Source organism: Macrosteles quadrilineatus, unplaced genomic scaffold (assembly GCF_028750875.1).
Source record: "Macrosteles quadrilineatus isolate MER2022 unplaced genomic scaffold, UCM_ALF_1.0 Scaffold_2__2_contigs__length_208266976, whole genome shotgun sequence".
Lineage (NCBI taxonomy): Eukaryota > Metazoa > Arthropoda > Insecta > Hemiptera > Cicadellidae > Macrosteles > Macrosteles quadrilineatus.
The window spans coordinates 179,653,151-179,759,363 of NW_026542595.1; the positions used below are offsets into that span (position 1 = coordinate 179,653,151).

A 106,213-nucleotide genomic window follows, 5' to 3' on the forward strand; every position below is an offset into this window, starting at 1 on the left:
GCAAAATGTGACGGAAATTGTCGTCTGACATCCTCAAATAATTCTTGTAATCCTGAGGATTATCATCTCGCAAAGTTCGTAGAAGTGCCATGTGGCCACATTGGCTGTAACTGTGTCTGCGTTGAAGCCACTCTTTAGCCCAAAATCTTTTGAACAATGTCTTGCTTCTTCTATGGTTACTGCAATTAATTAGAATTATAACTGCGGCAGCAATCTCTTCTTCGTAGGTGGGCATGTTGTCACAACACACAGGTCAGTGCAACTAGAGCTCGAACCAGATTCCAGAACCAAACACAGTCCATCCCCGCCAAATTTTGATTTCCTGCTCGGTTGAAAGTGCTAGGTATCTTAGTGTGTACCCCCCAGCAATAAAACGTTCAATCATCAACTTAGTCGCTCGTCAACCAGGTCGCCGGTTGATAAGCGACCGGGTGTCCTAGTGAGTACTAGCCTTAACGTGAAGTTGTGCAGGAAACTTTCTTTTTAGGGAAATAATTAGAGAGTGAGGCCCTGTGGCCCTTTAAAGTTTCGTATTTCTCCATAAGATTAACATGGGAATCGAATTGTTATGAAACTCCAGCTGTTGACAGAAGTTAATAGTGAGAAGAAGAACATATGTTAATTCTAAACATATTCATTTTAGAAGGCAAAGATTGTGTCAACCAAACAAACGGTTGTTATCAACCATTGTTTAAAAGTGTTATGTTTTTGGATGTACATATTACCTTATCGTTTAATAAAGCACTTACTCATTTCATTTCATTTCATTAATTCTAAACATTCAATAAGTTTGCTAATACAGTTTGCTACAAACATTTACTGACTTGGTTGAAATGGAATATTTACTATTTGAATTTGGGTTAGTGTAAATATTACAATAGAAAAAAGCGAGAGAGCCTGGATAAATTGATATAATACTGTTATGTACATCTTAAGTATTTCCATAATCTTTTGGTCGAATCTTGGTCATCAGAAATTATGACCGTTAATGCTTTTAAAATAACGCCTCTAATACACAATTGCTCAAATTCGAGCAACAGGGACACTAGTCTATCTATCTATCTATATATTAATAGGCAAGCATGTTTCTTTAAAACCTTTTTTCTCAGCTCGTGTGCATCGCAGGGAAAATCTACGCATACTGTTAGAAAGATATTTGCCTGTAGATGTGCAGAATCCCTTTATAAATTAAAATAGGCTAAAAAATAAGCACAAAAAACGAATTTGAAAACTTCAAAAAATTAACATGGACCAACTGGGTTGCCATGATGGTGACGAAATAACAACAAAATGTAAACAGAAAATCAAAACAATTGGAGGAAATCCCAATCACATGTTTTATTTACAGTGTGGGGAGAAAATATAGTAGTCTGTACATTAATTATTTTTGGTCGAGTTTCGACCACAGGACGACCACTAGTACTTATTTAATACGCAAGCAGATTTTTTGTGACAATTACTCCTCCGAAACTACTGAACCGATTGTCATGTTTTTGGTGTCATTGGAAAGAGCGTAGCGTGAAGTTGTGCAGGAAACTTTCTTTTTAGGGAAATAATGAGAGAGTGAGGCCCTGAAGTCCTTTATAATTTCGTATTTCCCCATAAGGATAACATAGGAGATAATTTTTATTTACAGAAACATATGTTTGTTACTTGAACATAGTCAAAGTATACTACATAATAATTTCTGTGTATTATGACTGTTGATGTATACTACATTTCAATTTAAGTATTGTATACCTTAATGCTTATTCATAATGGATCTTACTACTTTATTTTAATTCTGGGAATAGTAAAAATTAGTTGAGATTAAGTAACCATGATTTAGAAAACTTTGCTATAATAATCTATGTATTTAAAATCACAAATCTTTGACATTATTTATTCATTTGAAACAAAACAGCTGATCGACAAATCAAACAAATCATCTACTTCAAGTGAATAATGTTGTTACACAAAAATAGGTTATACAACCAATAACTTGATTCTTTTATACTTGTGGGTGTATTTTGAGTTTGCAGTTATGAAAGCACCAAGCCAAGTAACTTAAGCACTTTAATTAAAGATCAGCACTGTTCTTACCCAGACCAATTGTGTTTTCTTCAAGCAACATCTTTATGACCCTCAAAATATGCCACATAGCAGGTTCTACATAGGCCTATTGGTTTGAAATGATAAAAAGTTTTGTTACGTGTATTTTTAAAAATCTTTAAAAATAGGTAACTACCCTATAACATACTTGAACACTTATTAATTTACTAAATAAAATACACATACAGCTAGAAAATGGTTGGACTGCTTCTCTTCTAAGGATTTATTATTACTGTTTTTAATTTTTGACGTTGAGCCAATATATAAGTAACACGATGAATTTGTTTTCTAAATTCATATGTAATTTTGCGGGGCATTGAGCCGCACAGGTTCACTAGTACTTATTTAATACGCAAGCAGGAATTTTGTGACAATTACTCCTCCGAAACTACTGAACCGATTGACATGTTTTTGGTGTCATTGGAAAGAGCGTAACGTGAAGTTGTGCAGGAAACTTTCTTTTTAGGGAAATAATTAGAGAGTGAGGCCCTGGGGCCCTTTAAAGTTTTGTATTTCTCCATAAGATTAACGTGGGAAACAAAAATTGTTTTGAAACTCCAGCTGTTGTCAGAAATTAAATATTAATAATTGGTCTCCATGGAAGCATGAGAAAATCCACAATGTTTACATTTGCTTTGACATTTAAATGTAAACAACCAGAACTGTCAAATGCCTATTTCACGATTTTAGACAGCTGATAAAAAAAATAAAACAACTATGTGGTAGGTTTATTTAATCCTTAAACTTTATGATAGATTATTATAAATCTATTTCAATAATTATGAAACAAATTTTTTCCGTTGCGAAGCAAAAATTAAGTCAAAAATAATAAAATTAACAGTCAATGTGTAAATTATCGAAGTTGTATTAAAAATGTGTATAGTTTTGGATGTTGGTTTGTGTTTAATGATATAAGTTAGTTATTACATTTTTATTTTAAGGATTTGGCATATGACTAAGACTATGATAAATGCTGACAGCCTTTTTACGTTGACCTTAAATTGTAAGCTTACCTTTTCCCGTCCATGGGCAGTTTGATTGTTAAAAATTCACCCTTTAAAATAGAAAAGGACTGTTATGTAAATTGTAAGTATTTCCATTGGTTGATAATCTTTTAGTTGGCTCGTTTGCTCTTTTAAAATCATTGGAAATTATGACTGTTATAAGTTTTCAACCAAGTAATTTGTTTGTAAATAACTCCTGTACTTCTTTGCAATTGCTTGATTTCGAGCAACATGTACACTAGTAACATTTAACACATGTACACCAAAAGTGTGTCAATTGGCTTTAAACAAGTCCAAACAGTGTAAGTTGAATAAAATGCACACAGTTGAGAACCACACTTGTATTTACAGATTCACACATAAACCTACCACACCAAAACAATCAATAATCAACCAATAACAACCAAATAGTAGACTAAGATATTTAGAGAAACGCTTAATAAAGACATTTTTATTTATTTATTTAATTGTTTTTGTGTTCAGTATGAATTATTTTATTGTAAAAGGTTTTATAAACTGTCTATGGCATGTATAAGACAGACAATTGGATTTGGAAACAGGAAACTAGTCCTAAACTAAAATTTAGTTAGTCAAAAGACAATTTTTATAAGATGGTCTAAACATAAAGCTAAACCTAAACGTGTGATTGAGTCATAACTCTTTGCTATCAAATACTGTCAATTACTTGGACAGTTTGCAGCACTCTTCCTTTAATGCAAGGACAGCCATCCTTATCCACTACTTTTTTAATTGGCTCATAATATCAAAGAAGATACACAACTAACTGTGTTTAATATTTTGAAAAATGTAATTTTTTATCACAATTGTTTAGCTTTTTGAACAGTATGAGAACAATTAATAAAAGACACTAGTTAGTCTTTATCCATCGACACACCTAACTTAAAAAATGTTGAAGGAAAACAAACAGTAATGAAATTATTCAAACAAAGCATGAGCTAATGTCTAAAACTTGAGATGTAGCTGTACAATTTTTGTTTTAGTCTGATTTTGTTGTTAATCCGGAAGATTTAAATTCAAAACGTTTTTTAATTCAAACTATTGTAATAATAGGCAATGGAGTAAAATATTCTACAGTAGTATTAATTTTGTTTTTATTTTTATATCCTCAGCTGGTAACAAGGCTTAGATTGGAGGAACTTCAACAGTTTTGGCTTGTTTTGAAATCACCTGGCAGCACAACAACTACTCTGGGGCTGTCACTGGTGATCGCATCTGGTGGATGCCGATGTTTGGTGACTTTGCGGCACAAGTTATAGTTTGTTTGACATCCTAATGATTTTGTTATGGAAGAACATTAGGAAGGCTTCCTTAAAAGTAACAGTTTGAAAATACCACAATAGCTATGCTTTGAGGAAGTTGTCAGTAGAAAACAGGAAAACTGACCTAGACATGTTACAATCAGAGCAATCTACAGCGTTGCAAGGGCAGCTGGTGATAGGGTAAAGCTATCAGAAGGGATACTAACCTCACACGTGTGACCAACGTACACGAGGGTCTTATCGTCAAATTTAAATTGAACAAAACTGACAACGTGTTGTTAGTGTTCTTATCAGCTGTACACTACAACAAACCAAGTACTTTACACATAGAAAATTATTGAACAACTCACTGAGCAAAAAATTATCATGGATATGTAATGGAAATATGGAGTCACCATGTATTATTGTTGCTAGTTGAATTCAGGGAAAATTTTGCTGTGGATGATAGTAGTTTGAAACTGTTCCTTCTGTCGTTTAATTGAGGTTTTGAGTGTTTTGACTCATGAGAGGTAACTTCACAAAGTTTTCCTCTGGATGCATTTATGCTCTGGTTAGAGAATATGCATTTTTTGCCTGTTGTTAGTTGTAAAGGTCACAGTACCCTACGCTCGTTTTTTCTATGAACCAACTTGACCTCGTTTCCCTCTAAAAAATCCTTTTAGCGAATTTCCCATATAGGGAATAAGCTATTACCGTAGGTCTCATGGTAAGACCTAGACCCGGGACCGATTTACTTTTTCATTTTGAGGTCCCCAGAGGCCAAAAACACCATCCGTTCAAATTCATATATATATATATATATATATATATATATATATTTATATATGTGTCCGTTAGCGCGATAACTCGAGCAAAATTGATCCGATTTTGATGAAATTTGGTACAAACGTGTAAACCTACATTTATTTGAACGAGTTCGCGAACCAGCATAATCGGACCATGGGATCAGGGGTTTATGGGGGGTTTTATGGGGTAAAAATGGGTTTTTCTCATTTTTGACCCTAAAAACTTTAAATTTCTAAATTTCTCTCTAGACCATTTTGAAGAGCTTAAAAAAACAAATAATTTAGTATATTGAAGTGTTTTTGAATGTTCATTGACTACGGAGAAAATTAAAAAAATTGTAAATTAAAAATTCCCATGTTATTCTTATGGAGAATAAATAAACTGTTCTAGTTTGCTTGTTTATGGATATATTTTAATCAAATTTGGCAATTTGGTTTATTTCATACTAAGCTATCAATATTTCAATTGAAAAAACACACCTCAACATCTTCCCCGTAGCAGCAAACCTAACTACTCACTAAAATTAATCCTATACTCTAATACGAGCAAAGTTTGCTTGTATGTATGTATGTATGTATGTATGTATGTATGTATGTATGCTTGCACCAGGATCTCGAAAACGGCTCCGACGATTTTCTTCAAATGTTGTATATAGTTTATTTCTGGCCTAAAAACGAGTTTACTGCAAATAGAACTGCCAACAAAAATCTAATTACGTAGAAAAATGAAACTGAAAATCACATTTTTTTAACATTAGTCTTATGGGTTGCTAGGTAACCATGTTGGCTGAATTAAATAACAAGGAAAAAGTAAACAAAAGACTTGTAATTATTTGTCCATCCACAGTATACTAGCAAAACAAAATACAGTACAAAAGGAAAAACATCAGTTGTTACTATTGAGCAAAGATTATACTGAAGATTACTCGATTCTATAGTCAAGGGTAGCAGTGTGGAGAGTGGGATTTGTTTATGACAATTAGATTACGGTATCTGCAATCCTTAAATGCTATGGAAAGGGAGGAAATAGGTCCACGACATAGGAAGTGGTGAAGGAAGTAGTAAAGGCGAGCAGTCTGGAGTGTGGGAACTGTTTTTAAGGTAATCTGCAAGTAAAATGTAATGGGAAAGGAGGAAAACAGGTCCATGACGTAGGAAATGAGGAAGGAAGTTGTAAGGCTAGCAGTGCAGAGTGTGGGAACGGTCTGCGGCATTTATGTATCTGCAATTCTAAAATAGTATAAGGAAGGAGGGCAAACAGGTCTACGACATTGGGAGTGGTGAAGGAAGTAGTAAGGGTGAGCAGTTCGGAATGTGGGAATTGTTAATAACGATTAGATCAAGTTATCTACAATCCTAAAATGCTATGGGAAGGGAGGGAAACAGGTCCGCGACGTAGGAAGTGGTGAAGGAAGTAGTAAAGGCGAGCAGTCTGGAGTGTGAAAACTGTTTATGACGATTAGATTAAGGAATCTGCAATCCTAAAATGCTATGGGAAGGGAGGGAAACAGGTTCACGACGTAGGAAGTGGTGAAGGAAGTAGTAAAGGTAAGCAGTCCGGAGTGTGGGAACTGTTAATAACGATTAGATCAAGTTATCTACAATCCTAAAATGCCATTGGAAGGGAGAGAAACAGGTCCGCGACGTAGGAAGTGGTGAAGGAATTAGTAAAGGTGAGCAGTCTGGAGTCTGGGAACTGTTTATGGGAATTACATTAAGGTATCTACAATCCTAAAATGCTACGAGAAGGGAGGAAAACAGCTTCATGACGTAGGTAATGGTGTAGGAAGTAGTAATGCTAGCAGTGCAGAGTGTGGGAACTGTCTGTGGCATTTATGTATCTGCAATTCTAAAATGGTATAGGGAAGGAGGGAAAACAGGTCCACGACGTAGGGAGTGGTGAAGTAAGTAGTGAAGGTGAGCAGTGTGGAGATTAGGAGTGGATTAATGTATCTGCAATACTTTTCAGAGTATACTAATAATTTTCCCCGAGCAAAGCTCGGTCCCCAGGTACTGTTATTTAAATAGGAAATAAATCTGAAAATTTATAGGGAATATTTTAGTAGAAATCAAGCCGGGTAAATGGAAATTCGCTTAGTATGCAGGTTTGCTGCGACGGGGTTTTTTTTATTTCCTTCAGTCAGTGGCCACTGTATTCCAGCTCTTGCGTCACTAAGCCACTGGGAAAAAATAACGTGTCTCTCATCTTCAAATCAATGTTGCCTGTAAAGGGTTCTTTAATTGCCCTGATAAAAGAGGTTGGACTCTATAGCCTGGCGCTTTGTACTACTACACTATATTATACAGTCAAAGCCACCGCAACATTCACTGCAAACTGCAATACTTCTCTTGGAGCAATTGGTTGCTCTATCAACATTTTACAATGGCACACATAATTGCAAATTTACTGCATTGATATGAACTACAAACACTAGAAAAACAGGCCATGCTGCAGCGCAGGCAACACTACGTCACAGTGGTGGATAGTTGTACTAAATTCTTACCATTAAAATTTGACAGCCAGTTTATTTACCTAAATAAAACATATGGGATTTGGCAGTGAATCTATCCACCACTGTGACGTAGTGTTGCGTTGCAGCATGGCCTGTTTTTCTAGTGGGGCCTTGCCAGAATACCCTTCCACTTAGTACTGCACTGCATACATTGGACATTAGCTTACTGTAGGAAGTGATACCTAAAAATATATACTAAACAAGCTTAATAAACATATCAATAAAAACCCAAAATTTACAGAGTGAGATAAGACAAAGTTTATGCATTCTTTTGCGATCATCTCTTGATATGCTATGTAAAACCGCACTAACTCGACAATTTGTGGACCCAAAAAGATGTCGAGTTTGCTGGCCCGCTTTTATAAACAGGCAGACTGGGCATATGCCCAGGGGCGCTGATGTTCGGGGGCGCCCGCTGGGTATCCCCCAACCACCGCCCCCGCCCGCACTAGGTAAAAGGGGGCGTTGCTTTTGGGGTTTGCCCAGGGCTCCACTGACTCTTAACGCGGCCCTGAGTTTGGGGGTTGTCGAGTTATCCAGAACATTGACATTTTTAATGGGTTGTAATAAACTAGGTGGTGTTTGCAGAAGCGTCCACAAAATTGAGTGGAGTTATCAGGGTATTATTTTATTTTGTCATTGACCATTCACCATCAAGCTTCAATATTATTTTTACCTACAATTTTAAATTGAGACAATATTTGATCAGAGATAATTATTATTATAGTGATTAAAATAGCTACATATTGCTTCGATCCAGTTAAGGGGGGTAAAAAAAAACACAGGTCTCTATTATAAGTGTCATTTCAGAGACCTACTAAAATTTAAGCTTGACACTCTTGGGGTGTTCTGATTACAAGTCTACTTGCAATATCCAAATTCATTGGTTAAACAGAGACTTATTGTGCAGCTCATCATTAGAATGACTAATGTAGTATTGGCAGACTTACAGATAATAAGGAAATGGAGTCAGTTACTGCATGATGCTCCTTAATAGAATGATTGTTTCAGATAGGCTCATTCAGCTTACTGTTCTGTACAGTCTTAGCATGTGCATTGTTCAGCAAATCAAGGGCAGATTTTCAAAATAGGTAGTAAACCATTTTTGATCAAGTGTATTTTGATAATCAGATTTTGAGAGTCTTCAAAATTAACAGCTAAATGATATTTAACCATAGCCTATATTAAATAAATATTTTCAAATATGGCCAAAGGCAGAAGGACGATGAGAGGATTTAACCAAGTAAATAAACTAGGTGTTTGGTCTCCAGTCTGCCAATTGAGAGGACCTAAAAAAAATAGCAAACAAATAATTGTTTTTTCTAGATAATTGAACCAAAAATATAGCATAAAGAATAGGTTCAACAGCTGTTGTACAAAGTGGGTCCAATCAAGGCCCCACTAGAAAAAGGCCTGTTTTTCTAGTGGGGCCTTGGTCCAATGCATTTTTCAAATTGCACTAAAAATGTAAATAAGAAGATCTGCAGCAAGGCAATTTTACTGTCGGCAACCTATGCTCTATGCTACCATTACATATGCCTGCAGAGTCCAAAGATCTTGTACTGAAAGTAACTATTTTCAGTAATTTAGTAAAACAACGTTTTTCTAATGCCTGTAGCTTTTGCATAAACATTGGCTTGACAGTTTCCTAGGGAGTTAAAATAGCTTATTTAATTTATTTGGTGTTTTTTTTCTATCTGTATATTGGCTATATTAGGACAATATGTTGGATTGTGAAAAGTAATCTATATTTAACTATTGAAGGTTATTGCAGCTAAAGGTTTTGAGCTCATTATGTTTGAAATGTTAACGATAGGAAATTGAGCTTTTCTGGCCTCCAGTCAGATTGTAGTGTATAATGAGGTATGAAATTGTACTTATTTTCGTTATATTATATACTAGTGATTTTTTCCTAGTGAACAGTAGTAACAATACCCCCGCCGCAGCAAACCTGCCGACTAAGCGAATTTCCATTTGTCTGAATTGATTTTCAGTTAAATATATTTTAATAACATTAGGTTTAACGAGTACCTAGGTTTGCTGCTACAAGGAAACTAATAAAGTGTGTTTTTGAGTAAAATATTGATAGCTTAGTAGAAAATAAATAAATTTGCGAAGTTTGATCAAAATATATTCATAAACAAGCAAACTACAACATTTGACAATATTCTCCATAAGAATAACATGGGAATTTTAAATTTACAATTTTTTTCTCCGTTACTAATAATCGAACAAAAATATATACTTTCATATACTAAATTATTTGTTTTTTTAAGCTCTTTAAAAAGGTCTAAAGAGAAATTGGGAAATTTTGTGTTTTGAGGGTCAAAAGTGAGAAAAACCAATTTTTACCCCATAAAACCCCCCGTAAAGCCCCGTTCCCATGGTCCGATCATGCTGGTTCGCGAACTCATTCAAGTTTATCCCGCTTTACACCTTTAAACCAAATTTCATCAAAATCGGACAAAAATTACTCAAGTTATCGCGTTCACGGACGTATATATATATATATATATATATATGTCTATATATATATACATATATAAAAATTTGAACGAATAGTGTTTTTGGCCTCTGGGGACATCAAAATGGAAAATTAAATCGGTCCCGGGTCTAGGTCTTACCGTGCCACCTACGGTAATAGCTACTTCCCTATAGGGAAATTCGCTAAAAGGGGTTTTTATTTAGTTTCTGTATTGTAACGTCTCAATGACTTAACTCTGAATTTCATTTAATTGTATTTATTTTATTTTGTATTTTTATCAAAGTTTCTCAGGGATGGGTTCTTTGCCACGTGACTGATTTTATCCTAACTGCAGAATGTGTGAAATGTGAGATATAATGTTAAGTTATACAGAGCCACTATGTGTAAGTATTATTTGGTCGCAGCACTCTTAAAATAAGGTGCCAGACAACTACCAAATATGCGTGCTTGTTTAGTGTTAAGCCGCAGCACCAGCGGTCAGCCGGGGCCTGACAAATGCTTTGTATGGAGTTAAATTGTTTAGTGCCACTACTTGTTAGTGTTATTTCGGTCGCAGCACTCTTTAAAAAGGTGCCAGACAACTACCGAATGTGCGTGAGTGTTGAGTGTTAAAGCCGCAGCACCAGCGGTCTGCCGGGGCCTGACAAATGCTTTGTGTGTAGGCCTATTCTAATTTCTATCCTACTTACTTGTCTAATTCAAATTCCCTTATTAATATTTCAAATGAGTACACAATTGGGACTGACCTTATTCTTTGTTTTTATTTTCTTTCACAAATACAAATTTGATTACTATTAATTATTATTGTTTTATTTGCGCCTGGCAAATGGTTTACACCCGCAGCGCTGACTGTCAACTCGTGAAGTGAAGACTGACCCGTGGACTGCTGTATTTATACCCGATTTGGTTGCTATGGAGACCATGGAATGTTCTAGAACTTTAAACCCAGATGTTTCCACCAAAAGTTATCTTCCTTTTCCGGCAGCCTGACGTCATCGCTGCCCGCTTGATCGTCGTTGATCCAACAGCTGCTGTCGGCTGGAGCTCGAGCTGTCAGAGTCAGAGAAGCTATTGTAAACTAGTAAACAAACATTCACACAAATGTAATAAATAAATATGTTTTAACTATTTAGTTTGTTGTGTTATATTTACATGTGTATCCCTTTGTTTGTGAAATAAAATAGTAATGTACATTTATAACTGTTATTGTGTTGCTGAAATATTTACAATGGATAACCTAACCTAAATACGGTAAGTGGGTAAGCTAACCTAGGTACGGTAATTGGGTAGAAATATTATTGGTTACACCTATTTACAAAACAAACTATTAGAAACATTATTACATTAGTAATTTAATAAACATTAAGAAATATTTAAACTATGAAAAATGCGAGATAGGCATACTTTTATTACAATTGATCTAACAAAAACCTAACCTGGCCTAGGCATAACATAGCCTAAAACGGTTACCGGTAAGTTAAATTGAAACATTACAGTATGATTATTGCTTACAATATAGTTACGTATTTTGATCAAGTTAATCTCTACTTTCTTTTTCGCCAATCCAAGCTATGAGAATTAAGCAAATATTTAACAAAATACAGGGTGTTTGTGAACTCTCTCGAAAAAATTCACAGGATTATTCCTTGGGTTAATACATGAATATTTTACATTATAAACATGGGTCGCCGGAGCCTCGTTTTCCGTCTGTCTGTCTGTATGTGTTTTTTATAAATAGCCTTATAACTCGAGTTTGAATCAAGGTACAAACTTTAAATTTGACACACTTGTGTATTTTAACGTGGTACACAAACATGCAAAATTTCATTTCGATGACTATAGCCGTTTCAAAATGGCGGTCATATAAAATCTTTGACCTCAAATTACATGAAAACTACTAGAGTTACAAAAAAAAACACAAGCCTGTGAATTTTTTCGAGAGAGTTCACAAACACCCTGTATTTGAGACAAGCAAAACAATGATTTATTATATCACTTTTTCAACGTATCAAAGGATTTCATTTTAAGACAAGAGTAATTTCTTTGTCTAGATTTCTTTCTTCTCTCATGGCTGCATAAACGTAAACAAAGGATATGGACATTAGAGCATTTAATTAAGAGAAATAGAATATGTTTAATGCTCATATAGTTTCACTTCTGAAAAGGAGTTAGTATTGTTGTTCTTTCTATACAAGTGTTAGACAACGTACCGTAACGTTGTAGCTGCTGTTTTTTAGACTAGAAACCAGAAAAAGTTACATTTGTTATCCATTGAAATGAACATCACACAATGTAGAAATGTAGAACAATTGACTATGAAACAGTTAGAATGCATAGTATTCAGAACTCTTTAAAAACTACCATTCATTTTCTCACCAATTTTCCTCTTGAAACTTAAATTGAAAGGCAGGGATGTGACAATCTCCACTTTAGCTCAAAATTTGCATATTTCCTAAAGAAGTTTACTTTTATATACCAACGTATGAGTAATACTTTTTCCTAAATCTCCTCTAGTTCCCTCTAGTCTTACCGAACATATAACACATGGTTTTCTTTAGATTTTACACAGTATAAGAGGTTTACTTGCAGAATCAAATTAAATAGCCTACTTTTTCTAATTGTGAGTTTTTTCCCCCCTAGGACGCTAGGCATGAGCCCGAAATTGTTTTTCACAATACTTCAGGCTAGACCTTAGGGGTTACGGCATTATCATTTGGATAAAATCCATCAGTGAATTGGCGGGATTTGAACCCGGGACCCCAGGAACCGAAGTCCCGCGCTCTAACCACTAGACCAGCAGCTCGCGCCCCAAATCCAATTGTGAGTGGAAATTCAAAATAAATTTCGAAGACTACAAATCTAGAGTGTTGTAGCTGGTGTATTTATGTTCTATAACGTACAGTGCTATACCCTAAGGAGATGGTTGACCCTCAACCCAAGGGCTTCATAAGACAACAGTCAGGACCATTCCTTGACATGCAGCTTTGTTCCTCGAAAATAATCTTACAAATTAAATGGATCAAAAACTTAACCTTGATGTGACCGAGTACCGTTACAATGGTCGGACCTTGCCAACACGTAAACAATGCCAGGGCCGGTCCGAAGATGTATGGAGATCATAGAGTAATTATACTCCAAAATATGGGGAACAGTTTGTGAACATTCATGCGAGTATTGAATTTGGTTTCAAACACAATATCGATATTCTATTACCATTTTTATTACAACAAATAAACAGCCAAATATCAAAAAACGTCTTTAGTAATAACATTGAGTATAAACCTAACCCAATGGTAGGTTAGGTTCATACTCAATGGTAATAATTACGGAAGCGCTGCCGTTCGGGTGCTAGAGATCGCATGAAAATAATTCATTGGTTGCAATGTTGTCGAATGTTAAGTAGTGAGCTACATCATTCTTACAATTTCCATCAGAGTTTTTGTTCAGTAGCTTAAACGTAAATTTCAATTTATTATACTTTTGTAATTTATTAATTACTTGACAAATTTCAATTACTGAAAACTTCCGTTGCACCGTTTTTGACATCAGTTACATATATCTATATAATGTTCTTGAAGATGCAAATAAACTCTCTTTCATTTTCTCTCGTTTGTGTTTACTATAAAAACACAGATAAGATGCGTTTACTGTTTTGCGTGCAAACAGATTACGTAGTTTTTTCAGTGTGTTTCGTACGGCTTTTGGTTGATAGATACTCGCAATGGTTTACAACAATATTCAATTTTAGGTCTTTCTAGAACAACTGAAATAACTATAAAAACTGGCTTTTAAATTTGAAATTAACTTGTTTTAACGTACCGTATCGTAATGGGAAATCACCTAATTGTATTCATTGTCATTTATTTCATTAATAAGTAACTTGATGTAACCAAGATTAAACGAAAAACAAATAGGTAAGTAATTAATTTCATAGTTCCGTAGAAAAGCGAGGTCATGAGTCGTATAGATGTCATGCGTTAATATATTTGAGTCGATTTATCTACAAACTTGAAATGTAAAAAACCTATGCAGTAATAATTAACTAGTTGTTCTGAACTTCTGCCCATGCGAGCAACAGGAAGAGAACGCAGAGAAGATTTGGGGATTCTTCACAGCCTTTTTGTCCAATGCAAACTGCTGGTTGATTAAGCGCTTGTTTTTTATGTAAATTAATTTTATCAATGTCAATGTCACTACTCTTCAGATGAGTTTTTCCCAGTTAGAACACATAAGGCTCCGTCCAAACTCATTCGTTCATGGCTCTTCTGTCACTTAAGTTTGTTTTTAAAATATACTGAACTAAGTAAACAACTGAAACATAATTCAAAGTTTTGAACACTCCCACATTATAAGAAAAACGTACTGTCACTTCTCTAAAAGCAATAGAAATCTACGTTAGAATCAAAAGGTTAACTAATATTAGCAGGGCCATTTTAAATACCCACCCCAATACACACAGATTTGGGTTGGAATATACCCGTTTTGTCCCCATAAAATCTGTATATTGATACAAATTTTAATCGGTCAACCCACTCTAGATATTGAAGGAAAAGGTAACGAATGCATTCAAAATCAATAATATCAATTATTTAAGACAGTGGACGCCACTATGTGCGTATTTTAAGTCAAATATTAGTGAAGGATGAGTGGCGCGATCTTGCAGTCTTGTTAGTGACTAAGGCCGACATGTTCCTTAGACACAGCTGTTAATTAATAGTCCATACAGCCAATGTCAACAAAGGGACCTACAGTTTAAGTGGAACCCGAACCACATTTTTCCCTTGTAATTCGGTAATTGGTTTAGTTACCACGATATTACTGCGGGGCGGAAGTTAAATCCACACCAACTCCTACGTTTCCACTCAACTAATCATAGCCAATGTTTCTCGGCAAGCTTTTTCACAGGTTCTAGATCATTACCCGACGTAGGTTCTTCACTCCGTTAGTCAGATCGATCCAGAGGGACGATGTAGTCCATGAGCATGTCGTCTGCTAGGAAGTATTGGAGTGTGATCGTTGGAGCGAGAAGGGCCTTGACTCATTGCAGGATATTGTCTCAAGTTCATGATACAAACATAACGACCTATGATAGCTGACTGTTACGTATAGCCACTCATTATGTTAGTTGGCTGGGTAAAATATAAGGAATCGACCACATACAAGTTGCGATTGCAGTTTTGGTTTACTAAAAATACTTATCGGTACGGATTGGTAAGCGTTTTAAAAGTCATCGTTAAGTAACTGATTTTATTTAGGCATCTTATTAACATATTTATCACATAACCCGTCTATTGCACGTTTACTAAGTGATTATTGCTACTTTGAAAAGTGTGACTGGGACTGGGACGGTGGCGTTGTCCCAGCGGTGTTTTGTAATCCAGCTACTAGGAGGTCACGAATTGTAGATATTTATAGACATGCACTGTGGATGCGATGCTCCCTGGTGTGGATTAACGTCCGCACTAGTGAGTACTACGACTATCCGTAGTAATATTCTGATAATTAGACCAATTCGTTAAATACAAGGAAAAAAATGTGGTTCGGATTTACTAAAAACTGTAGGTCCCTTAGTTGCCATTGGCTGTAAGGGCTAAATAGCTGTGTCTAAGGAACATGTCAGCCTTTAGCATAGACAAAAAGAATTCCTTTAGTCACTAACAAGATTACAATAATTGATCGAACCACTCATCCTTCTCTTCTGTACAATACACTAATTTGGGTTAAAATACGCACATAGTGGCGTCCCCATCTTAAATAATTGATTGATCGATTCGTTCTCACAGATTAAACACATTCTTTAAAAACCTATTTATAATCCTTATGGATGACTTGAGGACAATTTCAATTTTAAGGTTAGCTAGGTACATGTAGTATCAGGTACTACATGATACTAGTTATTCAGTAATAACCTAATAATAAATCACAAAAATGCACCCATAAGAAACATTTTGTTGACACACCCGTCTTCAAAAGTCAACAACATGCAACCTGCAACAAGCATTAAGACAGGCTTTAGATAACAATAGGACGAAAGGTTTGCTTATCAGGTTCAAAGTCGCCAATTAGTGTTCATACGTCGATGTTGTCAACACAGAATTAGTACTTGTTCATTGGGTGGTCTAAATGATGCAACAATAAAAAAACCATTTAGTTTCATAAGGTCCCACTACTCGTCATATTATGACGCTGAACGAGTCTGAAGATTATTACAAAGTAAAAACCATTAAGCTAGTAACTAAACGGAATGTTAGAGACATATTTTTGTACAATACTGTATATCAGCATCAAATAATTCCCTTTTACGAAACCACCAGAATTAGAATAAGAACATGAAACAGATTTCGAGTCAAACAAATTTTGGGTGAATTTGATTGACAAACTCAGCTTATATTATTCTTGGTAAGTGACCAAAACTTAGACATTTCTTTGTTAGACTCCTTTTGATCCTAATACGAGATACATATTACATTTATACCCCTTCAATAAAAATACTCGTTGTCTTGAGGAAAGCTTTTGTGTATTCATTACGAGGAAAACCAACGAGGAACTATTGTTTGTGTATGTTGTTACAGATAGATGCTATACAGTACATGCCAAAGAAGTTACTAACGTGATAATTATGCATTTGAGCTATTATTAAATCTTTATATTTTTTAATTTCTCCCCCTAACCCATAGTATATGGAGAAAGTATTGTTTTAGTCAAGAGTTTGAGTTTTGAGTAGATATATCCGTTTTGGGTACCCCTGAACCCAAAAAAGTCATTTTCGAAGTGAAGTCTGTCCGTATGTGTGTCTGTCTGTCTGTATGTGTGGATGTAGACAAATCTACAGACTACACCTATTGTTTGATTTCGATTAAATTTGGTATATAGGCACTAACCCATGGTATCTCCAGGTGTTTTTAATGGCGATTTCCCCGTAAAAAGCCATAAAATAACGGAAAAATAAGATTTTCTAATAAAATGGCCCGAACAATTTTGATTAAAATTTGTATGCTATGGCCCTTTAAATTTTGATCAAAATGGTACAATTAACATTTCCGTAAAAATTACGATTCAAAAATTATTGTGGCATGTTATTTTCTCATAAAACCCCATAAAATAACAACAAATCGAATTTTAGGAAAAAACCAGTTTTAATTAAAATGTATTGCACGTATTGTACTTAATTGTAAACAAAATAGTGCAACCCCGCCCCATCGCTGAAACAATTGCGGTTCAAAAATGATTGCAACTGTTGTGATTTTCCCCATAAAATGCCATAGTTACTCCCACTGCTTACGCATGATTTGACAAGCCAATGTGAGAAAAAGTATGGGTCAGATTGCTGACACCGTTTATTTTATAATTTGAGTAAGCTTTGCCCACTTTTTACGTACATAAGTTTGTATAGCTATCAGAATTATGGCAAGCAAACCATATTTTTTATCGCTAAAGAACTCCTTTCGTACCGTGTAAGTGCGCACTGTATTTTATAATGATGAACCAGAGAAGGTCTTTCGTGTTCTACCGCATTCACGAGGTCATCGTTATCGTCACCCATCGCAACAAAATCATCATCTTCTCCTCTCCCGATAAACCAGCTACATATCGTCATCGTCACCCGCGATCGCGAAAAATCGTCATCCTCTCCTCTCCCGATATACCGGCTACATATCGTCATCGTCACCCGCGATCGCGAAAAATCGTCATCCTCTCCTAGCTCTCCCGATATACCGGCTACATATCGTCACCCACGATGATGGCGAAATCGTGTGAACATTACTTTCGATTACGGGAACGTCATTATTTTACTGTGCAAACGTTACAAAATATTAATTTGACAAAATTTAAATTTTGTAAAAAAGGTTTTTTTGTACAAAACGCGGCCTATGGGTAAATCCTGCACAGACTAGTTTACATTAACCTGTCCTTTGATCCAGTAACCGGTGTCAGTTTTAATCTGGGAATGGGATGTCTTGAAAAACCTTTCATAACAAATAACGATCAGGTGATTAAGACTTTTTTTAAACAAATAATTTCCTCCAACGCAAGTTTTACTATCTTCAAAGTGTTTTAAGTGATAGACATTCTCATGACACATATTTCCTGCGGCCCTTTCCTCACAAGGGTTTCCTGTGTTCCAACTCTGCAAGTTCAAGGTCGCGTTTCCTTGGTCGGCCGTGAGTTGTAGTTGATAAGGCAGGCGGGCCGCGCGGTCTGCCAGTCTGTCATGCTGCTAGGCTGGTGGCAGCTGCTGTTGCTGGTAGCAGGCATGTCTAGCTAGCGTACTATCTGTGTCAGTCATGAGGTCGTGTGTGTGTTTTGTGCTGCTGTCAGTGGGTCTAAGTCTAGGAAGCTGCTACCAGAGGACTTCCTGCAAAGTCACGCCTGAGTATGGATGCGTTCTTGAGACTGAGGTGGGTTTGTGATAGGCTAAATAATCTACAAAGAAACGTGTACCTACTAAATATTAACTATATTTTAATATTATATTATAATATAGGCTATTATAATATACATATGTTATTATTATCCTTATATATAATACGTGAAGGCGATTTCTACGAAACACTACTCCTCCGTTAATAATGGACGGATTTTTACAAACGACGTGTCAAAATAAAGTATTTTTTATGTAGACGCCCCCTTCCACCAATTCCTGTAATAAAAATCCTCAGGCTTTGTCCCACAGGCCATCAAAGTTGGAGTTTCTCCCATAAGATTAACATGTGGGAATCTAAATATTTAATTGGAAACTTTGTCCCCACTAATTTGAGAGGACGGCAGGGCGTAGAAACTTGGTAGAGGTGCCCAAAGAAAGGTCTTGGTCTGTAGATGAGTTATCAAAAGAAAAACTAAGCAAAATCCCTTAGGACTCTGCCCCAAACCTTTAAAGATCCCTCCACAGAGTTGTTTACATTTTGGTAATGTAAATAATACTTTGTAATGAAACAGCTGTTCATTTTTAAATTGTATTTCAAACCACACACATTTATTAGTCCAGTCAATGAATGCTCAAAAGGGGAGTGTAGAGGACATGGAGAGGGGGAAATTTTTTTCTGCGGGAATGTGTTCGGGGTGGTTAGAAGATAAAAATACCAAAAGTCCCCGCCCCTGCTGCTTCAGCGGTGGGAGGGGGGGAAGGACCCCATTTTTTAGTTTTTTACTTCTATACTGAAAACCGTGCATCGTACGGAAAAAATGTAAATGATAAAAAGAAAGATGATGAAATTCTCTACAAGAATGGTCATATTCATTTCTTCCGTATTTACATTGGTTTAAAAGATATTCTCAAAATAATATAAAAACTCTTAAATAAATTGATTTTTCATGCGTTTTTTGTCAAATAAGTTTATATAATCCATTAGCCTGTTGTTGTTTCACATCAATCAGGATAGAAAACAGGGTTTTTAACACTAACCTATGTAATATAATATATCAATCATATATATTGTGTTAAAAATCCTACTAATATTATAAATGAGAAAGTTTGGATGTATGGATGTATGTTTGTGACAAGTAAACGCAAAAAATACTGGTCGGATTGGGCTGAAATTTGGTGTGATGATAGCTCACATTCCCGATTAACATATAGAAGCATTCTTATCTCAAAAGTCCTTTCGGGCTCCGCCCCAGGGGCTCTGGAGTTTCCCATGTTAACCTTATGAGTAATCATATTTAAAAGGAATAAAATAATTTCGTCAGTAGTTGCAAATACTCAAGTTGGTTCTATGATATTAAATAGCATTAACAAGTTATAAGGTTTACCAACAGGGCACAGTAGACTACTATTAATTTTAGTATAAAACTTCAGTATAGAATATTTTTTAAAGATCAAAATGTTTCCATTTTGCGTCATCTTCCCGTTGCAAAGCACGGGTACAACAGCTAGTAGTTTATATAAATTTAAATATGTATGTTTGTCATGGAAACAAGTAATTTTGGCAAAATTATTACACTAAAAATTAAAAAGATTATGTTTGTAGCTATATTTGTCCAGGTTTATTTATATCAATAACCCAAACCAAGACTTAATATTATTGTTCATGGTCTGGCTCACTTGGGACGAGAGGGTCCGACTTCTGTCCCAAAAACTGGTGCCATCTGGAACTGAAAACCACCATCTAGGACATCTCCATCATTCAATTCTTGTTGATTAGACTCAATATTGGCTATCGAAGTGAGAATTCGGTGTAGGCCTATATATTCTTCATCTTTCTCATTCATCAGAATGGGCATTTCATGTAAAAAGTTCACTTAGCAGTTCTGGCATAACGGAGAACAATTATTGGACATTTTCTTTCATGCACAAATTGCACATCTGGCACTGTTATAATCTTTAGTACATTTGCAAAATACTTGGTTAAGGTATTAACTGTTCCTGGTTACTATAATTTCGGTGTCTATGTTCAAATGAATAACCAGTGGCGGTCCCTTAGGGGGGGGGGGAGGTATATATCCTCTCCGAAATAATTGATTAGCTAACATAAATACTATTAGCTTGAAGATATTTTAGAGCTCAAATGCATATCAAAATACGTAATTGTGCTTTAAATTCCACATTTTTTCCGGGGGGGGGGAAATGTGGAATTATTTATATAATTTCCCCCGGAAATTAAATCCTGGGACCGCCACTGCTACTGATTTTTTCAATCTGTAGCGTCTTCTTGGTCTGCCATCTTCGTGCTGTTTTCTGAATTGCTATATCCGTCAAAAACAACAATGCATTACCTTACAAGGTAATAGGTATCCACGTACCTCACGTACCCATCACATATCACAGAAACTGAACTTTGCCATATAACCTTATGCGTGAGAAATAGCCCATCGATAACCAAATTAAAAGTCGTTAAAACTGTTGTTGGTTGGTTCCAAAGAACTTGAACAGTGCAGGCATTTTTGGTCTTTACTCATACCACTCTCATTAAATAAAGGGAAATGGAGCAAGTTCAAATCGTTAACAATCCTTTAAATCTTGATAACTTTTTTAACTTATACAAATCGTATACGTAACAAAACGTATACAAAACTTTGAAACAGAATTAATGGTTTTGCTGCAACGTTTTAATCATTGATATCGATGGTTGAACTCACAGAGGACAAAGGGAGAGCCATATTTTCCCGTGACAGCTTGTTGTCTGCAAATGATTACAATCTGGTTAATTACTCGCAGACTACGTATTACAGCATCGTAACAGTTAACGGATTTATCTCCTACAACTCCAGATGCTATTGACAGTTTGAGTTTCAGGGAAGAGTGGGTGATTTTCAAACATTGCTGTCAGTTTAGAAATATTTGATATTTCATCATTTGTATAATTTAATCAAGGACAACTCTGTTTGGAAAACCAACTACCCTCAGAAATGTGAGATTGGGAGCGCAAAAAAGGTAATCTATTCCCAGTTTTAACCAATGAACCACCTAACCCACGAGAAATATTGGGCTTGTTTTTTGCAAATATAGGTACTAAAGATTGTAGCAATGAAAGATGTACATGCAATGAAATGTCCATTAAATGTTCCTCATTGGCCGTTATGCCAGAACTGCTAAGGAGGCCGTTTAAATAGAATGCCAATTCTGATAAATGAGGATGATGAAGAATATATACACTGCACTCTCACATCGACAGCAGTCTAATGAACTAGAATTGGATTATGGAGAGACCACGAACGATAGTATTAAGTCTTGGTTTCGGTAATTATTGATGTAAATAAACCTGGACAAATAAAGCTACAAACATAATCTTTTTTAATTTTTAGTGTAATAATTATGCCAAAATTACTTGTTTCCATGACAAATATACATACCTTATTTACATTTATATAAACTATTTTTAACACAATATATACGATTGATATATTATATTATATAGGTTAGTGTTAAAAACCTGTTTTCTATCCTGATTGATGTGAAACAACAACAGGCTAATGGATTATATAAACTTATTTGACAAAAAACGCATGAAAAATCAATTTATTTAAGAGTTTTTATATTATTTTGAGAATATCTTTTAAACCAATGCATATACGGAAGAAATGAATACGACTATTCTTGTAGAGAATTTTATCATCTCTCTTTTTATAATTTACATTTTTTCCGTACGATGCACGGTTTTCAGTGTGGAAGTAAAAAACTAAAAAAATGGGGTCTTTCCCCCCTCCCCCCCGCTGAAGCAGCATGGCCAGGAGCGGGGACTTTTGGTATATTTATATTCTAAAGGCCGGGGCCACACTTGTAATTTTCAACCAGCTAGACTGTTTATTTCCGTTTTCACGTGCGACGCACGTGAAACAGTTTGCCCGTGGCCACACTCGTCTTACGAGATAAGTTTTTCGGGCAAACCAGCGAGACTGATAGAGCATGCCACACTGACTGGCAATAAAAATCGTCCGTGTCGATGATACGCACTCCCCCCCCCCTTCCACGCTCTCTGTACAGGTTAAAACTAGAAACGTCCGTGGAAAAAGTTCAGCTAGATAAGATGAGTGTGTTCACTCCCATAAGCCGCAATGCCCCGCGACTAGTTTTACGTGCAACGCCCGTGGAATGTTAGTAGAGAATACACGTGCAATTCCGTTTGTCAGTCTCGCTGGTAAAACCAGCGAGACTGACAAACGCGTTCACGGACGTTTTTACTCTAGTGTGGCCTGCCCCATATACCGTAATGTATCTCTCAAACCCACGGGTAACGCCCGTGGAAAAAATTCAGCGAGATAAGATGAGTGTGGCCCCGGCCTAACTACCCCGAACACATTCTCGCAGAAAAAAAAATTCCCCCTCTCCATGTCCTCTACAATCCCTTTATTGACTGGACTATATTGGAAGTTACTGAATTCTATTCACTCTATTTGTCTATGACTCTACCAAATAAGTATTTGCAATGTTATTTTCTGATTTTAAAATTGATTTTCTTCTTTATCATGTCATGTGTTGCAATATAAAGTTCCATTACGAAATCAGTGGAAAATCCTTTTATCACAATAACTCTTACAATTATTTCTTACGGGTTGATGTATGCCTTTTTCACCACTTTTGAATACATTTTATCATTTTATTCTACACATATCAAATATTTATGTAGACATATCTGCTCTTATCGTGTCTAATAAAATCCAAACATAGAAACCTTGCCTAATATGGAACCCATGTTGACAAATTATTTGCACCTGCCTATATTACGGACTTTGGCGCAGAGGTTTGGTAACATTATTGAAAATAACACGACATTTTGGATGTAAAATATTGTACAAACAGAAAATACTATTTAAGCGGTATGGGGAATATTTTATTCATTGAATGATCAACCAAATTTGGCAACTAACGCAATTAATATCATTATTCTTTTTACACTTATTACTCTTTAAACAATGCTAAATGCTCAAAATATGTATATTTCACCCAATTTATCGCAGTTGGATGAATTAGAACGTAAACCTTGAAACGTCGATTTCGACGGGTTTCACCTAGTTATAATATAATACCGTAACTAAAAATTGTATTTAAATGGATTTATCCTTAGTAATACCAATTAGTAGATATAGCATGTCAATTCATAAGCAAATTTTAATTTACCATTCATAAAACCCTTTCCCTATCAATAAGTGTTACCTTTAAAAACGGTCAATTTGTTGAAAGATATATTGACGTTGAATCTTAGTAATAGCATAGCATCTTTAACATTACATAATAAATTATTATGTATTTAAGGTATCGATGAAAAAATACAATATCATGCACTACTTTTACTACACTAAATTATAGCACAAACCTCTAATATTAAAAAAATATCTCATAGTTAATTTGGTATGAAAAGAATAAAAACACACACTGGGGTCATTGTAAATACAATGTACAGTATGTCCTAAATATTATATCAAACATATTTAAATTTTGTTCATGAATAATTTAATAGAATCATATATTTCCTTACAACCTATGAAACGCTGAGTCCACTGAACAAATAATGAACTGTATATATTCTGATAGTGTTTTGCACACGTGTTGCTGTATAAATTATTTTGTGACTGAGAGCTGATAATTTTATCAAAAAAAGCTTTACATTTTTGAGGTAGACTGAGTTACGAAATGTATTAACCTATACATTAACCTATACCTTTTGCATATGCCTAGTTTATTTAACCTAGTGCTTACCCATTATAAAAGGGTTGTTGACAAGCTAACGGGAGAAAGTACGTGTCAGTTTGCTGATATAGTTTATTTTTGTATGCTGCCGTATTTATTGAATTTAGTTTTTTATTAATTGAAAAGTCTAAAGAAATATTTTTTTGGCCTGTCCTTTTATTATTTAGATGAGTTAACCCTTACCACTCACTTGTCGGCCGATTCGCAATCGTATGACATACCAGCTTTCAGAAAAAAGGGGGAAAATTATAAAAATTTGTTTTCTTTTATTTTATTTATTTTTTTCATTATTAGTGTAATTTGAAGTTAAAATACAGGTAGGCTTGACCTGCATAAAAATTAAACCTAGGGCATGGGGTGGGGGGCTAAAATGAGAGTGGAAAGGGTTTTTAAAAAGGTTATAAGTCTAGGCATTAGTTTATGTTTATTTGACAATATTCATCTACAACTATGTATATGAATAAAGATTCTTGACTAAGACTATGACTAAGAAACTAACTACAGAGTAAAATAATTTAATATAAATGTGTAAATTTTAAATTTCCAACTACAGGAAAAGTTCTTGACAAACTAAGAAACTGTTTGATCGCGAAATATAACAATGCCTCCACTGCACAGAACCAGTACCTGTACAGAGCAATAGTGAAAACGTTTTGTTTACATGGCAAACTAAACTGTGTGTTGTTTATTGCTTCGTGCTTAGTTTTTACATTAGACAAATTTCTATGAGTTTTCATTATGTCTAACGAACTCTCTTGTTCATATTACAATGATACTGCATACTTTTGATTTAAAATTACAAAAGTCAAACACCACTTTTTAAGCTTTCTGAATACATTATTCCTACCAAATGATAGCAGAATAAACATGTAAAAAGAAAATATTAAAAATCTAATTTGAAATTTTTTAGTTCTAAGCCACTTTATTCACAAAATGTAGGCGGGTTTAGGGGAAGAAATCTACTGTATCCCTTCTATTTAAACATACGTTAAAAAAACAATAGAACAGGGTGTCCTCAAACAGCCAAACAGAGTTTGCCTGTTTACTTACGGGACACCCTGTATATTAAGTAAAAAACGTAGTGGGGAACTTTCCCTCAAACCGCCTAAATTTTGTGAACGTAGTATTTAACAACTAGTAACAGAGCCCGTTATGGCCTCTAGTAAAATAATGGTTGCGAAATCCATACACCACTTTACTCACTAATATTAATGGTACAGATTAAGCACATAACATTAGAACCGCTTACTTAAAATAAGGAACTCACTTTAACACAAATGCAAATTGTTAACAACAACATTTAATCAAAGAAAAATCAATTAAATAACAATATAACAATAAGCTGTTAAATTATTAACACATGTTTCGTATGTTTATATTATGCATACTGGTAAACCAATTATTGCCATCTACAAAAATTATTGGCTTTTCTTTTCTGAGTTGGGTTAAAGGTCTTCTACCCGTTCGATTTTCATAATTTTGGCCTTAAACTAAAGGTATGGACGCACCACAGATTTGCCAACAATCATCGGCATTCATTTTGACGTATATTTCGAGTTATGCACAAAATGCGTCCCTGTACATTCCTTATGGGAGTTAAATTTGGGGTTTTTCAGTTCGTTTGGCTCTTCTACCAGCCTGATTTTCATAATTTTGGTCTTAAAATAAAGCTATGCAAGCATATGTTTGTCATCAAGCATCATTATTAATTTATCTAATATATTACTCAACGAAAAAATATATAAATTTGATTTTTTTTACTTCAATTAAAGATGTATTCCAGCAGTTCTAATAATTACATAACCCTATATGTTTTGGTCTAAAAACCTTTAGTGAAATATCAGCTTTCATTTGAGCTATTGATTATTAAGATTCCAATCTTAATAATCCTACCTAAAGCACACTGATGAATCAACAATAATTATAATCGTTTAGGTAGGCTACTTATCTGCAATCAATGATACGTAACTCAAATTTTATTGAAGTCTTATTTTATATGTCTTAGTCTTATAATACTTCAAAGGCTTTTACTTGAAATATTGATAGTTTTAATCAGTTAAGTTAAAGATATCCTGAATCGCTCAATCAGAAAACATAAATTTAATTATATCTTGGATATGGAATTTAGTTTTAGATATATTTACTAATTACGTTATTCTATTTGTTTTGACTTAAGAACCTTCAGTGAAATACCAGCTTCCCTTTCAATTATTGATTATTAAGATCGGACGTACCTAAAGCACACTGCTAAATCACGAACAACCCAAGTTTAAAAAAATGGAGTTCTTTATCATCGATTTATAGTCAAATGGTCTTGCTTGCAACAACAGCAACTGTCAGACTTTGACGGGTTTCACCTAGTAAATAAAAACAAATCAAACTTTCATAACTATTTGCAAATCTACACGAATTAGGCTTTCCGATGACCTATTAATTAATAAAATTGGTTCAGTAGAGTTGTAGATTTAAATTGTACAAAATATTTAGTTCAGTATTTTCTGACCATTATAAATTGGGAGGTTGCTTAACGTTTTTGCAAATAACTTTGAAATGGTGAGGAAATCGACCAAAGTGGAAGGTAATATTCTGATAGAGAATAAAATTTCCTACAAATAACTATTATATATTTCTGGAAAATACTCAATAAAGGCAGCCTAAAGTTGGCTACAAATATAAACTTGGAAAAAAGGCGTTTTAAAAGTAATATTGTTTATTTTTAATGTTTTACCTCAAATATGTAATAAAATCAAACTTTCATAATTATTTGCAAATCTACACGAATTAGACTTTCCAACGACCCATTAAGTAACAAAATCGGTCCGGTAGAAGTATAGATTTAGTTGTACAAATTTTAACAAAAATATATCTAATTCAGGATTTTTTAACCACTATAAATTTGGAGATCACTTAGATTATTGCCAATATCTTTTAAATGGCGGGGAAATCGACCAAAGTGGATGTGATATTCTGAAAGAGAATAAAATTTACTACAAATAACCACTATGGACTTCTTGAAAATGCTTAATATAAAGGCAGCCAAAAGCTTGCTAGAAATAGAAACTTTAAAACAGAAACTTGAAAAAAACAGTTTTTAATGTATTTTTGTTATTTTTACTTTTTTACCACAAAGATTTAATAAAACCACACTTTCATAATTATTTTCAAATCTACATGAGTTTGGCTTTCCAATGACCCATTAATTAACAAACTCGGTCCAGTAGAAGTCTAGATTTAGTTGTACAAAGTTTAACAAAAATATCCCTAACTCTGTATTTTCTCATTACTATAAATTCGGAGGTTGATTAGCTTTTTTGCAAATAACTTTTGAATAGTGAGGAAATCAACCAAAGTGGAAGGTGATATTCTGAAAGAGAATAAAATTTGCTACAAATTGATACCATATACTTCTTGGAAACACTCAAAAAGGCAGCCAAAAGTCTCACCCAAATAAAAAGTGTGAAAAACACCGTTTTCAATGTATTTCTTATGGAAAACATGATTTTTTGAAAATTTTCACCATAAATCATAACAAAAACCAACTTTCATAATTATTTGCAAATCTACACGAATTAAGCTTTCCAACGATCCATTAATCAATAAAATCGGTCCAGTAGAACTCTAGATTTAGTTGTACAAAGATTTTCAAAACTTAATAGATGAGTGAACGAAGTGAACGAATCTATGTATCGTGTATAGCGGAGTCGGAGAAAAGTTGTCTGTGAGTGTGTTCGCACCAAAAACTCAAGAACCGTCGCACTTATAGCGTTCAAATTTTGCACAAATAATTATGACACCAGTGGGAAGACCTCATTAAAATTCTAGACGATTCCGCTCAGTAGTAATTATAAAACCCTTAAAAAACATTTTTAAATTTGTCCCATAAGAATAACATTAGGAGCTACTTTCTTCTTCTTTTTATTTGTTTACGTTTTGCGACCAAAAATTTTGTTGTCTACTTAAGACAGAGAGAACGGCTTTTACTCTAAGCACTTTCATTCATGGAGTAAACAGTTTGGCGTCTATGAATATATATCATTATAATTTCACAGCTTTCAGAATAATGTTATTTAAGCTAATTAAATTTCACAACTTTCAGATTAATAAATTGAACTTAACGATATTAGTCGGCAATTATATATACCGTTTATGTTCAGTGTTAAAATTCACCTTTAAATTAAAAATATATATGTATGTATTTAGAACAAAGCAGCTTTTTACATTATTCATTTTAATGTTGGCATTGAATATTGATGTATGCATTAAATAAGATGTTGGTATATGTTTATACTAAAAAGCTATGCGAGGGGGGGGCTGGTCCACGACGTAGAGAGTGGTAAAGGTAGCAGAAAGGTTAGCAGTGAGAAGAAAGGAGTACGGGAACCCTTTATGACTGTTAAATTAATGTATCTGTAATACTTAAACGCTATTGAAATATATGGAAACAGGTCTACGATGTAGGAAGTAGTAAAGTAGTGAAGGAAGTAGTCAAGGCGAGCGCTGCGGAGTGTGTGAAGCCTTTGTGACAGTTAGAATAATGTATCTGCAATCCAAAAAATGCTTTGGGAAGGGAGGAAAACAGGTCCACGACGTAGGAAGGGGCGAAGGAAGTAGTCAATGCGAGCAGTCCGGAGTGTAGAAACCCTTTGTGACAGTTATATTAATGTACCTGCAATACTTAAATGCTATAGGAAGGGAGGGAAACAGGTCCACGACGTAGGAAGGGGTGAAGGAAGTAGTCAAGGCGAGCAGTCCGGAGTGTAGAAACCCTTTGTGACAGTTATATTAATTTACCTGCAATACTTAAATGCTATAGGAAGGGTGGGAAACAGGTCCACGGCGTAGGTAGTGGCGATGGAAGTGGTCAATTCAAGCAGTGCGGAGTGTGGGAACCGTTTATGGCATTTATATTCATTAGTTAGATGAACATTTATTGGATTTTTAATCATTTTTAAATGATATAATAGCGCTATCGTTGATATAAATCATCATTGTAAGCAATACGAAGTTTTTTGGGAGATTCCTTACACTGTGCTTTGACAATTTATTTAAGTTAGATTAGTTTAGTTTGGCTTAGTGTTGTTTATGATAGGCCTCATAACAAATATAGAAATAGGCTTCATTTAATCAAAATACGTTTTGTACAGGAACGATGGATATACCTCCTAACGATAACTTTTGGGAATCCATTACGTATATTACCAATGACTTTGGTTAATTAATGGACGAGAAGTTAGGATTGTTGTTGACTGAGATTTGGTTGATTTGCCCTTACAAATAACATTATTGTGTTCACCAGTGACACCGGTAAGTAGGCTAGGTGTGGGTGGACTCTTTCATTATTGCGCTCATGTTCACTCATCCCGTTACGCGCAGAATAAGCGTACTACTAGTTATATATAGAATAGATAGTGCTAATACTTAAGGTAGAGATAGAAAATTAGTGTATGTTGAAATGCCTTTTAACACACTAAGATCAGCTGATTTTAGGTTTTGTTGGTTAAAGTCCAGTAAGGACAGCTGATGAGCCCAGTTTTGACCCTCCAAAGAACTATACTAACTTTTTTCTGGATTTAACCGACAGTGTTAAGATTTTAGTTCTGGAAAATTATTATATTGTACAAATTCACAAAACATATTTTTCATTTTACATTTTGGTTACAATACACACAAGTTTAGTCCTACAAATGAGCTCGCTTTTCTTAAGATCCTTATGTAGTTTGTTTCATTGCTTGTTTATTATTGATAGTAATTGGCAATAAAAGTTTAAATAATCAGCTGTTTGTAAATATACTGGTCCAATCTTTCTTTTGTTGTCCCTTCCATGAAGGTAGTTGATAACAATTTCTGAGTTGAATGTTAAATAGGCCTACTAAAGATTTCATCTTGCTTATTGATAGTTATGCACCAGATAAAATATTTAATAATCAGCTGTTTGTAAATATACTGTTCAAATATCTCATTTTACTAGGAACATTTTTTATTTAACCCATTTTTAATTAATCCATAAGTTGGGATTATTTAGGTAGGAACCTAACCTAAGTTATTAATTTAAATGCTATGTTAATAAAGTGTATTACTTGCAACAAAAGGGTAAAAAAATAGGTTGAAGGGCAAGAAAACAAGTATAATATTAGATAACAAGCCACTCATCCTACACTCAACTCCATTCATACTTTTGGCTTAAAATACCTATATTTGTATGTTCGCCATTTCAAATTAAAAGTATTAAACATTTTTAAGTATTAGATAACAATTCACATTTACTATAATTTTAGAATGATACTTTTATGAAGAGGCTACTAAGATACTTTAGAGGTAGGTAACTAATTACAACAAATATTAGAACTAAAGTTTTTACTTTATTATCAAATTAATATCCATACCAATTTTTAAGATCAGTTTATTATTTATACTCAAACAAGCCTCATAACTAATTGTTCCAATCAATGTATACAGCCATTACATAATTTTAAATATACATCATTTATGTAAATTATATCTAAAATACAAGAGTGTAGGGTAGTCCATCACCCAAATTTTACTAAATAACTGTACAAAAGAAAACCATCTTATGCCGGATTATAAACTTTTTACTAGAAAAACTAAAAAATATCATTTAAATCAATACCTTACGTACATTGAACGTTTTCTCGCCCTAAACACCATTCTATTCTACAAAAATGTAAAGAGTACTTTTATTAAATATACATGTTACTTTACAGAATATTTAGTTTACATATAAATATAATCTCTTATGAAAATGAATAATTACTATCTGATTTACAATGTTGTGTATTCATTAATTGCAAGTAATAATGGAGATTTTTTAAAGACTATTAAATTTTACTAAAAAACTGATTGGCTATTATGAAGCTATAGCTATAGATACGATATGCTGTAGATGCTAGCTGTAGACACTTACTGAAGTATCCTGAGAAAGACAGTTATAAGGAAGTCTACAAGAGAGAGTGGCAAGGTCTTGCTATCAAGGTCGTTCCTGAGACAAATCTCTTATTATTGATAGAATTCCTCTGGCTTTCATGTCTAAGAGTATCTGTGAGATAATCAATGATTGAAGCCAAAAATATTGCTTAAATTTGCGGATTGGAGGCAACAATGTGTTTTGAGGTTGATAAATAAATAAGATTACTAGAAGAGTAGCCGCAAATAGGATCAGTTGGTTGAAGCATAACAGTTTATTTGCATAAGTTAGCTGTTATATAACTCTGAAAGTAATTTTTGATTTCATAATTTTTAACTAAAAAATGTTTAACCAAAAGAAAAAAATATAGACCACAAACATAATTATGTAGTAGGGCTACCTAATTTTCATTAATAGTTGTATATTATTTAATATGTACCAGTAAATAAATAATAATTGTTCATAACTTATTTCGTTAACCAGTGTAAACTTTAGTTTTTCTCTAACGTGATTAGAAATATGGATTTCAATGTTTTTAAAGATAAACTGACCAATTAAAGTGTAATTCTAATGTTCACATGTTTCATAGCTGTTTAGTTCTAACTTAAGTACTTCCGTTATCTGAATTGGCGCAAGATAATAAACTAATCCTGGATTTATATAAATGAAAACTAATAATTGTAACACAGTTGCAACAGATAGTACGTATTGGTCCTTCATTGAGAGTACATGTGTCAGTTTAATGGATAATATAACAAACAGCTCTTTGGTAAGTTTAGAAAATAGTTTGCTTACTGTAAATTATCTATGTTGAATAAAATAGGATCAACAATAACTCAACCGTGTCGTAAATTACTACATGTAATGGCAATATTAATTTATACAGAACTAAAAATACAAAACAGTTACTTATAATAGTTAACTTGTTCAAATACCTAGTAGGGTGAGTGCACCAGTGAATGACCACCCCCCAATGAATGACCGTTTCGTATAAAAAACCTCATATCAGGCTTTCTGTATTTCCTAGTCCGTTACAAACGTGTTTAAAAGTAACTTTGGGGCCTTATACAAATTCACCTTGTGACTGATTCAAAAAGAAAGTGTCAATCGTCCTTTTGTAACATAAACAAAATTAGATGTTTCAAGCAGTTCGTTTTTAAGCTTCCCACTATGGCGTCTCGCACAAACATGGTTGGTTGTAATTTGTCACGGTTCCCTAATTATTGATTGGAACTGTAATATATTACATTTAATTCATAGTTAACATGTTAAGGTACAACTCTGTACTCATTTAAAGATCAAAATCCAAACCAATTGTATATTTAAACAGCCGGTCAATTACTGGTTCACAAATTTAGAGTATAACCAGTGAATGACCGTTTCGTTCATTAACTGGATTTAGGTCAACTTTCTTTATTGATATTGATGAAAATGCTTTCTGATAGAGCAAGTAAATTCCTATGAAACAAAAAATTTGTTAGGAATTATGTGGATGCACTATAACCAAAGTTTGAATGCTAGTTAAATCTTATGGTCATTCCTAGATAAAAAGTGATCTTTCACTAGAACCTATATTTTAACGACCCTGATATCGTTATTTTTCACTACAGGGTGTTCAGTTTCCATGAAAAAATCTAGAACGGGGGTTATTCGGTGAAAGGAGGAGGTTCAATACATTTTTTAAATTGTTATATAATATGCGGTCATTCACTGGGGCGATGACTTATGTGCAAAAAATTGTATTTTTCGACACTTTTTTTAACATGATACATTAAGTTGTATCATTGGGAAGTACAGGGAAATATGGGCAATACATTTAAACGATTTCGTACAATGTAGCTTAGTAGTATATTTTCCCATGTTGTTTTTAAGTAGGAAGTCACCCTTAAACGGTCATTCACTGGTGCACTCACCCTATGATATTTTTGTTGCATGACATAAGTCTGATTTATTCATCAGCTGATTCTTCTTGTATCAATACTTTAATACTTTTCATGGCAACCATACAAAATATGTATTTTAAGCCCAGTATGAATGGAGATGAGTGTAGGATGAGTGGCTTCTTGCATATATTGAACTTCCACTTCCATCAAATACAATAATAAGCAACCATTTAAAACCCACTTAACCTACAAAATGTTTATAAACCTTATTTGGAACCATGTGAAACTTGCTTTGTTTGATTTTAGCGAATTTCCCATAGCCTAGGGAATAAGCTATTACCGTAGTAATCATGGTAAGACCTAGGATAACTCAAGTAAAAATTATCCGATTTTGATTAAATTTTGTATAAACTTGTAAACATGCATTTATTGAACGAGTTTGCGATCCAGCATGATCGGACTATATGGGAACGGGGGTTTATGGGGGGTTTTATGTGGTAAAAATAGGTTTTTCCTATTTTTGACCCTAAAAACACAAAATTTTACAATTTCTTGCCAAACCATTTTGTAGAGCTTAAAAAAAACAAATGATTTAGTACAGTATATTTAAGCGTTATTGTGCGCCTAATGGTTACGGAGAAAATTCAAAAAAATTGTAAATTTAAAATTCCTATGTTATTTTTATGGAGAATAAGTCAACTGTTGTAGTTTGCTTGTTTATGAACATATGTGATATGGAAAGCGAAAAGGGACCTCTTGTCGGCGATGCAAAATTTTCAGTACGGCCGATTTAAGTAATTAAGGTAGAAAATATTGAAATTCGGGTTGTTATCGATTGTTATGCCTCATTTATCATACAACAGGACAGTATCGGTAAAAATATCGAATTGAAGACATAAGGTCGAAATAAATCATTTTGTTAGCCTCTGCACGGTCTGAGAGAAGGTACCTCTTGTCGCTCAATGTTATTTCGCCATAACGACAAGAGGTCCCATTTTTAATATTCACTTTATTTTATATACATATTTTAGTCCAAAAAATAGGGCCGAAACACATAGGGCCGACAAGAGGTCTCTTTTCTGAAATGCGATTTTTACGACATGCTTCTATAAAACAATAATTTAAATGAAAACTATCAAGAGTTAAGACAAATATTGGTTTTGCTCCATATAAGCTTTCTTTTGATACCAAAATCTCTTCTTAAATAAAAAAAAAACAAAAACTGTTTTAATGCGTACTTGAAATTTTCAAAAGTGGTTTTCTCAAAACGACCCTTTTCCATAACAAAATTTCAAAGTCCTATAACTTAAACACAAAAAACGCAGATGCATGGGACTTGCACCTAGTGATTCAGAATTTAATAAGGAATTCAAATATGTATATAACTCAAAATGGAAAATTCCCGACAAGAGGTCCCTATTCGCTTTCCACATCACATATTTTGATCGATTTTGGAAAATATATTCATTTCTTACTAAACTATTAACATTTTACAAACAACACTTTTTTACCCTCCCTGTTGCAGCAAACCGAATACTCGTTAAACTAATTCTAATTAAATAGGGAATAAATGTGATATTTTTAAGGAGGCATTTTAGTGTAAATCCAATCAGGCTAGTGGAAATTCGCTTAGTCTGCAGGTTTGCTGCAGCGGGGGTATTTAGAGATACATTTGAGTTTAAAATTGCAGTCTGCCCTATATACCGGTAGATGTTATTTTACTTTTTTGCTTCTTTACTGCATCTTTAGAACTATGTGATAAAAATTGTTCTTCTTTTCCACAGTGCCAACATGGTGGACAGCTGTTTGACTTGGAGAACTTGTCAGGGAACTGTACATGGCTCCTGCTGGACCCTACAGGCTCCACTCCTCTCATGCCTACCTCTGACATGAGACATGTACGACCCACACCTTACCAGGGTAACGTAACTGTAGTTTAACAGATAGCAAGGCAGAACAGCTCTCTTGTATACTTCATTTTGGAGTTAGTTTTTCTCTCTTTCGTGTGTTTCATATCCAAAATGTTGGTCCAATATTGTTGATACTTGTCAATAGCAATTATAAATGATTGAGCTATTGGCATACATGTTTAAGTGGCACAGATGTATCAGAATAAAATGGTTTTATCTGCAACCGCCATCTAGATCAAACAATTGGTAAATGGACTGAGAGGAAAGGCACTGAGGAAAACACAACTTGTGTTGACATATCGATTTGAAAACTAGTAAAAACTAGTAATGGTGAACAACTACCTACCTTGTGTCACTTTATTTGTATGCTGCATATAAAATAAATTGGGTAAAATTCCCTATAATGTTTCCATTTGATATGTAAACTTTTGGATATGCAATTCCTGTAGTTACACTTCCTGTAGAAGAAATGTTAAACCACTGCTGTTTAATGAAACATAAGATTTATTGTCTGTTTATAATGAACCTTACTGCGAAACCCTAAAGCATTGTTTATACAAATACTGTTTATTTTAATCATAGCAGGGTTCTTGAACTAAAGTGTTCACAACTAAAGTGTGTGAACTAAAGTGGATAGAGCCATCGCTTAAGCACTCATTGTTATAGCAGATGAAAAAGCTTCATTTGTCTGTGCCAATTGCTAGGGTTTGCTATACAAGTTCTATCTTGCATGTGTTTTCTTTACTTAAGTAATTTTTTAGCTAATAGATTGAGCGCTGAGAATAGATTTTGTGTTTAAAAAATGAAAAACATTGTCTCTGCTCATTTTTTATAATGTTGGAAAACAACCAAGAACTTTAACAAAAAATTATTGTAATCAGCTGCATAGCTGAAAATTAAGGGTCATGATAAAATTCAATTGAGAGCAGCAAGTTTTTAACACACTCCTAAAAAGTTATCATAGAAGCCACTAAAGCAACTAAGAGTCTGTGAACTTTGATTTAGAAGTTACAAATATTATCAATTCCCACAGATATCAACTTTAGCGGCATGATACTTTCTTATCTTTGTTCAAATATACACAAGTCAAACATAAATTATTGTACTAACACAGTACCTATTGAGAAGTAAATATTATATAATGGTAGTAATTAAAAATGACTTAAACTTTCAAAGGAATTTCAGTTGCCTATGTTTTTGTTGAATTGTAAAATTGTAAGCAAAAGTATAACATTTGAATGATTAAAAAACAGTTGATGTTTTTACAGACTTTTGTCTTCTTAACAGTGTGTTATTGACGAATATCTTTGACTATTGATAAAACTAGACATTCCATCCCCATTTTAAACTGTTCGCTGGTTAGCAGGGCCGTCCGAAGGGGGGGGCAACCGGGGCAAGTTGCCCCGGGCGACGCGGCTGAGGGGGCGCCGCGCATCGGCTATTTGTATTAACATAGTATTAAAATATGTGAATGCGACTTTTACTGGGGGGAAGGGGGCGCAACGACCACATTTGCTCCGGGCGCCACAAACCCTAGGGACGGCCCTGCTGGTTAGTGAATTAAAATACACTTAGTTGTAAATTGAGTTGTAAATTTTTAGGGTTCAAAACTGGGTCCAGTTGTCCTTGAGAACATCGGGTGTTTAGTAAATGGTTGTGGCTGAAAAATCAGCTGATCTCAGTCAGTAACAAAGCTACCTAGATCTCATTCCATTTTACACTCATCTCGCATTCAGCTTAAAACGTGCAACTATCAATAGTTTTGCTGTCTCATAAGTTTTTATTTCCCACCAGGAGAGGGAGAAAATGTGTTCACGCACCCAAGGGACCATGATGTAGTCAGGGTACCGACTACATCCAATCCTATGGATTGGATATCCATAAACTAACCGCTATAAAACTCCGCAGACTGTCTTCTAAGTAATGATAATGACAGTATTGGTTGCATTGCAACAACTCCACTTATGTTCGATGATCTCGTATGTTCCAGTGTGGATGTTTGGCAGTTTATCCGTGGGGTTGATCAGTCTGTCTGGTGTGTTTGGAGCTGTTCTGTGGCCCATCTTCAACAGTCCCTTCTACCCACACGTCATGAGAGTTCTGATTGGTCTGGCTGTCGGATCACTGTCTTCCACCGCCATCTTTCAGCTCATTCCAGAGGTAGTTATTTTTACTCAAAATTGACTAGTCTGGGTAGTCATGGAGTTACTATTAACACTAATTATCATAAGATGTTGATGGTGAGATAATCCATATGGTTGAGGAGTGATAACATTGAACCGAAGCATAAACTTACTGTTGGTGGGTAAAGGTCAAGTATGTCATAATTTTGAAAATAAATTACCTGGATAATGGGTAGAGTAAATCATCTATTTCCAATAATTAATGTCATAAACATGATGGATGGACTGAAGTCATCATCAGCTGATAGCTTTTCCTATTGTACTGATTGTAGTAAAAACCTGTTGTTGAGTAAAGCAGCACATCCGTAAATCAAAGGTGTTTTTTTTTTGCAAAGTCATCAAAGATTAGCATATTCCTCATATAAATATGCATTGAAATATACTTTAATAAAATGTAAAAGCTAGCTCAGTAGCCTTTCAAAATATATCATCTAGCTACAATCAAACAAATCCCTGAAAAAAGTTGAGTTTACATGTTATAACTTTGAACACTTATTATTGTCCTAAAGTTTACTAGATAAAATTATCAAAAGCTTGATTATCGAGTAGTGACACAACTTCATAAACTTTTTGTTAGGTACAGGCCATCTGAATGAACCTCCAAGATTCTGATCTTATGTTTTCAGAGAAATGTTTCTCCTCTTCAATTTGACCTCTTCAATTGAAAACATTTTTTAAACTTAAGTACTTTTTTTTAGCTGTAGCTTAAATATTTTCAAATTTAATACAACCATAGTTTTTGAATTTAAATTTCTGATAGTGAACAAAATGTGAACGTTAGATTTTTGTCCTAAAGATAAAACATTGCTGACTGGCTTTAACACTTGCTTTGACACTTTGGACTTTAATTTTGTTCAGTTCATTCTTTCTTTCTATTAATTGTTAATTCATAAATTAATTATCCCTATACCGATGTTTAACGTTGTTTAGATAGATTGATGTCATTTATCACAACATAGATTAAGCTATGGCTAATAACATCCATATTTTGTGACCTAGGTAATGCAAACTGCATTGTTAATTCTGTCTCAATAAATGGTTTGATTTTATTAAAATTTAACAACATGTTTTTATCACAGGGTTTCAGTTTAAAAGAACACGACCCAGACCACGAGTACTTAAAGGTTGCAATGTACACTTGGTTCAGCTTCTGGGTGTTGTTCTCAGTTGAAGCTCTCACCAAAATCTTGTTTGGGAGGAAAAAGGTAAGGCACGTTAATTTGCTATGTTATAAACAAGCACTATAAAATACTGACATCATAAAACATAATTCAACTTATTCAATAAGCAAGTTATAAATATTTTTGTATGACTTAACAAAAATACTTAATAGGTCACTTGTTGCATTTTAAACTAGTTTTTTTACCCTTGCTTTCAAAGTTACAACAGGAAATAATGTGGATTTTAAAATCTACTACAGAAAACAGAGTTTAGGTTATAACATTACTTTGGTTTATTTAAACTGTTTGATAGAATAAAATTAATCGAGATTAATAAAACTATCAAAATCGTTGTGTGGCCGACAGGGAATATTTAACAGAATGTTGCATTTTCAGCGTAAGAATCCAGGTGCCACAAACACCAATGGAAACTGCGGATCCATGGGCATCAAGGAGTTTGAACTCAATGGACTACTTAGCCCATCCACTGGGACCAAGGTACCTTTAACTGTACTTGCTTATGACTGTGCTTGGAACATAGAATTTCACTCAAATTTTAGTTGATTTAAATTGGTTAAATCTATCAATTCACTTTAAAATACTAAATCGTTTTCACCATACTTATTTAAAAATACATCCGCTGTAGCTGCAGAAACGTGAATTTCCATTTGCCTATGATTGGATTTTCAATTAAATCTATTTGAATAATAGCTGGCTTAACGTTCTTAGGTTTGCTGCTAAAGGGAGTGTAATACGTATGTGTTTAGTCAAATATTAATAGCTTAGTATAAAATAAATTTGCCATGTTTGATCCAAATATATACTAAGAAAGGCAACTACAACGGTTTACTAGATTACTTGTTCCCATAAGTATAACATTTAAACAATTTTAATATTTATAAGGAATTTTAAGTTTACCATTTTTTCTGTAACCAATAACCGTAAAAAACACTTTAATATACTAGGGTGGTCTGTCATTACACTTTAGAAGCATAAATGAGCGAAGCATTATTTAAAGATTGTCAATGGCTAAAGCAGCTAACAACCTACAACATGTTCCCTTTCAACAGATTCACCATTTGTTAGACATGTGTATTTAATCGATATGGCCAAAGACGCCTTGACGTTGGACAATGATGACTTTTAAGTTTTCGGGCAGTGTAGGTAAGACAGATGCTATTTCATTAATATCTTGCTCAACATTAATGATGTTACCTTTGTAGTGAAACTGGCCATCCTGACCATTTGCTTGAACTTTGTAAATGCGCATAGCGGGATGTACTCGTGCAATCAACATTTGTTCTACAATCATCAGGTCAGTTAATTCGTTCGGGACACTTGACACATCCATATTATTTAACGCCGTGAATTTAATTGCATTTGAACGACAACGCTAACAAATCGGTGATTGGTTTGAAGCTGTTAGTTGTTGGCGATGATAGTTAGTGCGAGTGTAAAATTTTAGTGCATCTAATTCATATTGGAATTGATTAGCTAACTGCCTATCATTATCAGCTTCTTCCGCCACTGCTTCATCTGGTTCTTCTTGTTCACGACGCCACTCTCTTACAATATTTGCATTATTGGTGTGACGACCAATATTACGATGTGGCCTTTGAGGCATGCTCAAAACAAATATAGCAAAACTGTTACTTCCATTGATAAACTGTTACATTCCAACTTTAACCTAGGATGAAAGTAAACATTGAAATGTAAACAAAACAGTTACAAACAATTAACATACAGGGTGGTAATTAAGTCCGAAGACAGTTAAATGTTTTAAAAAATAATGTAGATAGAGCTACAATACTTTTGGTACAAAGTTACAGAGCATAAAACTTTATTTTTACGCATATTCAGTGATCCAATAACTCTTCAGGGGGACGGCCCACAAGGAGTCGGAAGAAAATCTTAAATCGAAGCATCGGTCACTATGCACATCAAATGAAAGGTCTTTTTCAGTAGAATACAATGTCGCAAACCGCACTTCAAAAGGTTGATCCTACGCAAAATGGCAGATGTTCAAAGATTTCTTGAATCCGCCATTTTGAATCTTTGAACGACTGCCATTTTTTACTCAGGCATTCTTTTGAGCTCTAATTTACGGCATCGTAATCTACTAGTGAAGACCTTTAATTTGATGTGCATATCGACCTATGCTTACGTTAACAATTTTCTTCCGATTCCTAGGGCTGTGCCCCCTGAGGAGTAAGCGTATAATAGCAATGCAAATTAAATGAACCTTTGAACAACTGTCATTCTTGGCTCGGTTGTCAGTTTGAGTTCAAATTTGCAGCTTTATATTCTGCTAGTAAAGACCTTTAATTTGATGTACATGTCAACCTATGCTTCTATTTAAGATTTCCTTCTGACTCCTTGCATGGACGTCCCCATGATATGACAGAAAATTTATATTTAAAAAAAAGTAGGTTTTTAGGTGTGGTGTTGATGTACCAAATCTTATTGATTTATCTGTTGTCGTTTAGAAAATATTTAACTGTCTTCAAACTTTATTACCACCCTGTATGTTTATCTTATATAAATGATACGAGATAAACCCATATGTCATAAACCCAATATAATTTTTCTTTCAACTTACATTAAAATAACAAGCAAAATTGTGTGACCCGTAAGATAAAATCCAGAAGGAAATTTACAAATATTTTTTACCATAAACATTGTGCTCAGTATTCTTTAGCTGTTGGCCAAATTTCATATCAATTGGTCAAGCTATTACATTCTGATGCTCTTACAAAGAAGTTACAAAGTGAGGGAAAGTGAGCTTCACTCAATTAAATTATTTTTTTTAAGGTCTTTAAAAGGGTTTAAAGATAAATTGGGAAATTTTTTGTTTTGGGGGTCAAAAATGAGAAAAACCAATTTTTACCCCATAGAATCCGGTTCCCAAGGTCCTGATCATGCTGGTTAGCGAACTCACTTAAGTTTATCCCGCCCTCCATCTTCAAGCCAAATTTCATCAAAATCTGACAAAAATTACTCAAGTTATTGCGTGCACATTTGTATAAAAATCTATACATTTATAAACATTTTAACAAAAATAGAGTGGCCCCTTAAGGGACATCAAAATGAAAATGAAGTATATGGGTCCCGGCTCTAGGTCTTACCTATGGTAATAGCTACTTCCCTGTAAAAAAATTCGCTAAAAACCAACTGCGACAATCAATATGATTAATAAGTATTTCAGAATTAAAATCCAATGTACTGTGAAAACAAAGGATTCCAAGCAATTAAGTGGTGTGTACTTTGTTAAGTCGAACATCTTAGATTAATGTAATCAGTCAGTGGCATTTCATTATCAATTATTCTGTTAATTTAGATAATAAACTAATTAAATTGTTATCTTAATTGATTGTTTCTGTTAAGAGCTTCCTGGCTTTAAAGGTAATCTAAATGTCACATAGGAAATGAACTAAAATATTAACTAAAAATAAATTATCCCATTTAGCAAAAAACACAAGAACATTAAAATAAGTTACAGATTATATCATTAAAAATGTAAAACATTGTTGAAGCTTACTAATACTATGATATATATAATTTCAATGAATTTCCTAAAATTGAGAACGAATTCTTAAAAATAGGTTTTCATATTAGCGAATTCTTTGTAAAAATTTTAACTTTTTAGTCTAGTGTGAGGAAGATTAATAGTCCTTGGAGACTAGACGTTCTAACTCGTAAAGCAACTAAAAAAACTACAAAGAAAATTTATAATCTAACAGTAAGTTATACTAGATTTTTAAATTACAATTACTCTCGTGTTTGAAAAAATATGTTGAAAAGGTAAATAACTCTTCAGTGCCTGTTTGAAATTAACAAAATTAACATTGCTCTTATGGCGGGCAAATCCAAGATGGTAGTTAGCTTCCATGGACTCCCTTGGAAAACAATTAAAAACTACAAAGAACATTTGTTATATCACAGTTTACTAGATATTTACATTATAATAACTTTGTTGTTTGAAAAAATCTTTTTGGACGATAAATTCATCAGTTGGTTAAAATTATCCAAGATGGTCGCTAGCCTCCATAGGACTCTTAACTAGCAGTGGCAGAAATTGAACATGAGAATTAGGAATAGAAGACCACCCACAAGAAATCGGGTTAATTTTTGTATAAACTTTTCTTCAATTGTCAATAAATTAACATAAAAAAATGATCCTAAGAAACAACAATATATGAATTTTTTACCGAGTTATGCCATTATATTTTCCATGATTAATAAACATATTTTTACATTTATGACGACATTATCTAGAGATCCAAATGAATTAGGGACTTTATTTCACAGAGAGCATCGTTGACCATGACTGAGACGAGCCAGAAAGTAGCTACAGTTGCTTGGATAATCATATTTGGTGACGGACTTCACAATTTCATCGACGGTATGAGTATCGGAGCTGGCTTCACTCAAAGTATTGGTACCGGAATCAGCATCAGCATCGGAATTGCTTGCGAGGAGTTTCCCCATGAACTTGGTAAGTTATTGGTGTAAATTTGGGACAAAATTTATTTCTTCTTGTAATTTACTCTTTTTCGTACTTTTGTTAAGTTATTAAAAAAAGTTATGTATGTTATCAAGCATTACACAATACTATATCTTTGTTCACAATATTATTTATCTGAAAAATCTTAGTTTAAAAATGAATTTGTTAGTGTTTGTTACAATTCATCTAGTAGGTAGAGCAAGGAATTTCTGACCTGGAAACCGTTGTTCAGATTACATCTCATTCTCATTTAATAAAAAAAAAATACAAATGCACAAAATTACAGGCTTGCTACAAAAGCCATTTATGGTGTGTTTGCAACAATTAAACTTCATGGAACACCACCACAGTGATTTTTTAGTCACTACCTATTTTCTTTTTTATTTCTTGTAAAAACTAACTATAACATAAAATACATCTAACAAAGTCTTTCAGAAACACGGTACAATCCTCATCATCCAAGGGTAATCAAATTAAAAATGATTTTATTTTAAAGGGGTAGTTAGGACTTGCAAGTCCTCTTTATCATTTGACTTTGAGGGTGTCTAGAAAACAAGATACGCTTGGCATGAAAAAATTCCCTCTGTTTAAAGCTAATCAATAACCTACAGGGGTTTGAACAATTTTTTTCATTTAGATAACCTGAAATTTAATGATTATTCCCTTTGTCAAGTCTAAAGTAGCAGTAATCAGCAGATGTATTTCTAACTGTGCATTTTGTCTTCAGGTGACTTTGCCATCCTTATCCAGTCAGGAATGTCACTCCAGAAGGCTCTACTATACAACTTCCTCTCTGCTTGTACCTCCTTCATAGGTCTGGCTCTCGGCATCGTATTGGGAGAGTTGGAAGGCTCTACTTACATTTTTGCTTTTGCTGGCGGACTTTTCCTCTACGTTTCCCTGACACATTTGGTGAGATATATTTTTGACCGTTGAATATTGGAAGCGTCTTTAGGACCAATCATGAAGCAAATTTAAAATGTGTTTCATATTGGTCTTTGGAATACCAATAAATATTAAATATTGAAAATAACTGCTTCTGGTAGTCCATAAAATGCATTCAGCAACTATTTTTGTCCCAAATGTTGGAAGCATCTTCACAGGCTATACCTAGATTTTAATGTGTCTCAGCTTACTATCTCGTTTTTAAATCTGACATTTTTGGGCAGAGCGATGTCAATGAACCTGAAGATGGCTTCAACTCAGACCCAATATAGGTTAACTGTAAGAAAGGACCATGACGTCCTAAGTTCGCCTCAAAAAAGAAGTATTTTTATTTCATTTCAATTCTAGTTACTGAATGCAATCCAAGGCAATGTGATACCAAAGCTGGTATTCACATAATTTAAATTAACCAGGATACGTCTCATAGGCAAGCTAGAGTGGTGACTACAATAAGGTATTGCGGCAAAAATATCTCATACCAGAAATGTCTGGATTATCTGTTGGCTACATTGTTCTGTTAGCTTTTAATAAATGTTTACAATAAATATCAAGTTATTTTGTCAATAATCCTTTTTTTCTTTATCCACAGATCCCAGAGCTGCAAGACATGTTGAAGGAAAGTCTAGCTCAAGGCCAGTGTCAGGCATTGTTGACTTTCGTACTTCAAAACATCGGAATTCTCTTCGGGTCCTCGCTTCTTTATTGCCTTACCAGATATAGTGACGAGATCGCAATAGACTACTCAGGATAGAATCAACAGAGAGAGATCTAGGTTACCATTAGGGGTGTACAACACTAGACGTCCCCAAACTAGATATTGCATTAGTGTACAGTGATAGTTTTAAGTTTAGACCAGTTATAAGTTTTAGACTATCGACCCCAAAGGCTGTGATGATACTGTATTTTAACGTTAATTTGTAAGAGGGTAAAAGTGTTAGGGCGAAGTGTGTTTTATCAATGAGCTTTATACTGAGGTAAAAACAAAAATGGATGGACTTACTTAACTCATGTTGATAGAACCAAAAAGTTTTGTTTTTGATCGTAGGACACATGATTCTTGTTGTGAAAACTTTAAGAGTAATTTTACTTGAAAAATCACATCATTAGTGAAACATTTTTACCATATTTATTTAGGAATTTATATAGTTTGTTTAAGGAAGATTTGTCATTGAGTCCCAAAACACACTACATTTTCATGCTATCTTATTTAATAAGATGAAAAAGTCTTCTCCTGAATCTTAGATGTTACTTTAATGAGATGGTAAACTTTATACTGTATACATATCGAAGAAGTCTGCAGCACTCTCTGATGTGAATATTTATTATTATATTTACTAATTTTTGTTTGCTGAAAAAATGTTTTTTTTTAATATTGCTCTCAAGGAGGAAAGTATTTTACAGGTTTTTGCTGTAGGAATTAAACCAATTTGTCTCGACATTTTGTAAACAAATGTTTCAATGTTTGGGATTATGGAGAAATTACTAAGATTACATTTCCGTTTCTAAGTATCATATTATAATATTGAATTTTTCAGTTTTCAAACTTACAGAATATAAAAGACATTTGAAATTAATTAACCCATATTTTTATTTGAAAATATATCATAGTAGGCACATGCAGGTAAAGTGGGAGGTGTTAATTTTAATAATTTATGATCATTTTTAAAATTACAAATACAAATCATTACCACAGTAATAAAAATGGGTGTATCATATTTCATCACTAATAAATTGTACTTTCACTTGTAAATATTTTAGTTAGTCAATTCTATTTAAGTACTTTTATTATTAAACATATAAACCATCTTCTGCATTTTTTTTTATCCTGGAAAGACTTATAGGAATTTAATCACAATCAAGTGTAAACCAGAATAAACAATACTGTTCAGATAAAATGTCAACAATAATTTCTCGGATCATCTTCAAATGGTCCAAAGTCGTTTGGTCCACAGTTTATATTTCCGTTCGTTTGGTCCAAAATCGTTTGGTCCAACAGTTAAAAACTAGTTCGTTTGGTCCAAAATCGTTTTATCCAATTTCATTTGGTCCAAAGTCGTTTGGTCCACAGTTTATATTGCCGTTCGTTTGGTCCAAAATCGTTTGGTCCAACAGTTAAAAACTCGTTCGTTTGGTCCAAAATCGTTTGGTCCAACAATTAAAAACACGTTCGTTTGGTCCAAAATCGTTTGGTCCAAAAGTACAGGCCAAACTAGAAGTAAAATGTTGCATTGTAGAGTAAACTTATGAAATATACTGTACGTTTATATTGCCGTTCATTTGGTCCAAAATCGTTTGGTCCAACAGTTGTAAAACAGTTCGTTTGGTCCAAAATCGTTTGGTCCAACACATTAATACGAGTTCGTTTGGTCCAAAGTATAAACTATTGCGTCCCTCACATTGAAGGCGTTCAAATATCCGCCGTCGTATACAATAATAATATTAATACAATTTTTGCTTTAAACATGTTGACTTTCTATGTTTTTAACGTTAAAGACGCCATGTTTTGTTGTATTCAAACCACTAAAGCGTACATAAACAAACTTAAAGCTCAATAGTGTATCATACGGTTGGAAATCTTATAAATTAACAGTTTTTATCACATTTGGCGACCTTCTAATATACAGAGTGTTCAGTGGACCAACGTGTTTTAAATGTTTATCATACACCTTAATTTGTATTGTTGTACCGGTACCTATTTACAATGGAGTGTTTACTATTGATCATGGTTGTCTATAATTCTTAATCAAAAGGTTAAAATAGAACATGAAAATTACATTAATTAGCCTACTCATATTTTCTGGACGTCCACAATTTCCTGGTATAAATTTTGTCTTACAGAATTATATATAAGGATCTTATTTTCTTATTTTAAAATTGATGTTCTTCTGTATAATGTCATGTTTAGCAATATAACGTTCCATTACGAACAGTTATATAATCGTAATATTACAGTAACTCTTTCAATCATTTCTTATTGCATTATGTTATATCTATTGTACTGGTTGGTGTCTGCCTTTTTGACTACTTTTGCCGATATTTTGTCTTATTATTCAAGACTGACAGATCATCACGAGATTATTGTTATACATGTGTATTTAATCATTGGACAATTTCCTATTATGTAATACGATACAGAATAATAAAAGTGCAGAAGGCTTTTACAGTCTATGAAAATGAATGTTAAATAGGCTACTTTTATTTATCATAGACATATCATTAAGGTACATCAATTATAGGTCTACTCTTTGTGATATGCATAATTGTCTGAGACAAACATTCAGGCACGTTGCCCATATTTTTTTAAATAATAGTGGTTTTCAGTTACTGGATTAAATTTTTAATAATTTTATGAATAAACGCATGATAAGTTATAGAAAGTTATTAATCCTAAATTTCAGTTTATTACAGACTTTTAGAGAGTTTACTTTGATGTATTAATTCAGCTTAGTGAAAGAATACACAATAGAGCCAATGAATGTTATTCAACTAAAGAAGTGTTGTACATGTTTACTGGCGCTACTCAGCAACAAAAATCATTGATCTCTCTTAAGTTACTTACCCAGATGGTGACATAAAAAAGGCCCAAACTCCATACTATAAACAGTTTCTCAGGCCAGAGTCAATTTAAAGCGCTTGAATTGTGGCATTTATTAATTCGGCTTATATTTCTCGTAACCAACAGATTGTTCATCTGCAGAAGAAGTTCAGTGTGCTCTTATCGTGTCTAATGACATCCAAACACAGAAACCTTAAATTACAGTAGTACCTATATCTTGACAGATGTTTTGCAGTAGCATGTTACCTTTTGTACGATATTACGGACCGTGGCCCACTTGATTGGCCTTAAGTGGGAATTTTTATAATAACACTACACCTTAACTGTAAAACAAATTTCACAAAGAGTGATCACCATTTTTTTACCATTTACTGTCATGACAGAAAGGTCGTGTACATTTTGTACCGGATCTCCTCATCCTTTCAAAGATACGTTGATTAACAACGTGACGAAGAAAAATAAAACTTAACCAGCTTTAGGGTGGGTCTCCCTTTGTAGTAAGAACGTGCCTTCCCAACAAACAGATTCAATTAGCATAGCACTGAACTGATAAAATCGCTGAAGTGTGCAACGTCGTTGCAACAATTGTACTGATCGGAGTCTAGACTGATCACGTTGACATAATTTCATGGTGCGCGCCCCTGACCAGCCAACAGCAATTGTTAAGCATGGCTGTGTTGCATTTTGCCTAGCCAGATTGAAGGCACTAAGGAAATTCCAAGTTAGTGGTCAGCTTGGCCTACGTGAGTAATGCTAGGTCACGTGATGGCTGTGCCTGCGGCAACTGAACTTACAAGAATAAACATGAAAACCCGAACTTACAAGTAAACTTAAAATAATCTTTTCTGGTTTATTATAATCTATATAAATAAAATTAGAGATTCATCTGTAAATTGCTCAAAATTATAAATTTTAAGGTTATTTTTACGTTTTATACAATAAAGAAGCCGAAACAAGTATCATCTCGATTTCTGTCTGTCGAAATTCTAGATCCACCGGGGCGTAACCCGAAAAAACTTATTAATCGAAATATGAGCAAGGTATATACAAAATTCAAACCCAATATGATAATTTGTTAATGCGTGATTGATAAACCAAAATATAGGCTAAACCAATACGATTTTAATACCATTTAAAGATTCTTCAAAAAGCATTCCTCGTATTATATTCATCAAAAAGAAGAGACAATAATTATTAGCATAGGAACAATAACTCCTATGATAGACGATATAAGAAATATGTTATTCATTGAATGTTCAACAATATTTTGTAACTAACGCAATAGCCATTATTGTTTCTACACTTATTTATTACTCATTAAAAAATGCTAAATGCTGACATTTTTTGTTATAATTTCACTCTATTTGTCTCAGTTAGAGCACAGATAATATAACCCCTACTAGTATCTAATCCCCTAGTAGTACGTTATCTGTGGTTAGAGGAATTGTCGTAAGCCTTTAAAGCAACCGTCGATTTCGACGGGTTTTACCTAGTCTATGTGTAACTCTGCATTTTCTTAGGTAAATAGAAAACGAACGTTGTTGCAACTAAACCAAAATACGCCAGTTAGACAAATGAAATTGTGACAGACTACAGGAAGTACTTAAGGTGATGAAAACAATTTTGCCGCATAAAAAATCGTTTATTCAACATAAACAAAGTGATTGAGAGTAATTTTTTGTATACCTAGGTTATCTAAAAATAAAAATAAATAGTCATAGTAACTGTGACCAGACTAGGGGGTGGAAAATTATTTGGGCCTAGGGGCGCAAAAATGCTAAATCCGGCCCTGGTCCAGTGGCTTCTCCTCACGTCTATTTGGCCGAGGTGACAGCTCCCACAGTGGCCGAAGAGGACGATAACTTTTGGAGTTCTATGCACCTAAAAACGGAAGGTCAAGTATGTAAAACTGTTATTAATGACATGAGACAATAATCCATCTTTGAACAATAAAAAAGGTAATTAATTTTATCTGGATCGATGCGGCAATCCTTTTGATTGTTATGCGAGCATTATAACTGCAGTACTCTGTTAACCTGCCAGTTTATATTACCCAAAGCTAATAAATACGTATTATTTTGTTTTAATTTCATTGACCTGTAATGGCTCCCCAGTGAAAGTGTTTTTCCTTTGTAAATATGTATTAATATGTAGAGTTGTATAAGGTGTTGTAAATGGATTATCAATTGGATGGACTTCAGATATTATGTTGTAATGGACGACGTTCCCCACGCACAGGCTTTTTCTATGTTGGGACCATCCTTTGTATTATGTTCCCTTGTATTATGTTGTTAAGATATATTTGGTGGAATAAATTATTTTTAAAATGAATTGATTTGATTTCGTGTAACGTCAAGTAGCCATATTTGTCATATTAACGTATTTATTATAACGTATATTGAATGAGTCGAAAATATTATAATAAAATTATAACTGTTTTCATGTTATAATAAATTATTGCAATTTACTACTTACTATTGAAAAATCCTCCTGTAGGAGGTGACGTTAGTCCGACACAGCGGGCAGCGAACTGGCTGTGGGTAGTCATTCTATGGACTGCCACACATTGACCACAGAATATAAAATGAGCACATGGTTCGACCATATAAGTCCTTGAATTTTCGCAATTTTAGTGATAACGCACATCCTTTATGGTAAGTGAAAACTACATTTTAAAGTTAAATATTATGTCGGCGAACAACGACAAACACAACATTTGTGTAAACAAAACATTATTAACATAAACATTTACATGTAATTTAATTTGAAACCACCTTTTCACTTTTTAGAAAAAACAACATGAAACTACTTTAGCTGTTTAGTACGCAATTTACACTTATTTCTATAACACAGTGAAGTTAGCCTTACGTACGGTTATGGCCTCGACATCCCCTTCATTTCTTAATTATCTATCATTCTATTTAAATTCATTAATATCCGTAAAGTGGTTCAAAATATCAAAATAAAAAACGCGTTTATATATATATATACAGTATCAGACTAGTATTTATCCGGCACGCGTTGCAGTACTAAAAACTAACTATTAAATGTATACAAAAAAAAATAATATAATTTAAAAATATAAAATATAAAAATATATAAAAACTATCAGAGTACCCGTCCTTCGTACGGGGTTGGAATATAAGTATAAAATGCTTATTGCAGTTATACTCAAGCTTTGCGATTGCAATGGGTGGAGGACACAGTTTGATAAAATTTGCTTTTTTAAATTGTGACGTAATTTTCCTGGCGGACGACAAGAGGGAAATTACGCCACCGGTAACAAAACGAGGATCCCAGGATTCGCCCTAGTCTGGTCGCGGGGAGTTTCCCAGGAGTCGATAGTGATTCGGATAGCCTAAGTTTGATAGCCCTGGTTGTCAGAGCTCGAGACGAACGTTGCGGGTTACTAAACACCCTACTCGAAATCACCACTCTAGCCTAGGGCTTGTGGGGAAAATAATAATTTTGACTGGACTCTGTGGGCAAATATCTAAATGATACACTACTAGCTAACTTAACGAATCAACAAGTAAGCTAAGTAGTCACTCCGCTTACCTACGGAGTTAAGTTGTCAACCTGAAACAAACAAGGTTAGAACAAGAATAGGCCTAACCTAGTCTAACTCCCACAGAGTCCGAATTTACTAAATGATAAGAAAACAAGTCAGCCTAAGTGGTCCAGGTGAGGAACGAACAAAAAAACGAAACTAAAAAAGTGAAACTGCTCCTTGAGCCAAAAACGAAAAACTAAAACTTTAACTTCCTCACGTGTTCAACTTAGACCAACTTCGACAGAACTTGTCCAGCAGAAACCTGTCTGCTGGAACAGACTTTGGTACGTTTGGGGAACTTTAAAAAAAGGGTTTTAAGAATTAAAAAAAGAAAGTCCCAAGACGGATTATGAAACGTAATTGAAAATATATTTCACCAACTGCAGTACTTTACTCAAATTGTTGGTTAAGGCGTATGACTAGGTCTGCGAATCAGGCCTAGCCTTCAAGTTCAACCAAGTTTCGTACACGAAAACTGGTCAAGTAATATACAATAATCTGTAAGTTAGTTACCAAACTTACCCGATGACGAAATTATATCAAAACATTCACTACGAAACAATACATACGAACTTAAGCTTTCAGAGCTTGCGATACGAACCTTACTTGCACGAATTTTCGAGAACGAACCAAAAGCGAAACGAACTTACGAAAAGCCGGGATTACGAATGACAATTCTCCTCCACAATTCTTCTTCTTCCTTCACCTTCGTCTCAGAATCGAGACGAAAGTTAAAACGCTTCCTGATTGGTCAGCACAAACAGAGTCAGCTGAGTCCCGTGTCAGCAAAGGCAGGCGTATGACAGCTTTAACATGCTTTATAGCTGCCTCGCTCACAAGGTGGATCAGCTGCTCTTATTCTCTCCCGTAGCCCGCCCTCAGACGCAGTCGAACAACCAAACAACCAAACTGACACCAACGTCGTCTGCTGTCTTGGAATTGGAGGTTAGGTGCGATGTCAGTTTAGCGTCGCGACTAGGGCACAACAACAGCTTACATTCAGCTGTTTAAGTTTCGTGGTTTAGCCGTTATTTTACCCCCTACACATTTGACCCGTTACAAAATTTACAGTATTCTATAGTATTACACATCTACCATAGCCATAATGTTCTACCATTTTACCTAAACAATAGAGAAAAATAAATTATCAATTCGCAAAATATCACAAATTATTCATGAAATGAAAAACATATACATAACTGTAAACAATCCTACTTTGACAGTTCTCATTGCGAATCACAGTTTTTTGTTGCTGCTTAGTTCAAATTAGCTGTTTTCATAAATGCAAAAAAATATAGTGCTGCACCCTGTTGGTAAATCTTATAACTTTTAATGCTTTTCCATATCATAGAACCAACTTTTTTAGTTGATACAGCTGACTAAATTCTTTAATTCCCTTTAAATATGAATACTCATAAGGTTAACATGGGGAATTACAGAGCCACTGGGGCGGAGCCCGAAAGGATTTTTGAGATAAGAATATGCCTATATGTTAATCGGGAATGTAAGCTATCATCATGCCAAATTTCAGCCCAATCCGTCCAGTGGTTTATGCGTGATTGAACTTCAAACAAACAAACAAACACACAAACTTTCACATTTATAATATTAGTAAGATATAAATATTTAAAAATATAATATAATTTTTATAAAGGTACAACAATTACAAACTCTTTTCTTTTCACTAATTTATTCACGGTTCTCATGGGGAGTAAACATAACATTTTGGGAAGTTTTACAAATAGGATATATCTTCGATGAGAAATTAACTTTATATATTTGTATTATTAACTACATAATTGTTACAAATACCATGACAAACACACAACAAACACAGATTGAATTTTAATATATAGATAAATTAAATAAACCATCTGTTTAACATTAAATGCAAACTCAAAGCAAAGTCAATGTTTATCCACAAATCTAGGGAATTAAAACGCGTTGTTTTAAGATTGACTGGGGATAAAAAGTAAACATTACACAAACACATTATATATAAATAAATATATGTATATGTACGTGTATATAAATGCAAACATATCAATTATTTAGAAACGTAACACAAAACAACAAATAGGCCTCGGAAGGCAGGCGGTTGGGTTGACGACGTGACGGCGATTATTTGAACGCCTTCTATGTGAGGGACGCAATAGTTCATACTTTTGGACCAAACGAACTTGTATTAGAGTTTTGGATAAAACGACCCGATCGAATGGTCCACAGTGAAACGTACAGTCTATTTCATAAGTTTACTCCACAATACACAATTGTAATTCTGGTTTTGCCTGTACTTTTGGACCAAACGATTTTGGACCAAACGAACTGTTTTACAACTTGTGGACCAAACGATTTTGGACCAAACGAACTGTTTAACAACTTGTGGACCAAACGATTTTGGACCAAACGAACTGTTTTACAACTTGTGGACCAAACGATTTTGGACCAAATGAAATACTCCCCAACTGGATGATAAAACGATTTTGGACCAAACGAACTGTTTAACAACTTGTGGACCAAACGATTTTGGACCAAACGAACTGTTTTACAACTTGTGGACCAAACGATTTTGGACCAAATGAAATACTCCCAATTTCTCTACCAGCATACAGTAGTCGCAGCTAGTCTGGGCGCGCGGCCGTGCTATGGCGGGGGGTGTAGAGGGGAGTGTTTATTGCTCATTTCCAAAAACATCTGGCCCACAAGGCTCTCTGGGGGTGTTCAGCGCCTCAGCGCTGTCTTCATGGCTTTGGCGTGGGGAACGGTTAGTACACAAGGGTCCGCGCGCCCAGACTAGCTGCGACTACTGTACTCATTTTCAACTGGAAACGGGGGAAATTAACACCATTGTATGGTAAAATACAAGTTTATTAACGCCTAATATTGTAAATATTCTGAACATTACAGATCAGGAGAGTTGAGTTTGATCCAGTCCAGATATTTGTCTATACTAGAGTACACACTTGGGATGCCTTGTACTCCACATTTATCTGAACCGAAAGAGACAATCCCCACCTGAAACAGTGGCATTGACATTCCGCTAACATCTTTCTACAAATGTTCAAACATTTATTTTTCATTACTCTACACATGATAGCACACTTTCTAAACGTAAAATGAGCTATGAAAATAGGTTATTCCCGCTACTGCACGGCAAAATTACATAACATTAACTTTCTGTGCATTTGTGGTGCACGGAAAGTAACCGTTATGGGATTTTGGGGTGCAGACAACAACAGTTGCAAATAATGCAACAGCTGATGAAGCTAATGCATTATTTGCAACTGTTGTTGTTAAAATTTATCATAAAGGTTTTTGGACGGAATATTTCTGGTTTCTTACCTGATAATACTTAGGCTGGTCAGTTCTATCTAGGTACACAAGAGGAGCGCCTCCAAACCCTGAACAAGCATCCTTGTTCTTCTCGCCTCCAACACAAAGATGATCTTGAGTGACAGGAATCACGTCCTCGTAAACATCGGTGCACTTTTTCCTTTGTAAAATCGGCATCTCCACAGTCTGCTGTTCATCGGGAGTTTCTGAAAGTTCAGATTGCTTAGAGGGAGAAATATGATTTTCAGCGATTGGGAAAAGGAAGGTGGGATAGAGTTAGGAATAAAGATATTAGAAGAAAACAAAGGAGAAGGAAAAACAAGATTATGGTTGTGACATGTAAAAGAAAATTCCATGAAAAATTGAATGGATGATGATAAAGGCAAAGAGACCTAGAAAGAGGTAGGTGAATCAGGTAAAGAGAGAAGTGAGATGGCAGATGGGAGAAAGAGGAACTATGTAGGAATAGGAGAAGATTGAGAGACTTTCTCGATGTTAAGACTCGGGAATAACTGGAATAGAGGACAATGTGTATGTATATTTTAAATAGTAATTAGAGGTTTACGTACGTACCTGAAAATCAACAATCCTTCAGGTAACGCATTTGTCACCAAGTTTCGAATACACTTGTGTCATAATCACACCGTCAAACAAGAATGGATTATTCTTCGTTATCAGGAAACCAAGAACGTTGCTATGGTAAGTAAAATATTCCACATTTAAAGTCTATAAAAAAAAAACTTACCCAATTGTCCAGGAGTTTTTCCCCAACCAACCAACTTGGCCCGTTGTCCAACTAGAGAATATGGGCTGTTCCTTAAACACACTGGCTGAGCATTCACTAAAAAAAACTAATATTATCAAGAACTGGTAATATTGGGTTTCATTCAAATTTTAAATATAAACTTCACCAATATTTTTGAGTTTTTATTTTCATGAGGCCTTTTGCCAGTTATGCTGGCATCATCAGACACATCACAAAACCTGAAGGTTATGTTTATGTCAAAATCTAACAATCATATGGTTAGTTAAACATAACAAAATATTTTGTTAAGTACAGTAAGGTAATTACAGAAATAAAATTATGTATGTATAAAAATAAATTTTGAAGTAGAACCATAGATAAAACCTTAGACAAATAGAATAAATATAGACTGTCTAAGAAAGGTTCCAGTACCCACGGCTAGGAGTACCGTGTAGTTAAGGCGCATACCGCTGCAGGCGAGGAGCGCAGGAGCCATATGCGCTTAATTCTTAACGAATGAACAATAATGAATATTGTATTGTATGCTACCAGCAGGCGCCGTAACTACACGGTACTCCTAGCAGTGGGCGCCGGAACATATGCTAACCACAGCACTATTGCTGGTCTATATTTATTCTATTTGTCTACGATAAAACATACTCCCTTAGTATATTTCTCATTCTAATGGATCAGCTGAAGCCAATTTTATTGTTAGTTCTCTCCGGTACACTGTAGAGGTCGTGTTTTATTTACAAATTGTTTCTTCTTATTTTAGTTATTTAAAATCTTGTTTAACCAAATAAAACAATCTAATCATAAACAATAACTCGTCTCCTAATTATATAACCAAACAATAAATCGCATCACAAACCATGAAAATAACCCTAAAATAATAGAAACAAAATTTTGTCAACACTAGCAATCAGAGTCACCAAACATGAACTAGACACGAAAAAGAAGCTTCAAAATTTACAATGGAATGAGAAGTCTACTTGTGTTGGTTAGTCTATAAAATTACTTAACTGTACTTAACAAAATATTTTTTTCATATTTAACTAATATGAAAAACCCCACCAACTGTAGGTACCAGTAGCTGGTTTGCTAAAAAACATGGTCTGGATCTGTACTCAAATTCTGTCATTTGTCTACCAATTACTGAATGGTCAACATTAGATGAAGTTTGGACAATTTCCATACAAAAAACTTTAAATGATGCAAATAGCACAAAAAATACGCAAAAACAAATAAGAATTGCAGATAACTAACCAGAAAAGTTAATGTTGTGTCTGAGGACCAGTAGTGCGATGTTGTGTCTGAAGGACTTTGGCTCATATCCAGGATGTACCACCACGTGGCTGATGAGGATGTCTTGTACAGGATGAGCACAGAAGGATTTACCACAATCTGGGTCTGTGGCCATGTCATACTCTCCAACTCTCACTGTCCACCTTAGAACAAAAAGGTACGTACACTGTAGTTAGGCAGTTTTTATATAGCCACAATACAATATTCATCTGCATTCTGCATCCTTGTAAATCTGCAAACCTTTTAAGGGGAAGAAAGTCCATGCATTATAAGCTCATACAGTCTATTGGGATAAAGTTTATCCTACAATCCATATTTTCTAATTTTACTTATGTATATTCAGAAAAATATTTAAATACTTACACATACTGTTTTGCAGTCTGGGCCAGTGCACAGTGAGCCGATGTTAAGATTACTCGCTTAGATATTATGGAACCACAGCAAGGGTAGGATGTTGTACCTTGGGTTTTACCTGAAATAAAACATCATTGCAATTAACCTGAAGATGCTAGTCTTAATGTACTTTTCATACCTACTATCTGTTTTAATACTTAGAACATCAAATCAAATCAAATCAAATCAAATATGTCTTTATTCATAATATGTACAATTTATGTACAATGAATGGTGTCAGATCTTATTTCTAAGAAATAAAAATAAGTACATTAAAATTAATCTATTTACAAGTATAATACAGAACACCTCTTTTTATTAACAAATCTTACCAACAACTCCATTTATCTTATTTTATTTAAAAACTCATTAATTGAATAACAAGTGTTCTCAATCATGAATGCCTTTAAATTTTTATTGAATTTCTTAATGTTAGTCTCACTTTTTAAACTTTCGGGCAATCTATTAAAGAATTTGGCACCCTTATATGTGGTCTTTTTTTTTAAATTCTAATCTATGTGTTTCTAATTTTAAATCATTTTTGTGTCTAGTGTTATAAGTATGATTATGGCCAAGAAAACTAGTATTAGTCATGTTCTGTCTTACATACATAACACATTCATATATATATAAATCAAACACCGACAAAATTCCCAGTTCCCTAAACCTATCCTTTACATGAGCCTTGTACTTCAAACCTAGCATGATTCTTATACATTTCTTTTGGAGTTTCAATATCTTTTTTAAGTTTTTGTGAGTTGTTGCTCCGTAAACACAAATCAATTCAAAATTGCAGCTTCTGTAAATACAAACTTTTTAACCAAGCCGTTATTTTATGTCTTATCAAAAATTAACAGAATAATCTTCCTGGATAGGCTTCCAGGATCACTTATTCTAGAATCGTGGTCTTCTCTGCTAACGACCGTGTCAAAATCAATGGATCACTACTCTCACTCTTATTTCGGCTTCGATATAAAGCACCATCCTCAGGGGGCTTGATTTGTAGCTGTGCGGAGTCAAGTCACCCTGAGGATGGCGCTCTATATTGAGGCCGAAACATCAGAGTGTGAGAGTTTATTGATTCATAGATTTTGGTAACAGTCGTTACCAGAAGACCACGATTCTAGAATTATCATAGTAGTCATTAACAAAAGATAGCGAGAACAAAGAATATTTTAAACTATAGCAAACACTACAAGTGGCTAATCTAAATATAGCTTTTAAAACACGCTCAGTAAATAGTTGGGTAGTATTATCTAAAGACTTACTCCTAATTAAACAATGTACATCACAATGTGGTGTACATCCGGGTTCAATCTGCAGACTTACTCCTAAACCCGATCCTAGCGACAAATGGTAAAGCCCCAACTCCCTGGTAGTTGTTTTTCCACCAGTTGTAGAGGAGAGGAGCTCCGCAGGCCTCACCATTGACAGGCTCAGGGTCGTGTTTGATGGCAGAGACAGGACAGCAGACGAGAGGTTCGTCACCCAAGTAGCCACAGGTAAGCTCTCGGAGCCTAGGTAAGGAAGAATATTGTATAGCAAGAATATTGTATAGCAAGATGAGAGAAGTTTCTAATTTATGAAACAATTAATTGGAAGGATTTTTTTGAAAGAGATAGATATATGTTTCAGCTAGTGTACTTAAATAAATTATAGCCTCTGTATGGGCTAAGACACAATAAAGTCACATAACATAGCCCTGATATTTTATCGCAATATAGAAGTTCTTCAGAGCGTAGATTAATGAGAAATAATTTGAGTTAAATAGCTCAAATTATTTAAATGCGGGCCATGGTCCTGAGAAAAAAATCAACTGAAAATCCACTATGCTCTGTAAGATTTTAAACAGTTGTAGCATCAAATAGAAAATTATACATTTCAGAAAGCCAACAATCATGTTTTAAAGCGTTTTACATTAACTTGTTTGTGGTGGAGGGCGCTTGGAATAAGATACTTCTTCACCTACTCAAGAAAATTCCTGTGGGCGCCCATGGTTGACAGTTTTTGCTGTAGAAATACACTTACTTGTTACTAGCAAGACAATTCTTGTTCATCAGTGTTCGGACCAGTCTACAGCTCTGCAAGGATGTACACTTGGCCCCAGTCGCACATGTTTGATCTTGTCCGACACCTGACTCTGAGTAGGCTGCACTCTGATGTTTGTCGTCAGGAGATACAATTCGAGATATCTCTCCTTCCATTAACAGCATGTCAGTAGCCTCTGATATGTCTGAAGATGGTGGAAGTTGATATACAATTTTAGTCCACAAATTATTTTATCTCTGTGCATTAGACAATCTCAGTTGTACGCTTATTATGTGAATGAACATAGGTAGCTTAGTAATTTGCTCTTGCAAAGCCAATCAACTTGAATAAGTACTATGGAATCTACAATGGTATAGTAGGAGTCTCAATCCCGGGATGTACGCTGATTGACAACTTATTTTGAGTTTTACTTTTGACATGAGACACAATTGATACGGCAAATATAACTTTGCCATAATATAAACGCCAACATTATTGTATTAATATCATATAAGGCCTAAACATACAAATTGTATCATTAATGTTGCTTATGTTTAAGGTCTATAATTCTGTATGTTTATTTTGTTTTATGCTTGTGCGCTGATTAAATATTTTTCAATCCTAAGCTGTGTTACGTACACACATCACTACATAAGAAAATGATTTGTTCTTTGTACCTTAAATTGTTTTATGGCTATATCTACATAAAATCTATACCGTACAGCTGCAACCGCTGATTCTTCTTACGTTATTTTTTTATCCTTGTATTTTTGGTTTATTGAACTGAAAAAAAATATTTGCGTTGATGAGCGAGTGTAAGAACCTTTAGTTCTTAACTTAGCGCCATATTTAGTCCAGAGCAAGTTATTTCCATATTAGGTTCCATAATAGCCCAATAGTTTCCCCAGTGATCAAAAGTATCAGTGCAACTTAACAAATTTAGTGTTGAGTGAAGCTTGACGTTTTAAATGCAAGCAAGGTTGCTCGTATTTTCTTTTGTATTTGTCAAATTCATGAATGACACATCAACATTTATACACTGTATATAAGAAAGACGGGCGATAAAAAGTCTTTGTGATAATATCTTTTACTTAGAAAGACGATAAAATTGTCAGTACAACACTGCCAGTTTATAAGATTGGGGGACTCAACAGGGAGACTCCATGCCCATTTAAAATGGGTAAAAAGTTGAAATTATAAAATAATTTAATCCCAGGATTGGCTTAGACAAATCCCAGGATTGGAAAGTTCCCACAAACTCAAAGTTGGCATATTTGCGTTGAGCAAAACCGAGAATTAGAGGACGTTATTTTTAAACATTTATTGAAGCCTCTAACAACTGTAAAGTGCCTAGGAGAGTTTTCCCTAGGGAAACTAGGATACACGCGTAGCAACAGTGAACGTCATGAAATGGAAATATTTAATGAAAATCCCACTCAAGCCCATCTCATATCCTCCTCAATATCTTAAACAAAAACGAATCCCAATCCACGATTGCATCACACTAAATTCTCTTACCATCATTCAAGCAGTGAATGGATTTCACCAGACAGATAAGCAACAGCCAGTGAGCCGCCATTCCACATCACACACATGGAGCTCACTGATTGTGATTGATCAGTTATGATAATCAGTCACAACAATGGTTTTCCTCTTCCTGCAGGATGTACTCATTACCTACTGGACTAAACAAGTTTCCCTGAATATATTCTGTTTTATCACTTTCACTCTAATAGGGATTACCGAGAGCCAATGGAACCTTTTTTACTGCGGATTTTCATTGTATACTTATTATTGTTCTGCTGAAAGTAGGCTACATAAACAGTCTAATAAAATTTGTAATATTTCTTCTTTCAGGTTAGGTATATTAATTGAATGAACTTAGTACTTCATAGTCGTGTTTTGTTTTGCTCTCATTTGGAATATTTATTTGCTAGCTGTATTTTTTTATCCATCTGGGGCCCATTTCGATCAGCTGATTTACTAATAATATTAGTTTGTACTTTATTATGAAATGGGCCCCAGTATCAGTTCCAATCCTACCAATTTAGTTGAATAAATTTTATAAATTTAATTAATAATTGATAACAATTTATTACAATAGTAATGTCCTAAAATGTATTTCTGTTTTATTTTTAAATGGCAATTTCTTCAATAATAATAATTGTCTATAGTCAACGGTAGGACCCATTTGTGGTACTTAACATAATTTTGTGCTACAGTGTTAAGACAGAAATTATTAGCTGCAAAAAATCTAAGTTGTCAGTATGACGTTTTGATTTATTTGAAGTAAAATTAAAATTTTTTTGCTACAAGGCCATTGAATACCCTGCTGTAAAAGCCTAACATGGCCTAACTCTACAGACAACTCATTAAAAAATAGGAAAATCAAGTCCAAATCTCTTATCACTTCCATTTGTCAGTGTTTGTGTTTTTCCAGTACTGTTATCAAGAGTCACAAAAAAACCGGAAACCAAAACAAAAAAATACTTTAGAAGTTCAGGATAAACTGCTATTGTGTAGTTGATTTTTACTTTCAATTGCTTTGTTGGGTATGACATCCTAAGAACTTAAGAGAGTGTGTGCAATTAAAATTTGAAAGTTATGGATTAGATGAATTTTATTCACGACAGTATTGCAGAAAATGTCTGTGTACTGACACAAAAGAAAACAACATATTATTACAAAAAACTACAGTAAAAAAGGTTTTAAAAAGAAACAAATCAAAACAAGGTTGATTGAGTTTTGTTTTTAACACAATTACTATTTCCATGAAATTTCTAGTAAATCAACTTTGACTAGGTGACTAGATGGTTTTATCTCAAGCCTTGCAATTCAACACTTCGCCAATTATATGATTCTATGAATAAGATTTCATTATTAGGCTATGACAACAAACACCAAGGAATACGTAAAAAGTCATTTAATTTTATAACAATTTTATTAAAAGCCCCTGACTGTCTATGACCAGCTGCCTTCAGTAGCAGGCTGCTCGGCAGCAGGTGCCGCTGCTGGAGGTGCCGTTGGTGCCGTCACAGTGATGCCGGCCTGTTGGGCCAACAACAGCTGTTGTTGCTTCTTCTTCTGACGCACTTGTGCAGCAATGCGGTCCAGGTCTCGCCTTCCTGCAAAGCACATTAAGTTTAGCACTTAGGCTGGTACTGTAGGCTACTATTATTTTCAACTGAATTCCAGTCAATTCCAGAATCAACTCTAAAATTTACTAATAAAAAAAAACTATGCAAATCGATACCAATTTTATTTTATGACAGATTTACTTAATTTAATGTCTAGAACCCTGTGCCTTACTACCTAAGGTGATCGTGATGTTACAGTGGGTTGCAACGCTTGGGCTGTTCTAGGACTTTGAGAAAGAGTGAATGAATAATCTTTATTAGATCAATACTTTTTTTTATCAGCCTAAATCTAAAAAAAATGTAGGAAATAAATGCAACAGGCTGATTTTCAAATAATAATTTGAGAAAGAATCAGTTTTGAGAAAACAAAACAGTAGATAGTTTGATTATTTTGTGAGCTCTGATAATCAACAAATTTGAGGTAGGCGATCAAATTCAGAATCAAACCATCCCTACATAAGAACATATAAACAGTGTATTTAAATCTCAAATTAAATATCAACAATATATTTTGAACAAATTAATTGTCCAGTTAGTGGTCTTGCCTTCATATCTGAAGGTCACTCTACGTACCAGCAGGTGGATTCTGGTATTTGATACGTAATTGTTTGGTTAAGACTTAACCCTTCCCGGACGGGCGAAATCGTGACATAGAACGGGAAAAAATTAAAGGGAAAAAAATTAACTTTCCTTATTTGTGTTTTTTTTAAATACAAGTATTATAGGCCTACATAAAATAAACACAATAGAACTCTTCAATACTGTCAAAATAATTTTTTACTTGTTTTTAATTACCGGTATGCGGATATACCCGCCACCCGTCCTCGAATGAGTAGAAAAGCACTGGATATATCCGCACCCGTCTTTGAAGATATGACCATGACAACATTAGGCAATAAATAAAGAACAATATGTAAACAATAAATAAAGATAACGTGGTGTTGAGCGCAAAACCTCGAGGGGGCAGCGTAGGAGAGGTTTGATAGTGTGTGGGAGAGGGGGTGACACGGGAAAGACATAGGCACAGGAGGGAGGGGGGAGTGCGGGAGAGAGCGCAGCCATGGAATGAGCAGGAAAGTGGCGCCTTGGTACCGTGAAACGTCTGGTTACTGTTCAAGCACCTGCCAGTCTGTCTGAAGAGAAGGCGGATATATCCGCTTCCTGTCCGGAACATCAAAAACCATAAGCGGATATATCCGCCACCCGTCCTTTATCGCCAAATACTTAGGCGGATATATCTGTCACCCGTCCGGGAAGGAATAACAATAATAAGAGGATAATAAACAAGAGGATATTTAGAAATGTACCTTGTACAGTGAGCTTGCGGCCACCGTCAGGGCTCTTCTCTATCAGCTTCATCTGTTCCAGGGACTGTAGAGCCTTGCGGGCCACTCCCCCAGCACTGCGACAGAAGTGGGCGGGGCAAACTCCGTTCCTTTTCCTTCCTGTAAGAAAAGGGTTTAACTTTTAACATGGGCATACTAATACAATCTCCATCCACTTACAATTCCAAATAGTCATAAAAGCAAATAAGTTAAACAGGGAATGTCAAAACAGAAAAATACCTCAATAATTAACCTAACCCCAGCAAAATTAAAGGATAACCAAAATTTGTTTTATGTAGGCCTACTATAAGTAAAACAAATTCAATTATTGATGCAAAAAACACACAACAACAACTGCAAGAATTATTTCAAACATAACCACAGAAATAAGTCACTCTTATCGAGACTTGTGCACCTTAAAGACAAGTAGAAGCATAGTCAGATCTAATTGTATCCATACCATTTAAGTCCATACCATTTAAGGAACAAGTTACACCGAAATCAGAAAAAAGACTTCTGCTATAACAGGATTCTAATTGTTCCTGAGTACCACCTATTCTGGATTGATACTATTCTGTTCTATAGGTAATTTCTGTTGTTATTATTATTGTACTATACTATTTTACCTAACCTTGTTGATGTTGATACTATTAATAAATACACTAGCTAAAAGATAAAAAGATTCCACTAACAAATTAGAGATCATGTACATTTTGAGTTTAGATGGAATCTGAATTACAAACTACTTAACAAAATGTACCTCCAAACATCTTGGTGACGGTTCCCACTCCAACGGGAGATCGGAAGTAGATGTGTCTGACGATGGCTGCACACCTGGTGTAGTACCAATCCTGGTCGTAGGGAGCCAGCTCCTTGTAGCGTCCGCTCTTCACAATGTCAACCCAGTCAGGCACCTTCATCTTACCAGTCCTGGAACAAAACTTGTCATTAGCAAGTCTGAACTTACGTGTGAAAGTGAACACTAGCGTGTCTAAAACAATTACACAAATCGCAAACAACAAGCATTTATTGGAACATAAACAGACGGAACGGTACAACACTCGCACAACTGTGTACTTCTGTTGGTTGAGGAGTTGTTGTTTCGGATTGGTTAAAACATTTGTCTTACAATTAGTTGTTGCCGACCTCCTTCTGTTGCCTTTGGTGTGATTATTAGCCAGTTTTATAGAAATATGATGCTACAAAAATGGATTTTCTGATCGTCTCATTTTGAGGCGCTAGCATTTCTGCACAATCTCGGCCATCCCAATGACGCTCGGCATTCAAAGGGTTAATTTTTAATTGTTACAACATAACACTGGCGTTGACACCAATAAAAATTAAATTTGAAACTCCAGAAAATATTTGTGATGTGTTTAAAGCAGCAAACCTAAGCATCTAATGTTATTTAAATATGTCTTAAATGGAAATATTTTTAATATAACTAATTTGCTTAGTCTGCTGGTTTGCTGCGGCGGGGGTATTTCTTGCTAACACCGATGTGAAATTTTACCGTTAAGAGGCTAAGTATAAATGTTGTTGGGAAGTAAATAAATAGTGTTGTAGTGCATCATTATTAGTACCTAGGCTACTTAAGTTACATAGGTATGAGGAGAGGGTGTAGGCTATGTGTGACAATATCATATACCTTAACTCGTAAGAAATAAGCCTAGCATAAGTGTAACTGTATCAAGGTTTGGAAAGGAATAACTCAAGCGAGATTTCCAATGGATAACCTTGAATATTATTATATGCCCTGTAGGAAACCAAATGAACAACAACAGACAATTGGTTGAACAAAGGGCACACACAATAAAAAATAAGAGTTTTTTAACACTGGTAGGGGGAGGCTTTTGGGGCTTACCCCCCCCCCCCCACCAAGGACCTAGGGTCGGTCTTTACCAGGGTCGTGGGTCAGCAAGGTACAGTATGTATTTATTTTTCACTATTTTTTTTAAATTTTATCATTTTTAACCGGATTGTTACAACAGAACTTGAATGAATGCAACATAGCAAAGGAGCCCTTTTTTTGAGTGATTTACAAAAATAATACTGACCAAGAACAATTAATAACTGATACAGTAGAACCTCTTTAATCCGAACCTCCGTAATCCGAACATCCACTAATCCGAACCCCTCATTGCTGTACTCTATACACAGTACAGCAGTTCCTTTATTTATTAATTTATTCATGTAAATTGTCACAAATTACACCATATACAGAGGAGTTTCCTCAATGGTAGATGACATGTCAAAAATCTATAAGTATAAAAGAGGATGTTTGTATATATTTGGCAGTGATAAACTCAGACACCGCTGAACCGATTGCCACGAAACTTGGTACATACACGTAGAATTTCATGGAATGGGTTTATACACCATCAATTTCGTGATCCGTCCAATCGGCTCCGCCCCAGTGGCTCTGGAGTTTCCCATGTTAACCTTATGGGAAATGGAATTAATGAATCTTAACAGCTGTTTCAATTAAACAAGTTGGTTCTGTTCTATGATGTTCAATAGCATTAAAGTTACAAGGATTACCAACAGGGTGCAGCACTATAATTTCTTTTACATTTATGACAACAGCTAATTTGCAACCAAAAGGTGAGTGAGCATAGCTAACGAACTTCAACCTGGAGGCGAGTTAGCATAGTGAACGAGCTAACCTGAAGGCAAGTGAGCGCAGCGAACGAGCTCCAACCTAAAGGTGAGTGAGCGTAGCGAACGAGATCATCTTGAAAATTAAGAAGTTAAACGGGGCAACACCCGCGGGTTACAGCTAGTATGATGCAAAATGTTAAAAACTAAATTAAAATGTAACTTAAACATAATGAGAAAACAAACTCTCCACATGAACCATTTTACAAGTTACTATATAAAATGAAATCCTCTACTGAATAAAACATATGGCTCTTTAGATAGTTAACAAGTTTTCTTTTAAATGCTTTGGCAGAAGATTCATTGCGAATATGAGAAGGTAGTTTATTAAATAATCGGCTGCCTGTATAGAATGGTGTCTTTTCAAAAGCTGCTGTTCGATGTATCGGCAAAGAAAGATTACAATTACGTGTAGGATAGTTAGGGCCTATGTGTAGATTTTAAAAGAGTGAATTTGTGAAAATTTTCTTTAACAAATAGAAGGGTATGTAGAATGAAAATGCAAGGTAAAGGCAGAATATCTAGTTTCCTGAAAATTGGTTTGGCTGATGCAGTATGGGGGGAATTTGTCATAGCACGGACAATGCTTTTCTGAATCTTAAATATTGCCGGAGAAGACTGTGAGTTGCCCCAAAATATCACTCCATATGTTAAGTTTGAATAGATATGCATAGTAATACATTTTCAAAATGTTTATCTCCAGGATTTTTGATAAGTTTAGAAATAGAAGTTTATTGTATACTGTATTTAATTTACAGTATTGTTTATTCACCATGTTTACTACTGTATTAAATTAACACTGTATTTAACTTTATAAAACATTTTTTCACTTTTCCCAAAATAGTTATGATCAATTTTAGCCATGTTTTAGCTATTGTTATGTAAAAAAAACAATATGTTCTGTAATCCGAACCATTCAATAGTCCGAACTACCCCTGGTCCCAATTAGTTCGGATTAAAGAGATTTTACAGTACCTACTGTATTAACTTAATAGGCTACAATTTAAAAAAAAATCAAAGAAAACTGTTCATACCCAAACAAAATCACTACCGTACAAGTTTTATAATGAATGGGAGGTTATTGAGTACAAAAGCCTAGTTTAAAACTAATTAAATAGAATAACATCAATAGCCTACTCACTTTTTTAAGAAGTCCGAGAATGCCTTGACAAACTTGTGTTGATCAACATCCTTCAATGTTACGGATGGCATCTGAAAAAGAAAAATGTGTTATGAAACAACAAGAAGAACAAAACAGACACTGGCTGATGGATGAATCGTAAAAAATAAGGGCGTAATAAAATAGTTAACATTTTCAGTCTATCTTTCATCGATGGCCAACAATGTGGGATAGATTGTGTTGATGTAGGCCTACTTTAAAAAAACTTGAATACTTTGTTTTATAGGTTGTAACTTAGGCCTTAATATAATGTTTTAATAGAATTTTCCAATAGGGATTAGCTACTAGGGATTAGGGCCTACCTAGGAAGCATGGCAAAACCTAGACCTGGGATCGATATAATTTTTACATTTTAATGTCCCTAGAGGCCAAAAACACTATTCGATCAAATTGTTATCTATGTAGGCCTACAGCCTATAAATATATAGATTTATACGTCTGTAGATGTGATAACTTGAGTAATTTTTGTCCGATTTTGATTAAATTCCTCAGCTTAAAAATTTAGTCTAGGGTGGGAAAAAATTAGGGCGAACCAGCATGATCGGACCACGGGAACAGGGTTTTGTGAGAGGTTTAAACATAATGGCGTAAAAATTAAGTTTTCCCATTTAAGTTGTGTTCCTTAAAAAATAAAAATTCCCAATTTCTCTTTCAACCACATCAAAAGCTTAAACAAATAATTAAAAAAACTATTAAACACAATAATTAACAAATATAGCCTACCTAACAATAAAAAATATTAACAAAACTTAACCCAACTTAAGTTAAATTAACTAAATTAACAACTAAAAATAATTAATTAAAAAAAATTATAATTTAAGTGAATACCTATAATAAAGTGAAAAATTATAATAAGTGAGAGTCTTTGGTGGTCTTTGGAATGAGCCACTTGTTCTCAGTGCTAGTAGCTTACAAATTTTACCTTTTAAATAAGTATTTCTGTCTACATTGTTCTAAAACCAGTTGAAAGTGATAATTAATAGTGTTTTAAAGGAACCTATCTATAAACTTTAACTGCTAAACATCTATTTAAAATCTAAAACGATCTTCAAGCATACCGGTAAGATCCATCCATTATTTCTACCATAGTGCCGATCCAAGACTTTCATAGCTAATTTACAGTTATTTCTTTTTGCAATAATTAAAGTTTTTTCATCTCAATGACTTTATAATAAACAGACTCTAATTTAATAAGTGAATCTTTACGAACAATTGACTTCTCTGCTTTTAACTATAGTTCAAACTCTAAATACGTAGCAAACGGCCATCTTGTTTTCTGCATGTTCATTTTCGCTAGTGCAAGTGAGAAGAACCAACCAATTACAGAGAAGCTTTTGACCTATTTCAGCATTACAGACTTCACTTGTCAACTCAATATACACAAACCACAACAAATTGTTAAACATAATTTTAAACACTTGTCATTTTCACGTAAACAACACAGCCTAGCCTATTTTCAGTACCTACCTTTTTCATCTAGGACACATAAACAACACAGCCTAGCCTACTCTCAGTACCTACCTTTTTCATCTAGGACACAACACCCTCATCCCGAAGACAGCCTATTCTGAGCCCTCCCTACATCCCTGGGCCTAAATCACCTGACCAAAGACTCCTCCCTCATCTGTATCCTCAACTCACCCGTACAACATGCCCTACCATACCAGGAGGAAAGCAAAGAATCTAAGAAACGACTCACAGGACGACTCAGCCTCGGAGGAACTCCTGCCTACTAAGTACCCTTGTGCAATATGTAAGATTAATATTAATAATGACGACAGAGGCAGTTGCTTGTAACTGCCAAGAAGATAATTGGTACCACATAGGCTGTGTAAACATAACTGACGACCAATATAATTTATTGCAAACTAAAGACGATTTTAAAATGACATGGGTGTGTTGTAAATGCAAGGCCATTGCAGCGGCCCCCACAAATGAAACCACACAGTCCAAGCAGTGGAATGAAATAACTAGCATATTGATGGGTGATATCACTGATTTAAAAGAGGAAATAGACAGACTAAAAAGTGAAAACAACAGGTTATCAGAAAAAATTGTAATAAAGACTGAAATAATATATAGGTTAGAGACGGTTATTGGTAACTTTGCATCTGAGTCATCTCAAGCACACCCACCCGAGAAAAAATCACTAGAAGAAATCACAGTTAGTAGGCCTAGTATAAGTGACACAAATGCCCACCCGGAACAGAAGGGAAATAAATTACTACCACCACCACCATTAGCACTCAGTACAGTTAAGACCCCGACAGCATTACCACTACCAAAACAAAACCAGAATAGACCGATCGACAGTTTAGATACAAAATGTCCCCTTATCATTGGAGACTCTCAACTAAGGAAAGTAGCTAAGATATTTGATAGCACGGTGGAAAATAGAGTTAGGCCTAATGTCAAAGTTTTGCCAGGTGCTAAGATCCAGGATATCAGCAGATTCCTCTCCAACCAATACAGAATGCCAGGAAAAGTCATTATCACTGCTGGAACAAACAACTTGCCTTCTTCAAAAACGCCAAATCATGTGATGCGACCAATGTGGTTAATGCTGGAGGCGAACATGAATCGATTCCCCAACACTGAATGGTGGGTGACATCCCTACCCCACAGAGACGACTGTAGCCCTAGGTTTGTGGATGAGACAAATAAAGCGCTGCGCTTCATGTGCGATGAACTTAAGCTAAACTTCATTGACAACACTAGCTTGCTAAATAGCAACCATCTAAATTGGGATGGTGTACATCTGAACCAGGAGGGGGCAAAAATATTAACTAACCGTCTGATTGAAGCCATTGAATCCTCGTCAAAGAGGCAGGAGCACTGTAGCGAAGACCTTGGCCCAAACTGCAGCATCTCGAATTCCAAACTACCGACTTAACCATCCAACAAATACACCATAGTTTAAGTAGGCCTATGGACTCCGATTCTCCACCGATTCATTATAATATAAACATAAACAACATAGACCTAGTTAGAAATAGCAGTGAACGCAACAAACTCTTAACTAATAAATTCTTAACCATCTTCCACATAAACATACAGAGAGGTTTCCAGGGAAAGATAGACAGACTGCACATAGAGCTGGACCATCACAAACCTGACATAATAATAGTATCAGAGCACGGACTCCGAGAAGAAGAATTAGCCCTCACAAACCTGGATGGATATAAATTAGGCCCTAATTTTTGTCGAACACAGCGCATGTGGGGTGGTATCGCCTTGTATCTAAGGACAGATTTCTCTACTACTGCAGAGGTACAACATCTCGACAACTCCTGTAAACCTGATGAACAAATCTTTGAGACAGTTGCCTTAAAACTTAAATATAAATTTCACAACCTTGTCTTAATTGGATGTTACCGGTCTCCAAACATTGGAACTGAAATGGTTTTCCTGGAAAAACTTAACAACCTACTCAGACTGCACTCGACAAGAGCTGACCAAATCGTAATTTTGGGTGATGACAACTTTAATATCTTGAAGCCGGAAGAACCAGGAGTAAAACATCTTAAAAACATTCTAGCTGAACATGGCTGCTACATTTACCACATTCCAGTGACAAGGAGAACACCGACCTCAACCTCAAGTATAGATGGATGCTACTCCAATATCCAAAAGCATGAAATCGAGACTAAAGCGTATAACACGACAATATCTGATCACCACTATCTGGTCTGCAAAGTAAAAAACAAAAAACCACACCAAGCAACATATAAATACACCAGGAATTTGTCTAGGGTGAAATTGGCTGAACTAAGGGATCAACTGAAACAAGTTGATTGGGAACCAGTCTTCCAACCAACAACAGTGGAGGCTAAATACAACAACTTTATAGAAATCATTCGACTTAACATGGATCACGTAATGCCAAAAGAAACTAAAAAAATCAAAAATTCAAATAAACATGTCTTCTGGGACAGTGAGCTAATCAACCAAAAAAACACTCTATGTGCAGCGCAGGATCAATATCATCAAACAGGATCACTAGAGGACAAGTGCAAATTCCAAGAACTGAAGAAGAGGTATGATTTTGAGGTAAAAAGTAGAAGACAAAAGCACACCATAGATAAAATCACACAAGCCGAAAACAAAACAAGAGAATTGTGGAGGGCAGTAAACAAGGAAAGAAGCAAATCATGTAACCAAACAAACCAGATTAGCCTAGTCAACAATAGTAAAACTATCACAGATCCATACCATGTCAGTAACATTTTTAACAAATTATTTGCTCAACAAAGTAACCAACAGCATACAGGCACAGGTGCACCACAAAAGGAAAGCAATACAGGCCTACCCCCGCTTTCAATGTTCAAAACCATCTCAGAACTCGAACTCGACAAACTCTGGAACAAAATAAAGTCCAACAACTCGGCTGGTTATGACGATCTGTCTGGGAAAATCCTCAAATTTTGCAAAACCGAACTTCTAAAACCAGTCCACCACATAATAAATTCGTCCATACAGCAAGCCGTTGTCCCCAGTAAAATGAAAATTGCCAAAATTTACCCAGTATTTAAAAAGGGCGAAAGGTTGGACCCCAATAATTATAGGCCTATCTCAAACCTACCCACCATCTCCAAACTGCTTGAAAGGACAATCCATAATCAGCTAATAGCCTATTTGGAAGGCAACAACCTACTTTCCCCTTGCCAACATGGGTTTAGGAAGGGATTTAACACAAACACAGTAATAGCTAAGCTATGCAAGGACATAAATAGCATCTGGGAAGGCAAAAAAAGTGCAACAGGAATTTTTCTAGACCTGCAAAAGGCATTCGATAACTTAGACTGGAATATTTTTATGAGCAAACTGCAAAAATTAAACATTACAGACAAAGCCCAGCGTTGGATTGTAGACTACCTTACAGACAGACTCCAGTATGTAGAAATTCAGCACCAGCAGAAAAACACTGTTTCAAGCATTAAGTCAAGTTTGAGGTAGACTACCAGAGGCGTTCCACAGAGCTCGATAGTCGGTCCACTGTTTTTCCTGATTTATATCAACAGCCTACCAGAATCATTCAACGGCAACATAAATTGTATATTGTTTGCAGATGACACAACCATAGTAGTACCCACCAACCATCATATTGACAATAGTAACCTAGTAAACTCAACAATTGACAGCACAACCACTACGTGCAATTCTATGAAACTTAACATCAACAAATCTAAGACTGTCCTCGTAAACTTTACTCCTAACAACAAAAACGAATCTGGTGGCAATTGGCATGACCTCAGCATACCCCTATCGCGCTCAACAAAGTTCCTCGGAATATATGTCGATCAACATCTCAGCTGGCAGGACCACGTTGACTACCTCTGTGGAAAACTATCTTCTGCACACCACGTTGTTCGAAGAATTAGAGCCATCGCCAATGAAACTACAGCATTAATAGCCTACCACTCCCTCTTTTGTTCACATTTGCGTTATGGGATTGCTGCATGGGGATCCACAGCGGACAGGAACATGGAACGCATCCTCACCATCCAAAAGAAGACCATAAGGACAATCTTTCAACTGCCAAATCATGAACACTGCAAGCCGATCTTCAGAGAACACAAAATCCTTACAGTTATATCCCTGTACCTGTTGGAATCCATCACACTTGCAAAACAATCGACACCTACCCTGAGATCAGAACAACATTCATACAACCTCCGCAACACACATAACATAGACCTGCCACAACATCGATTGCAGAAATTCAACAATAGTCCTCACTACTCTGGCTCTTACTTCTTCAATTTATTACCACCACAACTCAAAACCATCAAAAAACCTGTCACCTTCAATAGTAAACTAAAACAATACTTAACAGATAGGCCATACTAGGCCTACACAGTCTTCAAATTTATTGTGGAGCACACTTTCCAACACCTGAGACGTGAATAGGCCTACAAACCCATCATTCCCCTGAAGTTTGATCAGGAAGAAGTTTGACGATTCCCCGATCCCTGGATTGTGGAGAAGACACCGGATGTTGTGCATGTTGTTGTTGTGCATACCTAGGCCTATATTGAAGTGTTTTTAACAGTTATTGTTTATGGAGAAAATTCCAAAAATTGTACGGTACTAAAATTTGTAAGGTAGGCCTAATCTCCTCAAATTTGTAGGGTAAATTTAAAAATTCCCATGTTAACTTATTCTTGCGTTTACTTGATTATTGATAACTTAACTTAAATTTTGATCAAAGATGAAAATTCTATTTATTTTATAAAGCTAATAATTATTTACATTTAACAAACTTAAAACCCTACCTGTTACAGCAACCCTAGGTACCGGTACATACTTGATCAACTGTGCAATAACTTATAGGCTAAATCAAATTGAAAATGGCTTTTATCCCAGGCTGTTTCGAACTGCCGCTTTGAAAGAGGTGACATTCATCTCACCAGAGTAACTTAAAATTACGGCATAAAAATAAAATAAAATAATAATAATGAATACGGCTGCATTTTAGCATCTGTCCTACACTCATTCAAATGAATATCTCGATCAAAATATTGATTATTTCATTCGATATAGGCTATCAAGTTTGGTTGGTTGGTTAGGTTAACCTAACCTAACTAACCTAAAGAAATAATCGCTATAAGTTGTTGAATAATCTATTTATCGATATTTTTCATTCGAATGAGTGTAGGACAGATACTAAAGTCCAGCCATAAATAGAATAGAAGACTTAACTTTTTAACCTATTTAACTACAGTGGCAGTAATTGTTTAAAAAAATTTTTTTTACGGGATAGGCCTATTCTATGCATAAGTTATATCAATAAAATTATCAAATGAAACTGATCTAAACTATCCTAACTTGCAATGAACGTTGGGTAGGCCTACCTACACTTCCAAATATCTGTTGGCAAAAACAACCAAATGAAAATATCGATCTATAGCCTATTTAGATTATTCGATATATCGATTGGTTAACCTAACGTAACTAACCAAACAATAACTTATACTTAGCCTATTGAATTAAACAATCGAATAATCAATATTACTCATTCGGTTGTTTGTGCCAAAAGATTATGGAAGTGTACCCTGAACGTTTTATAATCGAATCGATATTAGGGTAGCTTAGTTAATAAACTGTGCAATTGATCTGAATTGAAGGCTAGGCCTAGATCTAGCCAAGGCTCTCCACCTGGACCTGAGTCAAACCCCTCACTCACTGCAATACCGGTCGGTAACTTAGGCCTAGTTGTAAACAATCGTGTTATTTAGATTCTAAATGTAAGTTAGTATCGGTAGAGAATATTAGTTGCCTTCAAAGTAATGAATTACAGCAAATTTTAATGAAATCTTAGTCATGGAAATGCATGTCGGTGTTGAGCGAATTCCACGTGTGTATCCTACCTTAAACTACAGTTACCATTATAAGAATAAACCTCAAATGAGATTTCATAAATTGGCACTGTGAATAATTGGGACAGCTTAATTACTGAAAAATCTAAATAACAACATGTATTTCATTAATACTATGACATTAAATTATAAGGAAATTGTCAACTAACCTTAACTATTGGTGAGTCCCGAACCTAGAAAGAAAGAATAATTGCGGATGTGTAACAGAAGAAGAAGAAGAACTGACCAAAGAGTAGTAAGTATTTGATCTTGATCTGACAATAATATACATCTTATTTCATTACTAGCTGTAACCCGCGGGCTTTGCCCCTTTTAACTTCTTAATTTTCAAGATCATCTCGTTCGCATGGCTCAATCACGTCCTGGTTGAAGTTTGTTCGCTACGCTCACTCACCTTTAGGTTGGTGCTCGTTCGCTGCGCTCACTTGCCTTTAGGTTAGCTCATTCGCTACGCTAACTCGCCTCCAGGTTGAAGTTCGTTCGCTACGCTCACTCACCTTTTGGTTGCAAATTAGCTGTTGTCATACATGTAAAATAAATAATAGTGCTGCACCCTGTTGGTAATCCTTGTAACTTTAATGCTATTGAACATCATAGAACAGAACCAACTTGTTTAATTGAAACAGCTGTTAAGATTCAATAATTCCATTTCTCATAAGGTTAACATGGGAAACTCCAGAGCCACTGGGGTGGAGCCCGAAAGGATTTTTGAAATAAGAATATGCCTACAGTATATGTTAATCGGGAATGTGAGCTATCATCATGCCAAATTTTTTGCCCAATCCGACCAGTATTTTTCGCGTTCACTTGTCACAAACATACATCCATACATCCATACATCCATACATCCAAACTTTCTCATTTATAATATTAGTAGGATGCTGACACTAGTATGAGGGGGGACAGCTCACTTACTCTACAGATCATAGACTATACGAGCTTTTTAAATAATATTGAAGGTTCACTTGCACTACAGGCTCGTATACTATACGAGCCTATCGAAAATAAAAAGTAAATGAAGAGGGTTCACTTACTCTACAAATCATTGTGCCTATGAGCCTCGTGTATTATATTTAAAAATACAGTAGGAAGGTTCGCTTACTCTACAGATCATAGTGACTATGAGCCAAGCTTACGAATTATTTGATAATTCAGGAATCGGCTCGTATAGTATACGAGCCAAAATAATGAATAATATAAATTATAGGAATAGGCTCGTATACTATACGAGCCTGCAGAAAAATATTAGATGGCTCACTTACACTACAGATCATTGACACAATGATCCGTAGAGTAAGTGAACCCTCTTCAAAATATTAGATGGCTCACTTACTCTACGGCTCATTTAGCTACTCGTTGCGCGGTTTGCGTTCGTGAAACTCTAGGCGCTATGCCGGCTTCGACTGCTGCGACTGCCTACATAAGTGTATTGCATCACCTCAATTATTTATTAAAACGAAATAAATATGTATGCACAAGTAAATTTGTTACATTTTTGGACTGAATACTTTAAAAATGGAGGGAGCATGACTTTTATGTTTAATTAAATTAAAAGTTATAGAATAAAACATATTTTGACTATGTGATTTGATCAATGATCATGTTATATAATACACACTTGTATGATCCAGATACAGAGCTACAGACAAAACCTGTGGTCCGATTTAGATTAAATTTTGTATCTGGATTCATCCACGAGTCACTAATTTTTTAAGCACGGGTTGAGAAATAATGGCAAAAATTTATAAAAACAGTTCACCAGTTTAGAATATTTCTCAGTTACTGTGAGTTGCAAAAAAAGTGTATACAGAAGCATTTGTGTTCACAGAAAATATAGAGGACTAGATGTATACAGAAGCATTTGTGTACACAGAAGATATAGAGGACTAGATGTATACAGAAGATATATTAAAATACAATACGCACACAACTATCAACGTTTACATATGTAAAATTAATGAATTTGTTGTATTGAGTATTTTTAACATTATGACGAAGCCTTAACAAAACATATTTTTTTTAAGGAGTTCTAGGGTGTTAAACTATATTGTATTTATCTTTTGTGGAAGATTCTGTCCACGATTTATGATTGCTAACAATTTAATACAAAGATTTAAGTCTCTGTACGTGAAGACTAAAAACACGAAACAAACTTTAAAGTGATAGAAAAGATTTAATTGCTCAGGAGCTGGCGTTTGATACCTTTTGGGAATAAATAGCCTCTACTTCAAAGGTAAGGTATACGGTGAGGTAGCCTCTGGATCACTAAATTTAAGCTAAATGGTTTAAGTTACCTGGCTTCGTCAAGTGATCCTTCTTCAGTATTACACTACTATAGTTTCGGACTTGAAAATAAGTCCATCTTCAGGTTAACAAAAACGTCAATAGGTCATCTAACCAATTTGACGTTTTCTGAAGATGGACTGATTTTCAAGTCCGAAACTATAGTAGTGTAGGCCTAATACTGAAGAAGGATCACTTGACGAAGCAAGGTAACTTAAACCATTTAGCTTAAAGGTATACAAGTTGGTTTCACACCAACATTTCATGCACATATAAAATTTATATAATTAATACGCGAACACGAAGTTTGTCGGTTGAATCCTCCACCATTTCTTAACCGATTTTATCCACTGACGTCTCATTGGAAAGAGCGTGTTGCGTAGATTTGCAAACTGGCCTACAATTTTTGAAAAAGTCCCTTGGCCTCTGCCACAGTGGCTTTTTAAGTTCACATGTTATCCTTACGAAGAACATAATATTGTTTACATCAGCTGTTTAATTTAATTGTGTTCTTTGTTTTTCAATTCAACGAAACACATTGGTTACATTAACTGATTTTGTGGAAATTAAATATCTATCTATTAATTACGAAAGCCGATTCTTTGCGTCAAAATTGTGGGCGACTGGGTAGTCGTAGAACGACGGGAGAGGGTTCAAATTAAAGGTCTCGATCCCGTGACGGCGGGAAAAATAGTGAAATTTCCCAAATTTTAACACAAAATTAGATATAACCTTTGACTTAGTCAATAATATAATAGTACAGGTAAAATAGGGTTTTATAAACAACAACATTTGTACATTCATGAAATTTCACCTGTGAGTTACTAATAATATGAGAAATGAAGATCCGATGAGTCCCCAAAATTTTGGGCGTCCTAAGGCCCTTTTTGGGGCCCTTTTTGTTCCGAAGGGCCCTTGTTCCTGAATAATTTTGTTTTTACGTTTAAGGACGAGTGAGGTGTGGTTTTCGATGGTTTTAGTCATTTTAAATCGATTGGGACTAGTTTTAAGTGTATTAAACCACTCCATACAGAGTTTTTTCGAAATATTATTACTTTTTACTATATTTAAACATTTATTCATAAAGTAATAAAATTAGTTACCTCCATGCTCTATATAAAAGAGGATTATTGAAAATAAATGTAATTCTTTACTACGTAAGGGGAAAGGATCACAAGGAGTATGAGAAAATATTAAATACCCCCGTCACAGCAAACCTGCAGACCTAGCAAATTTCCGTTTTACTTACTTAATTTTCAATTAAATCTAAAATAGCATTGCGTTTAACGATTACCTAGGTTTGCTGCTACGAGGAGACTAATAAAGTGTGTTTATAGTAAAATATTAATAGCCTAGTATAAAACAAATAATTTTGACAAGTTTGATCAAAGTATATCTATTACAAACAAACAAAATCATTTTACACTATTCCCCTTAAGAATAACATGGGAGTTTTAAATTTACAATTTTAGTATTTTTATCCGTAACTAATAACCATACAAAAACACATTAATATACTAAATTATTTGTTTTTAAGCTATTTAAAATGTTCTAGAGAAAAATTGGGAAACTTTGTGTTTTGAGGGTAAAGTAAATAAGAAAACCCAATTTTTACTCCATAAACCTCGTTCCCATTGTTCAGGACAAAAATGCTTGTACCGACAATGCTGCTCTAATGTCTTAGTGCTGTCCTGGTCGTCATAACCACGAAAGATAACCGTACTTGTATTGATTGAAAATAAGTTTGAGGAACTTATGATACAAGTTGCAAACGTCAGTATGTATGAAAGGTGTTTTTGCACCAAATTGTTCGTGCTTTAAGATTGGTGTTGCCTGTTCTGCAATATGCAAGGTTTTAGGTTTGTAAAGGGGAATCCTGCTTGAACACCAACTTGGACAAAATCAGTAAATATGGACAAGTTGCTAAGAATAATAAAATTGTTAATGAGTCGTTTGAGAATAATTATTGAGATGATAAAATTGTAAAGAGAGATACTTCGGAAATTGTAGAAAAATAGGTTTAGTTTAAGTACTTCATTTTAATATGTAATGTAAGGTTTTATACAAATACAATTGTTTTAATTTTTAATAAATGTAAAAAAATAACTTAAATAGCTACCTAAGAAAAATACATATCAATTTGAAATTGGTCTTAATAGATTTGCATAAAAACACGTTGAAAGATTATTCACACCACCTTAAAAGTTGATTTGTTTGCTTGGTAACCTATGTTATCATGTTATAGTGTGAAACTTCATCCATCCCCTTTTAGCGAACATCCCAAATAGGAGATAAGCTATTACTGATGGTAAAACATAGACCCGAAACCGATTTACGTTTTCATTTCGATGCCCCCAGAAGCCTAACCCCCACCATCCACTCAAAATATTATATATTCACATATATAATATAATGTATCCATGTTATATACGTGTCCGTAAACATGATAACTCGAGTAATTTTGGTTTAATTTTAACGAAACCGGCATAATCGGTCTATGGAACAGGGTTTTATGTGGTAAAAATTTGTAATCGTTGACCCTCAAAAGACAAAGTTTCCCAATTTTTCTCTAGAGCATTTTAAAGAGCTTAAAGAAAACAAATAATTTAGTATATTAACGTGTTTTGTAAGTGTATTAGTTACGAATAAAGTTCAAAAATTGTAAATTTAAAATTCCATGTTATTCTTAAGGAGAATAGTGTAAAATGATTTTGTTTGTTTGTTTATAGATATGTCTTAATAAAACTTGTCAAATTTATTTGTTTTATACTAGGCTGTTAATATTTTACTATACTGTAAACACACTTTATTAGCCTCCTTGTAGCAGCAAACCTAAGTATTCATTAAACTCGATGCTATTTTAGATTTAATTGAAAATCGGGCAAATGAAAATTCGCTTAGTCTGTAAGTTTGCTGTGACGGGGGTATTTAATATTTTCTCTTACTCCTTGAGATCCTTCCCTCTTTTATAGTAAAGAATTACAGTTATTTTCAATAATCCCCTTTTATATAGAGCATGGAGGTAACAAATTTTATCACTTTTTGAATAAATGTTTAAATATCGTAAAAAGTAATAATATTTCGAAACACCCTGTATGGAGTGGTTTAACACACTTAAAACTAGTCCCAATCGATTTAAAATAACTAAAACCATCGAAAACCACACCTCACTCGACCTTAAACGTAAAAACAAAATTATTCAGGAACAAGGGCCCTTCGGAACAAAAAGGGCCCCAAAAAGGGCCTTAGGACGCCCAAAATTTTGGGGACTCATCGGATCTTCATTTCTCATATTATTAGTAACTCACAGGTGAAATTTCATGAATGTACCAATTTTGTTGTTTATATGGAGTGTTTTTGTATTATTTTACCTGTACTATAACGTAAAATGTTCTCCCTAAGAATAGCATTAGAAGCCATTTGTCTGTTGATTTTTGTTTACCTCAATACAGCTGATCGTGATTTATCATTAAGCCAGTAAGCAATATTACATTTGGATTTAACTCATTTGCCAGTAAATTCTGCAATGTACTGTATACTATATAAAACCAGGGATGACGTTACCTACGATTGAGACTTTTTTCGTCATGTCTTAGAATGTTGAAATTAATTTTACTGTGCAATTTGCAAATTTGTGTATTTGTATGTAAATTAGCCAAGTGCATGAAATTTAGTAGAATCGTGGGAGATGGTTAAAATCAAAGTAGTAAATGGAAGTAGAATGGCTGAAACATTTAAGCTTTGATTTTTTTTAACATATGTTCACGAAGTTTACAAAATTATTTTACTTTGATTACATTTCTTCACATTTGTAGGTTATTGTTGTGCTGAAGGAATGTTTAACATGAAATAGCCCCATTGACTAAATAATCAACGATGCAAGATTAGTTAGAAAACTTCTGTTTTGTTTTTGTTTCAAAACATATGTTGAAAATTTATTCAAAACTTTTGTTTTAAATTTCATAACATTTAATTTGACACGTAATTGTAGTGTTTAATCTATACTTTGTATCGAGTGGAATAACCAGTTACTCTAGAGAATAACCTGGGAATAAAATTTGAAATAGGTTTGTACAGGCAATACATATATTCCTTTCATTAATTACTATAACAAATTCCAATGGTCGGAAAAATAAAATTGTTTGGAGTAGCCTAGATTTTAACCAGGTATCTACTGTCTGTTGCTCCAAGGAAAAAAGTTTAAAATAATATAGCCCAACATGCATTGTATATATATACAATCTATATAGATAGTAAAGAGAGAATCTATAACAGTAAACCCTAGAGGTAGTTTCAGATTCTTTATGTTTCACTAATCAAAAATATGTACCTATAACAATGCTGATGAATTTGTTTTCTTGATTGGTTTCATTAACATGATAATGGAACCCTAACCAGTGGCAAAAGAGTTAGTAATCAGTCGATGATTAGTTTTTTTTTAACTGTAGGCTAAATAAATAATATAAACGGTAAAATGTTTCCAAACAAAATTTACATCCATTGAATGAAAAATAATCTACTATTAACATGACTATAGCTGACATGGCTTAGCTGTCGGCTGTCTGTACATTGCGTCATAACAGCAGACAGCGCTATGTTATTAACTTAAAAATTATAACGGATTAGCAAATAAATAATTTACTATGGTCTTAACAAACTATGAACCCACTGAACGTTTAAATTGGCCTATTTTAAAGAGTGTATAAAATCAATCACAGCTTAAGGAGGAATACCACCACATAAGCTGACACAGAGAGTGTAGTTTATATTTTATGTTGATCAGAAACGAAACTAGGGCAGCCTTTACACTAATTCAGTTGTGCCTTTACAAAAGGAGTAGAGCTATAATATTAGAAATAATAACTGGGCCAGGGTACTAATATGAGTACATGTAGTATTGTAGCACTGTATCGATTCTGACACATGGATAATTTTATTCTGAGTTTGTTTAAATATTACAATAGTTTGTTTTACATTTGAGCTTTTTAGGGACTTATGTCCCTGCAAGCCACTAGTTGATCAATATAAAGCCCAAAGTACACATGAAATTTTGTGAAAACTACAAGTCACACCCCCATAAACCATATACTTAAAATGTTCGTCATGACGAGAAAACTAGCGCAAAACTATCCATTATTTCATAAACTGCCCTTAAAATCAGGTGTAATTATTTGTTTGTATTTCTGTATTCTGTTTTGTTTATTCAAGTTTAACTTAACCAATCAATAATTTTATTAATAGGGTGACTTGCCCAGTGAATGACCGGTGCCTATGAATGACCGTTTCACTCTAAATCATCTATAATAAGAGTTAAATTAAGACTGGAGTGAAAACAACTAGTTTAGACAATAGATATTACTATATTCTTCATATTTAATCGTAATTTTTTAATTATTGTTAATTATTTATGTTTATTTTGATGGTTTAGCTTGGACATGTTTTGAATTTTCGTTCTTAGCTTCTGCCACTATAAAAACTCTGCAGGAAAGGCATATTTCATTACCTTTTTTTGTGAAAAAAGGCTGTTGAAATGGCGATTTATTTGGCTAATACTTAATATTAGAAGTTTATATTAATCTTAAACTATCTAATTTTATACGTAAGCCAAAAAATAAGTTTTTATTCAAGCGGTCACACACTGGAACAGATTCCTGGGCTAAACCAATGAATGACCGCTCGGACTCAAATTTACAATTTACTATCAAAATGCTCAGAAATTATTAAGGAATATAATTATCGATATCAGACTAAAATTATAATTCATTTTCTTTTATCCAACCAGTGAATGACCGGACTCTATGTCGAAGTTATCTACTTATTTTTCTAGTAAACATTTGTCATTGAAATGGTTATTGATTTGTGTTTTAATTAGACCAGAGTTACTATTAATCCCAATCGAATATCCTCTTTGGCACTTTAAGACGTTTTTCCATCAGCTAATCAGGCCTGCCTATGTTTTCATTTTACATTACATGTAAAATGTTATATACTTCTGATAATGTTTTTATATAGCATTAGGCTTTTTCTTTTAAGCTTTGTTAACATTTTTAAACAATATAAATCCCCCTTTTTTGTATATTACTGATTTTATAAGTGATTTACTAAACCTTCCAAAGTCGGTCATTCACTGGCATAGGACTGATCATTCACTGGCATGACATCGGTCATTTACTGGACTCATGACTTTGGTGTATAAAAAAACAATTTTTACATGCATAATTGATCTTTTATGGACAATTTATGATATAGGGCAAACCCTTAAATAGCAACCAAGAAGTAGGTGTAATTATATATATATATAGGCCTAATTAATACTCTCATTTAAGAGCATTGTTAAGTTAACAAAGAATTTTACCCTTAACCGGTCATTCACTGGGCAAGTCACCCTACTTATGAATTAAAACGTGGTGAAGCCCGTGGGTAACAGCTAGTATGCTTTAAAACCTTTTTTCTCAGCTTATGTGCATCGCAGGGAAAATCTACGCATACTGTTAGAAAGATAGTTTCCTGTGGATGTGCAGAATGCCTTTATAAATTAAAATACAAAAATAAGCACAAAATTATAAGTGCTTCGCTCAATAATATAAATGGGGTATTTGCATTTTTGTGACGCTTAACATCACGCACACTGCGCCTCTGCGATGAAATCAAGCAGTAGTGAGTAGACACAGCAAAAAACCGCCAACCGGGCGCTCGAAGGCTTGTACAATAGGAAACAATGCCATTGTTTGCGCTTCCGTTGGTAACGCAAATATTTAGAGCTGGATATACTAGGAGCAGCACACTACTATAGCAGGGTTTATTGAAATCGTATTGGTGGATACCTGCTCTGGTTTTAAAAAAATGCTGAATTTTTATAACTTTTTAGTAGTGATTTCTATATGTCCGCTATTTTACCAGTGTAAAGCAGATTAATCTATGATTTTATATAAGAAATACCCCCGCCACAGCAAACCTGCCGTCTAAGCGAATTTCCATTTGGCCGAAATGATTTTCAATTGATCTATTTAAATAACATTAGGTTTAACGAGTACCTAGGTTTGCTGCTACAAGGAAACTAATAAAGTAGTGTGTTTTTCGTAAAATATTGATAGCTTACTATAAAATAAATAAATTTGCCAAGTTTGATCAAAATATATCCATAAACAAGCAAACTACAACATTTTACAATATTCTCCATAATAATAACATGGGAATTTTAAATTTACAATTTTTTTAGTTTTCTCCGTAACCAATAACCGTACAAAAACACTTTGATATACTGAACTGTTTGTTTTTTTAAGCTCTTTAAGAAGGTTTAGAGAAAAATTGGGAAATTTTGTGTTTTGAGGGTAAAAAGTGAGAAAAACCAATTTTTACCCCATAAAACCCCCCATAAAACCCTGTTCCCATGGACCGATCATGCTGGATCGCGAACTCATTCAAGTTTATCCCGCCTTACACCTTCAAACCAAATTTCATCAAAATCTGATAAAAATTACTCAAGTTATCGTGTTCACGGACACATATATATATATATATAAATCTATATATATATATATATATATATCAATCAGGCAATCTTCTAAACAATTTTAAAATATTTACAACTTTAATTATATAGAAATGTTCATAACACAGTAAGTAATTCCATTAGTTGCATAAGCTTTTACGTGAGTGTTTTTAATTAATTGAAAATTAAGTCTGTAATAACTCTTAAAATAGCTCCTGTAATACCGGTACTTGATAATTGCTTGATTTCTAGCAACGAGTACACAAGTTAAAAATTCAACAATGCATTAACATAACAAGCTCTCTTTCACGCTGCGAGACTAGTAAACGGCAGAAGTAAGGCAGAACTGCGGTATTGGTTTACCATACACGCCTGCAACGATGCGCTGCAAACCGCGCGACGAGTAGCTAAATGAACCGTAGAGTAAGTGAGCCTTCTAATATTTGTAGAGGGTTCACTTACTCTACAGATCATTGTGCCAATGAACTGTAGAGTAAGTGAGCCGTCTTCTATTTGTGTAATAGTTATCATGAAATAGGCTCGTATAGTATACGAGCCTACTCCTGTAATTTATTTAAATTCAGTATTTTGGCTCGTATACTATACGAGCTTATTCCTGAATTATTCAAGAATTCATACGCTTGGCTCATAGGCACAATGATCTGTAGAGTAAGTGAACCCTCTTCATTTATTTGATATTTTTGATCGGCTCGTATAGTATACGAGCCTGTAGTGCAAGTGAACCTTCAATATTATTTACGAAGCTCGTATAGACTATGATTTGTAGAGTAAGTGAGCCATGTGTTTTAAGAATTACATATTTGGAGGCTCATTGTGTCAATGATTCGTAGAGTAAGTGAACCCTAACCGTATGAGGAACCAAAGAAAACAGCAAAAGGCGTGGGGTGTCATAGCTTATAATGTCATAGCTTATAATCGTGAATTTGTTCCATAGCTTATAATGTTGAAAATGTGGCATAGCTTATAATCAGTTATAAGCTATGCCACACTTTCACGAAAAATTATAAGCTATGCCACAATTTCTCTAAAACGTTATAAGGTATGACACATTTTCAGTTTCACAACTTATAATGGTCAAATAGTGGCGCAGCTTATAATTCCGATTCTGTTCTATAGCTTATAATCCTGATTTTGAGTCATACCTTATAATCCTGATTTTGGGGCATAGCTTATAATTGAAGAGAGACTGTTGCATTGTGGGAATGGCATCAGCTGCTCGCTTCAGTCAGGTCTACCATATATACGATATTTTATGGTAGGATACGATAATTATTGTAATTGACCGTACTGACAACTGCGATATCGTAATTTATAACCTAAACATTTATTTATTTAAATGTTTTAAACGATTTTTATACGAGAAATGGCAACAATTACATGCTATATGACAATGAAAATGCAAGAAATATTTATAGTGAGAAGTTAAAAGATATGAAAATGAAGTGAAGGATAACGGCATTGAAAATTAATGAATCTTGTCAATAGTCCGGCTGGTGTTTACATAAGATAAAGAAGAGGAACAATAATTATCAATAAATTGTAAACATCAAAAAATTCCAAAACTATTGAGGTGTTGAAATCCAGTAAGTTGTGTTTTAATCCAATCCTGTTCCTAGGCCTTGTTATTCAAAGTAACAAAATGCAGCAGGCTATTATTTGCTTGAGTGTTATTAGGTTAAGTTAGTAGGTACAGTTGCCTAGCCTACTTAAGCTTAAGGTAGCTGTGACTCAAGTTACAGATTTCCTGTGACAGGCCTAAACAATTAACTTAATAAAAATATCAGTGAATGTATTCAACGGCTGCACTTTATTTTACGTCCTACACTCATTCGAATGAAAATATTGATTATTAGATTGTTTCATTCGATATATCGTTTGGTTAGTTAGGTTAGGTTAACCTTACCTAACTAACCAAATGATATAACTTATCTAATAATCGATATATCGATCGATATTTTCATTCGAATGAGTGTAGGACGTAAAGTAAAGTGCAGCCCTTAAGTTTACGTCCTACACTCATTTGAATGAGTATTAAGTATTCGAGTAGGCCTATATTCGATATAAGTAGGCTATCAAGTTTGTATCACCTTTTGTTTGTGTAACCTTAGAAATGGTAAACGTGATAATACTGAGCCAAGAGATTTAACTTGGGTAGGCCTACAGTTTCTTAACTGGGCTACGCTAACTTAAGTTAATATATTTTATTGAACTACAGTATTGAATTAAAAATATTGATTAATAATAGATATTTTAAAATATACCTATCTAAGTTTATTATAAAATTAAATTATCATAACCTAACTTAACCAACCAAACTTGCTGATGGTGAAAAAATCGCATGTAGGTTTACTAATCAAATTGATAGTTTCAATAAAATTAGCGTAGCCCAGTTAAGAAACTGTACCCTTTAACTTAGCCTATTCTACCATCAATACTGTTAATACTATCCAATGAAATGGCGACGATACATATTAGGTATTTTAAGCCAAGTATGAATGGAAATTTAGTAGTCTATAAAATAACTTACAATAGGTAACGTCACAAAACTTAAGTTAGGTTAATTTCACACAGTAAACAAGGCAGCAAACCATGCAGTTAACTTAAGGCAAAAAAACATGTAGGCTACCTAAGAAAATGAAATTGTGACACATACCTGAGTACATGAATAAAATTACAAATTAGGCAAGTAGGCCTATGGGTCAACTTTTTTCATATTAGCCCACCATACTTACAATTGATTGTAATTGGCAAAGGCAAATATCCTCGTATTATGTTTCTTTCATAACCTAAAATCAAATGAAAATTCGGTTTGAAGGTGTAAGGCGGGATAAATCTGAATGAGTTCGCGAACTAGCATGATCGGGCCATGGGACCGGGTTTTAATGAGTTCTATCATAGATAAAACATACTCCCTTACTAGATAAGTCATCCTAATGGAACAGCTGAAGCCAATTTTATTGTTAGTTCTGTACGTCCAACTATAGAGGTTATGTTTTGTTTACAATTTGTTTCTTGTTATTGCAGTCATTTAAAACCTCGTTTAACCTAATAAAACGATATAATCATAAACAATAACTGGTCTCCTAGTTATATAACCAAATAGTAAAGCACAAATCATGAAAATAACTCTAAAATAATAGAAACAAAATGTTGTCTACACTAGCGATCTGTGTGGACGTACATGAACTAGACACAAAAAACAAGCTTCAAAATTTACAATGGGATGAAGAGTCTACTTGTGTTGCTTAGTCTATGGTTCTATGGAGAGAAGGGGCCTAGGCCAAAAAATGGGGTTTTCTCATTTTTTACCCTTAAAACACAAAATTTATCAATTATTCTCTAGACCTTTCTAAAGAAATTTAAAAAAAATAATATGTCATCTATGTATCGTGTTGTGTATAGTGGAGTCGTGGATTAGTTGTCCGCTTAACTGTGTGTGTGTAAGTGTTCGCATAAAAAACTCAAGCTAACCGTTGCACCTATAGTGTTAAAAAATTGCACGAATCTTAATTATGACACCAATGGAAAGTCACCATAAAATTTAGACGATTCCGTTCAGTAGTAATTATAAAACCCTCAAAATACATTTTTAAATTTGTCCCATAAGAATAACATTAGAAGCTACCTTCTTCTACTTTTTATTTGTTTATGTTTTGCGACCAACAAAAAGCTTAATTTATATTTTAAACTATATATATATATAGGCTATATTTATTTTTATAAATCAAACTTGAAAGCTTTATTTTATACTAAGCTATTAATGTTTTAATAAAAAACACACTTTATTAGTTCCACCTGGGTAATGACACTTGGGTCCGAGAGAACCAGTGGCCTTCGAGTTTTTAAGTTTTTATCTACCAATCCAAATATTTGTACAAAGAAAATATGCCCTACCTTGAGCTATAGTTCTATATTCTGTTTTTACTTTTAACAAGAAGTAGGCCTGAATGATGTACACTGCCTATTTTTGTTCCAGGTAAATTTTCTTGTAAAGCTTGGAGCATTGCAAATGTTTGGTGTTAATGTATGAGAGTACTTCACATGTAAACAATAAGTTGTCTGCTTATTTGGGGCCAAATAAGAAGGAGAGAAATTTTCTTGGAAAAGAATCGAAAGCAATAAAGATAAGTAAGTTTGGCTAAGTTATCAATATGATTAAAAAGCATTTTCAGTCCTTGTTTAACATTAACACGTTGACTGCTAACGCCGACTCTAGTCGGCGTCGCTAGCACTTCAATGTGGCGCGCGCCGACAAAAGTCGGCACCAGACCAACAGAAATATATTGAGTCAGTGTGAGCTTAGCCTCAGACGTAGACGTTATAATCGTTGCCAGCCTGCCAGCTTAGAATGCGAGCTTTACTTTGGTGTAGGTTGGTACTAAAATTTCCCGTAAAATCCTGTCTGGCAATGCTTTTGTCCCGGTTTCGGGGATTTTTTCTCTTCAACCCACATTACAAAGACACTGGATACGGATCCGTGCAGTGCTGCTACCTTTGGGTGTTTCAGTGAACTACATCCACTCTCGGGGTAACGCAGCACAGTCACCACTGCTCTTTTGTGATTCGTCAGACTGAAATATTTGAATGCCAATTGCGTTCGCTGATTCGGTTGCGTGCCGGGGCTTCGCACGCCACTGGGGAGCGCCTGTACGTTGTTTTCAGCAGTCATCGTGTTAACTTATGATGTGCTGTGGCGGTTAAGTTTTTATATTTGGAAAAAAATACACTTTAATCAACTTACAGCACTGTTCAAGTTTCAGAGTTACCTATGGTGACAGAATAATACAAGGCATGTTATTTAAGTAAGTACTGTTTTTAAAATTCTCCGTTTCAGTGCTGCGATTGGCATTTTGGACATTTGTGCTGTGTATGTGGATGTATTGGCAAGCCTGCGCTGGAAATTCGGCACAAATCGGCTGTGTTTACATCCGGTTTAGAGCATTCAAAACGGTGCCGCCAATTGAGACTGCCGTCGCCTGTGAAGTTTGCGCTGTACCGGTAATTAGATTTTTAAGTGCTAAAGGTGTGAAAGCCATTTAAATTCATTGACAGATAAGTGAAGTGTATGAGGAGAAAATTATGAGTGGCGGAATGGTACCTACGCAGGTGGGTAAGGGCATTTAAAGATGGCCGCACCAACGTTCATGAATAGCAACGCACAGGGTGGCCATCTATCAAATTGTCATGGTGATTTCCAGGATGTGAATCCGTTATCTTCGGAACCGGAGACTTACGCTGTACAACTACACCAGTCTAAATATGTGGAAAGATCAAGTTATTTGTTTATAGTTTATTGCCCCCACACAACTGGTAACAATAAAGTAGTTTCACATCTTTTTGTGGTAAAAAAATGTTAATACCAGCACAGAATTAAATTAGTTATTTTTCCCCAACACCCATTAAACCTTAGATACATCGATTGCTCATATGTAGGAGCTTGAACAAAAACGATCATACTAGTTTGATGAGACACCGTGCTTGTCAGATCATGTGAAATGAGAAAGGCTACTATCTTACTAATGTTACAAATGTGAAAGTTTGTGTGTTTGTTTGTTCGTTTGTGTGTTTGAAGTTCAATCACGTGTTAATTACTGGATGGATTGGGCTCAAATTTGGCATGATGATAGCTCACATTCACGATTAACATAGGTATAGGCATATTTTTATCTCAAAAATCCTTTTGGGCTCCGCCTTAGTGGCTCTAGAGTTTCCCATGTTAACCTTTACTCATATTTAAATGGAATTAAAGAATTTAGTCAGCTGTTTCAACTAAAAAGGTTGGTTCTATGATATGCAAAGGCGTTAAAAGTTATAAGATTTACCAACAGGATGCAGCACTATTATTTTTTTTTCATTTATGAAAACAGCTAATTTGAACTAAGCAGCAACAAAAAACTGTGATACACAATGGTAACTGTCTGTTTACAGTTATGTTTATGTTTTTAATTTCACGAATAATTTGTGATATTTTGTGAATCTTTAATAATTAATTTTTTTCTTTTGTTTGGGTGAAGTGGTAGAACATTATGGCTATGGTAGATGAGTAATACTATAGTCATAGACAATAGAGTAAATATAGACTGCCGCTAGAGCTTTTTGCCATTCGATATCAGTTATCGGTATTCGATTCAGTGTCGTCGTCGACTTCTCGCCAGCTGTTACCAGCACTACCACTCTTGCAAACGAAATGATTACTAATCGCTATTGTCGTCTTCTGCAATCGCGTCAAAATCATGAACATCTACCGCGGCTGTGTAGACATCATCATTGAATGCCGTGGTCACGAAACGTCATCGTCGTCCTCGATTGCGGCAAAATTGTGAACATCTTCAGCGGCCGTATATACAATCGTCTTGCGCGATCGCAGAAAAGACGTGATCATTTTTCCCGTGGTCCGTGGTCACGAAAACGTCGTCTAGCACAGTCGCGGTTTAAGAACATCTCCCGCGGTCGTGTAGACACATCATCGTCTTGCGCCATCACGGAAACGTGATCGTTGTCTAGCGCAATTGAGTAGCGGTAAATCATGAAATTTACCGACTTTGATATCAAAATAAAGACTAAATCCCAACTTTTCCAGACCATTTTGAAATTCAATACTAATACCTGACTTTCCCGTTTTCCCCGACTACTAGACATCCTGGTTAAATTTAATTTTGACCTTGCAAATATAAAACAAAACCTTCCAATAAACCACTTCCTAAAATTATGGATTAATAAAGAAAAACTTTGAATCATTGTTGTTCTGTATGTATTTAGAACAAATAATAAATGTATTTATCAAGGTACAATTTTAACCAACTTTATTCAACACATATTAAAAACAAAGTGAACATGTAAACATTATAACCAGCTGATAATAGTCTATATAAATAAAATTAGAGTTTTGTCTGTACATTGCTTAGAATAATGAACTTTTTGGTTATTTTTACATTTCATAGGTCAGAGAAACCGAATCAAACCTTATCTCAATTTCTGTCTGTCTGTCTGTCTGTCTGTCTGTCTGTCTATCTGTCATTCTCTTGGTAACGCTAAAATACGCACTTTATTACAACTACTCCTCAATAACTATAGCACTGTCCCGCCTGAAACTTATTTTCCAAATACTATACATATATGAGATGGTTTTAGACGTATTTCATCGAATATGAGACAGTTAGATATTTAACAGTAAACCCTTGAAAATCAAGTTTTTGTCGATTTTTGACGTGGAATTTCTGGAAGAATGTTGCTTTGTTTACAACTAATCATATGCACATGGTTTTAATTGAAATACAATCTTAATTTTGACATTGGCATACAGCTGTGATTAGAAAACGTTAGCCTATTTGAACTCAAGGTTAACCATAGCCTTATCGATTCACACAACTTAAAAACCATACAAAATGTATACTATATTATATAACTGAACACCAGTTCTGCTAATTATAACAATGGGTTTTGTACATTTCATCCATTACCGTACAAATAATTAAAATAATAATACATTAATTGGTTAGAAGTAAATTTAATTCAAATTACAGATTCAATACAAAGTATTCAATATAAAAGTTAAACATTTTAGATAACAAAATTACGATCAGCTGATTGTTATTCTTTAATATCTGTGCGCTACTAACCAGCAAACAAACTTGACCAGTTTATTATTGTTCATTACTCTTTACACCAAAATAAAAGTTATAATAGTTAATAATGTCCTAAATTATTTCACGTTTATAAATAAAAGAAAATCTACTCTTCTTTTAATTTATTTTTTTTTGAGGTAATGTTTTTAAAAAAGTTCATATTCCCATATGAATTTGCATCAATCAGATGTTTCATACTGTACAGTAGAGATATTCGTTGACATAGTGTCAAACACAAATTAAATTTGTTTACAACTAAACATATGGACAATATTTTTGTTGCTTTAGTTGAGAGGTTACAAGTTAATCTTTAATACATTATTTGTTGAAATATTTTCTATTGTTTCTAAATAAATATGTCCTGAAGAGTATGCCTCGCAAGAGAAAAAGCAATTTGGGTAGAAAAACAAATAATGCCAAGAGACAAAAATTGTGTGTATCCACGGAATCAGTTGATTATGATGATTCGGACTCTGATGATGGTGTACATAGCAATAATGAGTCGACAATTTTAAGTTCCGTTGTGGTTGAAGATTATGCACGACCTTCAACCAGTCGAGAGCGTGTCGCCCTATTTAGGTCTCAGCAGAATGAAAAAGAACGTGAAAGCAGGCGAGACACTGAACGTTTAAGATTTAGCCAAAGAATACAAAATGAGACGGAAGAGGAGCGAGAAGCTCGACGGAACAGGGACCGAATACGGCACGTCCAGAGAAAAGAAAATGAGACAGAAGAGGAGCGAGATGCACGTCGGTGCAGCAACCGAATACAGCAAGTTCAGAAGAGGGGAAACGAGACAGAGGTTGAGCGAGAAGCACGTCGGAACAGTGACCGAATACTACACGTTCGGGGGAGGGAAAACGAAACAGAGGAGGAGCAAGAAGCACGTCGGGAGAGTGACCGAATACTACATGTTCAGAGGAGGGAAAACGAGACAGATGAGAAGCGAGAAGCACGTCGGAACAGTGACCGAATAATACACGTAAGGAAGAGGGAAAATGAAACAGAGGAGGAGCAAGAAGCACGTCGGGAGAGTGACCGAAAACTACATGTTCAGAGGAGGGAAAACGAGACAGATGAGGAGCGAGAAGCACGTCGGAACAGTGACCGAATACGACACGTACGGAAGAGGGAAAACGAAACAGAGGAGGAGCAAGAAGCACGTCGGAACAATGACCGAATATTACACGTCCAGAGAAGGGAAAACGAAACAGAGGAGGAGCAAGAAGCACGTCGGGAGAGTGACCGAATACTACATGTTCAAAGGAGGGAAAACGAGACAGTGGAGGAGGGAGGAGCACGTCGAAACAGTGACCGAATCCTACACGTTCGCAGGAGGGAAAATGAAACAAGAGAAGAGAGAGAAAGTAGGCAAGAACGAGATAGAGTTCGGCAAAACCAACGTAGGAATAATGAAACTCCTGAAGAGCGGGAAGCTAGACATATAATCGACAATGATAGGTACCGTCGCACTGTTGAAGAGCAAACTCTACTTTTGCATGACGAGGCGACCCGAGTGGAGGAACTTCGAGCAAGCCAGGACATTGCTGACAGAAATGCCCGTGTTGCCGCTGATTCTGAAAGACATAGGGTGAACAGAGTCGTTGAGAGCGACGCAGAAAGACAAACTAGGATCGCGCGGGAAAAAACTCGGCATGTCGAAAGAAATTTAACAGAATGGCGAGACACACACAACAGTGGATTCCAATATGATCCTTTTACACGTTACAGTGAAGCTGCCAATATTGGAGATTTTGATAAAGTTTGTAGGTTTTGTCACGCTTTGAGTTGGTCAAAGGAACCACGTGGAATATGTTGTGCTTCTGGTAAAGTGTCCATACCGTCTATTTTGGAAGCACCTGAGCCGCTACGTACATGGATATCGGACGAATCACCTCAATCGCGAAATTTTCTTAGACATATCAGGGCCTACAATAGTGCGTTCCAAATGACTTCTTTTGGAGGTAATGAAATCCGTGAAGGACCATATATGCCTACATTTAAGGTTCAAGGACAAGTGTACCATTTGATCGGCTCTCTTTTGCCACCCCCTGGACTTCCGCCGTCTTACCTTCAGATTTACTTTGTTGGGGATGACCAAGTCCAGCTTCAAAGAAGGCAAAGTTTATTTCAAGACCTTGATCATGACATGTTGGCCGCTTTGCAAAACATGCTTCAGAATAATAACGCCTACTTGCTCAGCTTCAAAACTACTTTAGAAACATTTCCTGTAGATTCACCTGATTTCAAAATTGTTATTAGAGCCGACAGACGCCCTGCAGGGGACCACCCAGGTAGATACAATGAACCAACAGTCAATGAGGTTGCTATTTTGATGATTGGGGATCCAAGTGACCATCGAGACATCATTTTAAATTCAAGAGAACAGGGTTTGAAACGAATATATGAAACCCACCGATCTTATGATGCCCTACAATATCCCCTTATGTTTTGTAGAGGCGAAGATGGATATAGTTTCAATTTATATCATGTAAACCCGGTTACTAAACAACCAACCACAAAGAAAACTAGCTCACGAGAGTTTTACGCCTATCGCATTATGGTTAGAGAAGGTGAAGCAAATCACATTCATAAATTCAAACAGCTTTTGAACCAGTACTTGGTGGACATGTACGCTAAAGTTGAGAGTGAAAGGCTGCTGTATCTTCGTACGCACCAAAAGGAACTGAGAGCAGAGAATTACATACACCTTCAAGACGCTTTAAGACGAGACGACAACGTAGAAGAAATGGGGCAAAAGATAATTTTACCTGCCACCTTCACTGGAGGTCCTAGATATATGCATTCTCGCACACAGGACGCCTTTTGCTATGTTCGGAAGTTTGGTCGTCCAGAACTTTTCATAACAATGACAACAAATCCAAAATGGATAGAAATCACGAGTGTAATTGGAGAAAGGCAGTCTGCTCACAACCGGTATGATGTGGTATCACGAGTTTTTCATTTGAAGCTTAACTGTATGATTGCTGTTCTTATGAAAGGCCAGATTTATGGCTCAGTTCGCTGCTACATGTACTCTGTTGAATGGCAGAAACGTGGTCTTCCACACGCTCATATCCTGATTTGGCTTGAAGAATCCATTCCTCCAAATAGAATAGATCAAGTCATTTCTGCAGAGCTTCCAAATCCTGAAACTGATCCTGAACTTGCAGATATAGTCAAGACTCACATGCTGCACGGACCATGCGGAGCTTTTAATGTGCGACAGCGCAAGCTTCCGTGTATGAAGGATGGTCACTGTAGCAAAAGATACCCTAGACCATTTGTCAATGAAACGGCAACAGGAGACAATGGATACCCAACATACAGAAGGCGCTCCCCAGATGATGGAGGCCATCATGTCCTAATCAGAGTAGGTAACGATGAAATCCCTATGGACAACCGATGGGTAGTACCTTACTCGCCTGTATTGTCCCGAACATTTCTAACACATGTTAACGTTGAGTACTGTAGCAGTGTAAAATCTATAAAGTACATCTGCAAGTACATAAACAAGGGCAGTGACCAGGCCACATTTGCAGTAAGTAATGACACAGACGAAATTAAAATGTACCAAAGTGGTCGGTATATATGCACATCTGAGGCGGTATGGAGAATTTTATCATTTCCTATACATGAGAGGTTTCCCGCTGTGTTGCATTTAGAGGTCCACCTTCCAAATGAGCAAAGAGTATATTTCCAGCCAGGCAATGTTCGGGAAAGAATGGACCAAAGTACAACTCTTTTGGCCTTCTTCAATCTCTGCCAGACGGACGCCTTTTCAAGAACCCTCCTCTACAACGAGTTGCCCTATTATTACACATACTCTAAACAAAGAGGTTGGTCCAGGAGGCGGAGAGGACAACCAGTACCAGGACATCCTGACGTGAGACAAGATCCGTGCATCGGTAGGGTGTACACTGTCCATCCAAGCTGCAGTGAGCGTTACCATCTCCTTAATAGTCTGGGACGAGTGTACGATGTCCAATAAACTGACAATCGAGGCCCTCGACAGAACACTCAAAGATATGAGGAACAGTAATAAGATCATGGGTGGAGTGACGGTATTGTTCTCTGGTGACTTCCGCCAAACTCTGCCAGTTGTAGTGAGAGGCACAAGGGCGGATGAAATTAACGCCTCTATGAAAAGATCTACCCTATGGCCAATAATGAACAAACTGGCGTTAACAAAGAACATGCGGGCCAATATTGGAAATGAGGTGGAAGAATTCTCCAATGTTCTGTTAAAGTTGGGAGATGGAAAGCTGGGTAACGTTGATGGAACTATCGATATACCACCTTCTCTTGGTGTTATTGTTCAAACCCAAGATGAACTCATCGAGAAAGTCTATCCAGGAATTGAAGACCTCCCAAACAAGAGCAGTGCCTGGTTATGCAATAGGGCTATTCTCACTCCAAAAAATGAAGTTTCAACAAAGATAAATAAGAAAGTGATGTCCCTATTCCTAAGCGAGGACAAGACATATTTGTCGGTGAACACAGTTCTAAGAAATGATGACGCAGTGCACTACCCGGCAGAGTTTCTTGACTCGGTGACAGCACCTGGACTACCCGCCCACGAACTTAATCTTAAAATTGGTATTCCCGTTATGCTTCTAAGAAATTTAAACCCTCCTAAATTATGCAATGGGACTCGGCTTCGAATTCGAAGTCTCCAGCGAAATGTCATAGAAGCCGAAATTCTAACAGGCTGTGGTGCGGGAGAAGTGGTGTTTGTCCCCCGGATCCCCCTCATCCCAAGCAACTATCCCTTTGAGTTTAAGCGCCTGCAATTTCCCTTAAATCCATGTTTTTCCATGACGATCAACAAATCGCAAGGTCAGACACTGTCAACAGCAGGGATTGAACTAGGTGACGCGCAATGTTTTTCACACGGACAGCTGTACGTGGCGTGCAGCCGAGTGCGATCGCCAACCAACCTTTACATACATGCCCCAGGCGGTCGAACCACTAATATAGTATATGAAGAGGCATTAAGTTAGGCAACCTTTTAATTTTTTGTGTTTTTTGTTTTTCTTCACTATTTAATATTTATTTTCAATGTATGTCATTTGTTGTTTTTGAAATTTTGATATTGTAATTTCGCTGTGACAAATGTTAAGCGCTTCAACTCTGCTATCTTTGCCAACTTTGTTATTTAAAACTTTTGAATATTTTTTAAGATTTAAGTTTTTTAATGTATTTTTATGTACTAAATTATGTTAAAATAAATTAATCATTGTTATTACAAAAAGTTTGTAACCTTATTCTTGAATAAACCCGTACGAAGAACGGGTACTCACAGCTAGTTATAGAATAAATTTAAGTAAATAAGTAAAGATAGACATTTAGGATGTAACACCTCCCCTTCTTAGTGAGTTTCATAAGTTAAGTCTATCGACGGGTTTATGTGTCCGTTTTGATCGTCTCACTGTCATAGCGGAAGCTGGTGCCACTGGAACATCTGACATGTTGTTACTGGTCTCTGGTGCCACTGGAACATCTGACATGTTGTTACTGGTCTCTGGTGCCACTGGAACATCTGACATGTTGTTACTGGTCTCTGGATCATCTGGTATATTGGGATCATTGGCCTCTGGATTAATGTTGTGATAATTTGTTGCGTGGTTTTCGGTTGGTTCCTCTCTGACTTCTCCAAAATTTGTTGGTATGAATACTTGATTTTGCTCATTCCTTAATGAAAATTCACACAAGTCCCTCCCTGAGCGTCTAATTTGATCTTGATGTCGTCTGATTGGGCCACTGCTTGTGGTTATTTCATAATTTCTTGGTCCTTCTTTTTTGTTGATCTTTCCAAACCCCCATTTGTTGCAGGTTCCATAGAGGCGGTAGGCGACAGGGTCTTGAGCTTTAAAGGACTTTTGCCTGTCACGGTCTTGAGCTTTAAAGGACTTTTGCCTGTCACGGTCTTGAGCTTTAAAGGACTTTTGCCTGTCACGGTCTTGAGCTTTAAAGGACTTTTGCCTGTCACAGTCTGTGTCAAACTTCTGGTTCATTTTTTGTGACAAATCAGGATACAATAAGTCAAGTCTTGATCGAATTTGACGTCCAATAAAGAGATGTGAAGGAGATTGTCCTGTAGTACTATGTGGAGCTCTTCGATAGGCCATTAAATATCTCTGCAGTTTTATTTCGATAGAGCCTTCCTCAAAGTGCATGGCTCTGATGGTATCTTTCAAGTCTTGCACATAGCGTTCTACTTGACCATTAGTAGCAGGATGGTAAGGTGCTGATCTCTTGTGTCTAATTCCATTTGATTTAAGAAATTTTTCAAACTCTAATGAAACAAATTGCCTTCCGTTGTCTGACACTAATATGTCAGGGATTCCAAAGGAGCCGAAGAATTTACGCAAAGCCTCAATAGTTTTATGTGAATTTATGGTTGTAAGTGTTACAATTTCTGGCCATTTACTGTAGGCATCCACAATTAGGAGAAAATAATGGCCATAAAATGGTCCAGCAAAATCAACATGAATTCTTTGCATAGGCCTTGAAGGATATTCCCAATGGTGAACTGGTGCTTTGGGTGATTCATGCTGTACTCGTTGACATCCCAAACAGTTTAAGGTCATATGCTCAATGTCTGCATCAATTTTAGGCCACCAAACATACGAACGAGCTAGTCCCTTCATGCGAACTATACCCACATGAGCCTCATGAAGTTCTTTCAAAATTCTTGCACGAAGTTGTTTGGGAATCACGACACGATTCCCTTTTAATAAGCATCCAAGCTGAATTGACCATTCTTGTTCGTTAGAAGACATCGGGTGATGGATTGGCTCCCCTCTGATTAGTGATTGATAAATATCTCTAAGATCTGGATCAGATTGTGTATTTTTTGCTATTTCTTCAGCTGTGACAGGTAAAGTGTAGATTTGTTCTATTTCATGAACATCGGCTGAGTCAATAACAGCAGCTTCTTCAACATTTTTAGGTAGTCTTGAAAGTGCATCAGCATTAACATTGTCTTTGGTTGATTTATACTTTATGTCAAATGAAAATGCCTGAAGGAATATAGCATAATGTTGTAGTCTTGTTGCGGCCATAAGTGGTATTCCATTTTTCGGTCCAAATATAGATACCAGGGTTTGTGGTCTGTAACTAGGGTGAAATGACGTCCATAAAGGTATTGGTAAAAGTGTTTAACTCCAAAATAAATTGCCAGGGCTTCTTTTTGTATGACACTGTACTGTTTTTGTGTTTGTGATAGTGTTTTGGAAGCAAATGCAACAGGTCTTTCGTTTCCATCCGGAAACACATGAGAAAGAATTGCCGAAATTCCAGATTGACTAGCATCTGTTGCTAGAATGAGTGGTAAGTGTGGGTCAAAATGGCATAGTATATTCTCTGACATCATTTCCTCCTTCACCAATTGAAAATCATGTTCACATTCTTCAGTCCAATTAAAAGGTACATTAGCTCTTGTGAGATTAATAATGGCTTGCATCTTTTCACTTAAGTTTGGAATAAACTTTCGATAGTAACTTATCAAACCAAGGATTTGTCTAACTTCTTTCACATTACTTGGTCTCTTCAGGTTTCTTATTGCTTCAGTAATATGTTTACTTTTACTTATTCCCTTTGACGAGACATGGTAACCAAGAAAGTCAATCTCTGGTACAAGGAATTGAGATTTAGAAACATTAATGTGTAAATCGTTGTCTTTGAACCGATTTAATACAGCTCGGAGTCTTTTCAAATGTTCTTCATCACTGTGGGCTGTTATTTTGACATCGTCAAAGAAAACATCAACACCATCAATACCTTGTAGAATATTTTCCATTGCTGATTGCCAAATAGCAGGTGCACTTGCAATTCCGAATGGTAGACGATTTACTCGATATAGACCTTTATGTGTATTGATTGTGAGTAATTCTCTGTATTCTTCTTTCACTGGCATGTGTAGGTAAGCTTCAGATATATCAATCTTTGTAAATTTAGTCGAATTACCCATTCTGGCCAAAATATCATCAATGCGGGGCATGTTGTGTTCTGGTATTACCAAATGGGGATTGAGGGTTACTTTGTAGTCTCCACACAGTCTGATATTCCCATTTGCCTTCATAATCGGTACAACTGGAGTAGCCCAAGAACTCTGATTCACCTTTGTAATTATACCTTCTTTTTCTAGTCTGTCGATTTCTGCACTAACTTTTGGTAACAAAGCATAAGGTAGTGGTCTAGCTTTTTTAAAAACTGGTGTAGTGTCAGGCTTTAAGTTAAGAAGTGCTTCTCCCCCTTTGAAACGTCCAACTCTTGGTTCAAATATGGATTTAAATTCCATTAAAATATTGTGTACTTTGGGATTTGAGTGTTTAACTCTATCCAAGTCAGCTCCGTGAACGTTATGTATGTCTGACCAATTTATTTTAATGGATCTCAGCCATTCCCTACCAAATATCGTATCTCTATTACCATCGACTATATACAATGGAAGATATTTGGTTTGGTTACCGTAACCAACCTGAACAATGGTTTTACCGAATGGAACAAATTCATTTTTGTTGAAATCTCTTAAGATTATGTCTGGATTCATTAAAGGTCTGTGTTTAGGAAAAAACTTGGAAAAGTTACTTTTTGACATCAAAGATACTCCTGCTCCTGTATCTAGTTCAAACGGAATAGGTTTCCCATTTATTTTTATGTTTAACATAATTTTCCTAAATTTATCTTCTGAGGTATTCATAGAACAAATGTCAATAACATTAGTTTCCTTATAGAGGGATCCAACAGAATTGTTCATATTTTGTTGTAGAAATATTTCATTTTGATCTTCGAACGAGTCTGTTATTTGTTTTACATTTCTTGAAGTAGTGTTAAATGTAGTCTTATTTTGTCTTTGCAATTTGATAGGTGCATTAGGATTCCTAAAACAAATCTTTGCTAGATGCCCTATTTTTTTACAGAAGTTACATGTTGTATTTTTGTGTTTGCATTCAGATATGTATTCATGTAACTCTCCACAACGGTAACATTGTTTAATATTGGTACTGTTTTTAGGTTTTTGAAAACTTTTCTGTTGTACAACATTTAAGTTAACCGGCAATTCATTGTTTTCATGATTGAATTTTGATTGGATTGTTATTGAATCGTTTTGAGCCTTTTCAATTACTTGAGCCATGTCTACAGCTTTTTCAAAACTCAAATCACTGTCACTTAGAGTAATTAATCTTGTCTGTATTTTTTCATCCCTTAGTCCGAGTATGAATTGATTTCTCAGGGCTTTTGACAGAAATGTGCCGAAATTACAATATCTAGACAACTTTCTAAGATCCAATGAAAATTCAGAAATGTTTTCTCCTTCATATTGATGTCTACAATGAAATTTGAATGTCTCTGATACTTCATTTGGTTTCGGTGTAAAATGTGAATTAAGAGTTTGAACTAATTCAGCATAGGATTTAGTTATAGGTGATACAGGATGCAATATATCCCTAAGTTTACTGTAAGTGTCTGATCCAATACAGTGAAGTAACGTAATTTTCTTTTTATCTTCCGAAATGTTGTTATAAATGAATGATATCTCTAGTCTTTCCATATACATTTCCCATGTTTCATATCTTTCATTGAAGGGCCCAATCAATGCTGAGTTAATCATTTGAATGTTTTGAGAGGTATTTGAATTACTTGTACTCACCTCCATCGTCGCCAAATTGTTCTGTATGTATTTAGAACAAATAATAAATGTATTTATCAAGGTACAATTTTAACCAACTTTATTCAACACATATTAAAAACAAAGTGAACATGTAAACATTATAACCAGCTGATAATAGTTATAGAATAAATTTAAGTAAATAAGTAAAGATAGACATTTAGGATGTAACAATTGTAATGAAACTACAAAAGTATAACAAATATATGTTTAAAAAAAATACAATAAAAGATGGCATTTAAATTAATTTATTGCTTAATATTAAATAAGTCAATAAACTCCAATTCTGGGGGATTCCTCCAAAGTTGGCAACACTACTCCCAACTACCAAGTTGTTATGGAAACGGTCGCTAGCGCTTGATGCTGCAGCGGTGTGCGCCGTAACTACACATTACCCCTGGCGGTCGGCGCCGGAATATACGCTAACCGCAGCACAGCTGGCCACTCTACTCCTGCCAAGTATGGTCAGACCAACTACCATATGATTTTATATGATGAAGCCGTACTTGGGCTACCGCTGTATGGTTTCATCATGACATGTATTTCAATCATTCACTGGGTTATAATTTGTATGTATTTGAATGGATACATTTAATTCTTAATTGATAAAAGACTATGAAAACCGTTTAGTGCTCTTTGGTGTTCTATAGTGCTATGGTGGACACAAGAGCGTAATCTGATTTGGTTCTACAGTACTTTACTTTACTTTAATTTTAATAGTAGCCTGCTGTTAGCAGGTTTGTGCTGTGCTGGGCAAGTGTGTGCAATATCCATGGAAAAATTATGTTGAATCCTCTCACCTTGTGCAAGGATCCTTTAAGTCAATCTCAATTTCTCTTGCAGCAAAGTCCAGGACATAAATTAACCACCAAGCTAACAAGACACCCCTTTCTCTATTTAGTTCTGATAACAATTTTGAGTTATTGTTTATTTGTTTCAGGATATCATGACAGAAGAATGCAGAAGGGTTGCTCGGCTATTAACTTCGCCTTATAATCTTTATTTATTTCAATTGTGTTGTAAGAAGTATTTTTTAAACAGTAAAACTTTCTCCAATTTATAGACTACCTATTATGATTCATTGTTGTGTTTTATTAAGGTCCCTACCCTTATCTAAGAAATATTTTATAAACCAAAATGTTTAATGCTGCTCGCCTATTATTCTTTATGAAATATTAAAATACACTCCATTATTGAGCCTAATCATATTGATTTTCACCTTTTAAAAAAGTAAGTAACACAACCAAGACCACCAGTCCTTAAATAAAAGTACTTCATAATTATCCCAGTAAGACATAGGCTAATGGATTTCCAAATTCCTCCCTAGGAGTTTATCTGCATCCGGACAACCAAATTTTAAGATTATTATATTTAAAGAATAGGCTTGCTAATACAAATATTATGTTCATTTATAACTTTTTTCTCATTATCTATACATAAAATTGATTAAAATATGTGAATGCGACTATTATTAATGGGGGGGAGGGGGCGCCACAACCATGTTTGCTCCGGGCGCTGCCAACCCTAGATATTTACCTTAGGCCCCATTTATGCTCAAGTTTGGGTTGCAACTAAGGCTTGGTGTGTCGCCCAAAACAAGCGACAAGCAAAATTTAAATTTCATTCTTTTGTACCGAATGTGATGCAATAGTGATGGTCTAAACCAGAAATTTTGAATCTCAAAACCGAAACTTTAAAAAAATCAAATCCCGAATCTCGAATCTCAAAACCTAAACGCGAAACTTTTTTACTTAGCTGGTTACAAAGGTCAAGGTTACAAAAAATACACATAATCATAAAATGTTAAGTATGCAATCAAAACTGAAAGAGATCAATTCCTGACCATGACAAAACATAAATATGTGAATGTGACTGATAATCTTAAATCCCAAAAATAATTTTTTATAAACAACTAACAAAACAAATAATTAAACTTCTAACACCAACATAAACATGAATATTAAATTAATTAGAACATTTAGTGGTCAATATTTGTTTTTGCATTTAGTAAATATTGATGTGAAACTGAATTGTACCAGTTATAGTATTTAAGATACCTTTTGAAGTTCAGAATAAAATTTACTTAAAAATAAATTTAAGGCTAAAAAATAATAACAATGGCACAAAAAATGTCAGTAGTTTCAAAAATAAAACTGCCAAAATCTTCAATTTCGAAACTTTTGAATCTCGAAACTTTGTGATCGAATCTCGAAACCGAAACTTTTCCGAAGTTTTCAGCTGATTAGACATAGGCGACTTACCCAACGGCCCTACGACGTGGTGGGGAAAGCTTCTAGCCAAGGGTCTGTCTCAGTGACCAGTGTGTCTCCAACCATCCTATGCGTGGGGTGAGTTGTTAAGTGGAGTCGTGCAAATCAATTTGTAGTTTGCTGTGTTAGTTGGCAAAAATTTAATTTTCAACAAACCCTAAAGCCTATATCCCTCAGGGATATAATTGCCACGCGTTTGGAATTAAATTAAGTTAGGAAAAACTCGTTTCATCCTCACCACTTTATACATACCGCTCCCAAAATTTCACGTCTTAGTTCAACCAAAATTCAATTTGTCCGCATTTTGGAAAAAACTCATCCGTATTCTCTCTGATTCCAAGTGTTTTGTGTCTGACAACCTAGTAAGTAAGTAACTATATATTATTTATTGTATTAGTGTTATAATTACCTACTCTTAGTGGGTCGTACAAGCCGTTACATTTTATTTTATGTTTTGTCATTTCCTGTTCTTGAGCACATGTTTTCAGATTCAGATACTAATAAGTACATTTTGTATCCATTTTGATATAATTAATTGGTATTGATACATAGTCAGTGATTTATTTATTAAAATACATCACATAACGCCTAAGGAGTGCTTCTGCACGCAGGCAGGTAAATTGTCAAAATATAATAATAGTATAGAATAAAAGCAACATAATAATAAATATAGTAATAAACATAATAGAATAAATTATTAACAGTATTGAAAAACAAGTATAAAATAAGTTAGGTTATTAGCAAAGTTTACAAATAAGTTATATCAATGTCTATAAGTTCTGTTTACTACAATCAGACTGATAAAAAATCCTCAATTCTGTAACAACAATTGTCTAACAGGTAAGACAGTAAGTGTAACAGGAACTTTTTTAATGATTCTACCTCTCTCAGTGATAAAGGAAGCTTATTATACAGTTTGAGACCCATATAAAAAGTACTCTTTTCATAAGCAGCTGATTTATGTGTGGGGTACTGCAACACAGAGCTCATGGGCCTAAAGCTGTATTGGGAGTTACTTCTTTTTTCTTCATAAATAGAAAAATGTTTTTTGACAAAGATTAAAGTGTTGAATATATACAAAGAGGGCACAGGTAAAATCTTCATTCTTTTAAACAAATTTCTACAAGATGTTCTTGGATTAACTTGTGCAAGCAATAACTCTTATAATTCTCTTTTGTATTTTAAATATTTTTTTACTGTCAGTGGCATTTCCCCAGAACTCAATACCATAGCCAATGTTAGAGTCCACATATGCAAAGTATACCATTATCTGAGTTTTTTCATCTATTAATTTTGAAAGCACTAAAGTAACGTGAAATGCTGCATTAAGCTTAGATTCCAATTGATTGATATGATCAGACCATGTTAGAGTTGAGTCTAATTTTATTCCTAAAAGGTTGAAAGATTGAATTTTACTTAATGTGTCTTCTAACGGGTTATAGTCAATCTGTCTACTTTTTATGCTATTAGAATGGAAGTTCACACAATATGTTTTATTTCTGTTAAGTTTAAGATTATTGGCCAGAAACCATTCAGTCATAAGATCAAGATCATTTTTAATTTCAATTTTTAAAATATCAGGGTTTTTATGTTTTAATACTGCAGTAGTATCATCAGCATACATTACCAATTTTGACTTAAGATTTTGTTTCAAGAGGTCATCAACATAAATAAGAAACAACAATGGACCCATTATTGAACCCTGGGGAACACCTTCAGTGACATTTTTGAAGCCTTAATAGTTAAGAGTAATTCAGTTGAACTTTTTGTTTTCTACCCAACAAGTACGACTCCACCAAATCATAAGCTTTTTGTCTAATTCCATAAAACTGAAGTTTGTGCAATAAAATATTGTGATTGACACAGTCAAATGCCCTTGACAAATCACAGAAAATGCCAATGGCATACTGTGATCCATCAACGGCACTTGCTATGTAATTCAAGACCTCAAAGAGAGCATCTGAAGTGTTACAACCCCTAAATCCAAACTGATTACTACAAGGAATGTTGATGGTTTCAAGATATGATACTAGTCACTAGTCTATTACAGATTAATTTTTCATAAACCTTGGAGAAAACTGGCAATAAGGATATTGGTCTGAAATTCTCAAGCTGTGTTTTATCTCCTTTTTTGTAGATTGGACAAACAATACTATATTTCAGTAAATCTGGAAATATGCCTTTATTAATAGAAATGTCGATGATGTATGACAAAGGTTCAACAATGCTGTTTTTACAAATTTTTAAAATAAAAGAGGGAATGCCATTCCATCCTGAGGATCTGGAATTTTTCAATTCACTAATTATGGACCTAATCTCACTTGAGGTAGTTAATTTAAAACAATCTAACAATCTAGTTCATTTTACAAAAATAAAATTGAAGCTAGACAAAAATATCCATCAATAGCTTCAAGGACAAACTATCCGCTTTTGCACCGACAATCGTCTGCTCTGCTATGTCACA

The 106,213-nt window shown here is 34.8% G+C and overlaps 6 protein-coding genes and 1 long non-coding RNA gene across 8 annotated transcripts; 4 read left to right on the plus strand and 3 right to left on the minus strand.

The window, feature by feature from the left end:
- Positions 1-18,375: 18,375 nt before the first annotated feature.
- LOC128986250 (metal cation symporter ZIP8-like) lies at positions 18,376-45,596 on the plus strand. Of its 2 annotated transcripts, none has more exons than XM_054406506.1 (8): positions 18,376-18,557; positions 34,873-35,008; positions 36,989-37,158; positions 38,261-38,386; positions 38,738-38,839; positions 42,650-42,836; positions 43,573-43,757; positions 44,380-45,596. In XM_054406506.1, exons 1-8 carry the CDS (start codon positions 18,444-18,446, stop codon positions 44,539-44,541), a joined length of 1,182 nt encoding a protein of 393 aa, XP_054262481.1. In that variant the 5' UTR covers positions 18,376-18,443; the 3' UTR covers positions 44,542-45,596. The 2 variants fall into 2 exon arrangements, with proteins under 2 accessions (XP_054262481.1, XP_054262482.1); XM_054406507.1 differs by lacking the exon at positions 18,376-18,557 and adding an exon at positions 31,913-31,974.
- An 8,163-nt stretch (positions 45,597-53,759) lies between these two features.
- On the minus strand, positions 53,760-60,380 carry LOC128987480 (CLIP domain-containing serine protease B4-like). Its single transcript, XM_054408342.1, has 8 exons — positions 60,222-60,380; positions 58,704-58,908; positions 58,005-58,192; positions 56,646-56,754; positions 56,244-56,425; positions 54,978-55,073; positions 54,242-54,438; positions 53,760-53,914 (listed from the first exon to the last, which is right to left on the minus strand). The coding sequence occupies exons 1-8, from the start codon at positions 60,280-60,282 to the stop codon at positions 53,801-53,803; spliced, it is 1,152 nt and encodes a 383-aa protein (XP_054264317.1). The 5' UTR covers positions 60,283-60,380; the 3' UTR covers positions 53,760-53,800.
- A 1,231-nt stretch (positions 60,381-61,611) lies between these two features.
- On the minus strand, positions 61,612-74,603 carry LOC128985536 (40S ribosomal protein S19-like). Its single transcript, XM_054405125.1, has 5 exons — positions 74,532-74,603; positions 66,965-67,035; positions 63,926-64,095; positions 63,148-63,285; positions 61,612-61,828 (listed from the first exon to the last, which is right to left on the minus strand). Exons 2-5 carry the CDS (start codon positions 67,033-67,035, stop codon positions 61,665-61,667), a joined length of 543 nt encoding a protein of 180 aa, XP_054261100.1. The 5' UTR covers positions 74,532-74,603; the 3' UTR covers positions 61,612-61,664.
- An 11,085-nt stretch (positions 74,604-85,688) lies between these two features.
- Positions 85,689-89,681, plus strand: LOC128985537 (uncharacterized). Its single transcript, XR_008490040.1, has 3 exons — positions 85,689-85,761; positions 88,155-88,306; positions 89,013-89,681. It is a non-coding gene; the product is annotated as an uncharacterized LOC128985537 (long non-coding RNA).
- A 2,492-nt stretch (positions 89,682-92,173) lies between these two features.
- Positions 92,174-95,794, plus strand: LOC128985176 (uncharacterized). Its single transcript, XM_054404558.1, has one exon. The coding sequence runs from the start codon at positions 92,174-92,176 to the stop codon at positions 95,792-95,794; it is 3,621 nt and encodes a 1,206-aa protein (XP_054260533.1).
- Positions 95,795-95,852: 58 nt separating this feature from the next.
- On the plus strand, positions 95,853-96,806 carry LOC128985177 (uncharacterized). The gene has a single exon (XM_054404559.1). The coding sequence runs from the start codon at positions 95,853-95,855 to the stop codon at positions 96,804-96,806; it is 954 nt and encodes a 317-aa protein (XP_054260534.1).
- Positions 96,807-97,184: 378 nt separating this feature from the next.
- Positions 97,185-98,870, minus strand: LOC128985178 (uncharacterized protein K02A2.6-like). The gene has a single exon (XM_054404560.1). The coding sequence runs from the start codon at positions 98,868-98,870 to the stop codon at positions 97,185-97,187; it is 1,686 nt and encodes a 561-aa protein (XP_054260535.1).
- Positions 98,871-106,213: the final 7,343 nt, after the last annotated feature.

Excerpts from the sequence above, each read along its gene's own strand:
- LOC128986250 (XM_054406506.1), top strand. The coding sequence starts at position 18,444 with ATGAGGTCGTGTGTGTGTTTTGTGCTGCTGTCAGTGGGTCTAAGTCTA. Across the intron at positions 35,009-36,988 it reads ACGACCCACACCTTACCAGG|TGTGGATGTTTGGCAGTTTA; the intron begins GTAACGTAACTG and ends CGTATGTTCCAG. Across the intron at positions 42,837-43,572 it reads GGAGTTTCCCCATGAACTTG|GTGACTTTGCCATCCTTATC; the intron begins GTAAGTTATTGG and ends TTTTGTCTTCAG.
- LOC128987480 (XM_054408342.1), bottom strand. The coding sequence starts at position 60,282 with ATGGCGGCTCACTGGCTGTTGCTTATCTGTCTGGTGAAATCCATTCAC. Across the intron at positions 58,193-58,703 it reads AATTGTCTTGCTAGTAACAA|GCTCCGAGAGCTTACCTGTG; the intron begins GTAAGTGTATTT and ends TTCCTTACCTAG. Across the intron at positions 55,074-56,243 it reads ACACAACATTAACTTTTCTG|TGAATGCTCAGCCAGTGTGT; the intron begins GTTAGTTATCTG and ends AGTTTTTTTTAG.
- LOC128985536 (XM_054405125.1), bottom strand. The coding sequence starts at position 67,035 with ATGCCATCCGTAACATTGAAGGATGTTGATCAACACAAGTTTGTCAAG. Across the intron at positions 64,096-66,964 it reads TTCTCGGACTTCTTAAAAAA|GACTGGTAAGATGAAGGTGC; the intron begins GTGAGTAGGCTA and ends GTTTTGTTCCAG. Across the intron at positions 61,829-63,147 it reads CCGCAAGCTCACTGTACAAG|GAAGGCGAGACCTGGACCGC; the intron begins GTACATTTCTAA and ends TGTGCTTTGCAG.
- LOC128985176 (XM_054404558.1), top strand. The coding sequence starts at position 92,174 with ATGCCTCGCAAGAGAAAAAGCAATTTGGGTAGAAAAACAAATAATGCC.
- LOC128985177 (XM_054404559.1), top strand. The coding sequence starts at position 95,853 with ATGGGTGGAGTGACGGTATTGTTCTCTGGTGACTTCCGCCAAACTCTG.
- LOC128985178 (XM_054404560.1), bottom strand. The coding sequence starts at position 98,870 with ATGGCCGCAACAAGACTACAACATTATGCTATATTCCTTCAGGCATTT.